Here is a 115,996-nt window from a genome sequence, read left to right as displayed (position 1 = left end):
TCAGTGGCGAACCGTCAGGGCCTTCAAGGTATTCAGAAAATACCCTGGGCCTGGAACAAAAAATCGATTTACTTATACAAATAAAATGAATAAATGAGAATGGTATCTGTGTTGTTGATCTGTAATATTACAGTGTTATGTTGATTTGTTTGTCCTTCTCGGACCATGCACTACGCATTTCAGTGGTTTTGTGAAAGCATCCAATCAGATCTTGTCCTTCAACCAAGGTATTCTACATCCTTGATGGAATGCCCTGGCCGTAAGTGATGGGGATATGTAAGTGATGGGGATTTACAGATTAGGGGAATCTCCAAATACACTGGATCCATGTTTTAGTCTGTACCAGAAACACCCCCTGTTAAATGTATGAACTAGTGACCTATCTGAGCACAATTATTTTAAAAGTTATTAATTCCCCAGCAGATTGTGGCGACATTGCACAGATATGTCCAGTCACAAAAGTTACTAATGTTCTAAATAACAGTGAGATTTAAAATGATGGAGAAAATATGGGGACGTTCTTTTATAGTGTGTGAAATATGTGGTGCTTGAAACATGTAGGTATTTCAATTTATAGAAGAAAATGGTTTCCTGAAAGAGTTAATTGGAGTAAACATGTTACAGTGCGTGAAAACAATGTTTAGGGATATGGTAAAAATTATTAGGAGACATTCATTGTGTTTAAGCATTTAACATCTAAGATTAGAAAATAGAGTGGAAAAGATTGGACCATTTCTACTTTTGGGGAAATTAAGGGGAACGTCATTTAGACTAAATAGACCACCTAGAACACATTTCTGACAAGTAACCCCCCCTAGTGTCAAATATATACGCTTCAATGGTAAAGTAACTCTTATAACTTAATTATTACATTTGTTTGAACATACTTTAAATTGAAGAATATGTTAACTAAATGTAATTGAATCAGCTAAATTAACTGACCAAATCATAATCTTATTTCTAATTGTGCATATATGTCACTCCGGGTTTACTGTGAATGTTTAGGGCTAAAGTCCCGATGTGACACCAGTGTCACAGCAATATTTATGGCATTTGTTTCATATCAATTTAATCAAGAAATGTTTCCACAACAGGTTAAATGTAATCAGAATACCTTTATTCATCCCACAGAGGTCACATTTAAATTTGTTACAGCCGAAAAGAGCCGAAGACAGCTTAATGTTTAGCAAATGATATGTCATGTAAGCATTTTTATTCTTAAATGGCTTGAATGTTAACTTTAGCAACAAAAAACCTTTCCAAATGTAGATAGTTCTGTCACATGTGTGAGCCTGGCACATGGACATCTTGGACATGTTGTTATGGGAACACAAAAGCAAATGACAAGGACCATGACCCACCAGACTGTTCTGGGTGTGTCACTTAGGGACTTCATGAGATAAAAAAGGCTAAAGCTGTATAAGGAACTTTCCAGAACATTTAAATTTCATGTGACACCTGTGTCTTAGCAATTCTGTCTGCCTTCCGTGTTGCACCATTAGGACCCACTAATATAAAATGCTTAACTGCCTAAATTGCAACTATGCACTTTTTGGTGGGCTAACCCTTAGCAGAAAAATCTATGGACAAATTCTATAGAACATTTCTGTAGAATACTACAGGATTTTTGCGGATATACTATAGAAATTGCCTACGTGTTTTACTATAGATTCTGGGAAATAATCTATAGAATACTGTAGTATAGAAAATATACACTGTAGATGTTTTTTTTGTAGAAAATAGTCTATAGAATCCTATAGAAAACCCCATGGATGCTTTCTATAGAACTGTTCTGGAGAATACCATAGAATTTGTGACCTATATTCTATAGAATCTATCGATGTTTCTATAGAATTTCTGTAGAATATTGGCAAATATTCTATATAATTTAATAATAATAATCCTTATATTTATTATAGCGCTTTATCAAAGACTCTCAAAACGCTTTACAAATACACATTACACATACAGATCATACATGTAATGGTCATCTACTGTGGACAATACCCACAGGAGCAAATTCGGGTGAAGTGTCTTGCCCAAGGACACAACGGCCTGACGCAGTGGGGCGGGAGCGGGTTTCGAACTGGAGCATTTACCTATGGATTTTACTATAGATTCTGCAAAATAATCTATAGAATCCTATAGAACATTGCTATTGTTTTCTATAAAATTGTTCTGCAGAATTTATAACATTAATTTACGGGAATTGTCCTTAAAGATTTTACAGGTTTTACAGATGTATCTGCTCTTTTTACAGTCAATAACGTTTAATAAAAGTACAGCACTAAAACTTCTACGGGCAAAAAAAACGGTCAAATGACTGGCAGCAGGCTGCCAAACAAAAACCATAAAATTAAAGTAAAAATACTTTAACTGAAATAAAGTGCAAAAGCAATTAGTATACAGAAATTGTCCTTAAAGATTTTAGAGGAAACCTTCCTCTCTTTTCAAAATCCATTGTCTTAAAATGTTACATTAAAATACCTTAAATAAAGTTCTGATGAGAAAAACAGTTTTTTACATTTTCTTTTATTAGATTTGTATGATCAAACACTAAAATAAATACAGAACCTAAAGAGCTAGAATACTGTTATTTTACAGCTTTTTTCTAACATATTCCAATCAAACAGGTTCAACAAAATGACATCACAAAATGTTCTGTAGGAAACAATTACTCTGAAAACTTAAAAATATTTGTAGAATTATAGTACAACTAATGAATACAGCATTTCATATTTAAACATCATACTTATAAACAGTAGAAACAAAAAGTAAGTTGAATTTTTTAAGATTACTTTGAAATATTCTCAACTGAAAATAACAGAAATTGCAAAATGGCGACATATGTTCACATTGTCAATGTGAAGGAGCAGTGTGCAGGATTTAGTACGTCTAACAATGGGGATGTAGGTTCCAACCAATGGATAACTTATTCACTCGCCCTCCTATCCCAAGTTTGTAGGATAATGTATATTGGCTGCAAAAAACTTGAGGCCCAATCATGTTTTCTCTGTCAATTCTGTGCTACTGTAGACGTGGCAGTGCAACCTAGAGGACAAAAAGATCAGAATTAGAAACGGGTTTATTGCCAGGTATGTTCACACGTATGAGGAGGTGTCGTACATACAAATAAAAAAATGTAAAAACTATACAGATAGCGAACTATATTAAGAAATAGAATGCAATAAATTATAGAATATAAAATATGGGCAGTAAGCAATATTTAAACATTGCGTTATTTACCATCCTGTGATCTCCATGCAGAGTCTGCGTTGTGGCTGAGGTAAAGTGTCAGTGGGGGGGGGGGCGGGCCTTGTTGAGGTGCCGAGAGGTTCTGGTCCTGATGGTGCGCAGCCTCCAGCCAGAGGGTTGTGTTGAAGGCAGAGCTGAAGTCCACAAACAGGATCCTGGCATAGGTTCCTGCTGTGTCCAGGTGCTGGAGGAGGAAGTGAAGTGATAACTATTAGTAAACCATAATGATGGATGTTATTATCAGGGCATTAATTATTTCATAAGTTTAGAAGGGGGGAACATAGTCTAACAACAGTTAGCTTTTGTTAATTTTACCTCGAGACAAACTTGTGAGACTTGTTTCTGAAATCCCTTTCTCTTAAAGTGAATAAATAAAACAATGGAGGTGACCCTAAAACTAACCACTGGATTGCTTGTCTAACATGACCTAGTCCATAAGTGAGGCAAGGGTGGGAACAATCAAACACACCCTCCCAGGCACTACGTGTTAGCGAAGTACAACTGGGATTTCGAAGAGGAAGATATGCTTGCTCAATTCTTAATAAAGAAAAACCAACAAATTGAGCACTTGAGTTTTCATTAGCAGCGCCTAGCTACAGCTGTGGAGCTTCGGTCAATACCACTAATGCCCCTTTCACACCAGCGCCTTTTCAGCTCCGGCTCGGAGCTGGAGCCTGAAAAGAGCCGGGTTTTCCTGTTCACACCGCAGCGGCGCCGGCTCTTAGCTCCGGAATCCGCTTCATTTCCAGCTCCAAAAAATTGTCGGTCCAGAGGCAAGAGCTTTGGAGCTAAGAGGCGACGACGCTTACGTCTCTCTTATGTCGAGGCGTGCAGGAAACTAAACCCACCTCCCCTGAACATGGGTCGACTGTCATGCCTGCCTACAAGCAGTAGTGCTTATAAACACACTTTATAAAGTCAGGCAACACTAACCAGGCTTCGTGTGAGTCTGTTTATTTGTGCCTTACTTTGACCATCCGTTCACTGTTATCGATCATTGTGGAGAGAGGCAGACGTGTTGTTTTGTATTATTGCAGCTATCGGATGCAAGTAGTCAGTTTAGCTTCGGTTGCTATGCCAACATCACCCGTTTTATACCAGAGAAACTTTCATAACAGCGTTGTGATACCAAACAGTGTCAATTCAGACTGACACACATTCACTTAGGCTAAGGGGAACTGGGGATATGCATCAGCTGCTTGTGTGAGTCGGACAGTGAGTACTTTAGAGCGGCCGCTGCAGTGTGAGCTAACCGGGAGCTAACGGGAGAATAAACTCCCGTGGAAGAGCAGCCAACACTGCAGCGGTCGGTAAATGCTGCAGAAACACATGAATAAACAATGAACCACGGCACTCTGGAGCAAAGTATAAGGTTGGAGAAGTCGTTATTCAATTTATTCTGGCTTCGTGTGATTAAAAGCAACACGATCATCGACCCGACGCAGTTGTTGTTGTGAGCGCCGTAATGGCTGCCGTTGGGGAGCAAATCAGCGATGTAAACGGTGACGCCATGACGCAGCAGGGGCAGCTCCGGGGCGCCAGTGGGCGGTGTGCACAGAGCGGGAGCTGAAAAGGGAAACCGGAGCTGAACCAGAAAAGCTCCCGCTCGGAGCTAGAAACTGAAAAGCGCTGGTGTGAAAGCCGCATAACAGTCTATTTCCTTAAAATGGTACATATCGATGAATCTATATTTTCATCTTCAGGTGATTAAATCTGCATAATGTCCCTGTACAATAAGATTCGAGCATTTTGTAATCCAGTGAGGAAATTCAAGACCAGTAAATATTGATTGATTAAACAATACTAAATAAAATGTTAGTGCTTTCTTCAAACTCAGACTCTCTGCTGCGGCTGTACCTCAAAGACAAAACAATTGTCTTATGATCTTTGTTGAACAAGGTCTGATTGTCCTGTACATGTACAATGTGGGGTATTTTTAAATACTTTACTAAACCACATTCAATACTATGTTAGACACAAGTTTAGGGATGCACGATATTGTTTTTTTGAAACCGATACCGATAACTTCCTGCTTCTCAAGACCGATACCGATATAAAAAATGTTTACGCCACTAATTATTTTAACGCGATTAACGCATGTGTATTTTTTTTCCTTGGCCGCCCCGTAGTTTCAGAGCGCTCGCTGTCCACTGGTGCTCTGTCAAAAGAGTGAACATCACAGCCGTCATGTTAACCCTTTGTTACACAACAACATACAACCAACATGTGTCAAAAGTGACCCGAATTAGTTTTAATTGTAAATATATTTGCAATAAATTACTTTAACCATTCAGGATTCCAGGTATTCCTCAATTAACCTGTTTTGGATCAACACCAATTTGTATTTTTCCCTTTCTTACTTTTTGAATAAAAATAATGTTTGTATCACTACACTTCTAAGGCACAACATGGGTCAAACATTACCCGTATTATTTTTGCTATGTTATTTCATGCATGGTTTCTTTACTATACATTTTCAAAAATAATTAATTTTAGCAGTGATTTGGACCAAGCATGTATGATGTAGTAATACAAAAAGTATTTTAGTTCACACAGTGTGACATTAGCTAGTCATGTTAGCTTGTAATATATAGAGCAGAGCTAACTAGCAAGTTAGTCAAACGTTAGCGGTTAGCTGTTTATGCTATGCTAGCTGTTACTGAACATTAACAAACTAGATTCCGCTATAAGAAAGCTGTGAAACTTTACATTAAACTTGGCGACAACATTGTGACACCCCGCTGCATGTTTATGTGTAATTCTCCCGTGTTGGAGAGGGTGGGGGGCAGCACTGCAATAAACTGTAAGCTAACGTTAGCAGCCACCTGTTAAGCCAGGTTTCCCGGGCGCAACATCTTGCAAGAAACAGCATGTCAGGGCTTCTTAACATTTAACAACCTATTAATGATGAATACCAACTTAACGGGAAGAAACTCAGCTAACTAGAAGAAGAAACGTAACCTTAAATAAAAAATAAAACATTCACAAACTAAGGATTATCTAAATACATATTTAACTCCATTACAGTTGCAGGACTCACCAGATCTCAAGTCTTCTGTTCTTTGTTGACGTCCCGATGCTCATATTTAACGTGTAAAACGATCCCGATATAAATCCATAAAATCCTGCAGCAGACATACAGACAGCTGTTAGCTCGCAGGAGGAGACCCACTCAAACTGACGTGGATGTTTCAAATGTGAACGACAGGCGCGGACAGTTCTCATTGGCAGACACACACACACACACACACACACACACACACACACACACAACTCTCGGGCCCCCTGGTAGTCACACGGCTCCATAATATAACTGGCAAAGATGTAAGAATGTCATGCATCGGCCTCCAGTGGGAAAATTGTGTAATCTGTTGGAATAGAGTAGAAATATCAAATATCACTACTTGTCTTCTAAATGCATGGTTTTATACTGCAATGGCAGTGAGATCAAAGAATGTGGTCTGAATGGAAGTCAATGAGGCATTTTCGAGATTAATTAAAATAATGAAACAGGCGTTTAAAGGGTTACAATCCTGAAAATGATTGAATGTCTGGTAGTTTTGAGCACGTTAGAAGTTGTTTATGTGATTCATGAAAAAAAATAGTAGAAAAAGATATTGATGTATGATGATTTAATAGCAGTTATTATGGGCTGTGTACATTTTTGCCACGAAGGTGTCCAGAGGTAGTATCTGACACTACGTAAAAAATGATAATGCAGTGAAATCAATTTTGTTGCTAATCTTTGACACATCCAAGACTCTAATAACCACCAAAGTTCCATCCCTCTACTAATTATTATATTGAAAAAAAAAATTGTGTTTTTTGTCAGAAATAATGAAATAATTCAAATAATGAAACAGGCATTTAAAGGGTTAAAATCCTGAATATTATTGAATGTTTGGTAGTTTTGAGCACGTTAGAAGTTGTTCAAGTGATTCATGGAAAAAATAGTTTTAAAAAATGTTGATGTATGATGATTTAATAGCAGTTTTTATGGGCGTGTACATTTTTGCCACGAAGGGGTCCAGAGGGTGCAAAATGCATCACGAGAGTATACAAAAAATGTGAGAGTAAACGACAATGGATTTCAAAAATTTGACTCAAAAGAAGACTTCTTGCAAAAAGCTGTAACAGCTGAAATAATCACCATATCAACAAAGGCTAGAGGAGATCTGCATGGAGGAATGGGCCAAAGTACCAGCAACAGTGTGTGAAAACCTTGTGAAGACTTACAGAAAACGTTTGACCTCTGTCATTGCCAACAAAGGGTATATAACAAAGTATTGAGATGAACTTTTGTTATTGACCAAATACTTATTTTCCACCATCATTTGCAAATAAATTCTTTAAAAATCAGACAATGTGATTTTCTGGATTTTATTTTTTCTCATTCTGTCTCTCATAGTTGAAGTGTACCTAGGATGACAATTACAGGCCTCTCTTATCTTTTTAAGTGGGAGAACTTGCACAATTGGTGGCTGACTAAATACTTTTTTGCCCCACTGTTGAGGTTTAGGATGGCAGCTTCTTCTTACGCTGCACTAGGAGAGAAATATTGGAGACGGAGACGATGAACTGTTTAGCCCTTGAGCATGATTTATTCCTCTGCTTCACAGGTGGTTCCTTCACTGCGGTCAAGCCAGCCTCCACTTGGGAAAACACAGTCAAGCCAGCCCGCACGTGATATTGGGGTGCGCGAATATTAGAAGCATTACGGTAAAATCCCAGCGCTTACTCGGTCAATAACAAAAGCACCTATAAAAACAAACCAAACATATTAAATTAAGAAATATGTACTATATAATGTGATCAATAATTATTTAAAACAAACTACGTATAACTACCACGAGTAAATGTAAAATGTAAGGAGTTTCAAAATAAAAGTCCTTTGAAATCTCATATTGAAATCCCATATATGAGCTATCAGCCCTGTGTTTAGATAAGAATAAAACGAAATCTCTCCCTGATGCAAGACTCATCTCACTGCAGGGTGATAGAAGGACAGCCCATCTACTCACCCAGAAAAAATCAGGACATTCTGATGTGGAGTTTCAAAATAAAAGACCTTTGAAATCCCATATATGAGCTATCAGCCCTGTGTTTAGATAAGAATAAAACGAAATCTCTCCCTGATGCAAGACTCATCTCACTGCAGGGTGATAGAAGGACAGCCCATCTACTCACCCAGAAAAAATCAGGACATTCTGATGTGGAGTTTCAAAATAAAAGACCTTTGAAATCCCATATATGAGCTATCAGCCCTGTGTTTAGATAAGAATAAAACGAAATCTCTCCCTGATGCAAGACTCATCTCACTGCAGGGTGATAGAAGGACACCCCATCTACTCACCCAGAAAAAATCAGGACATTCTGATGTGGAGTTTCAAAATAAAAGACCTTTGAAATCCCATATATGAGCTATCAGCCCTGTGTTTAGATAAGAATAAAACGAAATCTCTCCCTGATGCAAGACTCATCTCACTGCAGGGTGATAGAAGGACAGCCCATATACTCACCCAGAAAAAATCAGGACATTCTGATGTGGAGTTTCAAAATAAAAGACCTTTGAAATCCCATATATGAGCTATCAGCCCTGTGTTTAGATAAGAATAAAACGAAATCTCTCCCTGATGCAAGACTCATCTCACTGCAGGGTGATAGAAGGACACCCCATCTACTCACCCAGAAAAAATCAGGACATTCTGATGTGGAGTTTCAAAATAAAAGACCTTTGAAATCCCATATATGAGCTATCAGCCCTGTGTTTAGATAAGAATAAAACGAAATCTCTCCCTGATGCAAGACTCATCTCACTGCAGGGTGATAGAAGGACAGCCCATCTACTCACCCAGAAAAAATCAGGACATTCTGATGTGGAGTTTCAAAATAAAAGACCTTTGAAATCCCATATATGAGCTATCAGCCCTGTGTTTAGATAAGAATAAAACGAAATCTCTCCCTGATGCAAGACTCATCTCACTGCAGGGTGATAGAAGGACACCCCATCTACTCACCCAGAAAAAATCAGGACATTCTGATGTGGAGTTTCAAAATAAAAGACCTTTGAAATCCCATATATGAGCTATCAGCCCTGTGTTTAGATAAGAATAAAACGAAATCTCTCCCTGATGCAAGACTCATCTCACTGCAGGGTGATAGAAGGACAGCCCATCTACTCACCCAGAAAAAATCAGGACATTCTGATGTGGAGTTTCAAAATAAAAGACCTTTGAAATCCCATATATGAGCTATCAGCTCTGTGTTTAGATAAGAATAAAACGAAATCTCTCCCTGATCCAAGACTCATCTCACTGCAGGGTGATAGAAGGACACCCCATCTACTCACCCAGAAAAAAATCAGGACATTCTGATGTGGAGTTTCAAAATAAAAGACCTTTGAAATCCCATATATGAGCTATCAGTCCTGTGTTTAGATACGAATAAAACGAAATCTCTCCCTGATGCAAGACTCATCACACTGCAGGGTGATAGAAGGACACCCCATCTACTCACCCAGAAAAAATCCTGTCCTGAGACTGCTGCCTGCAGGCAGGCTCCCATGAAATCCTCTGTTATGCGCGATTTCGGACACAGAAGACCGAGGAGGGATGTCTGAAGAGGAGGAGCCAAATGATGAGATATATAGTCAGGTGACGGAGCTTTGTTCGCCCTCTTTTCCAGGGCCCGGACTGCGAGAGGAAGCTGCAGCTGTTCTCTCCTCACATCTCCTGCTTGTTATATTACCGCGCCATTTAATTAAAGTGCCCATTTGAACCTTTCTCAGAGACTCCATTGTCTCTTACTTTGAAAGCTTCTCTCCTGGACGCGAGAATAACGAATACTAACACTAGCAAGGCCATATTTGTTTGGTCTCGCTGATGAAGAATGTTGATTATTACACTCCAAACTAGTTAAAACCTCGAACTACAGAAGAGTTCTTCAGAATTGGTTTGGCAACCGCTGTGTCAACTTGTGTCTTGTAAATTCTCCGGCCGTAACTCATTTAATTTCATCGTTTATTTAGCAGGGACAATGCACATTAAGGAACACTTAAAAGAAAAAAAATGCAAATAGAGTTAACCCTAACTATAACTTCATTTTAAAATGCAATGCATTTCACACTGCACACACCCACGCTTTCTGGACAAACAAACCTGGATCCTACAAATGTTAAATAATTATGTTGAAAGGATAACAATAAAGAAGACAGAGAATTAGTTTACTTTCAGACATGTTTCTTTATTTTGCTTCAAAGAAGCTGAACTTTCAGTCTTTATCAGACTTATAATGTCCCACTGGGACAAAATCTACAAGATATGCAACATCAATAAATATAAAGTTCACCTCATCCACTCAATAACGCAGTGAGCATTCAACAATATTCATAAACTCAAATGTGTCACATGCAAAACAAACCCAATAAATAGATAGTTATAAATATTATTATTTAAATTATTAAATTGCAAAACTATACAATAGCAAAAAAATGTGATGACAAGCCCATCAATATGAAAATAAGTACATTATGTAGTATATTTCATTTACATAAGCTGCACTAGGCAGAGCTTTAAACAAGTCAGGATCAAATCTAATAGACCTACAGAAAACATTTTAGATGCATCATATGTCAGACATAATGACAATAAATATACCTATACGTACAGGCGGACCGTGTGACTTTTGATTTTTGAAGTCTCAGCAGTGATTGGTCAGAGAGCCGCTGGTCTCATCCCCCTGAGTCTGACCCTCTATAACTGGTTGCATTTTAAAACAAACACAACATGCAGTGCGGTGTCGGCTGCTCTCTAGACCCCTAGGGGGTGCTGTTGGCTCTGGTGCAGGTGCAGCCCACAGCCACCTCCACTCTGACAGGCTTCAAGCGGTACTTCTTCTTGTCCCTGCAGAGCTCCTTCTTCAGAAACACCATGCTCTGTACTACAAGTGCTGAGTTGTAGTCGTGGCTCTCCACCAACTGTGAGTTCTGGATCAGCACGCATCCAGTGCACAGACACAGAGCCCTGGTGTAGGTGGAGGGGAAGTGATCTTCCATCGTTTCACGCCTGGGAAGAAACAAGATGAGTCAGTGAGACGGCGAGGAGAGGTGACAGAGAAAAGTTACACCCCATAATGTTCATTCAGAGAGACGGTGGTGTCATCTGGAGGGCACTCCTCTGTATCTTGGCCTGAGTCCAGACTCATCTTGTTCCACAGTCATTGTGTGCACTGTGCACAGCATCATTATGGGTGATCTGAAATGTGAGGAGACTCCAACCAAGCTGCTTTCTGTCAGACTCCTCGTGCCAAAAGACAATTCAATGACTGGTGTCATATATATCAAAGTGCTGCATTTTATAAACACATCAGTTGTTTTATGCATCTCTAAACCTGAACTGATTCAGCTCTATCAGAGCACCGCAGCATTATCAGTCTCTCTGGTTTTACTATTTAAAGGTATGTGTTTGAGTAAAATTAACCTTTTTTTTATTTTATTCTCTAAACTACTGACAAAATGTCTCTGTTTTGGAATTCAACAGACGCTGGAATGGAATGGCTGCCATACATGTAGAGATTGAGATTCAAGAAAAATGTGGAGTGGTCTCTTCGTTTTCTCCTGAGCTGTAGCTGTTAAAATAAAGTATAATGGCGCGTTTCCACTGCAGCGGGTAGCTCGCTTTAAGCGCGCCGAGCCGTGCGGGGCCCGGTTTTAGTTCTCTCTGAAGAGTGGAATCAGCATAACATGGAGAGACCTCAACACTCTGTCCAACTTTCTAGTTTTCGTCTTAAGTTTAGGTCCACCATATTCATAGATATCCTTTTGTTGAATCCAGATAGTGCTACACACTGACACTGTTTTGGTGAAACTTAACAACTTAAAATGGTGTCCGCCGTGAGTTTGGAACATTACTGACTTCAGAAAGCTTAGGACTGCAAACAGGAAGCACACTCTCCGATCACAGACACACAGGCAGTTAATACAGATGACAGATTCCACGTTTTACTCCGTGGCTATTTGCGTCATTCCCAGCGGAGATGTGCCAACAGAGCTGTGGTGTCGGGGGGGATCCCCGGTCCTGAGTGGACCCGCGGGCGCGGTGCACCACCTTTAATAAACAGCCAAGATCACTTACGCAACTATTGTGCAAATGTGTTTTCATCACCTCATAGTTTCACTGCAGCTTCATGATGCTGAGAGATGCTGAGTGTTCGAGCTGCACCATTCTATATACGCCCCAATTCTACAGGCTTCACTATTATAACAAGATCATACATGTTGTAGCTAAGAAGTGGAGAACAATATGGAAAGAAAAAAAAATAGATATTGATTAAAAATAAATCTTTTGCTTGAATATTTTAAGATTTTTAATATAAATAATAATAGTTCATACATATTTTGGGATCTATAAAGCTTGAGGACCTTTTATGGAAACATTTCCCCCTCACAACTTTCCCAACATGACCTTGAACTGGGACTCTGAGAAGCTCAACCTCAGAGGCACGTATGAAGCAGTCCGGTCGTGTTTGATCCAGCCACACTCCACCAGGGACCAATGATGGGGTCTCACCCTGTCAAGCCCCTGACCCCCTGCTGCAGGTTCCAACCAGACCTGACATGTGAGTGCACCGCGTGTTACTTACACGTATCCCCAGGGGGACAGAGACCTGTCCTTCAGGTGTTTGGGGGGCTGCTGCGTGAACATCTCCACGGGGCAGGAGTACGAGGGGCCCAGTGGTGTCTGGTTCTGTGGGGGCTCCCGGAAGTGGCTCCTCAGCTCCCTCTCCGCTGCATCCTTCAGATCCTGTTCAGGGAGGCAGCGGTTGCTCCTCAGAGACCAGCCAGGGGCCAGGAGCCCAACGAGGAGCCCAAAGAGGAGGATCTGTGGAGGAGCACACAGCTGAAGGGACGGAGCAGGACCAGCATCTGTGTTCTACACTGACAACACTCAGACCTTTACTTTAATGAAATGTATTATGACAAAAACCACACACATCATTTCACTAAGTCGGTTGAAAGCAATAATATTATGTTGAACTCAATATTATTGCTTTCAATTAACTTATACAATTATGTGTACGTGTTTTGACATGCAGTAATACATTTAATTAAAGTCAACATTTCAGTCTGTGCGTGTGTGTGTGTGTGTGTGTGTGTGTGTGTGTGTGTGTGTGTGTGTGTGTGTGTGTGTGTGTGTGTGTGTGTGTCTGTCCGTCTGTCTGTCTCTCACATACCTGCTTGATGTCCATCCTGTCTCTCTGTGTTCTGTGTGTCTGCTGCTGCTGCTGGATCTGCTCTGATTTACCTGCCTCCATCCTCTCACCTCAGATATTTATACCTGTGCATTCTGGGAAAAACCGGCATGAGGAAATGGAAACGTTATTCAGTATGATCTACTTCCCCTTTCCTTGGTGAAAGTATCCTGCAGTGGGCAGGTGAATCTACTCACACACACACACACACACACACACACACACACACACACACACACACACACACACACACACACACACACACACACACACACACACACACACACACACACACACACACACACACACACACACACACACACACACACACACACACACACACACACACACACACACACACACACACACACAGTGCCCTGTTGACCTTTCCCACCTGAGCTAAAAGCCATAGAGCAGCTGATCGCTCTGACTCCAGCCCATCCGATCTTCCCGGCTGGTTTGTGTACAGATCCTTTTATCACACACCATGTATTGTGAGTGACTGTTTATAACTTCATTACATCGTTTATGTATAGATGTGTTGCTTTATATCATATGTTGCATACATTCATTTAACTAAGTCTAATATCGTTGTTATCCGATCGTTTCTTTGGCCATCTAGTTACCTCAAAAACAACATGTATTTATTTACTGACATTTTCTGTTCAACGCATATAAATATATTCATTTATTTATTCAGGACTCTCCGAAAAAAAAGGAATATACATTGTATTCATTTATATTCTAACACTCAAAGCTAAAAGCTCAAATTGATAAAAACGTTTATTTTGGTGGTTTGTTTTAGAACATTTAATGGTTTCTTACATTCAAAACAATTGAACCCTTATCATTAAATGAAGATGTTTCATTTGACATTTATGTATTAATTAATTTCTTTCAGGACACAAGAAACACTTCACTTAGTCATTTGCATGAACGCACCCACCCACACACACACACACACACACACACACACACACACACACACACACACACACACACACACTGCGTCAGAGTGTGTGTGCTGATGCAGTAATACGACGCTTGAGAATTTCCAGCAGAGTTTGTGTGAGCGGCCATTAGAGCTGCCTTTGGGGGAGATAAGGTGGCAGCTATTGTTAGCCCTCCTTCGTGGGTTTTCTCTTTGTGTAAATCTTGCTGATATGAGGAGACTCCAGCCTTACAACACTAACACATACACATACATCTGATGGTTACATCACATCACCTCTAATGACATCACATCCTATGGTCTTATAAATCATCAAGTTGAATATGACATCAGGGGCAATTCCATGTAGAGATGTGGCACACAGTGAATGGCCACTTTATTTAACTTTTTACATTTATCTGGGGAGGGATGCTGTGGCTCAGTGGTTTAGTGCGCATATCTTTGCACTGGGGAGCACTGGTTCAATCCCCACTGCAGTCAGCATGTGGCAACAGCAATAAAGTAATTGAAATTAGCTGCACATTTACCAGCCGTAATAAACACATGAATACATAAGTAATCATAATATTATAGTACTTTTATTTTTGGTGATTTTAGTAAATGTTATGCCTTTACTTTTGCCCTTTTACTTAAAGGTGGGGTAGGTCATTTTGGAGAAACCAGCTGGAGTGCGCTAGAATTTGAAAATACACAGCCGGAAAAAATCTGCCACTTCCTCACAGAGCCCCTCCTCCAACACACACGAACGCGCACATGACCAATGAGGGCACGAGATCAGTTTGTGCCCAGATGGAAGGCTGACAGGCAGGTAGGCCATCCAGTTATTTTAGCCGGGCCGGCTCAGATGATTGGTCGTGCTTTTTACAGCGCCACGGCTTCCACAGTGACATTTTGTAATGGATTTTTTGTCAAAGCACTTCAGATATTCATTGCTATCGGGATGTTAAGAGCATTCCATGGAATATAACAAAGTGTATCTCGAGCCGGTTTCTCAAACTTACCTACCCCACCTTTAATTATGATTTTAAAAGCAAGACTTTTACTTGTAACAGAATATTTCTACTACTTTTACTTCTATTAAATCAGTACTTCTTTAACCACTTGTCACGATCTGCTTCCCTGTCTTTTATTTTGTATAGTCAAGATCTGTCTTTGTTTTCCTGCTTTACTTTGAAAGGTGTTCTCATGTCTGCCTTAGCTTCCTGTCTGTGTTTTCCATCCTGTCTGATTGTGTTCACCTGTTGTTTCACCTCCCCTCTCTAACTGGGTCTTGTCTTGTAATTACCCTTGTGTATTTAGTCTTGCTTGCCCTTGGGTGTTTCTCAAAGTCCAGGACGCTTCCTTGGTAGGACATGTCCTTCCGAGTCAGGTACTTCAGAGGCTAGGCAAGAATCCTTCCTAGCATTCGGAGAACGAAGAATGGAACAGGCTAGCGTGCAGGTGTGCGTCATATGCAAGGCCCCACCTTACTTGTTTGAAGACTCATAACTGATTTGCTAACTGTATTTTGTAAGATGATCATCTCTCCAGGACAGAACCACTAAACTAACATAAAACCTTCTCATTCTGTTTGCAGCCTTGAAAAAGTCCTGGAGGATATCCATCCATCCATCCATCCATCCATCCATCTTCTGCCGCTTATCCGTGGTCGGGTCGCGGGGGTATCAGTTCCAGCAGAGAGCCCCAAACTTTCTTTTCCCTGGCGACATCAACCAGCTCTGACTGGGGGATCCCAAGGCGCTCCCAGGCCAGCGAAGAGATATAATCCCTCCACCTGGTCCTAGGTCTACCCCTTGGTCTCTTCCCAGCTGGACGTGCCTGGAACACCTCCCTAGGGAGGCGCCCAGGTGGCATCCTAACTAGGTGCCCGAACCACCTCAACTGGCTCCTTTCGACGCGAAGGAGGAGGATAAGCAGCCATAATAAAATCATAAAATCACCAATCAATAATAACATTTGCATTCATATCATACTTGATGTCTGCAAACCTTTTTTACACATATTGGTGCACATTGTAGCATAAACCACAAATATCAACAAAAGAGGCAAAGTCAAAACAAGGTTCATTTTAATTATTTATTTATGTGCAAAACGCTCTAAGGTCTCATTCAAACCTAATAGTCCGCTTCTCTGGTGCGCAACAGAGGACAGTTTGTTACATTGTTTCATTTTTCAGAAGGTTCGGTTTCACAGGGCAAAACTCAAACGGACTATAAACTTGAAACATTTTCCGCCAAAGATTTTGGAAATTGGTCCATGCGCAAAGAATTGTGGGTAATTTAAGACCGCCGAGGATACACATGAGCAGGCTCGAAATATCCTGCAAGGAAGGATTCAGTCCTCTGTAGAATTCCAAGGATCCTGGACATTGGAACAGTCCTTGAGCAGGATTCGAAGACGCACCCTGGGTGTTTCTCAATGTCGAGGAAGGCTGCTCCAGAGCCACTATTTCGAGGATGCTACCGCCGAAAGCCTGTTCAAATGTCCAGCATACTTGTAATTCTACCGAGGCCGGCGTCCTTCGTTGCGGGAAATTTCGAGGCTGCAGATGTGTATCCTCCGCGGTCTTAAAATCCCCACAATGCTTTGTGCACGGACCAATTTCCAAAATCTTTGGCAGAAATCGCACTCCATTTAGGGCGGGGCCACGCACATGACGCACACCTGTTAGCCTGTTCCACCATTCTTTGTTTTCCGAGGCTAGGGCTGCGTCTCAGGTCGATTATTTTCATTTCCTCGCTCGTCGGTCTCACCGGAAGTTGATTTGTCTGCGCCATCTTGAGTACCGTCCCATGGCGCTTATTTCTGCCGGAGGATCGAGGAGCGATAACCGAGGAACCACCAGACCATCCTCCGATGAAATCCTCAGATACTCGCCCGCCCCCTTACTGTGTATCGCTCACTGATTGGACGATGCAGTGCATGCACTGATCTGATGCTTCTTGACATGAGAGCAGTTTCCCAGCGGAGTGAAGAAAACACATGAACCTCACGGGAGTCACTCCTCAGTTTATACCGTGTTTTGTTTCAATTAATGTTTCATTTAGTTACAAATATGTGATATATCTGAACAACAAAGTGGTCAAAAGTCATTTTATTCGTTTATTGGAAACATTTTCATGATCGCTTTTTTCGTTTATACATTTTAAGAATGGCATTTATCTTTTTTGAGAATGAGTTCTTATTTTATTTAATGTATTTGGGTCTACAACGGATGATACAAATAATGAAAACTAAGAAAAGAAAACCTAAAACCAAAACAGAATTGTAATTTGTACATATGGGATATTGTAAACGAAAGAGAGGGAATGTCCTCTTATCAGCCTGGGTGTGTTAGGGGCATTCACAGTTGAATTTCCACCGGTCAGTTCCCTTGGAATGTATCGATCTGTGTGAAGCCTCCGCAGACATGAACTCCAGAGTGTGTGTATGCAGAGCAGGGACTTTTGGGTTAGTGCTGGCACGCTCGTGAACTGTCAACGGGTGGGGGGGGGGCTGGCTGCGGGGATACTGTGGACCTCTGTCGCCTGTAAGCGCAACTGAAATGATGACGTTTAAAAAAAGCGGGCCGGGCGTCTGTGATTCTCCAGAACACACAGATGGCCAAGCCCCTGGTACTGTTCCCTCTTGAGGGAGAGGGAACAGTACCAGGGGCGGAGATGAGATGAAACCACCATGATAGAGATTATGGTGAGGGAGAAAGTTGAGGGGCACATCAATATTAATTTACATAATCTTTGGTTGAACTGATGATAACTGTGCCATCGACTGGATGAGCTGAAAGTGTTTCCAGACATTTGGATCATGTTTCTCTTTAAGTGTGCAATAACTGTGTTAAATCCTTCCACTGGAAAACATATATGTTACTCAATCATGTCCCAATTATGGAAAACTAAGCAAATGTCTGGCTCAGATAAAGGTCACAGGGTCCGAAAAAGATGTCCTACAGCAGCATTCAGAAAATAGCTCACTTATTCTTTTGTTCCTCCTCTCCAGATAACAGACTGACCATCCACCGTCCTATAAAGCCCTCTATGGAGAGTCCTCGTGGGACATTCTATAACTTACTCTAAGTACTACTCTAATGGCACATTTAAAGATTATTAATCACACCAAAACCCAGCGGCCTATTTTAAGAAGCCATCACTTTAGTGTTTTGATTATAAACTTGTTTTCCTCATTCTCATTAAGTATGTTTGAATTTCAATTGATTATGGAGACAACTTGGGGTGCTTGGGTAAGAAACTCGGTGTTATTCGGCTAAAACAGGCAACGTGTTTCCTCTGGTGTTTAATTAATGATTCACTTAACAGCTTCCTTAAGAAACACATCACTTCATGTAAACGTTTCCCCGACTGTTCCCTTCATGAAGAGAAGAGGAACGATAAGAAGCTGCGTAAGAGATGACTGAATCACAGTTTCAGAAACACACATGTTTGTCTGTAGTTTAAATACCAAAGATACTTCTGCTCGGCGGGAAGACTCCACAATGCCTACGTGAGAGAAAGAATGTGCAAGACTGGTTTAACCGGTTCCAGCTGCAACTGTCACGCATTAAACAGTGCCGCATGCTCTGTTTAATGACGCACGCCATGAAGGGTTAAAAAAAGCCCCACCAGCAGCTCTCGCTCTTTGTGCGGCTGTTTGTTTTGTGTCTTTGTGTTCATTGATCCTTTAATTACATTTGTAATCTGTGGTTTTAAAGTAAATTCTGGTGGCACTAAAAAGTCAGAGGATCACCAAAGTCATTTGTGTTCATTCTTTGGGCCATGAATATCTGTGTTGAGATATTTCAGGCCAGAACAAACTGATGGCTATAAAGAAACATTTTAAAATGGCAAAAAAAAGGTTAAAAGCAGGAAAGAAGAAGATTGTTTGGATTCACAGCTCCCCTGAACATCTGTTGAGTTAATGACAGGCTCAGAGCAGTTCTTCTGCAAGGAACAATTCATTCTATACAAAGAAACATGTTCTGACTTTGTCAATGTATTGGGTTCTTATTAGTCAAATACTATCATGGTGAAATATTTCAACCCAGTCTCACGGCATTTCGTGTTTTAATCTATTGATTCGTTTTCACCAACACGATTTGCCCCTGTTTTTCATGTTGCACAGCACGATTTTAAAAGCAATGTATTTCTACTGGTAATGTGTTTCGTGCCTGCAGGCTGCAGCACGTCTTTTTCTCCGGTCGGGTCGAGGAAGACCGGAAGCTGTGTGGTTCATAAAAACATGTTCTTACTCAATATCAAGCCACAGTTATTGCTTTTATTTTAAATCGTATAATTTCGGACTTTTGTGAGGAAAATAAATGGGGCTCAGAGCCTCAGGATACTGAAATCTGTATTTTTTAAATCTTTTTTTCCTTCTAATTTGTTATTCTTTTCAAAATAACACACTGTTATTTACTCACCAATAACACAGAATTATCCTTGCTTTTATTTATTGGTTTAATTCCATAATCTCGGGCTTTTTTGGCGTCCGTCAGGAACTGAATTTCAAAATAAAAATAACCGGAAACAGACGTAGGCATTTCGAGCGATTACCCAAGATCCTCAGCTATGGTTTTAAGCTCGCTGATTGGATGTGTTAGTCGCAATGCATGCTGGGATTTGGTGTTTATATTATATGAAATCCGGAAAACATTTTAAAAGTATAAAATAATACTTAATTCCGAGTGCTCTTGCTTTTCTCTTTGAAAGTCATCACATAACGGCATTGTAATACACGGTTCGGCTGCATTACATATTACAGATCTGCCGTAGTTCTTTATTTAGAGAGCCCTTATGAGAAGACCTTTGGAAAAACTGGAAGAAATGGCGCCGAAACTGAATACTTGTTACGACCCGCCTCCCTACTCAATAGTAGTGGCTCGTGAGGCAGTCCGCAACATAAAACAAAAGTACACAACACATAGGCACTAAACGGTGATCATACATTTATTGCCACAATCATAAAAACATACACTGGAGGACAGGTAAACAAACAAAAAGACGAAGGGGACTTGGGCCAACCACACCACGGGCCGTAGGATCCAGAGCCTTCCTCCGCTACCCAAAATCACACATAACCTAACGGGAGAAAAAAAGCCGCGAAAACCTAACGCTAACACGTCCTCCAGAAAACACAACAAAAAGGCAAACGAGCTCTGACACAGCAGCGATATCCGGAGTAGTGATCGGCCTCCTCCTTCTCCTTCAGTCTCCTCTTTTATTCTCGGCTGATTGGCAACTGGGAACACCTGCGCCAAGCTCGGCTGAGTGACAACTGGGAACACCTGGGGAAGGCGGAGCCAGCTGTACCTGCACAGCAGAGAGAGCAAAGAGGACAACAAAAGGGGGGGAGTACGTAACATCCCCACCATGAGTTAGTGATTTTTTTTAAAAACAAAACAATCACAACAATCAACCTTAGTTGACAGACGTGCTCACCACCACTCATTCCACACACCCGACAGGTTAACAACACACAATACTACCATACCATAGCCAGTGCCTCCTTTCCGATGGTGGAATACACCCGCTGGTGTCAATCAAATCTCCCGGAACGGTACGACACAGAGCGCTCCACCTCACGATCAGCTCCAGTATATCTGCCCGCTGCGCGTCAGGCAAGTGTGCCAAATGAGACTCCACCTTCACCAGAGTCTCCGCAGCGATCGGGGCCTCCGAGGTGACAGGGGGGTCACTTTCAGCACCACACCGGCAGCGACAGACTTACGAACAGCCCCGGGGCTTATCGTACCTGTTGTCCCACCCTCACGCCATAATGGCGGGTCCCTGATCGGTCCGTCCAACTCCGTAGCCGTAAAACTGTCAGACAGATCACCATCACTAACGTCAACTCCACTCTTTGCGCGGATGACTGCAACCGTATTCACCCCCGGTTTAACGAGCACTCTGCCACCGGCTAAATCATTCCCCAAGACCAAATCTACCCCTTCAATGGGAAAACATGGCCGAACCCCGACAGTTACCGGACCTGTGACCAGATCTGACTCAAGATGAATATTATGCAATGGCGAACCCACACACTGCATACCAACCCCCCTCACAAGAACACCCGAACCCACAGCAGACTCCTTAGAGAGGGGCAACACACCCCTCATCATAAAGGATTGCGAAGCTGCTGTATCCCTCAAAATGGTCACTGGAACCCTGTTGTTCTTCCCCGGTAAAGACACCATTCCCTTCATGAGAAACGGAGCAAAAACGTCCAGTTCTGATTTGAGGGACCCTGGCTTTGAAGTACTCACCAAAGCGACCGTCTTTACATGCTTATTTTCATACCGCAAAACATAGCAATTCGCAACAATATGACCTCTTTTCTTGCAGTAATGACACACTGGCCTATCTGTAGATCCCCAATTCACCTCTCCCGGTTTCTCCTCAGCAACTCTTGGCCTGCTGGACTGCCATGGCACTTTAGTGAAGACTGGGGTTTCTCTGATATTATTGTCCACAAACCCGACCTGTGCCCTAGTCCTCTCACTGTAGACAGTCTTGTGAGTAAGCGCATATTCGTCAGCCAAAACCGCAGCATCAAACAGTTGCGCATTATGGACACAAGCGATTTTCACCCATTTATTAATTATATGTTTTACATTTGATAACACCAATGTGTTTAATACTGGCAACTTCTAATTGTGGGAAAAACGAAAACGTTCAGTAGAGACGTCCCATAGAACATTTTGCGAAACACAATAGACAGCATGTGCAGTTGTGGGGGGGTGTTCGATTCCAGTTTTGGCGTGGTTTCTGGCGTGGTTTCGTTGCATTTCACACAGCTGTTTGATGCTCTGCGTAACCTTACGGGGACTAGTCCTAAACGATAGCTGGGGATTATGGGTAGTGTGGTGTCTTCGGCCTTCGGCCATCCTAAACCGGTGTGTCCTTGGGCAAGACACTTCACCTGAACTTGCTGATGTGGGTATTGTCCACAGTCTCTGACCATTGCATGTATGATATATGTGTAATGTGTGTATATGTAAAGCGCTTTGAGTCATTGATAAAGCGCTATAATAAATGTAAGGAATTATTATTAATTATAAACTCAGAAATGTTGACAATCGCAATGATGCTCGAAATGTCCCTTATAGGCCTACGTCTGTTTCCGGTTATCTTTATTTTGAAATTCAGTTCCTGACGGACACCAAAAAAGCCCGAGATTATGGAATTAAATAAATAAATAAAAGCAAGGATAATTGTGTGTTATTTTGAAAAGAATAACAAATTAGAAGGAAAAAATATTTAAAAAATATTTCAGTATCCTGAGGCTCTGAGCCCCATTTATTTTCCTCACAGACGGCAACAAAAGTCCGAAATTATACGATTTAAAATAAAAGCAATAACTGTGGCTTGATATTGAGTAAGAACATGTTTTTATGAACCACACAGCTTCCGGTCTTCCACGACCCGACCGGAGAAAAAGACGCGCTGCAGGCAGTAGAAATACATTGCTTTTAAAATCGTGCTGTGCAACACGAAAAAAAGGGGCAAATTATGTTGAACACGAAATGCCGTGAGACTGGGTTGAATATTTGTATTCATTCATTCACTCACTCACTCATTCACTCACTCACTCACTCACTCACTCACTCACTGTATATCAGCATCTTGATATGCCACACCTGTGAGGTGGGATGGATTATCTCGGCAAAGGAGAAGTGCTCACTATCACAGATTTGTTCAGATTTGTGAACAATATTTGAGAGAAATGGTTATTTTGTGTATCTAGAAAATGTTTTAGATCTTTGAGTTCATCTCATGAAAAATGGGAGCAAAAACAAAAGTGTTGCGTTTATATTTTTGTTCAGTGTAGTTCATTCTGAGGGAACCATGAATGTCTTCATTCATGAACCAAATGGCTGTTTGAACACCGTCATTGTGAAGCTTGTGGTGGCACAGGACAGGAAGTGACCACAGTCAGAGGGATCCTTCCTCCAGGGACCAAACTCTGTACTGCATAACATTACAGTCCATCAGGTAGACATTGAGATACTTCACAGGGTCGGTGAAATGATCTGCTGTTGGAATAAGTATAAGGTTGTTCGTACTGTAGATCAGTTCTAGAGATTATTCTTAGTGTATTCCACATCCTTTATGCTGAACATTAAGTGCATCTTCATTTAACACACACACACACACACACACACACACACACACACACACACACACACACACACACACACACACACACACACACACACACACACACACACACACACACACACACACACACACACACACACACCACTGTTTTGCAATAACACTGTGTGCAATATGAACATTCGAAAATGTGTTTGTTACTTGTAAATTGAAATATTTTTTTTATTTTAAATGTTCTCTGCACGCCCTTTCTAGTAGTGTTGTATTGTTGTCTCCATCTTCACTTTTGCTGTAACAATGTAAATTTCCCCTCTGTGACGAATAAAGGTATTCTGATTCTGTTGCTAATGGTTACAGTGCATCCAACAAAAAGGTGTATGTTAACTAAAATGTATATCTTTGTCAGGTTACAAACGTTTTAAACTGTCTTACACTAATTGACTTTTAAAAGGCATTGAAATTGTGCAGTTTTATCTGGGTAACAATTACAAAATGTGCAGCCAGGCTAGCATGAAGCTAAATGCTTACATGCTGCAGTTTAGCAGGTGTAATGCTCACCATCTCAGTTTAGTGTAGGCATGATAACATTTGACAATGTGTACTTATCCCCAGCTACAGCTGAGGAGGTTGTCATTCCTTTTTGCAACTTCGTCTTGACCTGGCCCCGCATTTCTAATGTTACTATCAATATACATCTGGTGTGAGGGTTAGGGTAATGTTGTGAATCGAGTGGCCTGTGTTCGTCGTCCATAACATACGCCTGCCCATGCCATAACCCCACCACCACCATGGGCCACTCAATTCACAACATTACCCTAACCCTCACACCAGATACTGACTGGTTTTCGGACCCCCCCAATAAAGCAAAACTGCACGTTTCAGAGTGGCCTTTTATTGTGGCCAGCCTAAGGCACACCTGTGCAATAATCCTGCTGTCTAATCAGCATCTTGATATGCCACACCTGTGAGCTGGGATGGATTATCTCGGCAAAGGAGAAGTGCTCACTATCACAGATTTGTTCAGATTTGTGAACAATATTTGTGAGAAATGGTTATTTTGTGTATCTAGAAAATGTTTTAGATCTTTGAGTTCATCTCATGAAAAATGGGAGCAAAAACAAAAGTGTTGCGTTTATATTTTTGTTCAGTGTAGTTCATTCTGAGGGAACCATGAATGTCTTCATTCATGAACCAAATGGCTGTTTGAACACCGTCATTGTGAAGCTTGTGGTGGCACAGGACAGGAAGTGACCACAGTCAGAGGGATCCTTCCTCCAGGGACCAAACTCTGTACTGCATAACATTACAGTCCATCAGGTAGACATTGAGATACTTCACAGGGTCGGTGAAATGATCTGCTGTTGGAATAAGTATAAGGTTGTTCGTACTGTAGATCAGTTCTAGAGATTATTCTTAGTGTATTCCACATCCTTTATGCTGAACATTAAGTGCATCTTCATTTAAACACTCACCCCTTGGTGCAAAGGAAAACACAGGCAACTGACCTCTTTATCAAAATAGTTTATTTAGAAGTCTTTTGTCACAAAAGCAAGACACATTTTGTCTCTGATCCAACTCTCACTCCAACTAAAAATGTGACACAAATAAAACATCAGTTTATTACTTAAGAGCTAATAAGAAAACAAAATGCTGTAGATTTTTTTAAAGAAAGAAAAACAATACTTCATAACACTGTTGCCTCTAATCATACGCTTGAAAGAATTTGATGACTTGCTATTATTTTACAAGATGCGACAGTGAACACTGCCCTAAAACACAGAGCACACAAGTCACTGGTTAAACATGGGCCTGTGATCGCTCACAGGGGCCAAATACAGATGTTCAAGAATTTGCAGATTTATACAAAGAAGTGTTGTTGTGCCATGTAGAGCCGAGCCAACGACCACACACTCCACAGAAAGTGAAGTAATGATGTAATAGAACACTATAGGGGCAGAGACAGAGCAGATTCACTGTTTAGAATTTGTTTGTTTTTTTAATCACACCAGAACAGCCAAGACGCCTCCTTTTGACTGAAGGGGCAAAGGGAGCAGCAGATGATTGAGCCCCCCCCCTCCCACCTCTACTGTCAAGTCTACACCAAGTACTCCACTCCTGAAATGTCCCGTCTCTCACCAAATGCCCAAATGTGTGCTCCTGTTTCTCGTTCAGCCGAGACATTCAGAGACTTGAGGGGAGCTACAGTCGGCCACATGGGGGGGGGGGGACAACTCTCTAGAATGGAGCAGAGCCAAACCTCTCTGAGGCAGAAAAGCACAAAATGATTTTCCAGTCGGCCACTTCCTTTTCACAAAATAGTAACTTTTTACACGTCTTTTGAAGGCAGGGGCACCACACTCCATAACCCTCATGGCTGCCCACCACGGGGGCAGCAGGGAGGAGCGGGGGTGCGTCTATTTGGTGGGGATCTTTGCCCGTTTCCGGGCGATGGCGTCCTCCACAGCCTTCAGCTGTTTCAGCAGCTCCTCTCGACGGGACAGTGTGTTGCTGGGTTTACCGGAGCCCGAGGTGGCAACCGGGGGGGGGCCGGGGGCCGCTGGCTTCCCTGGAGGCACCGCTGGGCCCTTTCCAGAAGACTTGGGCGGCGGGGACAGAGGACGTTTTCTATGGGAAAGAAGCTGGAGTTAGGGTTGATACAGTGAGACTAAAAATAAAAAAGTTATTTAAAACCTGACTTGACCTGAATAACAAATCAATTAAAAAAACACTCTTTAATGTAGACATTTTAAAACTTTTTTTGTACCTTCGCATTACATTTAAATGATTTGAAATGACAGCCTGCCTTACTTCTTAACGAGTTTGTAGGATTAGCAAAATACCAAAAAGTAATGTTTGCAATTCCTAACAACACATCTATCTGACTGACATATGTGACCTGCTCCATCGAAATCAGTCGCATTGACCTGAAGACACATTTTGAGTTGTATACACGGTTGGAAAGAGGATATTCCTAGCTTTCTAATGATATCAGGATTGTTTTTGTACTCCAAATATTAAGCGAAATATGTCACATTATATAATGACTGTCACAGAGTCCTCATTTTGAGAAAAAGGCCTTTAAAGTTTCCTCTTCTCTGGAATCCATCGATCTGATTGATTATTGGAGCAAATGATCAAAATACTACGGAGGGAAGATATTTTCGTTTGGAGGGGAAGCTCGCGAGTGTGTGTGTATACGTGTGTGCGTGTGTGTGTTTGTGTATTTTTGCGTTTGTGTGTATTGTGTTTGTTTCCCGGGGAAAACCCTCACGAGAAACACCGGCTGTTGTTGTGCCTGCTGTGGCGTTAAATTACTCCGTTCTCCGCTTGTAATTATGCCGTTACAAGCTTCAAAGTTATATTTATCATCTGAATTTGCCGAAACAAGTTTAATATTCTGAAAGCCAAGACTCTGTTTAATTTAAATCAGATGAAAACAAACTGTAAAGGATCCTGCCGTGTTATCTATGATTACTTTACTCTTACGGTCATAATGTCAGCCGGAGGGAGGGGGGCGGCGCTGCTGGAAGAGCAGAGTGCGAGTGAGAGGTGCTTGTCTTCGTCCCTTCACAAGCTTCAAAAATGTACTTATCGTGTGATTTTGGAAATAAAAGTTTCATATTCTGAAAGCCAAGACTTGGTTTGTTTAAAATCAAACAAAACACCCGAACCCTGAAAAAATTGTTTTTTACGTAAATCCACGTTTATTCTGAAATGAGCCGTTGCGACTTCCGACTGATTTCGATAGAGCGGGTCACATATACAAGATTATGCTAATATGTGACCTGCTCCATCGAAATCAGTCGCATTGACCCAAAGACAGATTTGGAGTTGTATACACTGTTGGAAAGAGGATATTCCTAGCTTTCTAATGATATCAGGATTGTTTTTGTACTCCAAATATTAAGCGAAATATGTCACATTATATAATGACTGTTACCGAGTCATCATTTTGAGAAAAAGGCCTTCAACGTTTCCTCTTCTCTGGAATCCATCGATCTGATTGATTATTAGCGGAGCAAATGATCAAAGTAGTACGGAGGGAAGATATTTTCATTTGGATTACTGGTCTGGGGGAAGCTCGTGAGTATGTGTGTGTGTGTGTGAGAAACACCGGCTGTTGTTATGCCTGCTGTGACGTCAAGTTACTCCGTTCTCCGCTTGTAATTATGCCGTTACAAGCTTCAAAGATTAATTTATCATCTGAATTTGCAGAAACAAGTTTAATATTCTGAAAGCCAAGACTTTGTTTAATTAAAATCAAACAAAACACCCGAACCCCGAACACAATTTTTTTACGCAGATCCACGTTTATTTTGAAATGAGCCGTTGCGACTTCCGACTGATTTCAATAGAGCGGGTCACAAATTACAAACCATCATCGGACACAAATTCATTCATAAATAAGTCTATCCTTCCTCCTTCAGATCTGACTGGTATCTCTTTTCAGGAACACTTTTATACTGGGGAATCGAAGCTGTAGCCGGATGATATAATTATTCTTTTGCAGAGTAATATTTCTGTTTTTGTATGTGTGTTCGGAAACTCTGTGTTTGTGTTTGGCCTCAGTGAACATGCTCACTGCAGAGAGTTGACTTCAGAATTTCACTCTTCCAGACGGATCTCTTTTTTTTCTGTTATTGTGTGATTGAGTCCTACACAAATGACTTGGACCAACCTGTCTCCCTGGGGGGGCATGGGTCGGGGTCCTTGGCCTCTGGGCCGATCCATCCTGGGGAGAGTGGGGGTCGGCCAGGAATCCTCTTATCCCGACCTGAAAAACAGCAGGTTCACAGTCACTAAGGCTGAACACGCTGAATGGTTTAGGGCAGGGGTATTCAACTCAAATTCAGCGAGGTCCAGTTAGAGAAAATGCAAAGGTCCGGAACATCAAAATGTCTAACTTGCTTTATGAATTAGTGTGATATATATTGAAGTGACCTGTAGCTTTATCAACGTCTGCATGTAATCAACAACTGACTGCCAATCAAATAAAGAAAGTACAATTCAAAAACAACAATATTTATTGTCAACTAACATTGAACTATACAGATATACAGTAAATACTGTGGATATGTGTAATGTTCCTCTCGGGCTGCATTTAAAAATATAATAGAGAAAATAAATACAAATATGTGCATCTTAAAAGTGCTTAATTTTAGATAAATAAAATAAAGTGTAGAAGCAGCTTGAGTTTCCATTTTTCTTTGTTAATCGTTTCACATCATGACTTAACAGTTTCAGACGATTATAGAACAATATCAGTCTTTACACATCATAACAATTAAACAGTTTCTCTTTCTTTCCCTCTTATATTGCAGTCCCTCACTCACTTTTTTGTTCAGTGCGAGAATTGAGCTGGAGCTTGTCCTGCCTGGAGTTTAAATCTGGGCTGAAATGGTGTCAGGGCCATTCTCATACACACATGCAGTTCGCGGTTACCCTGGAACCATATTTAGTGTTAATAATGTTCATTGTGGAGAAAGCTGCCTCGTAGCTGTATGTGGAGCAAAACATGGTGAAGATATATAGGGTTACTTTCCTCCGCCTGTTCACTCTCCACTTCTCTCACTGTCTCCCGCTCACTCCCTGTATCGCTCTCTCGTCTCGTCTTCTGTGTTTCTCTCCCTGTATCGCTCACTTGTCTCTTCTTCTGTGTTTCTCTCCCTGTATCGCTCACTTGTCTCTTCTTCTGACATAGATATATATAAACACTAGATGGCTCAAGGGGGAGTCGCCAGCTGTTGTGAGGTGAGTGATCTGCACAAAATGCTCTTAACTCACTGAAATCTAGACTGATTTACAAACGGTTTGGTTTGTTATAAACGTTATTAGCATGGCTATGATGCAGGAGACAAGACATGTAGAAGAACAAGTTAATGATTATAATTATAAGTATGTAGTATAATAACTACATCTTTGATGTTTATAACGAACCAAACCGTTTGAAAATTGGTTGAAAATTGAGTAATCTACGGTTATTTCAATAGTGCACCGTAGACATAATGTTATGAATGAGCGAGCTGCCTGTGGCAAGATGGCCGCCATGTGGCAACGTCGGTCTCCATTGGCCAGCAGCGCGGGTGAGTCATCTAGTGTTTATATATATATATATCTGTGTATCGCTCACTTGTCTCTTCTTCTGTGTTTCTCTCCATGTATATCGCTCACTCGTCTCTTCTTCTGTGTTTCTCTCCCTGTATCGCTCTCTCGTCTCTTCTTCTGTGTTTCTCTCCCTGTATCGCTCTCTCATCTCTTCTTCTGTGTTTCTCTCCCTGTATATCGCTCACTCGTCTCTTCTTCTGTGTTTCTCTCCCTGTATATCGCTAACTCATCTCTTCTTCTGTGTTTCTCTGCCTGTATCGCTCACTCATCTCTTCTTCTGTGTTTCTCTCCCTGTATCGCTCTCTCGTCTCTTCTTCTGTGTTTCTCTCCCTGTATCGCTAACTCATCTCTTCTGTGTTTCTCTCCCTGTATCGCTCTCTCGTCTCTTCTTCTGTGTTTCTCTCCCTGTATCGCTCTCTCGTCTCTTCTTCTGTGTTTCTCTCCCTGTATCGCTCTCTCGTCTCTTCTTCTGTGTTTCTCTCCCTGTATCGCTAACTCATCTCTTCTGTTGTTTCTCTCCCTGTATATCGCTCACTCATCTCTTCTGTGTTTCTCTCCCTGTATCGCTCTCTCGTCTCTTCTTCTGTGTTTCTCTCCCTGTATCGCTCACTTGTCTCTTCTTCTGTGTTTCTCTCCTGTATCGCTCTCTCGTCTCTTCTTCTGTGTTTCTCTCCCTGTATCGCTAACTCATCTCTTCTGTGTTTCTCTCCCTGTATCGCTCACTCATCTCTTCTGTGTTTCTCTCCCTGTATCGCTCTCTCGTCTCTTCTTCTGTGTTTCTCTCCCTGTATCGCTCACTCGTCTCTTCTTCTGTGTTTCTTTCCCTGTATCGCTCACTCGTCTCTTCTTCTGTGTTTCTCTCCCTGTATCACTAACTCATCTCTTCTGTGTTTCTCTCCCTGTATCGCTCACCCATCTCTTCTGTGTTTCTCTCCCTGTATCGCTCTCTCGTCTTCTGTGTTTCTCTCCCTGTATCGCTCACTCGTCTCTTCTTCTGTGTTTCTCTCCCTGTATCGCTCTCTCGTCTCTTCTTCTGTGTTTCTCTCCCTGTATCGCTCACTCATCTCTTCTGTGTTTCTCTCCCTGTATCGCTCACTCGTCTCTTCTTCTGTGTTTCTCTCCATGTATCGCTCACTCGTCTCTTTCGCCCCCCCCGTCGGCTGCGGTTAAAATAGAAATCCCCTATTAATGTATTGATTATAGGTCCGAGTCCGTATAGGTCGGCATCTGGGTCCGGACCCGGACCGCGGTCCGACTGTTACTGAACTATGGTTTGGAGCAGTGGTTCCCAACCTGGGGGCGCCAAAGATCGCAGGGGGTGCGCCAGGCCTCAGATGATTTTAGGCCAAATATCATATTTAGATTTCTTTTTTCTTCATATAATTGTAACGCAATACATGATTGTCGCTAAAAGCCTTGTCTCTACATTACAATAAAATATATAAAAAAATAGATTAATACATTTGAATACAAATTCAAGTTAGCAGCTATTATAGGCACAAAAAGACAAATGTATAATTCTTTCTTTAATAGAAATGTTCTTCTGCCCGTAAAGTGTCCAAACCGGGCTTGTCTGGATAAGCGCATTTTAAAAACAGTCATTGTCCATGCCGGTTTTCAGTTGGATTATTTGTCACAGTTGCTCCGATCAGATCGGTCTCCTCCATTTTGTAGATTATTTACGACTTTTGAATCCACATAAACACATCGGCAAAATCCGGCTTACTTTGAGCATGTGTTTTAAACAGTTTAATCCCTTTGTGAATTGTTTCCACTTGCGCCGTCCTTTAATTTCTTCATACAGCGGGAATCCAAATGAATTAATCCTGAGTCCCATAATCATCAAAGTCACTCCAATAGTGCTCCTTAATTACGCGTTCATCCTCCTCTTAACACAATACTTCACATTCATCCAGTTTGTGACAGTAGTTGTAGCATTTTTGAGACTTTTTAAACTTTAATTACCGCTGTTGCGCGGTTGTTGGTTCTCACCTCTGTCTGGAGACATGGCCACCCTCTTACTGGGGGGGGAGCCGGGCCGCTCTTTGTCTGCAGGCAGGTACCTCTTCCTGCTGCCCTTATCTCCCTGCTGCTGCAAAACCAACACACGAGTCAAACAATGCAAATAAAGATACAATACATGCAGACAATTATAAATTCAACTTCGAAATAATTTACAGGTAGCTTTTACAAAAAGCTTTCAGAGAAAACATGTCTGTACTTATGATTATCAGTCGCTGATCGGAGGGACATATTTTATGGATTCAAAAGGCATTAAAAAGGTAATAAAACATAACTACCATCACCTCTCAATGTCACAAATAATACAATATCTTGCATGTTCCATCTTTTTAAAAACCAAAGTGTCACACAGACGCCTTTTTCACTGGCAGCAGTGACTTCCTGGAGGGGACTGAGAAAGAAACAGACCCTTTAAAAAGAGAAAGTGAAGCGATAGAAACCTTGTTGAGGAGGGTGAGTTTGATGTCTTTGTGGGAACCTGAACCTCCATAGCTTCCTGGGGGCCCATGGAGCCAGGTGGGGGATGTTACATGGTGGCCCCCCCTGCTGCCAGGTCCTGACCTGGGTCCGGGGTGGCCCCCTCTTAGTGTGGCACTAGACGGGTCCATCTTCCTGCGGTCCTCTCTGAAGGGTTCCTCTTTTTTTGATGGTCTCTCTGTGGTGAGGAAAGACAAATATGAGACCCGATGAACCATCAAATGCTAATCATCACTTTTATACCTCCCATTTACAGAAACATTGAAAATATAAAAAATAAAATTGTATACGTGCCATTTTTTTACCCCCCAATTGTCTACATTTTGTTGTTGTACATTAAATACTTAAGTGTAAAGATGTGTGAAAGGATGGTGATATCCATCTTAAAATCACAACTGTGGTACTTTTAATTTAATTATAGGCATGCAAAACATACATTTTGATGAATAAGTGTAAAATATGAACTGTAATGCCTCTGCCAGCAGAGTTTGTAGAACGTGTTTTCATTCACCGACTGATTTCAGCTGGTTTTTCATTCCACAGTTGTCCATTCTTTGAGTAGCGACCCATTCTAAAACGTATGATCCTTATGTTGTGCTGTTTGTAGCAGCCTATCCTCCTCCGCCATGCAGCACTCACCCCTGATCTTGTCTCTGCCTTGTGGAGGCCGGTCCCGCACCGGCACTCGCTCCTTGCGGGGGTGATTGGTGGTGGGGGAGCGGGAGCTGGCGGAGGACACAGGGCTGGCCAGGTCAGCATACATGTCGTCTGAGTCTGCGCTGCGCACCGAGCTACTGCTGGACGAAGCCGAGGACACGGAGGATACGCTGCTCACACTCAGAGATCTGAGGGAGAGACACAACATCCCGACTGAACTGCTGCTTCTCAGGGTACACTGTGTACACTACACAACATGCACATATCTCTACACACACCCGGAATAAACAAATATCATACCTGGATTTCCTGGAGGGTTTCCCAACAGAGACAGCAACATGAAAGCAAGAGGGAAGAACACAATACATCCATATTAGACTGTGTAATCACTAAAACTCATTATATTTACATTTCAAATACCTTTATATTTTCATATTTGGATTGAAGACTGACAGTGACTGCCTTCACAATAATGAAACCAGAAAAAAAAACTACAATTTAGTTGGAAGCAAAACCTAAAACCGGCCAATTATAGTGCAACTAAAACATTTTGCAAGAAATTTGGACTACGTGCCTGAAACTGTTATATTGCATTGCTCCCAATGCTAATATCGTTAAGTAAATATTCATTGCAGTAGCTGTTTTGTTGAGGAGTGCACGACAGCATCACGCATCACGCATCACGCACACACACACACACACACACACACACACACAATTTTGGGAAAACATATCATTGCGATTTCTGACAAATATTGCGATATTTCTTTTTAAGCGACCCAACGGAAGTTTATTGTAAAATGCGGCCACATCTCCGGCTAGGAAGGTCACATCAACGTACTCCAGTCTCTAGCACCCTGAGCTACGAGTGAAAGAACTAAACGTACATGAAACTTCCGTTGGGTTGCTTAAAAAGCAGTGTTTCTCAAACTTTTTTCATACCAAGGACCACTTAAACCAATAAAAAAACACTCGCGGACCACCTAACTCCACAAATATCCAAAAAACACATCAATTGAGTATATTGTGTCAGAATGCACTGCCTCACATGATCCCATATGTAAAGAGAATAAAGACTTGCTGTGAAAAGAAAGGGGATTCTGGATGTGAACATGTTTGTGGGTACAGTTCAACATGGGTTGTCTATTCTTCCCTTGGAATTGTGTGGGGATGAGATTTGAAGTCTCACCAGCAGTATTTCAACTACTGTAACAATGTTTACCGTTGCTTGGCAACATCTTCAGCTGCTCCGGTTAGTCTCTCATCACCAATATGCTTCTTTCTGCTTTACTTCAGATATTTCTTGTTTCAGTTAACATCGAGTTCAATGCTGCAGTTGGTTGGAGTTCCTGCCTCTTGCTGCCTTAAAAGGTGGGGTATGTAATTTATTTCAGAAACACTTTTTGTTATATTCCATGGAATGCTCTTAACATCCCGGTAGCAATGAATACATTAAATGCTTTGACAATAAATCCATACAATAACGTCATCTCTGGAAGCCGTGGCACTGTAAAAAGCACGACCAATCATCTGAGCCGGCCCGGCTAAAGTAACTGGATGGCCTACCTGCCTGTCAGCCTTCCATCTGGGCACAAACTGATCTCGTGCCCTCATTGGTCATGTGTGCGTCCGTGTGTGTTGGAGGAGGGGCTCTGTGAGGAAGTCTGAAGGAAGGGGCAGATTTTTTCCGGCTGTGTACTTTCAAATTCTAGCGCACTCGAGCTGGTTTCTCCATTCTTACCTACCCCACCTTTAAAAAGTCAAATGTGTAAGTAAGTACATTATAATCCAGTCCATAGATTCATAATTGTATCCAGCAACAATGTCTTGGTATGTGTGCCTTTTGCCATTATTAACGAATATCATCAAAGCTGTTTTGCAAATGAAATGCTTTACAAGTCAAATACCATCTCACCGTTGTATTCCACCACCAACCAGTCAAGTTGATGCTAAAGTTGAAACTGCCATTAGTAGCCTATGTATTCTTATGATGTGGCCAAAAGGTGTTTTGTGAGTCACAGTCACCTTGCCATTTACACCCCTCCAAATACTAATTAGTTTATCCATGTCCAAGTTGGAATTTGTGCCAAATTTGAAGAAATCCTTCCAATTTGTTCATGTGGTTTAAGGATTATGAGTAAGGTCACAGTGACCCTGACCTTTGATCACCAAAATCACTTCATTCTCAAGTCAAACCGCACATCTAATGAGATCCCCTCAAGGCATTTCTGAGATTTCCCATTCATAAGAATGGGATGTAAAAAGTCCCATGTGGCCGACAGACAAACCGCTGCGGTGGAAGGATCAGAATAAATGCACACAGATGCAATAAATGGTCATCAACATCTCTAGAAAAAGGAGCTTTTTTTCTCGCAAACTGCTGTTTTGATGACATAACGGTGTTAACGGCGAGTACCTGGATTTTCTGGATCCGGAGCGTGAGCGAGATAGGGAGTTGGAGGATGATCTGGATCTGGAGCTAGAACCAGAATAACTGCTTCCACTAACACTTCCACTCACAGTTCGCCTGGAAGAGACAGACACTGAAGTGAGAACCCGGGAAGTAGTTCTTATCAAATCAAAACCAGGGTCTACTACCCATCTCTTTGTTCAGATATGATTACACATATCGGAAGGTTTTGATACCAAATGTCTTTACAAATAAAAGGAAATAACTCGGCCACACTCAGGTCCCTGCTACTCGCGGTCAGAAACATCTGAAACACTAAGGTATATTAGTCCCAAACCACTGGTCATATAGAAGAGCGTGGATGTTTTTAACAGAGGTCGTTTGCTGTCAGTGAAGTTATTGGTGTTCCAAGTTAACATTCATTTGTAGAACTTGTGAGAAAATAAACGTACAACTTTTATCCTCTATCATTTAATAATAACACGGCTAAACCACTGTACAAGAAAAACCTATGGAAAGTTAATTTCAACAATGTGTGTTTCCATTTCAACATGCTGACACTGTCCAGGTTACAGTGTCAGTGTAAAGGTAAAACGGCACACACCAGGCACATCGGTTGTTGCTAGTGTTTAACCACAGAAGATGGATTTATGTTAGTATATCAAGCATCCATGACTTTCATCCAGTCCGTAGACATAGCCTTAGTGTATCCATATTTCACATCATTTTAGGCAGGAGAATAACCACTTCCCAATATCTGATCAGTTTATCCAAATAATGCCTATTTGTTTATTTGCTGGGTGCCATAACTTATGGCCGTCTTGCTTGAGTATACTTTAGGGTTAACAGTCCGCTAGTAAAATATGACTCCATTTAGTGCGAAGTACTTTGTAGTACATGCACATTGAGTAGGTAGACAGTATTATACTGGGAACCACTCAAATACTTCAAATATCTTCATAATAATACTCCATCCCACTTCTCAGGCCAGTAACAGGTATTAAATATATATATATATATATATATAATATACATGTCAATCAGAAGGACGTGGTTTATAAACAGAATAACCAATAGGTGTAGGAACTGGTTTTCCAGGACAGTTTCGGTGGTGAGACCAATTCAGCCTACACACACACCCACACACACAACCACACAACCACACAAACCCCCACCCACCCACAGGCAGAGTAGAAAACAGCCGCACACATCCTTACTGTTCTTTCCTGCCCTTTAACGGCTCTTCCTCTTGTCTGTGGTTTCTCGCTGTCACACATATGTATGCGTTTTACTTATCTTTCCCCGGGCTATCCACCCACTCCCACTCACATACCAATCTCTTTGGTCTTCCCCAAACATACACAACAGGGATACACCTGTAGTGTCCTTTTATACCATACACAAACACAGACTCAACTATGCAAATCTGAACGGGGTTGGGAAATCCAGTTCTGCTTATTGCAAATGTATCTTTACAAAGCAATCCACTGACTACATCATTCCTTACAAATGTCACCTGGGAAACAAACATGTAGGAAGGTCAACCTTCTCCCACTCCCAAACACGACCCCTGAACAAAGCAAAGCATCATAACAGTTTTAACTCGGCTCACACACTTTTTTTGAAAGAAATTCTAACAAGGTTTTCAATCGGACGGGACAAAGACACAATAAATCTCTCAGACCATTTTATTATTAAGCTGCCTCTTAAGTAAAACGTAAGTGGCTAGATAAACGATTGTGTGCTCTTATATAAAAGGTTTTTGCAATATCAAACAAATACATCTATAATACTTTTGCTCATATAGACATGATGACAATGCTGTGATGCTCACAATCAGAGCAGCGAGCCACCTTCACGAGCCTTTCTAAGCAAACCTACTACAGACAGCTATGGCGCACATAGCGCTCCAGAAAACAATCCTCCAACACTGAAGATGTTTATTCTAGTCGAGTTACTTACAACAGTTACAATAGTGAGTCGGCTGCCAACAAAAAAGGGTGTTTTTCTATTAACTGGTTTGCAATAAGAATTAAGAATACCTCAAACGGTTTTGTCTAAAACAGATCACCATGGACGGGACAGTAGCATTTGAGTCTGCACTAGGGCTGCCACTGCAGTGCCTTAACACTCGGGAATAATCTGGAAACTTGAACACATACAAAACATAATAAACACAAATTAATCACAATACCATGTTCCGACCCCAACTTCCTGCGCACATGTTTACCAGGAATTCCATGGCAATGAAAAAAAAAGTGGTACTAGCTCACTGACTGGAGACCACTGGGCATCAGAACCATCACTGCCGTGGCGTATCCGAACACCTGATCTATGACGAATGTTCTGCACCCCTTCGCTTTAGGTGTGACAGAAGGTAGACATTTTGCTGAAGCATGCGCCAGTTTCCTGAAGTTGCACAGGAGACAGCAGACAGGGTCAGCCCTGCAGGAGCAGATAGTTTGCAGAAAATAGTGCCACCGAGAATACTATCATACAAGTGCATGTGTAGCGCAACAGACAGCGGGGAATCACAGAATGTTAAGAAATTCATGCCAATAATTCAGAAATCAAAAAACAAAGCAGCGACCCTACGGCTCCCAGTCCAAGCCTCTACTGACCGAGTCCTTCCCAGGAGAGCGATGCACACCCACCCGACCATACACATGATGTCAAATCAAACGTAATTCATCACACCAGGCCACCTTTTTCCATTGCTCCAGTTCTGATGCTCTCGTGTCCATTGTAGGTTCTTTGGGCGGTGGACGGGAGTCAGCATGGGCCCCCTGACGGTCTGCAGCTACACAGCCCCATACACACGTACTGCAAAGCACTGTGGCAGCTTTCCATCAGAGCCAGCATTAACCCTTTCAGCCATTTGAGCTACAGTAGCTCGTCTGTTGGGTCGGACCACACGGGCCAGCCTTCGCTCTCCACGCCCATCAAGGAGCCTTGGTTGCCCATGACCCTGTTGCCGGTTCTCCTTCCTTGGACGACTCTCGGTAGGTACTGACCACTGCAGACCGGAAACACCCCACAAGAGCTGCCGTTTTGGAGCCGCTCTGACCCAGTTGTATCGTCATCACAATGTAGCCCTTGTCAAAGTTCCTCACAACGCTTTCGCATTTTTCCTGCTTCCAACACATCAGCTTTGAAGACAGTGAAGAAGTGTTCACTCTGCTGTCTCTCATATCCCACCCACTGACAGGTGCCATTGTAACCAGATAATCAATGTTATTCACCTCACCCGTCAGTGGTCATAATGTTATGGCTGATCGGTGTATATGTTGGTCGTTATAACCCTAAGACCGATGTTACGCTAGTAGTTAAGATACATATATAGATAATAGGTCTTAGGACAACGCTCCATTTTACAAGTGTCAAACTTTAAACTGTAAGACATGCTTAATAAAAAGTTGATAAGCTTTCAAGAAATCGTAAAAAATAAATAGAAAGTGGCTGTACCTTAACCAACGTTGTCCAATCTGGACTAAACTTGTCATGCCGGTGGACATTCACACGTCAATAGTACTAAGCATGATTCAGAGCAACACTTACAGGCAAAAGGAAACAACACCTATCGAACTTAACAAAGTTATCAGAGCCCAGAGGTGGGACCAAGTCATTGTTTTGCAAGTCCAAGTCAAGTCTCAAGTCTTTGCGCTCAAGTCCAAGTCAAGTCTCTGCGCTCAAGTCCAAGTCAAGTCTCTGCGCTCAAGTCCAAGTCAAGTCTCAAGTCAGGTTGGGCAAGTTCAAGTCAAGTCCAAGTCCTAAACGTTGACAAAACGAGTCTTAAACAAGTCATTATGTGCTTTTCACCAAATGTAATGACATCGATCAACAGAATAATACTTCATAATCAAACCGCTCTTTATTAGCCACATTAATAATTTAATAATCCATTTTCTCTCTGCTGGTAAAGTAACGTGTGTTCTTCTATTTTAAGAGGGATCAGTAAGGTAAGGCTACCGTGACGGTTTGATTCAGAAGGAGTTTAATGTATAAGATCCCTGATGTTGAGGTGACCAGAATGTTTATTTCCACTGTGTACAACATGTTGTGAGGGACCCACTATCTATCTTTATGCCAGGGATAATGTGCAGCGAGGCGGGCTCTATGGGGAAGAGAATACCTGAATCTGGTGCATCTCTGCAGGTGGTACTTTAATTATATTTTGATGCTAATACTCTTCTACTTTTACTTGTAACATTTTGAATGCAGGACTTTTTATTGTAACCGAGTATTCCTACACTCTGGTGCTTTTACTCAAGATCTGAACTTCTACCTCCTCTGGCAACACATCCCGAGTGGTTACCAAAACAAAAGCCTGCTCTGAAGGTTATTTTCCTTTTACAAATCCTGCACTCAGCTTTGCTTTCTCCAGTATCACTGAAAAGCAGCAGATGCTGCTTCTTTTTTCCGTTTTTGCTCATTTCTTGACTTTTCCCGACGCGCTTGCATTTAAATCCGTCTCCCCGTCACTCTGTGCAGCTGGCCTGTACCACTACACCTGCTGTGCCCCCCACCCTTCTTTCACATAATGGTATGGTTCTAGTGTGTCCTCGCATATGATTGGCCGCATGGTGGCCCAGCTAAATAAAGTCCCGCCCCTGCCTGCAAGGATTCTCAGCAAGAGTAGGAGCGGCTGAAGATTCTGCTCTCCCCGGCGGGTCACAGGGTCGGTGAAATGATCTGCTGTTGGAATAAGTATAAGGTTGTTCGTACTGTAGATCAGTTCTAGAGATTATTCTTAGTGTATTCCACATCCTTTATGCTGAACATTAAGTGCATCTTCATTTAAACACTCACCCCTTGGTGCAAAGGAAAACACAGGCAACTGACCTCTTTATCAAAATAGTTTATTTAGAAGTCTTTTGTCACAAAAGCAAGACACATTTTGTCTCTGATCCAACTCTCACTCCAACTAAAATGTGACACAAATAAAACATCAGTTTATTACTTAAGAGCTAATAAGAAAACAAAATGCTGTAGATTTTTTTAAAGAAAGAAAAACAATACTTCATAACACTGTTGCCTCTAATCATACGCTTGAAAGAATTTGATGACTTGCTATTATTTTACAAGATGCGACAGTGAACACTGCCCTAAAACACAGAGCACACAAGTCACTGGTTAAACATGGGCCTGTGATCGCTCACAGGGGCCAAATACAGATGTTCAAGAATTTGCAGATTTATACAAAGAAGTGTTGTTGTGCCATGTAGAGCCGAGCCAACGACCACACACCCACAGAAAGTGAAGTAATGATGTAATAGAACACTATAGGGGCAGAGACAGAGCAGATTCACTGTTTAGAATTTGTTTGTTTTTTTAATCACACCAGAACAGCCAAGACGCCTCCTTTTGACTGAAGGGGCAAAGGGAGCAGCAGATGATTGAGCCCCCCCCCCCCACCCTACTGTCAAGTCTACACCAAGTACTCCACTCCTGAAATGTCCCGTCTCTCACCAAATGCCCAAATGTGTGCTCCTGTTTCTCGTTCAGCCGAGACATTCAGAGACTTGAGGGGAGCTACAGTCGGCCACATGGGGGGGGGGGACAACTCTCTAGAATGGAGCAGAGCCAAACCTCTCTGAGGCAGAAAAGCACAAAATGATTTTCCAGTCGGCCACTTCCTTTTCACAAAATAGTAACTTTTTACACGTCTTTTTGAAGGCAGGGGCACCACACTCCATAACCCTCATGGCTGCCCACCACGGGGGCAGCAGGGAGGAGCGGGGGTGCGTCTATTTGGTGGGGATCTTTGCCCGTTTCCGGGCGATGGCGTCCTCCACAGCCTTCAGCTGTTTCAGCAGCTCCTCTCGACGGGACAGTGTGTTGCTGGGTTTACCGGAGCCCGAGGTGGCAACCGGGGGGGGGCCGGGGGCCGCTGGCTTCCCTGGAGGCACCGCTGGGCCCTTTCCAGAAGACTTGGGCGGCGGGGACAGAGGACGTTTTCTATGGGAAAGAAGCTGGAGTTAGGGTTGATACAGTGAGACTAAAAATAAAAAAGTTATTTAAAACCTGACTTGACCTGAATAACAAATCAATTAAAAAACACTCTTTAATGTAGACATTTTAAAACTTTTTTTGTACCTTCGCATTACATTTAAATGATTTGAAATGACAGCCTGCCTTACTTCTTAACGAGTTTGTAGGATTAGCAAAAACCAAAAAGTAATGTTTGCAATTCCTAAACAACACATCTATCTGACTGACATAGTGTGACCTGCTCCATCGAAATCAGTCGCATTGACCTGAAGACACATTTGAGTTGTATACACGGTTGGAAAGAGGATATTCCTAGCTTTCTAATGATATCAGGATTGTTTTTTGTACTCCAAATATTAAGCGAAATATGTCACATTATATAATGACTGTCACAGAGTCCTCATTTTGAGAAAAAGGCCTTTAAAGTTTCCTCTTCTCTGGAATCCATCGATCTGATTGATTATTGGAGCAAATGATCAAAATACTACGGAGGGAAGATATTTTCGTTTGGAGGGAAGCTCGCGAGTGTGTGGTGTATACGTGTGTGCGTGTGTGTGTTTGTGTATTTTTGCGTTTGTGTGTATTGTGTTTGTTTCCCGGGGAAAACCCTCACAAGAAACACCGGCTGTTGTTGTTGCCTGCTGTGGCGTTAAATTACTCCGTTCTCCGCTTGTAATTATGCCGTTACAAGCTTCAAAGTTATATTTATCAATCTGAATTTGCCGAAACAAGTTTAATATTCTGAAAGCCAAGACTCTGTTTAATTTAAATCAGATGAAAACAAACTGTAAAGGATCCTGCCGTGTTATCTATGATTACTTTACTCTTACGGTCATAATGTCAGCCGGAGGGAGGGGGGCGGCGCTGCTGGAAGAGCAGAGTGCGAGTGAGAGGTGCCTGTCTTCGTCCCTTCACAAGCTTCAAAAAATGTACTTATCGTGTGATTTTGGAAATAAAAGTTTCATATTCTGAAAGCCAAGACTTGGTTTGTTTAAAATCAAACAAAACACCCGAACCCTGAAAAAAATTGTTTTTACGTAAAATCCACGTTTATTCTGAAATGAGCCGTTGCGACTATCCGACTGATTTCGATAGAGCGGGTCACATATACAAGATTATGCTAATATGTGACCTGCTCCATCGAAATCAGTCGCATTGACCCAAAGACAGATTTGGAGTTGTATACACTGTTGGAAAGAGGATATTCCTAGCTTTCTAATGATATCAGGATTGTTTTTGTACTCCAAATATTAAGCGAAATATGTCACATTATATAATGACTGTTACCGAGTCATCATTTTGAGAAAAAGGCCTTCAACGTTTCCTCTTCTCTGGAATCCATCGATCTGATTGATTATTAGCGGAGCAAATGATCAAAGTAGTACGGAGGGAAGATATTTTCATTTGGATTACTGGTCTGGGGGAAGCTCGTGAGTATGTGTGTGTGTGTGTGAGAAACACCGGCTGTTGTTATGCCTGCTGTGACGTCAAGTTACTCCGTTCTCCGCTTGTAATTATGCCGTTACAAGCTTCAAAGATTAATTTATCATCTGAATTTGCAGAAACAAGTTTAATATTCTGAAAGCCAAGACTTTGTTTAATTAAAAATCAAACAAAACACCCGAACCCCGAACACAATTTTTTACGCAGATCCACGTTTATTTTGAAATGAGCCGTTGCGACTTCCGACTGATTTCAATAGAGCGGGTCACAAATTACAAACCATCATCGGACACAAATTCATTCATAAATAAGTCTATCCTTCCTCCTTCAATCTGACTGGTATCTCTTTTCAGGAACACTTTTATACTGGGGAATCGAAAGCTGTAGCCGGATGATATAATTATTCTTTTGCAGAGTAAATATTTCTGTTTTTGTATGTGTGTTCGGAAACTCTGTGTTTGTGTTTGGCCTCAGTGAACATGCTCACTGCAGAGAGTTGACTTCAGAATTTCACTCTTCCAGACGGATCTCTTTTTTTTCTGTTATTGTGTGATTGAGTCCTACACAAATGACTTGGACCAACCTGTCTCCCTGGGGGGGCATGGGTCGGGGTCCTTGGCCTCTGGGCCGATCCATCCTGGGGGAGAGTGGGGGTCGGCCAGGAATCCTCTTATCCCGACCTGAAAAACAGCAGGTTCACAGTCACTAAGGCTGAACACGCTGAATGGTTTAAGGGCAGGGGTATTCAACTCAAATTCAGCGAGGTCCAGTTAGAGAAAATGCAAAAGGTCCGGAACATCAAAATGTCTAACTTGCTTTATGAATTAGTGTGATATATATTGAAGTGACCTGTAGCTTTATCAACGTCTGCATGTAATCAACAACTGAACTGCCAATCAAATAAAGAAAGTACAATTCAAAAACAACAATATTTATTGTCAACTAACATTGAACTATACAGATATACAGTAAATACTGTGGATATGTGTAATGTTCCTCTCGGGCTGCATTTAAAAATATAATAGAGAAAATAAATACAAATATGTGCATCTTAAAAGTGCTTAATTTTAGATAAATAAAATAAAGTGTAGAAGCAGCTTGAGTTTCCATTTTTCTTTGTTAATCGTTTCACATCATGACTTAACAGTTTCAGACGATTATAGAACAATATCAGTCTTTACACATCATAACAATTAAACAGTTTCTCTTTCTTTCCCTCTTATATTGCAGTCCCTCACTCACTTTTTGTTCAGTGCGAGAATTGAGCTGGAGCTTGTCCTGCCTGGAGTTTAAATCTGGGCTGAAATGGTGTCAGGGCCATTCTCATACACACATGCAGTTCGCGGTTACCCTGGAACCATATTTAGTGTTAATAATGTTCATTGTGGAGAAAGCTGCCTCGTAGCTGTATGTGGAGCAAAACATGGTGAAGATATATAGGGTTACTTTCCTCCGCCTGTTCACTCTCCACTTCTCTCACTGTCTCCCGCTCAACTCCCTGTATCGCTCTCTCGTCTCGTCTTCTGTGTTTCTCTCCCTGTATCGCTCACTTGTCTCTTCTTCTGTGTTTCTCTCCCTGTATCGCTCACTTGTCCTCTTCTTCTGACATAGATATATATAAACACTAGATGGCTCAAGGGGAGTCGCCAGCTGTTGTGAGGTGAGTGATCTGCACAAAATGCTCTTAACTCACTGAAATCTAGACTGATTTACAAACGGTTTGGTTTGTTATAAACGTTATTAGCATGGCTATGATGCAGGAGACAAGACATGTAGAAGAACAAGTTAATGATTATATTATAAGTATGTAGTATAATAACTACATCTTTGATGTTTATAACGAACCAAACCGTTTGAAAAATTGGTTGAAAATTGAGTAATCTACGGTTATTTCAATAGTGCACCGTAGACATAATGTTATGAATGAGCGAGCTGCCTGTGGCAAGATGGCCGCCATGTGGCAACGTCGGTCTCCATTGGCCAGCAGCGCGGGTGAGTCATCTAGTGTTTATATATATATATATCTGTGTATCGCTCACTTGTCTCTTCTTCTGTGTTTCTCTCCATGTATAATCGCTCACTCGTCTCTTCTTCTGTGTTTTCTCTCCCTGTATCGCTCTCTCGTCTCTTCTTCTGTGTTTCTCTCCCTGTATCGCTCTCTCATCTCTTCTTCTGTGTTTCTCTCCCTGTATATCGCTCACTCGTCTCTTCTTCTGTGTTTCTCTCCCTGTATATCGCTAACTCATCTCTTCTTCTGTGTTTCTCTGCCTGTATCGCTCACTCATCTCTTCTTCTGTGTTTCTCTCCCTGTATCGCTCTCTCGTCTCTTCTTCTGTGTTTCTCTCCCTGTATCGCTAACTCATCTCTTCTGTGTTTCTCTCCCTGTATCGCTCTCTCGTCTCTTCTTCTGTGTTTCTCTCCCTGTATCGCTCTCTCGTCTCTTCTTCTGTGTTTCTCTCCCTGTATCGCTCTCTCGTCTCTTCTTCTGTGTTTCTCTCCCTGTATCGCTAACTCATCTCTTCTGTGTTTCTCTCCCTGTATATCGCTCACTCATCTCTTCTGTGTTTCTCTCCCTGTATCGCTCTCTCGTCTCTTCTTCTGTGTTTCTCTCCCTGTATCGCTCACTTGTCTCTTCTTCTGTGTTTCTCTCCCTGTATCGCTCTCTCGTCTCTTCTTCTGTGTTTCTCTCCCTGTATCGCTAACTCATCTCTTCTGTGTTTCTCTCCCTGTATCGCTCACTCATCTCTTCTGTGTTTCTCTCCCTGTATCGCTCTCTCGTCTCTTCTTCTGTGTTTCTCTCCCTGTATCGCTCACTCGTCTCTTCTTCTGTGTTTCTTTCCCTGTATCGCTCACTCGTCTCTTCTTCTTGTGTTCTCTCCCTGTATCACTAACTCATCTCTTCTGTGTTTCTCTCCCTGTATCGCTCACCCATCTCTTCTGTGTTTCTCTCCCTGTATCGCTCTCCTCGTCTTCTGTTGTTCTCTTCCCTGTATCGCTCACTCGTCTCTTCTTCTGTGTTTCTTCTCCCTGTATCGCTCTCTCGTCTCTTCTTCTGTGTTTCTCTCTCCCTGTATCGCTCACTCATCTCTTCTGTGTTTCTCTCCCTGTATCGCTCACTCGTCTCTTCTTCTGTGTTTCTCTTCCATGTATCGCTCACTCGTCTCTTTCGCCCCCCCCGTCGGCTGCGGTTAAAATAGAAATCCCCTATTAATGTATTGATTATAGGTCCGAGTCCGTATAGGTCGGCATCTGGGTCCGGACCCGGACCGCGGTCCGACTGTTACTGAACTATGGTTTGGAGCAGTGGTTCCCAACCTGGGGGCGCCAAAGATCGCAGGGGGTGCGCCAGGCCTCAGATGATTTTAGGCCAAATATCATATTTAGATTTCTTTTTTCTTCATATAATTGTAACGCAATACATGATTGTCGCTAAAAGCCTTGTCTCTACATTACAATAAAATATATAAAAAAATAGATTAATACATTTGAATACAAATTCAAGTTAGCAGCTATTATAGGCACAAAAAGACAAATGTATAATTCTTTCTTTAATAGAAATGTTTCTTCTGCCCGTAAAGTGTCCAAACCGGGCTTGTCTGGATAAGCGCATTTTAAAAACAGTCATTGTCCATGCCGGTTTCAGTTGGATTATTTGTCACAGTTGCTCCGATCAGATCGGTCTCCTCCATTTTGTAGATTATTTACGACTTTTGAATCCACATAAACACATCGGCAAAATCCGGCTTACTTTGAGCATGTGTTTTAAACAGTTTAATCCCTTTGTGAATTGTTTCCACTTGCGCCGTCCTTTAATTTCTTCATACAGCGGGAATCCAAATGAATTAATCCTGAGTCCCATAATCATCAAAGTCACTCCAATAGTGCTCCTTAATTACGCGTTCATCCTCCTTTAACACAATACTTCACATTCATCCAGTTTGTGACAGTAGTTGTAGCATTTTTGAGACTTTTAAACTTTAATTACCGCTGTTGCGCGGTTGTTGGTTCTCACCTCTGTCTGGAGACATGGCCACCCTCTTACTGGGGGGGGAGCCGGGCCGCTCTTTGTCTGCAGGCAGGTACCTCTTCCTGCTGCCCTTATCTCCCTGCTGCTGCAAAACCAACACACGAGTCAAACAATGCAAATAAAGATACAATACATGCAGACAATTATAAATTCAACTTCGAAATAATTTACAGGTAGCTTTTACAAAAAGCTTTCAGAGAAAACATGTCTGTACTTATGATTATCAGTCGCTGATCGGAGGGACATATTTTATGGATTCAAAAGGCATTAAAAAGGTAATAAAACATAACTACCATCACCTCTCAATGTCACAAATAATACAATATCTTGCATGTTCCATCTTTTTAAAAACCAAAGTGTCACACAGACGCCTTTTTCACTGGCAGCAGTGACTTCCTGGAGGGGACTGAGAAAGAAACAGACCCTTTAAAAAGAGAAAGTGAAGCGATAGAAACCTTGTTGAGGAGGGTGAGTTTGATGTCTTTGTGGGAACCTGAACCTCCATAGCTTCCTGGGGGGCCCATGGAGCCAGGTGGGGGATGTACATGGTGGCCCCCCCTGCTGCCAGGTCCTGACCTGGGTCCGGGGTGGCCCCCTCTTAGTGTGGCACTAGACGGGTCCATCTTCCTGCGGTCCTCTCTGAAGGGTTCCTCTTTTTTTGATGGTCTCTCTGTGGTGAGGAAAGACAAATATGAGACCCGATGAACCATCAAATGCTAATCATCACTTTTATACCTCCCATTTACAGAAACATTGAAAATATAAAAAATAAAATTGTATACGTGCCATTTTTTTACCCCCCAATTGTCTACATTTTGTTGTTGTACATTAAATACTTAAGTGTAAAGATGTGTGAAAGGATGGTGATATCCATCTTAAAATCACAACTGTGGTACTTTTAATTTAATTATAGCATGCAAAACATACATTTTGATGAATAAGTGTAAAATATGAACTGTAATGCCTCTGCAGCAGAGTTTGTAGAACGTGTTTTCATTCACCGACTGATTTCAGCTGGTTTTTCATTCCACAGTTGTCCATTCTTTGAGTAGCGACCCATTCTAAAACGTATGATCCTTATGTTGTGCTGTTGTAGCAGCCTATCCCTCCGCCATGCAGCACTCACCCCTGATCTTGTCTCTGCCTTGTGGAGGCCGGTCCCGCACCGGCACTCGCTCCTTGCGGGGGTGATTGGTGGTGGGGGAGCGGGAGCTGGCGGAGGACACAGGGCTGGCCAGGTCAGCATACATGTCGTCTGAGTCTGCGCTGCGCACCGAGCTACTGCTGGACGAAGCCGAGGACACGGAGGATACGCTGCTCACACTCAGAGATCTGAGGGAGAGACACAACATCCCGACTGAACTGCTGCTTCTCAGGGTACACTGTGTACACTTCACAACATGCACACATCTCTACACACACCCTGAATAACAAATATCATACCTGGATTTCCTGGAGGGTTTCCCAACAGAGACAGCACATGAAAGCAAGAGGGAAGAACACAATACATCCATATTAGACTGTGTAATCACTAAAACTCATTATATTTACATTTCAAATACCTTTATATTTTCATATTTGGATTGAAGACTGACAGTGACTGCCTTCACAATAATGAAACCAGAAAAAAAAACTACAATTTAGTTGGAAGCAAAACCTAAAACCGGCCAATTATAGTGCAACTAAAACATTTTGCAAGAAATTTGGACTACGTGCCTGAAACTGTTATATTGCATTGCTCCCAATGCTAATATCGTTAAGTAAATATTCATTGCAGTAGCTGTTTTGTTGAGGAGTGCACGACAGCATCACGCATCACGCACACACACACACACACACACACACACACAATTTTGGGAAAACATATCATTGCGATTTCTGACAAATATTGCGATATTTCTTTTTAAGCGACCCAACGGAAGTTTATTGTAAAATGCGGCCACATCTCCGGCTAGGAAGGTCACATCAACGTACTCCAGTCTCTAGCACCCTGAGCTACGAGTGAAAGAACTAAACGTACATGAAACTTCCGTTGGGTTGCTTTAAAGCAGTGTTTCTCAAACTTTTTCATACCAAGGACCACTTAACCAATAAAAAAACACTCGCGGACCACCTAACTCCACAAATATCCAAAAACACATCAATTGAGTATATTGTGTCAGAATGCACTGCCTCACATGATCCCATATGTAAAGAGAATAAAGACTTGCTGTGAAAAGAAAGGGGATTCTGGATGTGAACATGTTTGTGGGTACAGTTCAACATGGGTTGTCTATTCTTCCCTTGGAATTGTGTGGGGATGAGATTTGAAGTCTCACCAGCAGTATTTCAACTACTGTAACAATGTTTACCGTTGCTTGGCAACATCTTCAGCTGCTCCGGTTAGTCTCTCATCACCAATATGCTTCTTTCTGCTTTACTTCAGATATTTCTTGTTTCAGTTAACATCGAGTTCAATGCTGCAGTTGGTTGGAGTTCCTGCCTCTTGCTGCCTTAAAAGGTGGGGTATGTAATTTATTTCAGAAACACTTTTTGTTATATTCCATGGAATGCTCTTAACATCCCGGTAGCAATGAATACATTAAATGCTTTGACAATAAATCCATACAATAACGTCATCTCTGGAAGCCGTGGCACTGTAAAAAGCACGACCAATCATCTGAGCCGGCCCGGCTAAAGTAACTGGATGGCCTACCTGCCTGTCAGCCTTCCATCTGGGCACAAACTGATCTCGTGCCCTCATTGGTCATGTGTGCGTCCGTGTGTGTTGGAGGAGGGGCTCTGTGAGGAAGTCTGAAGGAAGGGGCAGATTTTTTCCGGCTGTGTACTTTCAAATTCTAGCGCACTCGAGCTGGTTTCTCCATTCTTACCTACCCCACCTTTAAAAAGTCAAATGTGTAAGTAAGTACATTATAATCCAGTCCATAGATTCATAATTGTATCCAGCAACAATGTCTTGGTATGTGTGCCTTTTGCCATTATTAACGAATATCATCAAAGCTGTTTTGCAAATGAAATGCTTTACAAGTCAAATACCATCTCACCGTTGTATTCCACCACCAACCAGTCAAGTTGATGCTAAAGTTGAAACTGCCATTAGTAGCCTATGTATTCTTATGATGTGGCCAAAAGGTGTTTTGTGAGTCACAGTCCACCTTGCCATTTACACCCCTCCAAATACTAATTAGTTTATCCATGTCCAAGTTGGAATTTGTGCCAAATTTGAAGAAATCCTTCCAATTTGTTCATGTGGTTTAAGGATTATGAGTAAGGTCACAGTGACCCTGACCTTTGATCACCAAAATCACTTCATTCTCAAGTCAAACCGCACATCTAATGAGATCCCCTCAAGGCATTTCTGAGATTTCACCATTAATAAGAATGGGATGTAAAAAGTCCCATGTGGCCGACAGACAAACCGCCTGCGGTGGAAGGATCAGAATAAATGCACACAGATGCAATAAATGGTCATCAACATCTCTAGAAAAAGGCGCTTTTTTCTCGCAAACTGCTGTTTTGATGACATAACGGTGGTTAACGGCGAGTACCTGGATTTTCTGGATCCGGAGCGTGAGCGAGATAGGGAGTTGGAGGAATGATCTGGATCTGGAGCTAGAACCAGAATAACTGCTTCCACTAACACTTCCACTCACAGTTCGCCTGGAAGAGACAGACACTGAAGTGAGAACCCGGGAAGTAGTTCTTATCAAATCAAAACCAGGGTCTACTACCCATCTCTTTGTTCAGATATGATTACACATATCGGAAGGTTTTGATACCAAATGTCTTTACAAATAAAAGGAATAACTCGGCCACACTCAGGTCCCTGCTACTCGCGGTCAGAAACATCTGAAACACTAAGGTATATTAGTCCCAAACCACTGGTCTATAGAAGAGCGTGGATGTTTTTAACAGAGGTCGTTTTGCTGTCAGTGAAGTTATTGGTGTTCCAAGTTAACATTCATTTGTAGAACTTGTGAGAAAATAAACGTACAACTTTTATCCTCTATCATTTAATAATAACACGGCTAAACCACTGTACAAGAAAAACCTATGGAAAGTTAATTTCAACAATGTGTGTTTCCATTTCAACATGCTGACACTGTCAGGTTACAGTGTCAGTGTAAAGGTAAAACGGCACACACCAGGCACATCGGTTGTTGCTAGTGTTTAACCACAGAAGATGGATTTATGTTAGTATATCAAGCATCCATGACTTCATCCAGTCCGTAGACATAGCCTTAGTGTATCCATATTTCACATCATTTTAGGCAGGAGAAATAACCACTTCCCATATCTGATCAGTTTATCCAAATAATGCCTATTTGTTTATTTGCTGGGTGCCATAACTTATGGCCGTCTTGCTTGAGTATACTTTAGGGTTAACAGTCCGCTAGTAAAATATGACTCCATTTAGTGCGAAGTACTTTGTAGTACATGCACATTGAGTAGGTAGACAGTATTATACTGGGAACCACTCAAATACTTCAAATATCTTCATAATAATACTCCATCCCACTTCTCAGGCCAGTAACAGGTATTAATATATATATATATATATATATATATAATATACATGTCAATCAGAAGGACGTGGTTTATAAACAGAATAACCAATAGGTGTAGGAACTGGTTTTCCAGGACAGTTTCGGTGGTGAGACCAATTCAGCCTACACACACACACCCACACACACAACCACACAACCACACAAACCCCCACCCACCCACAGGCAGAGTAGAAAACAGCCGCACACATCCTTACTGTTCTTTCCTGCCCTTTAACGGCTCTTCCTCTTGTCTGTGGTTTCTCGCTGTCACACATATGTATGCGTTTGTACTTATCTTTCCCCGGGCTATCCACCCACTCCCACTCACATACCAATCTCTTTGGTCTTCCCCAAACATACACAACAGGGATACACCTGTAGTGTCCTTTTATACCATACACAAACACAGACTCAACTATGCAAATCTGAACGGGGTTGGGAAATCCAGTTCTGCTTATTGCAAATGTATCTTTACAAAGCAATCCACTGACTACATCATTCCTTACAAATGTCACCTGGGAAACAAACATGTAGGAAGGTCAACCTTCTCCCACTCCCAAACACGACCCCTGAACAAAGCAAAGCATCATAACAGTTTTAACTCGGCTCACACACTTTTTTTTGAAAGAAATTCTAACAAGGTTTTCAATCGGACGGGACAAAGACACAATAAATCTCTCAGACCATTTTATTATTAAGCTGCCTCTTAAAGTAAAACGTAAGTGGCTAGATAAACGATTGTGTGCTCTTATATAAAAGGTTTTTGCAATATCAAACAAATACATCTATAATACTTTTGCTCATATAGACATGATGACAATGCTGTGATGCTCACAATCAGAGCAGCGAGCCACCTTCACGAGCCTTTCTAAGCAAACCTACTACAGACAGCTATGGCGCACATAGCGCTCCAGAAAACAATCCTCCAACACTGAAGATGTTTATTCTAGTCGAGTTACTTACAACAGTTACAATAGTGAGTCGGCTGCCAACAAAAAAGGGTTGTTTTTCTATTAACTGGTTTGCAATAAGAATTAAGAATACCTCAAACGGTTTTGTCTAAAACAGATCACCATGGACGGGACAGTAGCATTTGAGTCTGCACTAGGGCTGCCACTGCAGTGCCTTAACACTCGGGAATAATCTGGAAACTTGAACACATACAAAACATAATAAACACAAATTAATCACAATACCATGTTCCGACCCCAACTTCCTGCGCACATGTTTACCAGGAATTCCATGGCAATGAAAAAGAAAAGTGGTACTAGCTCACTGACTGGAGACCACTGGGCATCAGAACCATCACTGCCGTGGCGTATCCGAACACCTGATCTATGACGAATGTTCTGCACCCCTTCGCTTTAGGTGTGACAGAAGGTAGACATTTTGCTGAAGCATGCGCCAGTTTCCTGAAGTTGCACAGGAGACAGCAGACAGGGTCAGCCCTGCAGGAGCAGATAGTTTGCAGAAAATAGTGCCACCGAGAATACTATCATACAAGTGCATGTGTAGCGCAACAGACAGCGGGGAATCACAGAATGTTAAGAAATTCATGCCAATAATTCAGAAATCAAAAAACAAAGCAGCGACCCTACGGCTCCCAGTCCAAGCCTCTACTGACCGAGTCCTTCCCAGGAGAGCGATGCACACCCACCCGACCATACACATGATGTCAAATCAAACGTAATTCATCACACCAGGCCACCTTTTTCCATTGCTCCAGTTCTGATGCTCTCGTGTCCATTGTAGGTTCTTTGGGCGGTGGACGGGAGTCAGCATGGGCCCCCTGACGGTCTGCAGCTACACAGCCCCATACACACGTACTGCAAAGCACTGTGGCAGCTTTCCATCAGAGCCAGCATTAACCCTTTCAGCCATTTGAGCTACAGTAGCTCGTCTGTTGGGTCGGACCACACGGGCCAGCCTTCGCTCTCCACGCCCATCAAGGAGCCTTGGTTGCCCATGACCCTGTTGCCGGTTCTCCTTCCTTGGACGACTCTCGGTAGGTACTGACCACTGCAGACCGGAAACACCCCACAAGAGCTGCCGTTTTGGAGCCGCTCTGACCCAGTTGTATCGTCATCACAATGTAGCCCTTGTCAAAGTTCCTCACAACGCTTTCGCATTTTTCCTGCTTCCAACACATCAGCTTTGAAGACAGTGAAGAAGTGTTCACTCGCTGTCTCTCATATCCCACCCACTGACAGGTGCCATTGTAACCAGATAATCAATGTTATTCACCTCACCCGTCAGTGGTCATAATGTTATGGCTGATCGGTGTATATGTTGGTCGTTATAACCCTAAGACCGATGTTACGCTAGTAGTTAAGATACATATATAGATAATAGGTCTTAGGACAACGCTCCATTTTACAAGTGTCAAACTTTAAACTGTAAGACATGCTTAATAAAAAGTTGATAAGCTTTCAAGAAATCGTAAAAAATAAATAGAAAGTGGCTGTACCTTAACCAACGTTGTCCAATCTGGACTAAACTTGTCATGCCGGTGGACATTCACACGTCAATAGTACTAAGCATGATTCAGAGCAACACTTACAGGCAAAAGGAAACAACACCTATCGAACTTAACAAAGTTATCAGAGCCCAGAGGTGGGACCAAGTCATTGTTTTGCAAGTCCAAGTCAAGTCTCAAGTCTTTGCGCTCAAGTCCAAGTCAAGTCTCTGCGCTCAAGTCCAAGTCAAGTCTCTGCGCTCAAGTCCAAGTCAAGTCTCAAGTCAGGTTGGGCAAGTTCAAGTCAAGTCCAAGTCCTAAACGTTGACAAAACGAGTCTTAAACAAGTCATTATGTGCTTTTCACCAAATGTAATGACATCGATCAACAGAATAATACTTCATAATCAAACCGCTCTTTATTAGCCACATTAATAATTTAATAATCCATTTTCTCTCTGCTGGTAAAGTAACGTGTGTTCTTCTATTTTAAGAGGGATCAGTAAGGTAAGGCTACCGTGACGGTTTGATTCAGAAGGAGTTTAATGTATAAGATCCCTGATGTTGAGGTGACCAGAATGTTTATTTCCACTGTGTACAACATGTTGTGAGGGACCCACTATCTATCTTTATGCCAGGGATAATGTGCAGCGAGGCGGGCTCTATGGGGAAGAGAATACCTGAATCTGGTGCATCTCTGCAGGTGGTACTTTAATTATATTTTGATGCTAATACTCTTCTACTTTTACTTGTAACATTTTGAATGCAGGACTTTTTATTGTAACCGAGTATTCCTACACTCTGGTGCTTTTACTCAAGATCTGAACTTCTACCTCCTCTGGCAACACATCCCGAGTGGTTACCAAAACAAAAGCCTGCTCTGAAGGTTATTTTCCTTTTACAAATCCTGCACTCAGCTTTGCTTTCTCCAGTATCACTGAAAAGCAGCAGATGCTGCTTCTTTTTTCCGTTTTTGCTCATTTCTTGACTTTTCCCGACGCGCTTGCATTTAAATCCGTCTCCCCGTCACTCTGTGCAGCTGGCCTGTACCACTACACCTGCTGTGCCCCCCACCCTTCTTTCACATAATGGTATGGTTCTAGTGTGTCCTCGCATATGATTGGCCGCATGGTGGCCCAGCTAAATAAAGTCCCGCCCCTGCCTGCAAGGATTCTCAGCAAGAGTAGGAGCGGCTGAAGATTCTGCTCTCCCCGGCGGGAGTCTGCTCTTCTAGCGGCAGCTCGCGATCGGCGTGTTGGAGACCCCTGAATTAAAGTATCAAGTCACCTCAAGTCAGAAGGCTCAAGTCCAAGTCAAGTCCCGAGTCATTGGTGTTCAAGTCCAAGTCGAGTCGCAAGTGTTTTGTGATTTTGTCAAGTCGAGTCTCAAGTCATCAAATTGGTGACTCGAGTCCAAGTTACGTGACTCGAGTCCACAGCCATCTTTAAGGTATTGTCTAAAGACGTGCAGGAGGAACAATTGTGAAGCCATTTGGTTTTAAAGCCTCGACCGTGGGGTAGCGTTCTTCGCCCAGAAACAGCAAGTTGTTGAAACTTGAGCATACATTCTCCCATCTTCTTCCAACTGCCTGATCATTAGGAATCCAGGCCTGACATCATCCCCACACAAATATTGAGTCAAAGTCCTAGCTAAACACACTTGAAGAAGGAAATATTAGGCCATCTACTACACAGAGTAATGTACTCCTTTATGTAGTGTCCAGTTGTCGTAACAAGCCCGCTGCTGACATATGTGGGGCAGCGATGTTTTTATTGCTGATGCAACTTTAATTAGTATTATAACCAGGGGTGCACACAGCTGGTGTGCATGCGTGGCAAAAATCTGAAATGCATAACTTCACTTTTGTCACTGCGCGCCTTTGCGTACCTGGTAGGTCATCAAAAACAAAATACATATTTCGTCCACACTTTTGTGTCAACATTCAATTGAGTCAATTAGTAGACATGTCCAAAAAAACAAAATACATTAGGCAGCCACTCTGGCGTTTTGCTCCCTGCAAAAAATCTCCGGACTATTGGACTGATGGAACTAAGCCGAGCCGCACAGGCCTTAACGGACCTGTGAAGCCTTACAGGAGGCAGAGGCTTAGATAGGGTACATGCAGGAATCCTGAAGTCAAATGTAATACCTTTTAAGACCTTTTTTAAGACGCTTCCCATACATTTTAAGACCTCATCGCAACTTGGAGTTCTAACCGGTTACATTGGCGACACTTTACCTCACATTTACTATATGATTGTAAGATAGCTCAACTAAACAGAGTGCAGACAGACGACTGAAGCCTCCTCTCCACATGAACTTCAACCTCTCTGTGAAGGTCAGGTTTAATGCAGTATGCTGCTTTGTTGCTTCTGTACTCTGTGCTCTTTCATTCCAGTAAAACCATCAGAAACCAGTAGAAACCAGTATTTGACCAATAAACAAAACAATTGACAAAACTTTGAACTATGAAATATATTAAACTTCATGAGCTTCAGCGGTAATGCCATATAGGAGCTCCCTCACAAATACCCAGGGGTTAAATTGGGCTGGGGCTGTCCGGGGCGAAGCCCGGCACATAGGACGATGCTCTGACGTCATCACCCTCACACATTTGTCATATGTTTACAAAAAAACGATATATATGTTAAGACTTTTCTCGTTCTTAATATAGACTACATTTAGGGTCGATATGTGTTGACCTTACTTTAAAATAGCAGATCTCTGAGACCGGATATAGTTTGGCTTAGACCCCGGCCCCACGAGGACGCATACAGTACAGTAAAACGCAAATGCAAAAAGTCTTCCGTTCACACGCATTCGATTCATTAACGTGTCTGTTCACACTAGACCGCTGGAAATGCTGGAAACGCTGGAGTACATATGCCAGGCCTGTAAGTGGCGCTGCTGCCGCCACAAAATACACCAAAAGCAGCGAAGAAGACCCCGGAGCATGGTTGTCATGGTTGTCCTTCTGTTTATTCTCCGCGGTGGACGGCGTGTTCTCCTGCTGTATATCTCTCAGGTAGTCCACCAGCAGATAAACAACCCCCCCCCCGCATTTTATGGCACGCTATGCATGGGGCCGCCTTGAGGGGGTTTCCCGACATGTTGTTTCAGTAAATTAAAGGGTGTTTCATGTTGTCGTTGCTGTGGACCTTCTCAATACCTTGGAAAATGCCGTTTAATACTTTTTAATAGCCTTAATTTTCGCTAAATTGATTTATCAACTTTTAATACTTTTTAAGACCCCGCGGACCCCCTGTTAGATCACCGGACGACTCAGTTGTTCACCGTGTGCACAGACGGGGTTGTTGTTAACGTCGGTATGTATGAACAACATACGTCAAATGGCTGCGGAGGGAGACTCCCCCTGAGCACATTCTGTGCCCCGCGCATACACTGGAGAACTGTGCAAAATCAGCTGATCGCAAAGTTCACTGTCAAGCTGCTGCTGCAGTTTCATTTACAACAAGGTGGAGCAAAACCGAACACACAGGTGCAAACTTACCCAGGGTGTTAATTAGGGTTGGGTATCGTTTGAATCTCCACGATTCTGATTCCGATTCTACTTTTCGATTCCGGTTCTTAACGGTTCTCGATTCCGGTTCTTTGAGGGGCAGGGTAAAAAAATGATACATGCTTCTTCCACCAAAAAAATTACATTTATTCGAGAAACTTTTACACAGGTTAGTTTAAAGTAATATTCACATTAATCAGTCTGTTTGGATTCACTGCTATGTAACTGTAACCTGAGAACCCCTGAAGCTACAACAGTCAACTTTTAAAGGAACCCCCCCCCCATTTAAAAACAGTTCTTGTTGAGAAAAACAAGCATATCTGCCTCTCAGGCATACCGGGAAGAAATGTTTGAACATTTTAAAGCAAAATGCTTCAATCTGGTGCACTTTAAGCAGAATGACTAGAGACTAGATCTAGGGGGTACAACTCTAAACACCCATATGAAAAAGATCGGTTTACATTTGAATAATTAAATAAGTATGTGAGCATAACCAATAACCTACCATAGCCAATAACAAATACATGTAACGTATTTTATGTTTGTTGTTCATTCATATCTTATTTTACTATTTTATTTATGCATATTTTTGTATCTCTCCAGTTTAAAACGATATGTCTGGTTTACTGTCCTATAGTATACATTGGAATGATTTCAAACCTGTTTTATCCCAATCATTATAAAGGAGAGCCTTGGAAATATGTGTTTACGTAAAGATCAAACCGTTTGAGACCCACTGAGATAACTGACTAAAGTGAACTATCTAAACACTGAGAGTCCTTTACCTCACTGAGCTGAAGTTATCACCAGATGCTAATAACAACAGTGCCCTCCCTTTCTCCCTCGCCCCCACGCTCGCGGTTGCCAGATAAGCCAACATCCACCATTTTCATCACTTGCAGCGCCCATCGTACAGGGCGAATGAAACGTGTAACCGGGGTGAAAAGGGTGTTACATTTACTTAATTATGAATGTTGTTACATCAAGGCCGAACATTAGGATGAGCACCAACGGTCAAAACATTTTGTTTCCTCCCAGAGCTGTCAGCGCAGCGCCTCCACAGATCTGGCGCCCTAGGCGAACATCTATAACGCCCTGGTCTCAGGTTACGCTGTAGGAAGTACTTGTACAACCGCAATGTGTGGGTTGTTGTCGTTGTACTATGGGTACAACGCTACACTTTGGGTACAATGCTACACTTTGGGTACAATGCTACACTTTGGGTACAATGCTACACTTTGGGTACAATGCTACACTTTGGGTACAATGCTACACTTTGGGTACAATGCTACACTTTGGGTACAATGCTACACTTTGGGTACAATGCTACACTTTGGGTACAACGCTACACTTTGGGTACAATGCTACACTTTGGGTACAATGCTACACTTTGGGTACAACGCTACACTTTGGGTACAATGGTACAATGCTACACTTTGGGTACAACGCTACACTTTGGGTACAACGCTACACTTTGGGTACAACGCTACACTTTGGGTACAATGCTACACTTTGGGTACAACGCTACACTTTGGGTACAACGCTACACTTTGGGTACAACGCTACACTTTGGGTACAACGCTACACTTTGGGTACAACGCTACACTTTGGGTACAACGCTACACTTTGGGTACAACGCTACACTTTGGGTACAACGCTACACTTTGGGTACAATGCTACACTTTGGGTACAACGCTACACTTTGGGTACAATGCTACACTTTGGGTACAATGCTACACTTTGGGTACAATGCTACACTTTGGGTACAACGCTACACTTTGGGTACAACGCTACACTTTGGGTACAACGCTACACTTTGGGTACAATGCTACACTTTGGGTACAATGCTACACTTTGGGTACAACGGTACACTTTGGGTACAATGCTACACTTTGGGTACAATGCTACACTTTGGGTACAATGGTACAATGCTACACTTTGGGTACAACGCTACACTTTGGGTACAACGCTACACTTTGGGTACAACGCTACACTTTGGGTACAATGCTACACTTTGGGTACAATGGTACAATGCTACACTTTGGGTACAATGGTACAATGCTACACTTTGGGTACAACGCTACACTTTGGGTACAACGCTACACTTTGGGTACAACGCTACACTTTGGGTACAACGCTACACTTTGGGTACAATGCTACACTTTGGGTACAATGGTACAATGCTACACTTTGGGTACAATGGTACAATGCTACACTTTGGGTACAACGCTACACTTTGGGTACAACGCTACACTTTGGGTACAACGCTACACTTTGGGTACAACGCTACACTTCCCGCCCCTTCGCAGTCATACAGGAGGCTACGGAGAGCGGCGAGAAACATTTCCTCAGGCATCGAAAAGCGGAACTGAAATTCACATTTCTAAATGATGCGTTGGAATCGAAATGTTGGAACCGGTACCCAACCCTAGTGTTAATGGAAGAGTTTGAAATCAGACAGAGGTGGAAGAAGTACTCCGCTCTTGTGTAGGAATTCATAATGTTTCTCAAGTAAAAGTAGAAAAGTAGTATCATCAACATATAGTTAAAGTACCAAAAGTAAAAGTAGTCATTGCTGCACAATGCAATTGGTCCATTTCAGAATAATATATATGATATGTTTTATAATGATTGATCATGAAAGTGTTCTCAAAGCTGGTAAAGGTGCAGCTAGTCTGAAGTACTTTGTAGACTGCAGGGTAGCTGGTGGATTTACTCCAGGTGGAACTAAAGTCTGATTTAACACTTGGTTATATTTACCATCATTCATCCACATCTGTGAAGTAACTAAAGGTATTAAATACATGTAATGGAGGAGAAGTACACCATGTACCTCTGAACTGTAGAGTAGAAGAACAAAGTAGCATCAAATAGAAATACCCAAGTAAAGTACAAATATCTCAAAATTGTACTTAAGTAGAGTACTTGAATAACTGTACTTAGTGACTTCAAGTCATGTGATCATTTCTTAGTATTTGATCCTTCAACTTGGCCTCAGGAAATGCAAGGACTGTTTTTGGCAACACGTTTTGGAGAAAGCATATCGGAGGCTTAAAAAGAGACAGGGAGGTGCATCTTCATCATCTTCATCATATACCATGCAAGAAGAGGAACTAGAGGACAGTGAAGGAGACACTGAGGAGGACAGTGAAGGAGACTGCACTTATTAACACCACGCTTCGTGTGGGGTGAGTACCAAACGCTGTCTCCTGGTACTCATCTGAGTAACTCACTAAGAAGTGATGTGCGCCCCTGGCCATAGCCTGACACGGCCTTACGGTGAGCCACTCACCTTCGTGGAGGATGTTGCTGACGCTCTTTTCGCCTCTCTTCCCTCGGAATGGGAGGTTTTCCAGGTTCTCTTGGAGGAGGGGGTCTCCCTACTCCCCCGCTGCCTGCCGCGCCCCCTGCTCCCCCAGTCTCCCGGGGATTGGTTGGAGGCTTCCCTCCCTCGGGCAAGGGTTTGGAAGGCCTGCCCTGCGGTCCACCAGGTGGAGGAGGACTGGGAGCCTTCTTCATGGTGGGCTTATCCCTGCGAGGAGGGGGCATGGCACCCGGCTTCAGCGGCATGCTTAGGGATGTAAAAGGCACTGTTTCAAGCATGCAGACAGTGATTGATAGTGTGCTAGAAACTAGCATGTCAGCAGAGTACATGCAATGCTTTAGCTAGTGATGAACAAATCATTAACGCAAATCAGAAAGCAGGATATAATGCAACGATGGAGAAAGCTACAACCACAGACTTGGTCTGCCTTGTTAGGACAATACATCACACGCAATGACAACATTATTTACTAACACTAACAAAGTGCACAGAAACAAAGACAGAAGCAAATCATATACTCCCGGTGGACAATGGCTCAAATGGATGAAGGTGCTGAGAGTTACCCTTTGGCTAGCGCAGGGGGGGGGTCGGCTTTGTTCTTAGCGGTCCTCTGTGCCGCTGGACTCGGTGACGGGGAGGTGGAGAATGATCGAGACCTGTAAGCCGTAAAGTAGTCATGAAATGTTGATATGCAGTTTCATTCAAGAACAACATGACTATAATTGCTTTCATCTATTGCATTATGTTGATGCATTTACATTTTCAAGTGTGAGCTGAACAATTCAAAAAAAGCAATGTTAGTTGGTTAGTTAGATCGATAGCTAAGCAATGTGCAAAACCACTTTCAAATGGATCTCACATTGCAGCCTAGCTCTGTCTGAAGGGGACGACACCCACCTCCACACGCTCCAAAGCACTAATATGGACACTACAGGTTTACAATCACTTATTTACTGAACCTAAACCTTATTTGGAATACTACCAAAGCCTTTGTCATCTCAGAGGCTTTGGAAATGATCTGTGGGTAGTTATCTCAACAAATACAAATGGATACAAAAGAGCTTAAAGGTATCACATCCAGATCCAACATGCTCATTTGCTGGTCGGCATTTTATTATAAAGCTTGGACAAAGCTAGGCTAGCTGTGTTTGCTTGCAGTCTTAATGATAAGCTCTAGGAAATATAAGTACATTGCAAATAAGCAAATAGTCAAAACATTCCGAGTGTTGACTCATTTCTTGCCAATACATCTTACATCCTGTTAGTTGGAATAACTAAGTCCAACACGCGGTCAACACTATTGTTTAAAGAGGTTAAGATTTGTATTAACTTGATTACAGGGTACATGCAGGAATCCTGAAGTCAAATGTAATACCTTTTAAGACCTTTTTTAAGACCCTTTCCATACATTTTAAGACCTCATCGCAACTTGGAGTTCTAACCGGTTACATTGGCGACACTTTACCTCACATTTACTATATGATTGTAAGATAGCTCAACTAAACAGAGTGCAGACAGACGACTGAAGCCTCCTCTCCACATGAACTTCAACCTCTCTGTGAAGGTCAGGTTTAATGCAGTATGCTGCTTTGTTGCTTCTGTACTCTGTGCTCTTTCATTCCAGTAAAACCATCAGAAACCAGTAGAAACCAGTATTTGACCAATAAACAAAACAATTGACAAAACTTTGAACTATGAAATATATTAAACTTCATGAGCTTCAGCGGGTAATGCCATATAGGAGCTCCCTCACAAATACCCAGGGGTTAAATTGGGCTGGGGCTGTCCGGGGCGAAGCCCGGCACATAGGACGATGCTCTGACGTCATCACCCTCACACATTTGTCATATGTTTACAAAAAACGATATATATGTTAAGACTTTTCTCGTTCTTAATATAGACTACATTTAGGGTCGATATGTGTTGACCTTACTTTAAAATAGCAGATCTCTGAGACCGGATATAGTTTGGCTTAGACCCCGGCCCCACGAGGACGCATACGGTAAAACGCATACGCAAAAAAGTCTTCCGTTCACACGCATTCGATTCGTCCGTTCACACTAGACCGCTGGAAACGCTGTAGTACATATGCCAGGCCTGTAAGTGGCGCTGCTGCCGCCACAAAATACACCAAAAGCAGCGAAGAAGATCCCGGAGCATGGTTGTCCTTCTGTTTATTCTCCGCGGTGGACGGCGTGTTCTCCTGCTGTATATCTCTCAGGTAGTCCACCAGCAGATAAACACCCCCCCCCCCCCGCATTTTATGGCATGCTATGCATGGGGCCGCCTTGAGGGGGTTTCCCGACATGTTGTTTCAGTAAATTAAAGGGTGTTTCATGTTGTCGTTGCTGTGGACCTTCTCAATACCTTGGAAAATGCCGTTTAATACTTTTTAATAGCCTTAATTTTCGCTAAATTGATTTATCAACTTTTAATACTTTTTAAGACCCCGCGGACCCCCTGTTAGATCACCGGACGACTCAGTTGTTAAAATTGAAAGTCGGGAAGTCAACCTTGAAGTTTAGCCTCAGTTGCAGCACCGTGCTGCTGGTGTGGCAGCCCAGGTGATGAGGGAGGGGTACATGTTGTTGGAATTTGAATACAATTCACCAGGAGAGTTTTCTTGACTATCATAACAAATTCCAGGGGTTGGAGCTTAAAATAAATGAATTTGAAAAAGTACATGGCACAAAGGACCACCCTATTGCACATCATCTTTCAAACACCTTTACTCTCTTCAGAGCAACACTCAAACTGTTGTATAGTCTGGGATCACAGACTCGGCCACTAATACTACATTTCCAGCACAGGGCCAGACTGGCCCCGATGCTATGAATGATAACTTTAGTTGTGTAACGCTGGTTCTCATAGTAGCATAAGTGAGATAACTCACCACAGCCCTTAGTGCTGGGCGGAACAAAATAGGTGCTTATCTTGTACAACGCTGCGTTGAAGCACAAGCTACTTAGGGGTGGGTCGATTACATCACAATCAGGATTGGCTTAATCAGGTTGATGCTTCTGAGGAATACGGAGGGAGGCCCACCCCATAGTGAAAAGTCTCACTCGTGCTACTGTGAGAACTGGAATTATGCAGAGCGGGCTTCGTGTAAAACACTGTATAAAAATGTCTGCAAGAAAAGGAGCAGTAGGGGAAGACTGCGTGGCTGTGTTTTTGCAAATCCAACAGCTAGGTGTACTAAAGCCGCGTTCACACTAGGGATGCCAGCAATTATTCGAATATTCGTTACAGTCTCCATAATCGAAAATTATTTTTAAAATTCGATTTTATTTATATATATTTTTTATTATTATTTATGTTTTATTTTTTTCCCTGGCTTAGTTTCAACCAAAATATAGACTAATGCTAATAATAGTATTAATAATTGTAAATAGCCATTGGTCACACCACCAGTTTGTTTTACTGTAAACTTGGAGGAAGCCAGCAGCCCTTCACTGCGCTGCGCTGCGATTGGCTGGGCGGATTGCAAACCTTGCCCCGTAAAACTCCCAAAAAGTTTTGTGAAGCCACCATTTTATTATCCTCACATTAGCCGCATTAGCATTAGCCCAGCGCAGAAACGCAGAGAGACTAACTTATGGCAACACAAAATAAAACATGTGAGCGGTGGAGATGAGGAGGTGTCGGCGTTCTGGCGATTTACTCGGAAGGCTTCAGTAGAAGCTGCTGGGAGTCCCAGCAGCTTCTACTGAAGCCTTCCCCACTCCGGGGACTTCCAGCCGGGGACTTTGGGCGGCAGTATACGCTATGAAGTGGTTTGCAGCCTGTCAGTAAACCCAGAGCAGAAGAAGAAGTGACGTCAGTGACTCATTTGCCTAATCCTCCCCCAGGGACTTATCCCGGTGTGAACGCGATCTGAACTTAGTTCATGAGAACTAAAGAGTTCTGATGAACCTTTGTGGGAAAAGTGCTACGGTGTGAATGCGCCTATTGATACACAGAGACCCACACAGCCACACAGACTGAGGTGTACCTGGAGCGGCTGCCACTGAAGGAGCTGCGCTGGGACGAGTGGCTGGAGTAGGAGCTGAACGAGGAAGAGCGGCTCCGGGAACGAGAGGACCCAGAGCCTGTGTAGGAGGACGAGTGAGACGAAGACCTGCAACAAACAAAGCACCCAGAAGATACATGAGCTGCTCCTTAAACAGATCGCACACTCTACACAAGTAAGTGGCAAACACACACTAGGCCTTTGAGCATTTTAAGATTTAGTATACAATGACAAAAACATGTTGATGAATAAATATAGTTATAGCCTTCAGATCATTGGCCTATAAATGTGAAATTAACTTTCGACCACAGGTAACACAGTTACATTATGTTGTCTATTATTAGATAGTTTAGCTAACGTTACATAAAGAAAATGGCTTTAAAACTGTGAGCAGCGTTGTTTATTTCTTGTAAGGTTTGTTTTGTAGTGGCACTGGCACTTCGTTCACTAAGGCTGCAGGTTACATTCAGCAAACCTCAACTCATAGCAAACTCTTGCATGCCATGGACGATCATTTGGAGAAATCCACTTCGGCCAAGAGAAAAAGGTGACGTACTGTAGCCTCCAAACATGACAAGAATAATAATGCTGCACTAAGAGTCAGGATATTTTAAACCCTGCTTCTTCTAATCGACTGTTACGATGACCACTTTGGTCCAGGATTAAACATCTCAACAGCTACTAGTTGGTTTGTCTTAAGATTTTTTTTTACAAGTTGCTTCATTAGCTGATGGTAGATACAGGTACATCTCAATCAATCAGAATATCATGGAAAAGTTGATTACTTTCACTAATACTATTTGAAACTCATACATTATATAGATTCATTTCACACAAAGTAAGTCATTTGTTTTTAATCTTGATGATTACAGCAAATGAAAACCCCAAATTCAGTATCTCAGAAAATGTGAATATTGTAAACTCAGTGTCACACTGATCAGATAATCGACTCAAAACACCTTCAACGGTTTCCTGAGCTTTCAAACGGTCTCTCATCTGGTTCAGTCGGCTCCACCATCATGGGGAAGTCTGCTGACCTGACAGTTGTCCAGAAGACTGTCATAGTGCACAAGCAACAGAGTTGAGAGCATTGTCAAACAAAAGCCATTCAAAATGTGGGGGAGCGTCACAAGGAGTGGACTGAGGCTGGAGTCAGTGCATCAGGAGCCACCACGCACAGACGTCTCCAGGACATGGGCTACAAGTGTTGCATTCCTCGTGTCCAGCCACTCCTGAACCAGAGACAACTTCAGAAGTGTCTTACCTGGGCTAAGGAGAAAAGGAACTGGTCTGTTGCTCAGTGGTCCAAAGTCCTCTTTTCAGATGAAAGTACATTTTGCATTTCATTTGGAAACTAGAACATTCAGAGAAATGTTGACTGTGACTGAACCTTGGGTGCACGTCCCGATGCTAACATTACCCCCGCTGATTAAGTATTAATAGCATTAGTTGTATTGTTAAGGTACAACAAAGAATATCCATTCATTTTAGCTCACTTTTATGACTATTTCAACTGTTTATCTGTGACATTTTTAGATTACCACCGGATTTAGTTACCGACCGACAGGTGTGTTCAAAGATCAAAGCGTTTCCACGGCAACGCCCTGCCAGTGAACGAGAGACAGCCTGTCAGAGACACATTTCCTTGTGAACATTGTGGCCAGCCGAGGAATAGTTGGAAAGAAACTCTTTAGATTTGACAGCTCCTCTGCCCTCTAGCCGTGATGTCACGCACTCAAAGGCTTAACAAGGGACGGGTGGCGCAGTGGTCTGTGCGTTTGATCATCAGATCAAGGGGGTGCTGGGGAACTCCAGTTCGAAACCCGCTCCCGCCCCACTGCGTCAGGCCGTTGTGTCCTTGGGCGAGACACTTCACCCGGATTTGCTCCTGTGGGTATTGTCCACAGTAGATGACCATTACATGTATGATCTTTGTGTGTAATGTGTAAAGCGCTTTGAGAGTCTTTGATAAAGCGCTATAATAAATATAAGGATAATTATTATTATTATTAACGAGCTCTCCCATACACACCCATTATAAAATGTGTGACATTTTCACAAAACGTAAGCGTGAGAACCGTACTAGCTATCAAAATATATCCAATTACTCTAATAAAGTCCATAGTCTCGAGAAACGTTTAAACTTGTAACTTTTGTTCTACGTTAAAGTATGTGGAATCTGTATGGGGTCAAAGTGGGGTGTTTTTGAGCTCTGTTCAAATGGATTTCCCATTCATTCCTGTGGGGCAAATTATCACAGTTTTCTGCGATTTGCGTGAAAAGGGTTAGGCGAATGTCTTATAAAAGACATAGCAACCCGATCCCGGTCATTCCGCACGTTTTGAGGTGTTTCTTGTGTGTTTCGTGTCAACGCTGCCAGACTAGTAGCATGACACAATTTGTGGTGGAAGAAGGAGAATAAGATTAGATAAGTATGTCGAATACTATACTGTGTGTGGCTTCGCCAGTCAGACATAATAAAAGGTCCCAGAGTCTGTGGAGTGGAGAGGCACACAATCCAAGATGCTTGAAGTCCATTGTGAAGTCTCCACAGTCAGTGATGGTTTGGGGAGCCATGTCATCTGTTGCTGTTGGTCCACTGTGTTTTATTAAGTCCAAAGTCAACGCAGCCGTCTACCAGGACATTTTAGAGCACTTCATGTTTCCTTCTTCTGACAAGCTTTATGGAGATGCTGATTTCATTTTCCAGCAGGACTTGTCACCTGCCCACACTGCCAAAAGTACCAACACCTGGTTGAATGACCATTACTGTGCTTCATTGGCCAGAAAACTCCCCTGACCTGAACCCCATAGAGAATCTATGGGGTATTTTCAAGAGGAAGATGAGACACCAGACCCAACAATGCAGACGAGCTGAAGGCCGCTATGGAAGTAACCTGGGCTTCCATCACACCTCTGCAGAGCCACAGGCTGATCACCCACATGCCACGCTGTGTAGTGAGAGCAGAAACATTAACATTTCTGTATTTAAATGTTCTTTTTTTAAATTGATTTAAAAATTGGTCTTATGTAATATTCTAATTTTCTGAGAAACTGAATTTTGGGTTTTCATTAGCTGTAAGCCCTAATCACCAAGATTAAAACAAAGAAATATTGAAATAATTCACTTTGTGTGAAATGAATCTATATAACATATGAGATTCACTTTATGAATTGAAATACTGAAATTAATAAACTTTTCCACGATATTCTAATTTATTGAGATGAACCTGCACTGTATGTGTGGCATCATTTGAGTGCACCTTTATTGGGGACTTAACTCTAACGGCAGGCATCCTTATGTGACATTTTTTTTTTTTGCAGGAAGATAACGGCAATGCTGCGTTTTTTAACACAATACAAAACCATTTCCCCCTCATGAGGACACAGGATATCCTCACTGAAAATAAGAAGCTTGGGCCATAGTCGAATATAGTTTCTCCAATAATCATGAGCATCGGAACGCATTATGGCTCTCGTCATTGATATCCTGACTGAAAAGAAGATCCTACCTGGAGGAGTTGGACATAGAGATAGAGGAGCCCGAGGGCCGATGTCGCCGGCGGTCTCGTGGTGGGGAGCCAGGCCCTGGGCGTCTCCTGGGGGACTTGGACCGACGCCAGGGATCCTTCCACTCATCTGGTCGCCTCATGACTGGAAGATCGTCCTTCTTCAAAGGAGGCTCCATCGGCCTGCTGAGGAGATTCAATTAAAGATCAAGAGAGGGTTAGAGACAAGGAGCAGAGTAAAAACACACCATTTTCTAATTTTGTATAAACTTGAGAGATCTGATCATCTCTATGCTGTTTTAATAAGGTGACCGAGCCTGAAAAGCAGTTGGACTGTTTGAGAGACCCAATCTAATTCTAAATGTTATTAGACTAATTGTTGCTATATGTTCACATCATGCCGCTCTGCACAGTTCAGACCGTGAAATGGTTCCCCTGGTGAAGCAAAGACATCATTTGTAAAATGGTTGTCTTTCAGAGTCCATATGATGGGCTGAAATGTTTCAGAGGGATAACAGTTTGAGAGTGTATTTATGAATCACTACACCCTAACATCTATATCCACCTTCACCCTCTTTTGCTATTTCTACAGCTGTACAGTCGACACAAGACCATGAAATAGTAAGTACAAGGACAAACCGTTTATGGCGGGTTTCTACTGCAGCGCGGAGCTCGCTTTAAGCGTGCCGAGCCGTGCGGGCCCCGTTTTTGGTTGCGTTTCCACTTGGCCTGGTACCGGCTAGCGGGTCCTAATTCACAGTTTTTCTGGCCCCATAAAATCGTGGTTCTAGGGCCAAGAACAACCAGGCTGAGTCGGGCTGAGTATGCTAAACTAGAGAGAATCGCTGTTAAGGGGGCTACAACTACAACAAGATGAACATATTTGACTGTGATTTAATTGTAATACACGTTTCAAAATGATGCCGAAGTAACAACATACTGATACCGGTTAGTAACAACCATGAATTAATGATGACAAGTCTGCAGACAGACGGCAGGCCAAAAACCTTTTTAAAATGCGTGTTTTCTAAATGGAGCTTGGCTAAGCTAACGTTATATATGCTCCGACCGTCCACACTCACAACAACGGCCTACAGACATAAATAAACCAGCGACTGTATTCTCCATGACACAGGCAGTCTGTGGTTTGTACTTGTTTAACTTTTGTCTAGTTTCTGAACAGATATGAGGAGCTGTGAGCTCCGAGTGCTAAGAGCTAACGGCTGTGTTGTTTTTCTGGGGCGCTCATTGAAGATGACGCCACGGCTCCGCCTACACTGCGTTACTATAGTTACTGCCCCAGTTCCTAAACTGTAATGGAAGCGTAGCATTAAAGTGAGCCGGGCCTAATAAGGCCTAACCAAACCGAGCGAGGCCTGCAGTGGAAACGCGCCACTAGTAGGCATGGGCATTTCAAGCTAAAAATACTATTTGAAAATCACCAGGGACTATCAGATAGTCCCCCCTGACCCCAGCAACAATGTAAAACCCAGGAGTACAACAAACGAATATATTTCAGAAAGAGAATAAAAAAACATGTGGATTGATTGCATCATCGTGTCATAAAAAAAAAGACGAGTGGGAGAGGGACCTGCTGACTGTAGAAAGGAGCTGATTTGCAATAAGCCGCTGGATAATTCACAGCTGTGAAATTTACAATCAACATATATGGGATTTTCCCAAGGAGAGCTTTGAGCATCTGGAAAAGCGCTATAATAAATGTAAGGAATTATTATTATTATTAGAGAGGCCAATGTTTATTTTTGCAAACACAGCCAGATTCAAATGTTTATCTTTAAGAGTTTATGTAAATATTTGTTGGAGGAAATGAACACTGAGTGGATATTCCCACTGTGAATTGATCCTGTATACAAGAAACACTTTTTTGAAGGAGACCTTTCTCTGTGTTTGAATGCCTAGCCTAAACCATACAGCAACAATCTTATTTGAGGAGGATGCGTTTACTATTCAGTGTTTCCCACAGATGTGAAATATACTTGGGCGGGGGGTGGCAGCGGGCGGGGTGCCCGGAAAAAAAAAAAAAAAAGGTTTTAACAACATGTTTATTTATTGACTTTTCATTCCTGTATAATCATTTTGCGCAAAGATGGCACTGTTTGTCAGAGCACTTCATCCTTCTGGGATTGTATACATTTCAATAATCATAAAATCATGGCCATACCCAATAACATACCATTTCCAATATGAAAAAAAACACTGAAACTTGTTTATTAATTTATGTTTGGTTCATTTATAGTTGTGAGTGTGTCTGTGCTCCTGAATCAGCCTCTCCTGTCTCCCTCCTCTCCCCCCTGCTCCTCTTTGAGGCAGCAGCAAAGACTAGTTTTCTCTCAACAAGTTTTAAAAGTGTATCTTACCTTTTTTCACCCAGTTAACTTTTAATTTATTTATTCATGCATATTTTACTAATCACATTACATTTCATTTAGCTGACGCTTTTATCCAAAGCGACTTATAATGACCGATTACAGGGACATTCTCCCTGGAGTAACTAAGGGCTAAGTGCCTTACTCAAGGGCACACTAGTGGTGGTGTTCCTGGAGGGATTTGAACTCACAGCCTTCCGATCTTCAGCCCACCTCACTATCCATTAGACCAATCACTACCCTCTCAAATGGAAATATGTGTTTACATAAATGGTGACCACACCGTTTGAGACCCACTGAGAACTTAGACTAAGTTAACTTTCTAAACACTCAGAGAGTCCTTTACCTCACCTGAGTTTATCCCGAGCTTGAATGACACACAGAGACCAATCAAGGGCTTTGATTTATGATCTGTATGACAGTGGCCATGTCGGCAGGCCACATCATGTGGACAGCCAGTCACCCTGTGTGAGGCAGGCCACTTAACAGGCCAGAAGGAGGCGAGATCAGTGCAAGGGAGCGAGGGATCATTGTCCACAAGTTAATCGATCGCAGATGGCGTCGTGGTCACGGACGAATAAAAAAAAAAAAAAAAAAAAACCTAAATAGGTCGCGAAATATACTTGGGCGGCCGTTAATATACCTGGGCGGCCCGCCCAAGTATAGTCTATGTGTGGGAAACCCTGCTATTAAATAGCAAGTTCCTTTGGACAATGTGCTGCTTTGAAGCTCTATATCACATTTCATAAGGAAGAATTCAACTAAAAACTACCGTCAACATGGAACCGGAAATCATAGCTGGAATTACAAAATCATCTGCTTCAACCCAATGAATCAATTGATTTCCTTATGTATGTGCATACACAACATGAGTACATAAAGGGCACATATAACCCAGTGGATGAGAGACACTAAAGGTATGATGCAATAGCAAACATGTGACCTCAGAGCACAACTCATACAGCTAAAAATAGAATCATAACATGAGCTATTATTAGCCCGCAAATATTTTTTCTTATCATCAACATGATTCATTTAGGAAAGGTATGAACAAAGGGAAGCAGGGCCAATAAACCCATGAGGCCAGGAAGAATAACCAAAGCTACTAGGATGTTTGCACTCCTCTGTGTTTAATGACTGCTGGAGGAGTTTTCTGGAAAGGCATCAGTGGATGTAATCTGATGTTCACCTTTGCATAACCCTAACGTCATGCATTTCTATTTTAAAGCAGGTTGTTAAAAAAAATATGTAAACAGAGCATACAGGCTTCAGGAAGTTGAGGCAACTACCTTGCATTAACTTATTTGAAAATGTTTATATGTACAGTCCTAGATTCAATTTAATTAAGTCTTTTCTGTTAAATAAGTGAAATTCAAAGCGACAGAGTAGACTATCATAGTAGTGTAGTTGACTACATGGGATTTATTGTTTTGTACTCCACTTTGGTATCGTGATATTTTATTGGTATCTGTATCGACTACTACATTTTTGGTATTGTGACATCCATACATAGGTTCCAACCAGTTCTTCTTCTTTAACCATGAACAATATTTGATCAGATGGAACTGAGCACATCGATAGAAATTATTTGATTCAACTGAAACAATTATTAGGCAAGTGAGTTTTGGACAATATCATCATTTTTATGCATATTTTCCAACTTTTAGCTGTATGAAGTTGAATGTGTGTTGGATTTAAGGATATCTGGTGATGTGTATTTGTGTAATGAGGGAGGGTGTGGCCTAAGAAAATCAACACCTTATATTATACAAGGTGTGTATAATTGTTATGTCCTCATCAGGGCATTGTTGTTCATTTGTTGGATTTGTCTCTCCCTGCTGGCAGTAGTTGAAATGTGTAAAATATGTACCATGTGACTAGTGATTGGAATGATGGTTCTTCGAAGGGAGCCGGATCTTATGGCTCCGTTCCTTTCAGATACCTCATTCACACCAACGCAACTCCGGTTAAAGCTCTGTGCTAGAGCTTTTCAGGTTCAGAACCAGTTCTTCGGTTTAGCTCTGGCTCTTTTCACACCGCCCAGTCCGACTGGTAATGCTTTGTTGCGTCATCGTTTGCGACATGACGTAACCGTTTGCGTGCCTGCTTCATAAAGCCAAACCGCGCCGGTGAAATCAGTTGCATTCATTTCTTATGGCTCTATCTGCAGCATTTCTGTGGTTTAGTTATATTCTTATAAAAAAGTGTACTCGTGTCAATAAAGTTTTTTTTTAAAACACAACTGCTTCCGAGGTCGGTCTTATTTCTTAAGGTGGACTGAACCATGAGTGTGGAGTAACGTTGCATCATTTTCATGTTTCATTTTCATGTTTTGTATCATATTTTTTTCACATCGGTTTCATTTAAATAAACTGTAACCTTCACCCAGGTATGTAACAGCTGTTCTCAAATGAACACGTGAAGTAAAGTTTAATATTTATAGTTTTATAATGAGTTATAATGAGAGGTGATCAACGCGAATGCTCAGGTTCCACCTTAACACGCAGACACGTTGCTTCACCATGAGCAGAAACCTTTATATATACAGTCTATGGCAGAAACACTGAAACTCTTAAGTTTCACCATCGTTGTGTACAAACTGGATAAAACGCGGGCTTTTTTGTTGTTGTTCAGGAGTTGATCTGTCTCTGCCCTATGCTCGGCCCCTGCCCCCGCATCGACGTAAGCGTGACGTATGTGGTGCTTTTGCTCTGGCCGGACAATTTTTTGGTGCTTGAAACGAACCGGATTCCGGAGCTAAGAGGCTGCTCCGCTGCGGTGTGAAGAGGAAAACCCGGTGCTTTTCAAGCTCCAGCTCCGAACCGGCCCTGAAACACCGTTGGTGTGAATGAGGTAAAAGAGCCGTTTTATCACTGCCTGGGTTTCGGTTGAAGAGCATCCAAATGCTGCTGCATTTTCGTGTTTGGCTCATTTTCCATCCGAAAAACACGTCGTCTATCTGTCCTGTACCACTTGTTATGACTTCTCTCTCTCGCGTATTCCGTTAAGACCCACCCCATCTCACTCCTCGTGCTGAAACCTACCAATCAGAGTAGGGGGGCGGGTCTTCACAGAATACGTTTGGGGAACAAAATAAAGTTTTGTAAAAAGGCGAGTGGATTTTGGCAGGCAGTGAGTGCGGACCAACGATTGAACGATAAAAAGAACAGCTCTCAACAAGTACGACTCGGTTCCCCTCGTTTGTACCAAAGAGCCGTTCAAAAGAATCAGCTCGTTCACGACCGACACATCACTACGTGTGACCTAGTGAGGAAGCTACATGTGAACAGGACAGCCACATGTTTATGGTGACCACAATCCGCTCCAATCTTTGACGTTCCATGCCTTTGGTCGCATTCTTGGTATGTACAATTGATATAAACATAGTGTTCTTTCATTTCCAGTTAATATGTGAAGCAATTAATAATGTTTATAGAGAATATTTTTGGGGTGATAGTTAATGTGTAAACTCCTCTGTAGAACTACCGTTAGCTAGAGCCATCATTTTGTGCTACAGCCAAGTGTGTGCATGTTCTTTGGTGTTAATTCAATGTATGACGTATAATGTGTGTAAATATTCTTCTTCATATTTATGTACTTCTTGTATTGTGTTTATTTCCTAGTTTCACCCTTTCTGCATCATTAAAACGATTAAACGACATCTATGGTCTCTAGTCCTTGATGGTGGAAGGTGCTTAGCTGGCAGTCAAAGTGCACAAGAGATACGTACACGTAGGACGGACAACAGGTTTGGGCAGATACAAGTTACTCCTGCTACGTTACAGCTAGAGAGAATGCTACAACAACAGCAGTGCTAACGAAGAAACCTCATCCTCGGCTACACAATGGGGGGGAAATAGGACGTTTAAGGACTAAAAAACGATCCATTTGTCACTTTGCTGTTAGCAAATAATTTGGGGCTCCAGCTAACAGGAAGTCACTCAAGTGTCACAAAGTAATTTAGCCTATGAGTAAGTAAAAAATGTAATGGTTGCTGGTAGGGATGCACGATAATTATCGGCCCAATATTAGGAATTATGACGTCATCCCGATACCAGTATTAATAGCCCCGATAATATACAATATATTTTTTGGGTAAAAAAAAAGAAAGAAATACTGCGGTGTGGGTGGATTGGGATCAGGGGCGCTTGTTTTTCACTCAGCTCCTCCCGTTTTGCCAGTACTGTGGTATTAGTGGTTTAGGAAGAGGGGAGTTCTTCACAAATCCAGCGCTCCCTAATACTTCTAACCTGATCAGTCACCTGAAACATCGCCATCGCTACGATGGTGTGTTAAAAGCGTACGAAGACAATAATGCAATACAAAGTGTGTGTCTGCGCGCGCGCGTTGGAGCTATGTGCAACTCATATGCTTGAACCGGAGCTGCCTGGACGCTGCAATCATGTTGCTGAGTGTGCTGACTTTTCGTACAATGTCCCACTGTCTGGCTTCCTGCATAAAGTCAAGTGCTCGGCGCAGTTGTGGCGAAATGTCGCTCCTCTGTTTTCATTTAAACAGCTCCTTATATCCGTTAGCGCGGCTAGCTAGCACCAGATGCTAACAACAACAATGCACGTAAGGTCTCTCTCTCGCTCGCTCGGGCCACACATACACACACCCTCCCGGTCCTCCAGATGGCCAGTCGGTGCCTGCCGGTGAGCGTGGAAGTGTAGTCTGCCACAAGCGGGCGGCAGGAGCAGGGGCTGTCAGCATCAGCTTCTAGATGGTATTTTAAACTCGATGCGCTCTGAAGCTACGGGGCGGCCAAGGTAAAAGAATACACATGCGTTAATCGCGTTAAAATAATTAGTGGCGTAATTTTTTTTTTTATTATCGGTTATCGGTATCGGTCTTGAGAAGCAGGAAGTTATCGGTATCGGTTTCAAAAAACCAATATCGTGCATCCCTAGTTGCTGGCCATTGGCCTAATCATATCACTCTGTGTTGGCTTTAAGTTTTTGGTCAAACATTTGTTTGTTTCACATTTACATTGATGTAATCAATATTGTTTCTGATTTAATTTAATAAAAATAATAATTTTCGGAAGAAAAAAATATATATATTTCTTGGGGGTGCTTTGGCAATCCTGGTGGTACTTCAGCACCCCCTAGCTCCCCCCTGGCGCCGCCCCTGGGTGCAGCCAGTGACGCGTCCTAAAACCAGGAAGTAAGCTGCTGGTTCCCTCGACAAGGGTTTTGGAAAATAGCTGGAAATAAGGTCTGTGGAAAACAAACCTGTTTGATAAATGCACGTTTTGTTCAGCCGGATAATCTCCACATGTCTACCCTACTTTTATAATCCTCGAATCATAAATCTAATCGATAGATTATAAAAGGGTTTTAGGACGCGATAGTCTGTAGTGAAGGAGCGCGCTCCCGCTCACAGGAGGTTTGCTCCGCAGCAAACAGCAACAACAACGACAACCGACTCACGGAACGCTATGTTGTAGCGTTGATAAACGAAACAATTTAAGTAAATTGCTAGTAAAAATACCAATACCACAGGACAACTTTTTTTAAGCAATATTTTTAGTGGCCCGAGCGGGCAAGTGGAAAGTACGTTATGCTGGCCCGGGGTGTCTAAATAGTGCTTCCGGGCCAGCGGGCCATTTAATGTCGAGCCCTGCCGGTTACCGGCCAGCCCACATCGTCCGACCGGCCCACTTCAGTACCGGCCCATCGGGATTCGTCCCGAACGTCCCGATGGCCAGTCCGCCCCTGGCAATAGGGAAAGTGCAATATTTGATTTATGTATGTGCAATAGGGACGCTGATAAGGAACAATCTCCTCCTTCCAAAAAGACAGCACTCGAAGATCTCCTTGGGGAGTCTTTCAGTAAAGAAGCGCCATGCACACAGCACAACGCTGGTATCGAGGCTGAAATTGACTTGTACCGCAAAGCGACCTCTATCTTCCTCTCTGACTGTCCTCTCAAGTGGTGGAGAGACAGTGCAACACTTTACCCACTACTGTCACCCATGACCAAAGCATATCTCTCTGTTCCAGCCACATCAGTACCAAGTGAGAGAGTTTGTTCCACAGCAGGGGATATTGTAAACGCCCAAACATCCCAGCTTCTACCTGGACATGTGGACATGCTCATATTCCTGAAAGAAAACCTGTCTGATGAGTGAGAGTTGAGTTACTTGAAATTTATTTTTATTTTATTGCAGGGTGTGATTATTGAATTTCCTTGTTTATTTGCACAAAGAAAATGCCTATTTTGTTAGTACTAGATGTAAAAAAAAACACTGGTTTGTTCTTGTTCCAGTCTGTTACTGTCACTTTGTTTTTGACACGTTAAATGTACTACTATCAGGTTTATTATTTAATACAAAACAATAATTCATTTTGGATTAGGTAAACCAGCTAACTCAAACATATCCAGGGTCTGTTGAGCTGGATTTGTAGTACAGGCCTCTGCGGAAGGCTCCAGGGGTAAGCTCCCCCCGAGGATAATGATAGGAGGTTTTAAAGTTCACCACCTATCATGCTATTTTTAGGCAATAGCTCCGCTGTACCTCCGTTTTTAGAGATTTGTGTACGGAGGAAAAGAGAGAGGGTTTTATTTTCTGATGCCACGTGAGTTCCCTGACACATATTTATGTATAAAAGACATCAAAAAGTTCATGTTGCATGATCGGTCCCCTTTATAGTTAAATGCATCAATCTGGTTTTCTTTGAGAGCAAACATATAGGCTGGATTAATGAAGAACTGTGTGCTCCTGAAAACATTATATTAAAAAGAAGTCTCATGAAAAGAAAACTGTTTTTGTTCACACTTCATTCAGGCCTGGTCATTACATTATTTATGTTCAAGTGTGGGATCATTTTGAGCAGGTAAAGAAGAACCCCAAGAAGATGATATGGAACATCTCAGATAATAGAACACTGTACCTGAAGCCAGCTCAAACTTCACTTACGTAGGAGGCAGACTGAGGGGAGAACGTGGTTTCACTTTGTCCTCGTCTTTCTTCTCCCTGGGGTCTCGAGGAGGACGCATCCTCGGCCTCTCCTTCTCATCCCGCTTCATCCGGTCCCTCTCCCACTCGTCTTTCCGCCGCATCCTCTCCTTCTCGCGCTCCTCGCTCTCTCTCCTCTCCTCTCTCTGCCTGCGCTCCCTCTCACGGTGGTCTCTCTCCCTCTCTCGGTCCCGGTGCCTCTCCCGAGGGTCCTGGTCACGTTCTCGCTCCTGTCAAATAAATGTGTTAAATATGTTAGTTTTCTAGCAAAAAAGGTTAGTCTTCCTGTGGAATTCCTTCTAAGGCCCATTAATTCCTACTGATGAGTTTCATTTCTAAAGGAAAAGGCTGCGTCCAGGTAAAGAACAAGTGGTGACTGTACTTAATAAAAAGCATTACTCTCACTAGGGATGGGAACGATTCATCGAATATTCGAAATTATTCAATTATTCATTATCTTTCCAAAATTAAATCTTTATTTTTGTGTAAAAAAAAAAAGTCCACATTTTTTTTTTTATAGGATATGTACATTTCGGTTAACCATTTTTTTGGGGGTCGAATAATCGAATATACATTTGCTTTCAAATTCCCATCCCTAACTCTCACATGTCCTTGTACTGTCCACTATACATGTTGTTCACATGTTGTGCTCTGCTTGGTCTATGCTTAGACATGTTTCTTGATTTTGCACTGACAACCTGAACAGTCGGGCAGTCTGCGGAGGATACTCACACTGTAGGGGTAAGGAAGAGGAGCTTCTGTGTACTGCACTCTGAAGTTTTCATACTGACCACCTCGCCATAGGGCCTCCATTTCATAGTCATAGTATGGATCAGCATAGGGGTCACTGCAATATTCCACAAAGGTTATTTGAATGTTTACGGATTGCAATGGGAAATACTTGATATACATGTTTATTATATATTCATGAGTCAGACGGACCCTTTTCAGTTTTCAGAAAGAACAGAGATGCCTTATACACTGACTTACATGAGCAATACGCACATCTCTGACAAGAGACCAAAGAGCTAATAGTCTGTTCAACTGGGACCTAAATGTTAGGCAGTGTCCTTTTCAACAGTGTCATACAAAGACAATGCTCTTGGTCTCCCAGTTACACCTGTCGAGACTAAGGCTTAGTGAGTTTCATTAAAGTTGGTCTACACTTACCCATATACAGGATCTCGGAATTCCATTTCGCTGAAAGAGGGAAAGACATTTGAATCAATGACAGAACAATCTATTTATTCATATTTCTCACTGATATATTTGTAGTTATATAATGTGCATATCTCACCATGCCTAACTTAAAAAAATACAAAGATGATGTTATTGTAGACTAAGAATGTAAGTACTTTAAGGTAACAGATCAAAAGGTGCAGGGGCCACTTGATCAGGAAAACAACGTGTTCAATGTGAAGGTCATACTCTCTGATGATGCGGTAGCTGCGTTCTCTAAAGAACTCATTCTCTTTGTCAAATTCTCTCTCGTCCTCTCCGATGGTCACGTTGAAACGCTTCTCCTCAAAGTCGGGCTCCTGTTCCTTACGAATGGTGGCCTTCTTCAGCACCTATGGGACACCGAGCCGGACCACACAGCCACTGGATTAAACACCGATAACAAGTGTTGGTGAAAGAGAGCATCCACACGGTTTGATGATAGTGTTACCTCTTTGGCATGCCTTAGACCTCGCTCCCAGGCACTCTCCACAGGAGGCTCCACTGGAGGAGGAGGGGGGGGGGAGCTCCTCCACTGCAGGTCCAACCTAACGTGGGAACAGTTGCCTAATATTTGTACAAATGCTCACATGCTTTTATTTGGGTCCATTTTGTAATCTTTATGTTTTATCTGTACAGCAGCTTTTTCAAAATGCCTAAAAGTATACATTGTGTCTGAGTGTTAATACTTACCCAGGGATTGTTGGGTATGAGTGGGTGTGGTCCTCCAGGAGGCACGCCATTAGGCGAGAAGAGGTCAGGCTTACTGATGAGAGAATAGTTACCCTTGTCATTGACTCCAGGGTGAATGAACCTACAGTTCATACCCCAAGTGCAATTCCCTGGAGGACAAAACAACAACGTACCGATTTACAATCAGTTGATATCACAGGCGCCCAGAGTACCCAGAAACCACTTTGTCAGACTTTTTTGGTACAAACTAAATGATCCAATTAGAGTGGATGGATGCAACAATATGGTGTTTTAAGAAAGAATTACATTTGGATTCATCTCCATGTTGTTAATTGAGTGCATGTCTTACTATGAGCAGTAGAAAAAGAAACAAATCTATTTTAAGTACAAAGACTCTCCCTGCTGTAGAACATAACAATCACTGCCATACAGTCTTAAGTCAAATACTTTATTTCAGAGTGTTCTACTTTGACAAGGCTAAGCTACAAAGGATCCGACCAGCAAGTAAGAACAAAGTATCTGGCAATCCATGTTCTGAGTGTGATTTCCACACACACACACACACACACACACACACACACACACACACACACACACACACACACACACACACACACACACACACACACACACACACACACACACACACACACACACACACACACACACACACACACACCACACACACCACACACACACACACACACACACACACACACACACACACACACACACACACCTACCTTTGATGAAGAACCTGCAGATGGGACGTGGTCTGATCTTTCTGTCCGACGGGTCTTTAACCTCCCCCTCCTCCAGGTCATCATCCTGCCCAGACATAACACATCATGACACATAAGAAGGTCTGACCGAATCCTACATACGGATCATTAGGGATGACACCATACCGGAATTGTTTTAGTGTACTAATGGTATTTAAGTGTGTGTGTGTGTGTGTGTGTGTGCTCTGCTCAGCTCTGTGTGTTCGTGTCTGTCCGACACCGGCATTTGTTTCCAAATAACCATGACCAGTAATTTACACACATCTGGCTAACTCCATAGGGAGCCTGTGTGCGGGTGTTCCCAATATAAATTAGTTTAATCTTAATCTCGACTGTAAGTGCTAAATGCTGTCGGACGTGCACCGGAACGAACGTCACTATCATAATATCTTCTGAAAAAATGACACAAACACACACACACACACACACACACACACCACACACACCACACACACACAACACACACACACACACACACACACACACACACCACACACACACACACACAGCACACACACACAACACACACAACACAAACACCACACACACACCACACACACACACACACACACACACACAATCTGTTTCCCGTAGTTTGTGTTTTAAAAACTGAATAACTCGGTTTTTTTTGGTTTTCCGTTATTCCGAAAAACCGACACCGGTTCTTTTTAAACATTAATATGTTTTGGATGCATATTGTTCAGGCTGTTACATACAATTAGCTTCTATTGCTACCTGCTGCTGGTGAGTAAATATTAAAATCAGTTAAAATTGACAACCGGTCCGCGATTTTTTTTTATGTATCAGCCGGTCCTTGGCACAATAAAGGTTGGGAACTCCTGCTATATATGACGCAGCAGCTTCAAGACATTAAGAAACTATTATTTTCCGCGTCGATAATACATTATTTTGGCCGGAAAGAGGGCGGAAGTGACTTTAACGCCCTCATACTATATCTTTGTAGAAAAACCCTGTATAGCATCCAAACTGCGAACACTTACATCAATCTCCCCTTCATCAATCTCTCCATCATCCTCCTCCTTCTTTTTGTCTCTGAAGGAATCTCTGCGCATCCTCTCAGGGCCTTTGGAGTCACCTGTCCTCTTGTATTCACTGTCTTTAGGGGAAGGGGGGAGGATGGGTTTCTTCTCCCTCCTCTTAGATCTCTTGTCCTCATTTTCTTCCTCTTCTACCGCTGCTTTAGTTTCTTCCTTCCTCATCTTCCTCTTCGTCAGGTGCAGGGATGCTGGGCTCTTCTGGGACTTCCTCATCGTAATCAAGTTCGTGCTCGTCTAGCTCCCGGGAAACAGACACAGAGTCATCCTTCAGGTCACTCACTGCCACCGCTTTTCTCCTCTCCTCTTCCTGAGCTCTCATCCTCTTCTCGGCGACTGCCTTGCTTTTGTCTTCGTCATCCACCTCAGCTGCCAATGGATCTGCTGAGTCATCCTTGCTGTATCCGTATCCTTCCTCCCCGTCTTCTTCAGCAATAAAGCTCTTGCCCTGTTCTGGCTCGGAGTCTGGAGACTGCGGGGTGTCAAAGACTCCCTCCTCGGGCTCCATTCCTTTCTCCTCGTCCACCCCATCCAACTGGCCTCCCTGCGGACCATCTTCATCCCCCTCCATCAGCAAAATGGTCCCGTCCTCAGGTTCCATCCCTCCTGTTACTCCTTCAGGCTCCTCATCTTCAGGGTCTGAGACAAAGTCAGGGACAACCTCATCGTCTTCATCCCTTTCCTTCTCTAATTCCAATCCTCTTCCTCTGCTTTCCAACATGTCGTCTTCTTCCTCCTCAAGTCCCCCATTCTCCTCTTCATTGACCAACTCACTGTCTGAGATGACCCCATCTTCATCAGGAGAATCCAGCAGCTCACTGTCAAAAGGCCCTTCTCTTCCTCCTCCTCATCCTCAGGGGACTGAGGGGATTGGGTAGGGCTTTCAGGAGTATCCATTAGAGAATATTCTAGTGAACAGAAATATAGTAGTTTGTGAAAACCAGTCACATTGAAACGTAAAGTAACATGTTGCATAGTGAACATTTGTGGTTTCTATATAATGAAAACATCAAGCCAGAATCTATTAAAAAACCTGACTTGAACAACCGTACACGTCAGCCAGGTTACATACCATATCATATATTAAACAATTAAGCTGAACATATTAAATCATGCACCCAGTTTGTTCAACTGCAAGCAGCTAAAACCCATCAGATAACTAAGTTCTGTATACAAGAGATGTTACACATACTATCACCCTATATAGCAAACTAAATAAGCAAACCAGACCTTTAAATTGAGATTGCAATGTCCCACTTTTCATGATACAACAATCATATAATGGTTTTTGTCATTAATGTGTACTTTGCCCGAGTAAAGAAAACTCGCTAGCAATCTAAATACAACTGTGTTCGCAAAGAGGATATCATTTAATGTAAAAAACCTTTCTATGAGGAAAAGACATAGCAATATGTATAATTGACAACAGGAGGAACTCCGGCGCTGCCAATTCAACAGCAAATGAAACGTGATCAATAGCCAGCTAGCTAACAAATAAGTTAACATGATCTGCCAGTGGTGACGCTGGGAGCTCAAACCCTCGTCTTCAGATGTTTAGTTGGGATTCGGTGGGGCAAGTCATCTAAGGATGTGTACATGATTACAGAGCATGCCAGAGATCGTAAATATAAAGTGTTCCTGCAGCAGAACACACTTCTAATAGCTCGGTCGCGCGAGGAGGCAACAAGGCCTTATCTCTCCGAATGCGAGCAGCGACCACACCGCACTCACCCAACAACTCTGGCCCATGTATTCCTAAAACTATTCACAAATTAACCGGTTAATCTGACCAAACCAACCGGCATGACACGTTTCTCCAGCAATGTGCGAACTGTGCAGCACACTGGTCTGTGTTTCATTAACAATGCAGCCTCCTATGAACTAACTTTAGGCTAAGTGCAGCTACACTCATCAGCTAGCGAGCACACATGTATTCACCTTGCCGACCCGGAGCTCTTCAAAGACGGCACTGCTGCGGTAAAGAACTCCCCTCTCCTATGGTGTTGTTCTCTAACACTCTACAATATTATCATGCGGTTTAATTAACAGCTATGGTGGAGAAAAAGGCATTCCTCACGGCAAAGCAAGAGCAGCCATTACCTCAACGTCATCAACAGACGACAATCAAGCGGAAAAAAACCCCGCGTTGGAAACAAAGCACAACAGATCTGAGATCCGTGCGAGGCACATCGTGATGTGGCCAGCAGGACACAATCAGATCGGCGTAGCCGACATCACATTCATCAAAGAACATAATCTTTATTATATGTTATGATATCATTACATTAGTATCATATATTTTATTAACAAAGTACTTATTATTCAGTTTGTTTCTATGAATGATGTAATTTAACAAATTGATAAGTTTCTGACAGGCTACTAAAGAGAGTGCTTTTGTAAAAACCTCTACAGCAAGCAAGATCTATGAATAATAAGACACAGTGCAGAGTCAAATAAATAGGCTACAGTGTTCATTTAAAAAAAAAAAAATGCATCTTTCCCCTTCTAACAGCCAGATGGCAGCAGTGACCTTCCATCAGATGATGAGTGCAGGTAGGTCAGGGACGGCAGTTGTATAGAGGCGAAGTCACGCCCATCTACTTCCGGTCCATGGGACCCCGGAAGCGGAAAATTATACATTGAAGTCAATGGAGAGAGAAAAGTTATCTTTTGATCCCGTTTGAATTGTACCACGAATGAACATATGATGTTTGTCAATCTTAAACAATCATTTCCATGTAAAAAAAGTCACAGTTTGTCGTAAACTGTTGAAATATAAGACTATGAAAAATACGCAACTAGAAAGACTACAAATCCCAAATCCCATTCTGGGTCAGTAAGTGATGTCATAGGCGATAATGACTGGTTGCGACTCGCAATAAAAGCAAAGAAAGAAGAAGATCTCATAACTGATTTATTCCCTCCAATAAATATAAGAGATTGCTCCAATAAATTCACTTTTATAAGATGCCTGTGTGCTTTGTACCAGGTTGGAATCACAAAAGTGATCATACACTTTGCTTGCTCGTTCTATCGCTTCCCGTCTGATGAAAGACATATCAGGTAATATACATGTTTTGCATGGAACATAGTCAAGTTAGCTACAGATGGAGCACTCCAGATCAGACTCAAATGGGTGTGTCCCAGTCAAAAGCGCAGCGGATGCCAGTGGCTGGGGGTGTTGCCAAATTGCTAGAGGGCGTTGCCCAATTTCCCCATTTGTTCAATTACAGGATTTAACCATGAGATGGCGCTTCATTCACAAAATACACAAAGAGAACTGGGTGTTGTAGAAATATTAATATTTTAGATCAAATAAAGTATATAGTTTGCTTTATGCAGTATATTTCTTGTAATATTGTTGGGGTGTTTTTACACAGTACAGTAGATTGAAGTAAATCAATTTATAGATTAATAAGATAAAATGGACCTTTATTAATCCCGTGGGGAAATTCAGTAGTTCAAACAGCAACAGGGTGAGAGTGAAAAACAGGACAGCACAGATCCACACAGATTAATAAAATCAAAAATAAGATGAGCGATAAAAATAATAATAATGAGAAACTATGAATAAGAAATGAATAAAACTAAAATGTAATTATCATATCATATATTATAATGTATTGTATTATTAAGTAATATCATACATTAACCCCATTATAGCAGATGCCACATTGAATGGATGAACACATGTATGCATCAATAATTACAACAGAGTATTTCTAAATACAAGTTGTAAAAATACTTATATGTATTTAATATTAACCCTTTGGAGTCGACCGTCACACCGGCGTGATCAGATCACATGACCTGTTCAAGCCAGTGCCGCATAAAAACAACAGTCTGGACAACATTGCCCTGTGTTTCTGTCGAAAGTACTGGCTTGAAACTATATCCCGTCTTTGTTTCATGCAAAAAGACCCAATAAACACGGAGATACGATGATATAAATTAATACATTTCAAAAGTATGAAAAATGGAAGCCATATTTGAATATCTTCGCCGTATTTGATCATTTTACGAAACGGAAAATACTGGAAACGTAGATCCTGCTCAACAGGATGTATATGTGTATTTCTGTCGAAAGTACTGGCTTGAAACTATATGCCAGTCTTTGTTTCATGCAAAAAGACCCAATAAACACGGACATACAATGATATAAAGTTAATACAGATATATTTCAGAAGTATGAATAATGGAAAGCACATATTTTAATATCTTCACCTTATTTTATCATTTTACGAAACGGAAAATACTGGAAACTGTAGATTCTGCTCAACAGGAGTATTTACCAGGGAGGGGGTGAGGTAATCAGGTAAACGGTGAAGGTGAAGTTTGGCCAACACATTGGCCAAATTGTAACACAGGCAAACCGTTTCGCTCGGCTTCCTATGCCGGAACCTGCGACGCTGTCCCCAGAAACTGAAGGAGACAGCTTTTGTGGCCCTAGTACGTTCTAAACTAGAGTACGCCAGCTCGGTCTGGGACCCCTACACTGATAAAGACAGTGATGCCCTGGAATCAGTACAAAGAAGAGGTGCAAGATTCATTTTTGGAGATTATGAATGGGACAGCAGTGTCACAGAAATGTTCAAGCGGTTGAACTGGGTGGAATTAAGTGAAAGGCGGCGATTGGCTCGTTTGGTTCTCTTCTTCAAGATTGTCCATAACATCTCAGCCATTGATGCATCAATGTACCTAGAGCCAGTTAGAAGAAGTGCAACCCGCAAAGCCAATTCTTTGAACTTTGAGCACATTTTCGCAACTAGTGAACCTCTTAAAAATCCTTCTTTCCGAGAACAATCAGAGAGTGGAATTTGCTACCAGAAGAAGCTGTCATCGCAGAAACCGTGGAGTGCTTCCGGCACATTTTAAGAGACATTTAGCGAGGATCATCCATCCCCCACTGAGCGTGATACCTCTGGGTTCTGCTCATTATTAATCCAGATCCAGAATGGAGTGATACGAAACGAGACGAAGAGGGACGGCGGGGAACCGAAGAGAGACGGTGGGAAAATGGAGAGAGACGAAGATATACGAAGACAGGCGGCGGGAGACGAAGAGACCGCGGGCTAGAGAGATTGAAATTGTAATAAGTGACAGACAAACATTGAGAATTTAGATATAGTTAGATACATTTAGAGTTTTGAAGATTCAACTATGATGAAGAGAACTCTGAACGTGAGTCAAGCTTTAAGCTTGTTTTTTGATATGGAGGAGGAGGAACCTGTGATGTTGCCCTCTGTGTCGTAGTTGGACAACTGCTTTGAAGCTGGCACAGATAAAGACAGAAAAAAACGGATTTTGTACATAATGTGTATATATATATTGTATTATATTTATAATAACACTTTTGCCTTATCAGAATGAAATCCCATGCTACCTCAATCAAACTTTCACATTATCAATGACATCCCATGTATATATTTCCAGCTTTTAAATGGTTTTGTTGTGTATGTTTGTGTTACCTATATGAAAAAAATATCATTTTTAAAATCTGTTTTTACGGTTTTTTGTTGTGATTTTGGGTCCAAAATGTTCATGTAGAAGATCACTGCTCTAAACAAAGTCCAAAAATCCTACAGCCAAACGAAATAAATATAATTAATTATGATGAATACGTTAAGTCTTGTTCATTGTTTTTCACTTTTATAAATGTTTGATATTTCCGGTGGAAAGGTGGACTATCGGACATTCAAAATGCAGCATTTTCCATCTTACATACATACATTTTCACTCTCACACACGTATATATTACACTCACAATTCATACATTTTGCTCTCATATTATCATATTTCATGCACACATTCATATATTGCACTCACACATTCATGCACACACACACACACACACACCCACACACACACACACACACACCACACCCACACTGTTTTCCGTTTTGGTTTAAAACTGAATAACGTCGGTTTTTTTTGGTTTTCCGTTATTCCGAAAAACCGACACCGGTTCTTTTTTAAACATTAATATGTTTTGGATGCATATTGTTCAGGCTGTTACATACAATTAGCTTCTATTGCTACCTGCTGCTGGTGAGTAAATTAAAATCATTAAAATTGACAACCGGTCCGCGATTTTTTTTTATGTATCAGCCGGTCCTTGGCACAATAAAGGTTGGGAACTCCTGCTATATATGACGCAGGCTTCAAGACATTAAGAAACTATTATTTTCCGCTCGATAATACATTATTTTGGCCGGAAAGAGGGCGGAAGTGACTTTAACGCCCTCATACTATATCTTTGTAGAAAAACCCTGTATAGCATCCAAACTGCGAACACTTACATCAATCTCCCCTTCATCAATCTCTCCATCATCCTCCTCCTTCTTTTTGTCTCTGAAGGAATCTCGTGCGCATCCTCTCAGGCCTTTGGAGTCACCTGTCACTCCTTGTATTCACTGTCTTTTAGGGGAAGGGGGGGAGGATGGGTTTTCTTCTCCTCCTCTTAGATCTCTTGTCCTCATTTTCTTCCTCTTCTACCGCTGCTTTAGTTTCTTCCTCATCTTCCTCTTCGTCAGGTGCAGGGATGCTGGGCTCTTCTGGGACTTCCTCATCGTAATCAAGTTCGTGCTCGTCTAGCTCCCGGGAAAACAGACACAGAGGTCATCCTTCAGGTCACTCACTGCACCCCACCGCTTTTCTCCTCTCCTCTTCCTGAGCTCTCATCCTCTTCCTCGGCGACTGCCTTGCTTTTGTCTTCGTCAATCCACCTCAGCTGCCAATGGATCTGCTGAGTCCATCCTTGCTGTAATCCGTATCCTTCCTCCCCGTCTTCTTCAGCAATAAAGCTCTTGCCCTGTTCTGGCTCGGAGTCTGGAGACTGCGGGGTGTCAAAGACTCCCTCCTCGGGCTCCATTCCTTTCTCCTCGTCCACCCCATCCAACTGGCCTCCCTGCGGACCATCTTCATCCCCCTCCATCAGCAAAATGGTCCCGTCCTCAGGTTCCATCCCTCCTGTTACTCCTTCAGGCTCCTCATCTTCAGGGTCTGAGACAAAGTCAGGGACAACCTCATCGTCTTCATCCCTTTCCTTCTCTAATTCCAATCCTCTTCCTCTGCTTTCCAACATGTCGTCTTCTTCCTCCTCAAGTCCCCCATTCTCCTCTTCATTGACCAACTCACTGTCTGAGATGACCCCATCTTCATCAGGAGAATCCAGCAGCTCACTGTCAGAAAGGCCCTTCTCTTCCTCCTCCTCATCCTCAGGGGACTGAGGGGATTGGGTAGGGCTTTCAGGAGTATCCATTAGAGAATATTCTAGAGTGAACAGAAATATAGTAGTTTGTGAAAACCAGTCACATTGAAACGTAAAGTAAACATGTTGCATAGTGAACATTTGTGTGTTTCTATATAATGAAAACATCAAGCCAGAATCTATTAAAAAACCTGACTTGAACAACCGTACACGTCAGCCAGGTTACATACCATATCATATATTAAACAATTAAGCTGAACATATTTAAATCATGCACCCAGTTTGTTCAACTGCAAGCAGCTAAAACCCATCAGATAAACTAAGTTCTGTATACAAGAGATGTTACACATACTATCACCCTATATATGCAAACTAAATAAGCAAACCAGACCTTTAAATTGAGATTGCAATGTCCCACTTTTCATGATACAACAGATCATATAATGGTTTGTTTGTCATTAATGTGTACTTTGCCCGAGTAAAGAAAACTCGCTAGCAATCTAATACAACTGTGTATCGCAAAGAGGAATATCATTTAATGTAAAAAACCTTTCTATGAGGAAAAGACATAGCAATATGTATAATTGACAACAGGAGGAACTCCGGCGCTGCCAATTCAACAGCAAATGAAACGTGATCAATAGCCAGCTAGCTAACAAATAAGTTAACATGATCTGCCAGTGGTGACGCTGGGAGCTCAAACCCTCGTCTTCAAATGTTTAGTTGGGATTCGGTGGGGCAAGTCATCTAAGGATGTGTACATGATTACAGAGCATGCCAGAGATCGTAAATATAAAGTGTTCCTGCAGCAGAACACACTTCTAATAGCTCGGTCGCGCGAGGAGGCAACAAGGCCTTATCTCTCCGTGAATGCGAGCAGCGACCACACCGCACTCACCCAACAACTCTGCCCATGTATTCCTAAAACTATTTCACAAATTAACCGGTTAATCTGACCAAACCGGCATGACACGGTTTCTCCAGCAATGTGCGAACTGTGCAGCACACTGGTCTGTGTTTCAGTTAACAATGCAGCCTCCTATGAAGCTAACTTTAGGCTAAAGTGCAGCTACACTCAGCTAGCGAGCACACATGTATTCACCTTGCCGACCCGGAGCTCTTCAAAGACGGCACTGCTGCGGTAAGAACTCCCCTCTCCTATGGTGTTGTTCTCTAACACTCTACAATATTATCATGCGGTTTAATTTAACAGCTATGGTGGAGAGAAAAGGCATTCCTCACGGCAAAGCAAGAGCAGCCATTACCTCAACGTCATCAACAGACGACAATCAAGGCGGAAAAAAACCCCGCGTTGGAAACAAAGCACAACAGATCTGAGATCCGTGCGAGGCACATCGTGATGTGGCCAGCAGGACACAATCAGATCGGCGTAGCCGACATCACATTCATCAAAGAACATAATCTTTATTATATGTTATGATATCATTACATTAGTATCATATATTTTATTAACAAAGTACTTATTATTCAGTTTGTTTCTATGAATGATGTAATTTAACAAATTGAAAGAAAATAAGTTTCTGACAGGCTACTAAAGAGAGTGCTTTTGTAAAAACCTCTACAGCAAGCAAGATCTATGAATAATAAGACACAGTGCAGAGTCAAATAAATAGGCTACAGTGTTCATTTAAAAAAAAAAAAAATGCATCTTTCCCCTTCTAACAGCCAGATGGCAGCAGTGACCTTCCATCAGATGATGAGTGCAGGTAGGTCAGGGACGGCAGTTGTATAGAGGCGAAGTCACGCCCATCTACTTCCGGTCCATGGGACCCCGGAAGCGGAAAATTATACATTGAAGTCAATGGAGAGAGAAAAGTTATCTTTTGATCCCGTTTGAATTGTACCACGAATGACACATATGATGTTTGTCAATCTTAAACAATCATTTCCATGTAAAAAAAGTCACAGTTTGTCGTAAAACTGTTGAAATATAAGACTATGAAAAATACGCAACTAGAAAGACTACAAATCCCAAATCCCATTCTGGGTCGAGTAAGTGATGTCATAGGCGATAATGACTGGTTGCGACTCGCAATAAAAGCAAAGAAGAAGAAGAAGATCTCATAACTGATTTATTCCCTCCAATAAATATAAGAGATTGCTCCAATAAATTCACTTTTATAAGATGCCTGTGTGCTTTGTACCAGGTTGGAATCACAAAAGTGATCATACACTTTGCTTGCTCGTTCTATCGCTTCCCGTCTGATGAAAGACATATCAGGTAATATACATGTTTTGCATGGAACATAGTCAAGTTAGCTACAGATGGAGCACTCCAGATCAGACTCAAATGGGTGTGTCCCAGTCAAAAGCGCAGCGGATGCCAGTGGCTGGGGGTGTTGCCAAATTGCTAGAGGGCGTTGCCCAATTTCCCCATTTGTTCAATTACAGGATTTAACCATGAGATGGCGCTTCATTCACAAAATACACAAAGACAACTGGGTGTTGTAGAAATATTAATATTTTAGATCAAATAAAGTATATAGTTTGCTTTATGCAGTATATTTCTTGTAATATTGTTGGGGTGTTTTTACACAGTACAGTAGATTGAAGTAAATCAATTTATAGATTAAGATAAGATAAAATGGACCTTTATTAATCCCGTGGGGAAATTCAGTAGTTCAAACAGCAACAGGGTGAGAGTGAAAAACAGGACAGCACAGATCCACACAGATTAATAAAATCAAAAATAAGATGAGCGATAAAAATAATAATAATGAGAAACTATGAAATAAGAAATGAATAAAACTAAAATGTAATTATCATATCATATATTATAATGTATTGTATTATTAAGTAATATCATACATTAACCCCATTATAGCAGATGCCACATTGAATGGATGAACACATGTATGCATCAATAATTACAACAGAGTATTTCTAAATACAAGTTGTAAAAATACTTATATGTATTTAATATTAACCCTTTGGAGTCGACCGTCACACCGGCGTGATCAGATCACATGACCTGTTCAAGCCAGTGCCGCATAAAAACAACAGTCTGGACAACATTGCCCTGTGTTTCTGTCGAAAGTACTGGCTTGAAACTATATCCCAGTCTTTGTTTCATGCAAAAAGACCCAATAAACACGGAGATACGATGATATAAATTAATACATTTCAAAAGTATGAAAAATGGAAGCACATATTTGAATATCTTCGCCGTATTTGATCATTTTACGAAACGGAAAATACTGGAAACTGTAGATCCTGCTCAACAGGATGTATATGTGTATTTCTGTCGAAAGTACTGGCTTGAAACTATATGCCAGTCTTTGTTTCATGCAAAAAGACCCAATAAACACGGACATACAATGATATAAAGTTAATACAGATATATTTCAGAAGTATGAATAATGGAAGCACATATTTTAATATCTTCACCTTATTTTATCATTTTACGAAACGGAAAATACTGGAAACTGTAGATTCTGCTCAACAGGATGTATTTACCAGGGAGGGGGTGAGGTAATCAGGTAAACGGTGAAGGTGAAGTTTGGCCAACACATTGGCCAAATTGTAACACAGGCAAACCGTTCGCTCGGCTTCCTATGCCGGAACCTGCGACGCTGTCCCCAGAAACTGAAGGAGACAGCTTTTGTGGCCCTAGTACGTTCTAAACTAGAGTACGCCAGCTCGGTCTGGGACCCCTACACTGATAAAGACAGTGATGCCCTGGAATCAGTACAAAGAAGAGGTGCAAGATTCATTTTTGGAGATTATGAATGGGACAGCAGTGTCACAGAAATGTTCAAGCGGTTGAACTGGGTGGAATTAAGTGAAAGGCGGCGATTGGCTCGTTTGGTTCTCTTCTTCAAGATTGTCCATAACATCTCAGCCATTGATGCATCAATGTACCTAGAGCCAGTTAGAAGAAGTGCAACCCGCAAAGCCAATTCTTTGAACTTTGAGCACATTTTCGCAACTAGTGACACTCTTAAATACTCCTTCTTTCCGAGAACAATCAGAGAGTGGAATTTGCTACCAGAAGAAGCTGTCATCGCAGAAACCGTGGAGTGCTTCCGGCACATTTTAAGAGACATTTAGCGAGGATCATCCATCCCCCACTGAGCGTGATACCTCTGGGTTCTGCTCATTATTAATCCAGATCCAGAATGGAGTGATACGAAACGAGACGAAGAGGGACGGCGGGAACCGAAGAGAGACGGTGGGAAATGGAGAGAGACGAAGATATACGAAGACAGGCGGCGGGAGACGAAGAGAGGCCGCGGGAGACTGCGATTGAAGTAAAATGACAGACAAACATTGAGAATTTAGATATAGTTAGATACATTTAGAGTTTTGAAGATTCAACTATGATGAAGAGAACTCTGAACGTGAGTCAAGCTTTAAGCTTGTTTTTTGATATGGAGGAGGAGGAACCTGTGATGTTGCCCTCTGTGTCGTAGTTGACAGAAACTGCTTTGAAGCGTGGCACAGATAAAGACAGAAAAAACGGATTTTTGTACATAATGTGTATATATATATTTGTATTATATTTATAATAACACTTTTGCCTTATCAGAATGAAATCCCATGCTACCTCAATCAAACTTTCACATTATCATAGTGACATCCCATGTATATATTTCCAGCTTTTAAATGGTTTTGTTGTGTATGTTTGTGTTACCTATATGAAAAATAATATCATTTTTAAAATCTGTTTTTACGGTTTTTTTGTTGTGATTTTGGGTCCAAAATGTTCATATAGTAGAAGATCACTGCTCTAAACAAAGTCAAAAATCCTACAGCCAAACGAAATAAATATAATTAATTATGATGAATACGTTAAGTCTTGTTCATTGTTTTTCACTTTTATTAAATGTTTGATATTTCCGGTGGAAATGGTGGACTATCGGACATTCAAAATGCAGCATATTTTCACTCTTACATACATACATTTTCACTCTCACACACGTATATATTTACACTCACACATTCATACATTTTGCTCTCATATTATCATATTTCAATGCACACATTCATATATTGTCACTCACACATTCATGCATTTTGTTCTCATATTCATATAATTTAATGCTCATATTTATATATTTTGCTCTCATGCGAAATCTACTAAAACAAAGTATGTCATGGTGGTCAGCTGTTAAACACAGCTTAAGGGCTGTAAATGTAATATATAATATGCAAACTAAAACCTACAGACTGGGGGATGGGAGATCACAGGAGTGGGGGGGGGGGGGGAGAGCTGTGGAATGTGACCCTTGGGAGAATTCCTCCACACATTCCGATAGCCAATTCGTTTTAAACAAAGAGTTCGCAACACAGGACAGCATAGGCAACATGGGGGGTGGGGGCTGGTGAACGGTCTGGTCAATGTTTGGAAACACAATCCCCAGGATGTGTCCTAATCAAACCAAAAGAGAAAATGCAGATATCATTCTCTCTCTCGACTCGCTGGTATCTCGAGCTGAGCACTCATTGGTGTTCATACTGCTCACAGGCTGGGCTGCTGTGTATATCTAGTGCAGGGGTCGGCAACAGGCGGACCGCGGTCCGGATCCGGACCCAGACGCCGACCTATACGGACCCGGAGCTATAATAAATACATTAATAGGGGATTTTTCGGCTCCCGCTTTTTTAACGCTGATTTGGGTGACTTGTGTAATTCGTGGAGAACCGAAGAGTTTTCGTTTTGGGGGTGGGGGAGGGGAGTCCGTCCATCCGTCAGTCTGACTGACGGACAACTTCTCACTTCAAAAAAGAAGAAGAAATCTAGACCGCAAAAATAATTAAACAAGCGAGTACCTGTTTTTCCTGGTCATTTATTTTGAAACTCCACATCAGAATGTCCTGATTTTTTCTGGGTGAGTAGATGGGGTGTCCTTCTATCACCCTGCAGTGAGATGAGTCTTGCATCAGGGAGAGATTTCGTTTTATTCTTATCTAAACACAGGGCTGATAGCTCATATATGGGATTTCAAAGGTCTTTTATTTTGAAACTCCACATCAGAATGTCCTGATTTTTTCTGGGTGAGTAGATGGGGTGTCCTTCTATCACCCTGCAGTGAGATGAGTCTTGCATCAGGGAGAGATTTCGTTTTATTCTTATCTAAACACAGGGCTGATAGCTCATATATGGGATTTCAAAGGTCTTTTATTTTGAAACTCCACATCAGAATGTCCTGATTTTTTCTGGGTGAGTAGATGGGGTGTCCTTCTATCACCCTGCAGTGAGATGAGTTTTGCATCAGGGAGAGATTTCGTTTTATTCTTATCTAAACACAGGGCTGATAGCTCATATATGGGATTTCAAAGGTCTTTTATTTTGAAACTCCACATCAGAATGTCCTGATTTTTTCTGGGTGAGTAGATGGGGTGTCCTTCTATCACCCTGCAGTGAGATGAGTCTTGCATCAGGGAGAGATTTCGTTTTATTCTTATCTAAACACAGGGCTGATAGCTCATATATGGGATTTCAAAGGTCTTTTATTTTGAAACTCCACATCAGAATGTCCTGATTTTTTCTGGGTGAGTAGATGGGCTGTCCTTCTATCACCCTGCAGTGAGATGAGTCTTGCATCAGAGAGAGATTTCGTTGTATTCTTATCTAAACACAGGGCTGATAGCTCATATATGGGATTTCAAAGGTCTTTTATTTTGAAACTCCACATCAGAATGTCCTGATTTTTTTCTGGGTGAGTAGATGGGGTGTCCTTCTATCACCCTGCAGTGAGATGAGTCTTGCATCAGGGAGAGATTTCGTTTTATTCTTATCTAAACACAGGGCTGATAGCTCATATATGGGATTTCAAAGGTCTTTTATTTTGAAACTCCACATCAGAATGTCCTGATTTTTTCTGGGTGAGTAGATGGGGTGTCCTTCTATCACCCTGCAGTGAGATGAGTCTTGCATCAGGGAGAGATTTCGTTTTATTCTTATCTAAACACAGGGCTGATAGCTCATATATGGGATTTCAAAGGTCTTTTATTTTGAAACTCCACATCAGAATGTCCTGATTTCTTCTGGGTGAGTAGATGGGGTGTCCTTCTATCACCCTGTAGTGAGATGAGTCTTGCATCAGGGAGAGATTTCGTTTTATTCTTATCTAAACACAGGGCTGATAGCTCATATATGGGATTTCAAAGGTCTTTTATTTTGAAACTCCACATCAGAATGTCCTGATTTTTTCTGGGTGAGTAGATGGGGTGTCCTTCTATCACCCTGCAGTGAGATGAGTCTTGCATCAGGGAGAGATTTCGTTGTATTCTTATCTAAACACAGGGCTGATAGCTCATATATGGGATTTCAAAGGTCTTTTATTTTGAAACTCCACATCAGAATGTCCTGATTTTTTCTGGGTGAGTAGATGGGGTGTCCTTCTATCACCCTGCAGTGAGATGAGTCTTGCATCAGGGAGAGATTTCGTTTTATTCTTATCTAAACACAGGGCTGATAGCTCATATATGGGATTTCAAAGGTCTTTTATTTTGAAACTCCACATCAGAATGTCCTGATTTTTTTCTGGGTGAGTAGATGGGGTGTTCTTCTATCACCCTGCAGTGAGATGAGTCTTGCATCAGGGAGAGATTTCGTTTTATTCTTATCTAAACACAGGGCTGATAGCTCATATATGGGATTTCAAAGGTCTTTTATTTTGAAACTCCACATCAGAATGTCCTGATTTTTTCTGGGTGAGTAGATGGGGTGTTCTTCTATCACCCTGCAGTGAGATGAGTCTTGCATCAGGGAGAGATTTCGTTTTATTCTTATCTAAACACAGGGCTGATAGCTCATATATGGGATTTCAAAGGTCTTTTTATTTTGAAACTCCACATCAGAATGTCCTGATTTTTTCTGGGTGAGTAGATGGGCTGTCCTTCTATCACCCTGCAGTGAGATGAGTCTTGCATCAGAGAGAGATTTCGTTGTATTCTTATCTAAACACAGGGCTGATAGCTCATATATGGGATTTCAAAGGTCTTTTATTTTGAAACTCCACATCAGAATGTCCTGATTTTTTCTGGGTGAGTAGATGGGGTGTCCTTCTATCACCCTGCAGTGAGATGAGTCTTGCATCAGGGAGAGATTTCGTTTTATTCTTATCTAAACACAGGGCTGATAGCTCATATATGGGATTTCAAAGGTCTTTTATTTTGAAACTCCACATCAGAATGTCCTGATTTTTTCTGGGTGAGTAGATGGGGTGTCCTTCTATCACCTTGCAGTGAGATGAGTCTTGCATCAGGGAGAGATTTCGTTTTATTCTTATCTAAACACAGGGCTGATAGCTCATATATGGGATTTCAAAGGTCTTTTATTTTGAAACTCCACATCAGAATGTCCTGATTTTTTCTGGGTGAGTAGATGGGGTGTCCTTCTATCACCCTGCAGTGAGATGAGTCTTGGATCAGGGAGAGATTTTGTTTTATTCTTATCTAAACACAGGGCTGATAGCTCATATATGAGATTTCAATATGAGATTTCAAAGGACTTTTATTTTGAAACTCCTTACATTTTACATTTACTCGTGGTAGTTATACGTAGTTTGTTTTAAATAATTATTGATCATATTATATAGTACATATTTCTTAATTTAATATGTTTGGTTTGTTTTTATAGGTGCTTTTGTTATTGACCGAGTAAGCGCTGGGATTTTACCGTAATGCTTCTAATATTCGCGCACCCCAATATCACGTGCGGGCTGGCTTGACTGTGTTTTCCCAAGTGGAGGCTGGCTTGACCGCAGTGAGGAACATTACACATATCCACAGTATTTACTGTATATCTGTATAGTTCAATGTTAATTGACAATACATATTGTTGTCAGTTGTTGATTACATGCAGACGTTGATAAAGCTACAGGTCACTTCAATATCACACTAATTCATGAAGCAAGTTAGACATTTTGATGTTCCGGACCTTTGCATGGGGAGATTTTCTCTAACTGGACCTCGTTGAATTTTTGTTGAAGACCCCTGATCTAGTGTATTCATACTGTACCCCTCCTCACTGTTTATTCATCATTCAAACATTTCCTTTTTTCCCGTCAAGAGGTTGAAAAAGATTGAGTCCTATGTTTCCAATTGGTTCCCAAATCTGAACATTGACCAGTGGCATAACATCAGCAGCCGGGTAAATGAGAGACGGAGGAGCCCCCGAAAAACAGATCCCGAAATAGCTCGTCCTGGTTTCCGCAGCAGATAGGCCTACAGTATGGTGTCTGTTATGTCAGTTATTTTAAATAAAACGTTGAAAACTGAACTTGAAAATTGTTTCCTCTTTTTATTTTATTTATCATTTTCGGGACGGGGAGACGTGGGGAGACGTGTGTGATTAAAAATTAATTTGCAGAAATGTAAAGTGATCTACCTAAGTTCTATTCATATTCTTGACGGGAAGAGCCGTGTAAATGGGTGGCCATATGCATTTGAAAAGCAATATAAATCACACAGTTATTATACAATAGGCTATAAAAGCACCATAGATAACCATTACCTTTATCCAATTCAAACTTTGGACGGGAAAAAAGGAAGGTGTACATGGTTGGGCTATACTGTAGGCCTACTGTATACATACAAAGGCCATTCAAGCTAGAGTTCTTCTGGAAATGTTCACATCAGGCCAGAGTCCTGCATCGGGTGACTCGCAAAAAAGGTGATTCGCGGGTGGTATTTTTTCAAACGCTTTTTTCCGGGTTCGGTTCTGGGTAAAACAAAGATGATGCGTGTCGGGTCGCGGGTATTGCATAATAAATATATTAAAATAATAATAATTTAGTTTAATGTTTAAATCCTCAGACTTCTCCCCCGCTGGACCGTGCATAATCATAACCTCTGCAGCGCATCAATCTGCTGCTGTGCGCGCCACATTCGAAATGGCTGAGGTGAAAGCTCTCTAGTGGAGAATACAGCATTTTCAATAACACTTCCTCAAGAGCGAAATCCAACGTCTGGGAGGCTTTTGGTGTCATTCTAGATGGAGAAAATGACCAACATCCCACGCTTTTTGAGACAAATATGCAACTGCATGTGTTAATAATTGCACGTTTTCACTACTCATATATAGGCTAGGTCGGGTTGCGGATCTTGTGCCGACGGGTCGGGTCGGGTTGCGGAACTAATTGGCAATATGTGCGGGTAGCGGGGCGGGTTCGGTATTGCACGTCGCGGGGCGGGAGCGGGTCTTGAAAATCAGACCCGTGCAGGGCTCTGCATCAGGCACCTTCAAGTTAAACAATACTACAGTAAACAATTAACACAGTAGGCCTACATTATGTGGATTGAACTACATTTATTTAGTTAAAAATAAACTAGTGCTGTCAAAATTATCGCGTTAACGTCGGTAATTAATTTTTTGAATTAATTGCGTTAAAATATTTAACGCATTTAACGCATGTGCAGAATGGCCCGCCCCATACGTGCCACCAGTGGCAGCGCCAGGGTATGGCTGGGGTAGGCTACACACATACCAAGAAATGGCTTAGCCCCACCATGAAAAATGATGTTAAATTAAGCAAAATAAAGTCTGCCAACTCGCGCGGAGTAAATTGCACAGCCAGCAGTTAGTAAGATTGATTTCAGTAGCCATGGTTTTGAAAACTTTTGTCACGTAGTGATCGTCTTCTCAATAGAACATCTTTGATAATGTCTTCTGGCCAATCAGAATCAAGATAACGGCATGGTGTTGTTGCAGGAAGTCCCGACGGAGAATACTTTTGCTGTAGTACAGGGGTGCACATAACTGGTACAAAGGCAGGTTATGTGCATAATCTGAAATGCGTACCGTCACTTGTGTCACAAAGAGCATTTGCGTACCGACTACTTGTGAAGCTTTTCCAGAAGGCGGTTAGATCACAAGACGACAGAGTTGGTCTCCGTGTGCACAGACAGGGCTGCTGTTAACGTCGGTCTGTACAACGAAATTGTTGCGGAGGGAGAATCCTACTGGAGAACTGCGCTAAAACAGCTGATCACAACGTTCACACTCTGTGGTCAAGAAGTACTAACTTCTTGACCCCTCTCTGTCGACTTTCCTGAAGTACTCCCCCGTTGATAGAAATCAACACGTAATGAATCACGGTTTGATGATTGATAGGTGTGTGGGTTGTCTTTCATTTTGACACGCAGAAAAAAACGTTATAATAAACATAGATACTGTATGTTAAATGGATATATCCGCCTTCTGTCATTTATCTTTCCATTCCCACAACAATATACATAAATAAATGGCATATTTTGGACATAGTTCGAATGGTGATTAATCATGATTAATTAATTTTTAAACTATGATTAATCTGATTAAAAATTATAATCGTTTCTAAAATAAACGAAATATGATTTTGTTTGAATGATTAAATGTCATCAGGCATCTTCAAGTTAAACAATCAGTTGCACACTTTAATGTGCCGCCACCTCCGGACTCGGCTTGACTCGGTTTAAAGAATGCACAAATGTGTTTAATCGTTTATGTCAGATATGTACTAAGTAGCCTAAATACATTTGTTCCTGCTCAAGATTAGATTCAACTTTATTGTTATTGCACATATTGCAGGTAGGCCTACTGAGACAACGGAATGCAGTTTAGCTTCTAACCAGGTGCAACAAGCAGCGAAAAGTAATGTGCACAATACTACAGTAAACAATGAACACAGTAAAGTATGTGGATTAAACCACATTTATTTCGTTAAAAAGAAACGAAATTGAATGATTAAATGTAGGGTGAATTGCCCTAATGTGGGACATTTTTGCATTTCAGACTTCGGGAATATATTGTGATATGAAGCCGATACAATAAATCAAAATCCAGTACCATTCCGAAATCCCCAGTAATATTAGACACTAATAATACAGTAAACTATTAACACTGTACATATTATTGTTTGCCCGTGGGATTAGGATGATCGGTAGTGAGAGCCGCTGCATTTTCCTCCGGTCGGATGTGATATAAAAACAAAGCGATTATTTGTGTTGTTGTAAACTCACGTGGATTAAATGTAGTGCATTCATATCAACTCGCGAACATATGATACATTAAATGATCGTGAGGATGATGATTGAAAATCGTTTGTTTGAGCCTGGATGCATTTCCTGATCTAAAAACATAGCGATGGTTTTGTACTTACGCCAACGTGAATTAAACATTATTTTGTTAAATAAAAACATGGTGATGTTTAGTAAATGATTACATGTCTCTTATTTAGCACAGAATATGATCCTATCCGTGACATATGGATCTTAACAAATATCCGCTATATCTGATACCTGTAGATCAGCTGTTTATTTCACATGAGTTCCAGTGTGGCAGCTTTTCACGGCTCCCCCTGGTGGATCCATGATCCATTGCAGCTGGTTTCATTATAATTAAATGTATTTATCAAGGGGGCGTTTCAAGTCCTGCGGGGGGGTTTTCCTTTTCAGCAGGGGCCCACCCCGTGCCGATCACGGACCCGCACGGGTAGGAGTCTGAAATGAAGCGCTACATCTGTACCTAGCTAGTAGCGAGCACGATAGTTAGCATTACATTACATTACTTAGCCTTGCCATTTCTAATTTGTCATTTGCCTTAACATGAAGTAAACCAAAATGTTAAACAGTAAGAGTCGTCATGATGGTAAGTATTTTGTGAAACATTTGAAGAGTAGCCTATCGCCCCCTCCACCAGGTGCTAAGGGGGCGGGAGGTAGGCTAATGGCACATTAGCATCGGCGATCTTTTCTACTTAATGCTATCTGCACAAATGGTTAACATTGAACATTAAAAGATCAGGCAGTTCAGGGAGAGTCGAAGGCAGGCAGGCAGCTTTGCATGACATTCTTCTGGACGTGTTTCATTGTGATGATAGTGAGGGTGAGTCAATCTGTTTGTTGGAAAGACAGTAGTTGAGTGATTACTGAGATAACATTATTAAAAGAGATAATTATTCAAAGTGTTGTTACTTTAAAGTGTTGTTACTGACCTTTTATTTTTATTTTCTTTACCTCACCTGTAACTGCTGAGACCCTGAGGAACATGCACACTGGACTGACCTGCTTGGCAACCTGATTTCCACTGTACGTAATAGTATTTGGTCATGGTATATTATTTATATACATCAAAGGCACAATGCACCCCCCAGAGACACACATGTGGGTGTGATATTTTGCATAGGTCATGTGAAATCATCTTTACATACTAGAAAACTGTAGGAGCGGCAACTTGTTTTGAAATTGAATTTTTAATATCCGATAATAAAGTTGATCTGTTTTCTGTATTCTTCTCTCTTCCCAGCTCCATCCATCACCATGCTCTGTTCCTGCAGGTCCTGCTTGCTAATCAATGCTCATATCTTTTTACACAATTCCAAATAAAGTCAATGTATTGTATGACATGAAGTTGTGCTTCATTCTGAGTCAATAATAAATTCATTCTGCCTTCAACTGCACAATGATTGTGGACTGCACCGACATCCATATAGCTGCCCCCCAGTAAGATGAACCAAGCAAAGTTGACATACTTAACATACAGCTGTGCTCTTAAGTTTACATGAAGAATTTGTGAAAAATTGGTAATAACAGGTTTAAATGATTATTAGTAATTAATCATATAATTTTCACATTGTAGATGAGCAGACAGGGAGCCAGATGAGAAAAGCAGAATATGCAGCTGCCATTTTCCACATGGAAAAGAGAAAGGGCCAAGTGTATGGACAAAAGAGAAGGGGAGCTTAGCTGTTTTCAAACTGGTTCATGTATCACTTAGTTTACTGAACTGTGATGAATGAAAGAAATTAGTGAGGTAGTGGTTTACTGAAGTTACAAAGACATTAATATATGAGTAACAGGTCAGTGTAAACACAATCTTCTGTCAATTATGGATCATTCAAACTATATAAAAATATGTAATAAAGTTCTAAAACAAGTATTCGGTATATTCCTTGATCGCTTTTGGAGAAGGTTGTTTTTAAGTTTACTAAAATCTATCGTTTAAACTGTTTCACTTTATAAAAAAGGAACAGGTGAGTAGAGCATCATTGAGTTTCTTATTCTGTCAGTAAATGATCCAAATGAAATATTTTTCATTATTTTAGTCAACCCTAAACAAATTGATTGTACCTTTTAATAATGACCTTACATGGTCGCCAACGTTAAATTAACTTCAGAAAATCAAATCTGTTCTGAGAAAAAACTAATAAATGTTTAAAGATAGGAACTTGCCATCCCACTGAAAAACAGTCCGTAGAGATTTAAAGGCATAGTTGTAGTTCAGTCAAACGTTTCATTTGGATTCATTTGACAACAGTCAACTATTTTCATAAAGAATATATATATTTTTCAAATTCAAAGTCAACTTTATAGTCAATCTTACTCAGTTTGTGTTTATAGACAGAGAGATCAAAAAGACGTTTCCAACAATCCCAAATATGAAAAATTCAATTATACAATTTACAGATATGTATACAAATATATATATCCTATATACACCATCATGTATAATGATGGTGTATGATGTAGAAGGAAGTGTGGTAGATAACAAGTATATATACAGTTACATACAGATCCATGTTACAGCAAAAGATGGAATAACTAAGAAGCACGCAGTATAATAATAATTACATGCAACAATTAAATAACTGCTCAGCATCTCCACCACAATCCCAATCTGCTGTGTCCTGTTTTCCTCCCCTCTGCATAACACCCCATCACACATACGGAACACAACGCAGAGTCCGAGGATGTTAAGAGTATGTTTATTTAAATGTACTCCTCTCTACTGGCCAACACAGGGAGCATATGCTGGGTGTAGAATTTTTCCAGGAGGAGGAGATTTCCATGCCATGCAGGGTCTTTGGGGATGAGGATGATGATCGCCTCCTTCTGGTCCACACAACAAAGTAGCAGAGACTCCGGTCTGTGATGTGCAGCTGCCCTTGGACCTGGTGCCAGTATGGGTGATTCTCCTTGAGAATATATGACCCACCCTCCTCACGAAGACAGAACGATGGTAACTGGACTGCCTCCGCGATGGTCATGTTCCTCTGGCTGTGTGGACACTTCACCTCCAGCAGGGCAGATGGCTGCACAAGTCCATCGGGTGATGCTCCCAAAACACCCGACTCACTCACAAAGAGACCAGACTCGAACACTGTCACCCGATAGGCCTGCACAAAAGCCTTCACCCCTTCGGCCTCGTTTACAACCCCCCAGTTGACAGCCATGACTCCGTCCAAGTTGTACCCCCCAAGCACCCTCTTCATGAGGCAAGAATTGCCTCAAGCCCCCGACCCCCATGCTCTCTCACCAGCTCCGGCACGGTGACAATGGCCTGATGTTGAGGCCACGGCTCTGGCTCAGGTGACAAAAGCCATGCCATGCCACACTGTGTGCCCCTCAGTGCAGACCTGAACCAGTCCACATCCTCAGTGGCGATGTCTCTGGCCAGTGAGTTTTATGTCTCCTCTCGCTGTTGGTAAAGTTGAGACACCGGCTGGACTACTTTGGAAGTGCCAGGCTTCCTCCACTGGCACTCAACATCTGTGGAGCTGATCTGCCACATGGCAAATATTGCCAATGCTGCAGCGTGGCTGCATTTGTACATCCCCCGTGCACAATCACAGACAGCGCTCTGCATCGCGCCATCGTCTCCCATGCAGATCTGTAAACATAAAGTAAGTACCATTTGTTAGCATGCTATCATAGATTGAATGAGCAATAATACAAGGATGGTCCGGATCTGGGGGTGGGAGGGTTAATTTTTCCATAGTTTTGTCCTCTTGTCTGATTGTTGTTATTGTTTTTTCTGTATTTTTTGTAATTTGTGTTGTATTGGTTGTGATTGTACATTGTATTTTTCTAAATGTGTATGAATACATTTTTGAAAAACATTTGATCAACAATAAAAAAGGATTTGGTCAGGATCTAGACTCAGTGTGTAGTTTATTAATTAATCAATGCTCTCTACATTAGGAAAACACATACCAGTGTACCAGAGGGAGTCACACACAGCTGTGCCTAGATAACCAAACAAATTGACAAGATAACCAAAATCCTTGAATCTACACACAGCAAATAAACTCAAATGACACAACGAGATGTAAAAGGAGATCACACATACAGTATCGTCGATATAAAACTGGCCGCTTCAATCTGAAGAGCAACTAAAACAAAACACGGGAGTGTATCTTGTTCTTGTGAACACTAATGTTATCCACAGCATACACAGAGACCACAAAGTTCTTAAGGAGAAAACTAGTTGCTAAAACAAAACACGTTAGTGTACCTTGTTAGCTAGCTGACATTAACGTTAAACATTGCACTCATATTACTCACCGAAACCTTGTAAAGCCGGTCCCGCTGCTCTTACAGAATCGACTAACTCCCCTTTCGTGTATGTACAGCTCTCAACGTGTCCAGACTTGTAGTGATTTTCACCTCGTTTTATACTTTTCGCCTCATTCTGAAAGAAACAGGTGAAATTTGCTAACGTGACGGCCATCTTTGTGATGGTGACGCGTATTGTGTGAGACCAGAGACCTGTAGTTCACTGAGCGGTTTCACACAAAATGTGTAACTTCACAGTTTTACGACACATTTTTATTTTTTTGACTTGCAAAATGTTCTTTTAAATTGACAAACATCATATGTGTCATTCGTGGCACAATTCAAACGGGATCAAAAGATAACTTTTCTCTCTCCATTGACTTCAATGTATTATTTTCCGCTTCCGGGGTCCCATGGAGGCTCCCGGAAAGGGAGGGACTTCGCCTCTCTATACAACACTAAATGTCAAATGCTTGATCACTTATTTTCATTTAATGTTTTTTCTTTCTTTCCCTATTGCTTTGTTATTTTTTTCTACATTGTTGATGAACAATGAAAACTGTACAGCTATGTAATAAGAACATGAGAGTCGGGCAAGATGACGCATTTTTAATTATGTTGTCCTAGTCAAGGAGAAATGAGAAAGAAGTCAAATAACAACAATACATTTTTTGCATATTTAACTATGTGTATTGTAACTGTGTGTATTTGTATGTAACTATATAACAAAAAAAAAGCATGTGTGACGAGTGGAAAACTAAAGGTCCATCTTTCTTTCTTTTTTTCTTTACAATCAAAATGATAATATTGCATCTATTACATGAAATTATGACTTTTCAAAGCTTTTTACTTTTTTTGGCACGATGGCTTTTGTACAATGTTTAAAACATAAAAAACACATCAGTTGTGGACATTGAAATACCATTTTACACCACTGTTAGAAAAATATCACTCGACACCAGGTTGAGAATCAATGATCAGGTTCTAATTTATTCTTGCAAGAAGGAGCAGAGTTAAATCACATACAAAGGATATGGGTTAACTCACACACATGAGGTATGTTGCTCAAAGGAACAGCAAAAAACATCAGGCTTATATAGTCCAAAATACGGCACAGCCCCACCTAGTGTCAGCAGAAAATATTAAAAATAATGATTACAAAAATGTTTAATCATCTGCTTCGTCTGTACATCGCTGTTTTAGTCTGTGTTCTTCTAATTACATGTCTACAATGTGTGCCTATTGAGCTGTTTAGAGCCATGTGGGACAGAACCCGATCATGCCCCTCCCTCTCACTGTCTAAGTCAATGGTGACTGTAAAAACTACACTGCGCATACTCAGAATATTTTCCTATTTCCTAGTTTGCGTATAGAGCAAATAGGTCTACAGAGGATGCCATCGCCACTGTTCTTCACAGTGCACTGTCCCACCTTGAACACCAGGGGAACTATGTGAGGATGCTCTTTGTTGATTACAGTTCTGCCCAACCTGATCTCACCAGAATGCGTGACTCCACCACGACTCCTTTACACCACAATGCGTGGTGGAGTCACGAACTTTGTTACATTTGCGTGTCGGCACCACGCAAACAACCCCAATGTAAAGTGAATGAGGCTCCTTTGTCGTGGTGCACACACGCATTTCTACAACGTCCCGCAGTGAGCTTTTATTCTATACAACGTTTTTTAAATCTACTTTATAGCGTGTAGTAACTCACGGGAGGCTTCTTTTATTTTATTTGTATTCATAATTATTTTTATTTTTCGTCAGAATGTAAAAATTACATTAGTTACGAATTTGTGTTCTCAAAAAACAGTGCATTGTGTTCAAAAATCAAAGTTGCATTACGCAACTTTGATTTTTATTAAATTAGTTAGTTTTTAAGGAAGGCCAGAGCTTCAGCTGTGTCAAATAGATTGTTCCCTTCAGTTAACGTTATTTAAAAGATAATGATCATGTCCTCTGTATTGTATTACGAGCGTCCATTCCCATTGGATAACGGAGAATTTTACACCCGGAAGTAAGTAGCCTATTCTCCTTACTGTCGATTGATTTTACAGTGATATCTGCACTACTCATCGACTAAAAAACAACAAATTGTCCTTGTTAATTACACAACATTGATTGGTTTGAATTGTGTTCAATGCTTTTGTATTTTCCCCCTTCGATTCGGAGAAACAAATATTTTTTCGGAGTTTTAGGACGGCAGAAGACACTACACTACCCAGAATCCTCAGCTATCGTTTGGGACTACACCATGAACCCCGTGATCAGTCCTCAACCTCTGTGATTGGATGCGCGACGTTTACACACAGAGCGTCCAAAAGGACTTTGAAATGGAATGAAACCCATCGACGGCACACTATTCAAAACAGGAATCGAACGTGTCCTACCCCCCTCCCCCCCTTAGGTCACAGGCTCCTCCAACAGTGCTACGCAATAAAACAGATACACAGAAAAAATAGTGAAATAGTGCAATAAGAGTCTATATACAAGTGATTGGAATATGATATATTAGATAAATAATTTCTAAGTAGCAGCCAGATGAATGTTATTTCTAAGTTCAGGTGTTTAATAGTCTTCTGGCCTGTGGGATGAAGCTGTCTCTGTGTCTGGTGGTTTTAGTCCGAATGCTGTGGTACCGCCTGCCAGACTGCAGCAGACAGAACCGTTTGTGGCTGGGGTGATGGGGTCTTTTATAATCCTGAGGGCTTTCTTTAAGGTTAACCTGGTATTTTTACTCCACTACATTTATTTGAGTTACTTTACAGATTTGGATTAATGATGTGAAATATAAACAACCCTTAAATCAGACTTTAGTTACACCTGAATGAAATTCAGTGAAGGTGATTGTCAAGTGCCAACAATCAGGCGAGATATTTGATAGTTGGTTGCTTGAGAAGACTAAATATTTATCTGCAGATCCGTTTAAAGCATATTCATTACTCGTTATTCTCTAATAGTTCATTAAAGACTGTATATAATTGCTATTTTGCACATCCCTTTCAAGATTTCAAGATTTTCTAAGGTTTATTGACATATCATATACACAATAGCGTAGTTATGCAATGAATGACAAACTTGGGTCACAGGTTCATCAACAGTGCATTACAAGACATCTATCAATGTGTGTATACCTCCACCATTACACTGTCGTATTCTGCACATTTCTTTAAATACAGCCTTATTAGTAGCACATCCTCCTATCAGGCACTAACTGTTTTACTCTAGATATCATTTGAGTATTCTTCTTGATATTTTCTATCTATATTTATATAATTGACCTTCTACTTTCCCCACTATTTTATATGTACTCTTAATATTTGAATGTTTTCATAAAATATAACACATTCAAAAGTGCGTTACAAAATGAAAGACATTAAGAAAAAGGCATTTTAAACAGTCGTTAAAAAGCAACACAATCTACCTGCATTGCAATTACTCTAAACGTGTAATAACGTGCTTTAACCAGTAGGTGGTTTGGGTTAAAAGCTTTATATATGGTTAAAGCATAGATTAAAAGGCTGTCAAGTTTACAGTGTTAACAAATAAAATATACTGCTGTTTCCGGTTTAGTTTACGACGAATATTATTTTGTTATTGTTTTGATATTTGTAACACAAAAGCGATGGGAAAAACCAATAGCAACCAAAAAAAGATGGTATTAACATGACCCCAGTCGTCTAGTAGTTAATAAAAAACAATAATATCAAAACAAAATATTACTACTAACTTTATTGTGAAATTAAAACAGAACGGTAAAAGAATAGTTTCTGGTCTATTCTGATGCCCGATCTCTGTAGATAAATAAAGAACTAAGACAGATGTGTAATATTTAATGCAGCCAAACAATTTATTACAATGCATTCATGTGATGACTATCAAAGAGTAAAGCAAGCACTGCTGAATAAAGTATGATTTTCTCTTTTACGAAACGTTTTTTTTCATATGGAATGCAGTTGGAGGTCAACCAATCAAAGAGCTTGGGGGCTGATCACGGGGGTTCATGGTGTAGTCCCAAACGATAGCTGAGGATTCTGGGTAGTGTAGTGTCTTCTGCCGTCCAAAACTCCGAAAAAATATTTGTTTTCTCCGAATCGAAGGGGGAAATACCAAAGCATTGAACACAATTCAAACCAATCAATGTTGTGTAATTAACAAGGACAATTTGGTGTTTTTTAGTCGATGAGTAGTGCAGATATCACTGTAAAATCAATCGACAGTAAGGAGAATAGGCTACTTACTTCCGGGTGTACAATTCTCTGTTATCCAATGGGAATGGACGCTCGTAATACAAGACATGATAATTATCTTTTAAATAACGTTAACTAAAGGGAACAATCTATTTGACACAGCTGAAGCTCTGGCCTTCCTTAAAAACAAACACATTTAATAAAAATCACAGTTGCATTACACACAATGCACTGTTTTTTGAGAACACACATTCGTAACTAATGTAATTTTTACATTCTGACGAAAAATAAAAATAATTATGAATACAAATAAAATAAAAGAAGCCTCCCGTGAGTTTACTACACGCTATAAAGTAGATTTAAAAACGTTTTATAGAATAAAAGCTCACTGCGGGACGTTGTAGAAATGCGTGTGTGCACCACGACAAAGGAGCCTCATTCACTTTACATGGGGTTGTTTGCGTGGTGCCGACACGCAAATGTAACAAAGTTCGTGACTCCACCACGCATTGTGGTGTTAAGGAGTGTGGTGGAGGTCACCGCATTCTTGTGAGATCAGGTGGTTCTGCCTTTAATACAGTCATCCCGGGAAGATTGGTTTCCAAGCTATCTGACCTAGGATTTTCCCCAAACATTGCCAATGGATAAGGACTTCCTAACTAACCGCCCCCAGGACAGTGAGAATAGGCCCTCACCTCTCCTCCACCCTCACACTCAGCACCGGTTCACCACAAGGCTGTGTGCTGAGCCCATGCTCTACTCCCTGTACACCTATGACTGTGCCCCCACTCACCCCACCAACACCATCGCCAAGTTCGCGGACGACACAACCGTGGTTGGACTGATCACAGAGGATATGAGTCAGCCTACAGGGATGAAATCCAGAGACTGGCAGTGTGGTGTTCGATAATAACCTTGTTCTGAACTCCATAAAACAAAATAACTCATTATAAGACTTCAGGAAAAACAGCACAACACCAGATCCATGTACATCCAACGGCAACTGTGTGGAAAGGGTTCCCACCTCAGGTTCCTCGGCACACACATGCTGAAGATCTATCCTGGTCTATTAACACCACAACATCCGTGAAAAAAGGTCCAGCAGCGACTCCACCTCCTGAGGATCCTCAGGAAAAACAACCTGGAGGAGAAGGCTTCTGGTGTCTTTCTACCGCTGCTCCATAGAGAGTGTGCTGCATATTGCTAACCACGTGGTGTGCCAGCTGCTCAGAAAAGGACAGGAAAGCCCTTCAGAGGGTCATCAACACAGCCCAGAAGGTCATCGGCTGCTCACTGCCTTCTCTGGAGGAACTCTTCAGCCAACTTTGCCTCAACAGAGCAGGCAAAATAATTGCAGACTCTTCACACCCTGGACACTTCCTGTTTGCTCTTCTGCCCTCCGGTAGACGCTACAGGTCAATTCAATCAAGAACAAACCGACTGAAAAACAGTTTTTACCCCAGAGCCATACGAGAACTGAACACTGTCAAACGCTGAACTGAACAGTTACAACTTCCAACTGCACTACTTTTTAATAGTTGTATTAACTTATGAACTGATCGACATCAGAGATGCAAAATATCATCCCTGTGTTGTTTTTTTATATTGTAAACTGTATTTAAATAATGTGCGGGCATGTATGCATGTTGGTATGGATGTGTGAGCATGTTTAATGTGTATATGTTGATATAGATAATATATTTATTCGTTTTATGTGGAAATGCACTGCAAGGATTGCTTTTTTAAATTTCGTTGTACCTGGTGCGATGACAATAAAGGAATTCTATTATATTCTATTCTATTCTATTTAATGTGTGTGGCAAAAAAATAATGACCATAGGCGTATTGAGTTGCCATCCCCACCATACGTCATCTCACATAATTCAGAGCTGATTGGCTGTAAGTACGTGTGCCGCGAAAAGTGTGTTGTGTGAAGAGGAGACGAGAGAGCTGCAGTGAGGCGTCCTAAAACCCGGAAGTAAGCTGCGCATGGCTTCCCTCGACAAACAAAGCAATGAGATTTCTCCATAGGATTTTAGAAAATAGCTCCAAATAAATTAAAGGGACGCTGCTATCGATATTATTTATGTTATGTTGTGTAACTGTTTTATGGTGTTATCTTTATTTCTACTCCCTTCCCCGTCAATGTATAGTGTTGGTCCACAGCGCAAACGTATTAGTGGCGAGACACCCCAGGTGAATAGGGTAATTTTTTAACTTAAAGGTATCAGCTAGAGATTTATCCAGTTAATTACTTACGATAAGGCAATTGTCTTTTGTATTACAAGTTTTCTGAAATAGCATGTTTAAATATGCAAATTCTCCATTATCTCATTAAATATGCACATATTTTAACACATTTCAGGAATCGAAATCTGAACTTTGGATAAAGCCAGGTTCAAAATTCTTGTTTCATTTTGTAGTCATATTAGTATCTAAGGCTTTTACAGAAGGGATATTGGATATCTCTTTTTATCACTCCATAAATCAGAAAATACTGTCAACAGCCCTAAAATATCAATTTTCGCCATGTTTTTAGGTATACAATGTTGTATAATTCAGGCTATGAATTATATATGAACAAACCCTTCTGTAAAAGCCTTCATAATATTGATAGGAATATAACTGGAAGGTTTGGTGTATCTAGGTGCTACTGAAGTTGAAATTTCGAACTCAGAGTAGGAGAAAAAAACTCATTTTGAGAAAACGACCTTTAAAGATTGCAGTGAGGTGTTAGCTAAACCCTCCTGTTCTTTGGATGATAGCTAGCCTATCGACGCCAGGCTTGGAATTTCGTCATTTTAGGGGCAAGGCCATTTGGCCTTCCCGTTCACATTTTTGTTAAGGGCACAAAGGCCACATGACAGGGCACAAAGGCCACATGACAGGGCTCAAAGGCTGTTTGGTTAAATTACGCTGGTCAATCAACATGACTGAAAAGTGTAGCACTAACGTCAACACCAGTCGTTTTACAAACGGCTGAATAGCAATAGTGTTTCTTAAACGTATACGTTAAGTTCAGCCATAAATCACATAAGTCAGTCAGGGGTAGACAGTAAGGGTAACATTGTATTGTCACTGGCCCCACCATTGTAACCACTGGCCCGGAGCATTCGTCCACCAAAAAAAAAAATCGACTAATAATGAAGAAAATTAACACATTTGTTGCAATAATTTATGCACTAACTACATTACTACTTGTACTACAACATTTTAATCATCAGTTTTTCCTCATTTTCCTCAATTGTTCATATTTGGTTTATTAAAATAATGATATTGTGGTCATTGTTAAAAAATGTCTGCTATTATTATGAGTATTATTATTTGTATAATGCACTTTCTGCCTTCCTGTCATTAGCAGTTAGACATGTAATGGCTATATGTAATTGATTTGATTAGAACCTTCATTATCCTAAACTGCTGGGACATTTCGCCAATACCTTTATATTGTCTACTCTTCACTTACTTGTCAGCATAGGTCGGCATTGATGTACAGAGCCGACAGAAGACCTTGTTTATACTGGCATCATATTGAAAGGTGCAGCCAGTGACGCGTCCTAAAACCAGGAAGTAAGCTGCTGGTTCCCTCGACAAAAAGCAATGGAATTTCTCCACAGGGTTTTGGAAAATAGCTGGAAATAAGGTCTGTGGAAAACAAACCTGTTTGATAAATGCACGTTTTGTTCAGCCGGATAATCTCCACATGTCTACCCTACTTTTATATAATTTTCGAATCATAAATCTAATCGATAGATTATAAAAGGGTTTTAGGACGCGGCACTGCAGCCAACTCCCTGTCACTCCTTTAACTCCTCCGGTGACTTTCTTTTATTAGAAGATTGTTTTTTTGCCCGGCGCTTGGCCGGTTACCGCTCGTATTAAAAACATTTTGGCGAATGGTTAGGTGGCGCGATAGTCTGTAGTGAAGAAGGAGCGCCCTCCCGCTCACGGGAGCCTGCTCGCGATGTGCTGAGCACAGGGGAAAGCAAACAGCTGTTTGCTTTCCCCCCCAACAACGACAACCGACTCACGAAACGCTATGTTGTAGCGTTGATAAACGAAACAATTTAACTAAATTGCTAGTCAAAATACCAATACCACAGGATTTTTTTTTTTTACTTTTGACAGGGGCACAAAGGCCACTGTGGCCGTGAATTGCATTTTTTTAAAATGCAATTCGGCCATGGCCGTCGTGGCCGTCGTGCAATTCCCACCCTGATCGACGCACTCCGTGAAGGTATTTCATGTTCGGGGTCATTTGTTTTTTGTATAACCTTGCTTCGTGCAAGTGACAATTGTTGTCGTCTTCTCTGTGAACGTTTTTTTCGTCGTTCTTTTGCCATTTTGAGATTTCAATTTCTAGCGGAAAGCTAACCAGGAAGTGTTTTAGCACACCACGTGACGCATCTGAACGAATCACGTTGTCAGAAATTGACACCAGCCAATGAGATTTTGTTTCTTGGTTTAAGACCCCTTTCTGCTTTCACGATTGGTTGCTGATACAAAGGAAATGACCATATTTGGATCCAATGAGATTGTGCAGGAGAGACACAGCTTTCCAACGATATCTCTGTTGACATGGTGCACACAGCGGTCACGGTACTTTATGTTACGTTAGAATGCTAACTTTTGGTGAATTTAGGAGAAATCTACAGACGCAAATAGACAAACTATAGTAAAATCAGTGGCGACTGGTCATTAGGGGCAGTAGGTGGTTTGGCAAAACGGCGTCAGTTTAGACGTAATTCTGTCCTCCTGCTTACCGCATCATTTATGAGAAAACATTTCATAACATTAACACAACATATTCGAGGTGGTTTTAAATAACATATCCGTATTTATTTATTTATCCAAGTTATGTTTTTGTGTGCACTGAGGAGTGTTGTAGCTGAGAGGTTTTTACAACCCACCTCGGCTCCGCGTGTCGTTTTGGTGAGCTGCTTAAAATCATAAACAGGAAGGAAATCAGAAGACACCAGGATACCAGTTAAACAATAATCTGTTTTAATTATAAAAGGTAAAAATACAATGCAATACAATGCAATAAGGAGTACTCCTGCCCTGGTTCGCGTGCTGTTCAGATTCCGGTCTTGACAGCAGGAGAAGAGAGAGCGATCTAAAGAAACAACAGGCTTATATACAAAGAGAACGGGGAGGAGGTGTGCCGGATTCTCATCCCATAGAGTCCATTCAATGGTTGATATAAAAGCGACGAGCCAGCAAGAGGACCCACAGATTAAGCCGAAATTGTTTTTTCCGCTTCATTAAGCGTTTCACACAAACAAATGTGTTACTTCCCAGTTTTACGATTGACAAACATCATATGTGTAATTCGTGGCACAATTCAAACGGGATCGAAAGATAATCTTTCTCTCTCCATTGACTTCAATACATAATTTTTTCGAAATAAGGTCCTATGGAGCTCCCCCGGAAGGGGAGGGACGTCACCACTCTATTGTGAAGACACTAGGCTCGTTTGAGATGAGCGAGACTGACACAGACCTGCGCAATTGCGACCGCCGTCTTGCTAGTGCGTTGCATGATGGTTAGTAATTTTGTCCGACTTGCTCTGGAGGCTCGACTACATGAGACGTTGAAATCTCGCAGGACAAAGACGCCGGCAGCCTTGAGAGCGAGGCGGAGCAGTTTCGCAGCGTCCACACGGCGGCGTGCTTTGAAGCTTGCCGGTGAGCGTGTCTGAAACTCGACCAACAACCAATCACATGAATCTCCAGCCCTGGACATTCAAGCACGCAGTTTGATTGGCTAGAGCTTGTACTGGCATATGATTTGATTGGCTGACACTTCCGCCGAAGCTTCAAAAGTTGAATAACAGCAAACCGAGTCAAGTAACGAGTTACTTTATATAGAGAGTAACGAAGTAGTGTAATATATTACTTTTTTTTTTTTTTAAAGTAATATGTAATGTGTAATATATTACTTTTTTTTTAGTAACGACCCCATCTCTGGTCATATGCCTACTGGGTCAGGCTACAAGGAAGTGGAGAGGATATAATAAATATCACAAACAGAATACTACAGGATTGCTGAGAATATACAAAGTTCCAGGGGCGTGGGGTTGGCCGAGTAAGGAGAGAACGAGGGCATATGGAGTGGAGACCATCACGTTTGCCAAAGCAAGCCCATTTAGCTGTGTTCCCCCATTGCTTTTCCCAGAAGCTAATATAGATGTGAGTATCATAGAAAGGAAAAAAGAGTGGCAAATAAATGAAGTGGGAATTAAAACAAGTATGTACCCAAACAAAAAGTATTACAATTCCCTCAAAATGTATACAGATGGATCAAAGAAGCAAGAATGCGTGGGGATAGGCGTATATACCAGAATTCAAAATATCAATTTCAAAACGAGTGTCACATAATTTATCAGCTTATACAGCAGAAATACTAGCAGCAATTATTGGGCTACAATGGGTTGAAGAGGTCAGACAGGGTGGTGATATGCACAGGCTCACTATCTGCTTTGAAAAGCATACAGTCGACAATAACTGTTAGAGAAGATTTAATTATTGAACTTAACCATTGCTTATTGAGACTTCAGAGAAGGGTAATAGATGTGCAGTTATGCTGGGTGCCTGCACATGAGGGGGTTCAAGGGAATGAGCATGCTGATAAGTTAGCAAAATATGCGTTACAGAAGGAAATAGCAATACCAGTTTCACTTGGAAAAGGAGAAGGAAAAGCAATAATTAAGAAGAAGGGTGTGGAAATATGACAGAAATGGTGGGAGGAAGATCAGAAAGGGAGGAGATACCACAAGTTATAATAAAGGTCTATACAGAAAGGAACAGACGGGAGGATATCACCATCACTAGACTCAGACTGGATCATACATTAAACCGCACAATGTTTATAATGGTAAAAAGCGAAGTTGAAGAATGCAGGGGGTGTGGAGTGAAAGAAAATGTGGAACACATCCTATAACACTGCAACATGTACAAAACAGAGAGGGAACAACTAAGAGACAGGGTCAGAGAGGCAGGAAGGGAGTGGAGCCTGATGGGGATACTGGGAACAGAAGGTGAGGGGGTAAGAGCTACCAGGAAGGCCATTCTTAAGTATTTGAGTGAAACAGGATTGATTGGAAGAATTTAAAACAATGTAAATGCAGTGGTATAATTCCACAAGTAGTGA

At 41.7% G+C, this 115,996-nt stretch overlaps 3 protein-coding genes and 1 pseudogene across 3 annotated transcripts; all 4 read right to left on the bottom strand.

Moving 5' to 3' along the window:
- Positions 1–11,071: 11,071 nt before the first annotated feature.
- On the bottom strand, positions 11,072–13,500 carry il17c (interleukin 17c). Its single transcript, XM_034084991.1, has 3 exons — positions 13,486–13,500; positions 12,895–13,133; positions 11,072–11,318 (listed from the first exon to the last, which is right to left on the bottom strand). The coding sequence occupies exons 1-3, from the start codon at positions 13,498–13,500 to the stop codon at positions 11,072–11,074; spliced, it is 501 nt and encodes a 166-aa protein (XP_033940882.1).
- An 11,567-nt stretch (positions 13,501–25,067) lies between these two features.
- Positions 25,068–33,191, bottom strand: LOC117448132 (zinc finger CCCH domain-containing protein 18-like). Its single transcript, XM_071203368.1, has 6 exons — positions 33,124–33,191; positions 32,806–33,011; positions 32,130–32,344; positions 31,660–31,759; positions 28,241–28,336; positions 25,068–26,187 (listed from the first exon to the last, which is right to left on the bottom strand). Exons 1-6 carry the CDS (start codon positions 33,189–33,191, stop codon positions 26,039–26,041), a joined length of 834 nt encoding a protein of 277 aa, XP_071059469.1. The 3' UTR covers positions 25,068–26,038.
- A 6,884-nt stretch (positions 33,192–40,075) lies between these two features.
- On the bottom strand, positions 40,076–83,180 carry zc3h18 (zinc finger CCCH-type containing 18). The gene is given in 20 exon segments (XM_071203438.1): positions 40,076–41,191; positions 43,251–43,347; positions 46,680–46,779; positions 47,150–47,364; positions 47,821–48,026; positions 60,508–60,786; positions 61,104–61,196; positions 64,535–64,660; positions 68,065–68,247; positions 77,371–77,639; positions 78,142–78,256; positions 78,580–78,609; positions 78,838–78,980; positions 79,079–79,151; positions 79,153–79,175; positions 79,321–79,469; positions 80,064–80,148; positions 81,104–81,316; positions 81,318–82,065; positions 83,096–83,180. Coding segments are annotated over 19 exon segments (3,171 nt in total). The 5' UTR covers positions 81,879–82,065; positions 83,096–83,180; the 3' UTR covers positions 40,076–40,980.
- Positions 83,181–86,343: 3,163 nt separating this feature from the next.
- Positions 86,344–89,676, bottom strand: LOC139433941 (zinc finger CCCH domain-containing protein 18-like; annotated as a pseudogene).
- Between the last annotated feature and the right edge of the window lie 26,320 nt (positions 89,677–115,996).

This window comes from Pseudochaenichthys georgianus, chromosome 6 (assembly GCF_902827115.2).
Source record: "Pseudochaenichthys georgianus chromosome 6, fPseGeo1.2, whole genome shotgun sequence".
Taxonomy (NCBI): Eukaryota; Metazoa; Chordata; class Actinopteri; order Perciformes; family Channichthyidae; genus Pseudochaenichthys; species Pseudochaenichthys georgianus.
This window is presented reverse-complemented; position numbering and strand designations above follow the sequence as displayed.

What these genes read in the sequence shown, in the direction of transcription:
- il17c (XM_034084991.1), bottom strand. An exon ending in CTGTCCCCCTGGGGATACGT is followed by an intron (nt 11,319 to 12,894) that starts GTAAGTAACACG and finishes GTTTCTTCCCAG; the next exon opens with GCGTGAAACGATGGAAGATC.
- LOC117448132 (XM_071203368.1), bottom strand. Translation starts at nt 33,191, where the DNA reads ATGTATTGTGTTCTTCCCTCTTGCTTTCATGTTGCTGTCTCTGTTGGG. An exon ending in AGGCAGAGACAAGATCAGGG is followed by an intron (nt 32,345 to 32,805) that starts GTGAGTGCTGCA and finishes TCCTCACCACAG; the next exon opens with AGAGACCATCAAAAAAAGAG. An exon ending in ATGCCCCCCCAGGGAGACAG is followed by an intron (nt 26,188 to 28,240) that starts GTTGGTCCAAGT and finishes TCTTTCCCATAG; the next exon opens with AAAACGTCCTCTGTCCCCGC.